At 39.2% G+C, this 144,179-nt stretch overlaps 4 protein-coding genes across 5 annotated transcripts in view; all 4 read right to left on the reverse strand.

Moving 5' to 3' along the window:
- FDX2 (ferredoxin 2) overlaps window positions 1-5,793 on the reverse strand; it is a gene marked incomplete at its 5' end in the record, with an annotated part of 7,425 nt that extends 1,632 nt beyond the window's left edge. Inside the window, 4 exons of the mRNA XM_083356950.1 lie at window positions 2,419-2,506; window positions 3,760-3,866; window positions 4,999-5,038; window positions 5,673-5,793. Coding sequence (XP_083213076.1) covers window positions 2,419-2,506; window positions 3,760-3,866; window positions 4,999-5,038; window positions 5,673-5,793 — 356 coding nt within the window. The remainder of the gene's footprint in view (window positions 1-2,418; window positions 2,507-3,759; window positions 3,867-4,998; window positions 5,039-5,672) is intronic.
- A 4,232-nt stretch (window positions 5,794-10,025) lies between these two features.
- On the reverse strand, window positions 10,026-37,553 carry RAVER1 (ribonucleoprotein, PTB binding 1). Its single transcript, XM_083353714.1, has 15 exons — window positions 37,321-37,553; window positions 24,331-24,397; window positions 21,562-22,031; window positions 19,528-19,719; window positions 18,934-19,063; window positions 17,582-17,682; window positions 17,007-17,093; window positions 15,481-15,595; window positions 14,484-14,713; window positions 13,917-14,010; window positions 13,503-13,645; window positions 13,240-13,317; window positions 12,651-12,776; window positions 12,017-12,100; window positions 10,026-11,906 (listed from the first exon to the last, which is right to left on the reverse strand). The coding sequence occupies exons 1-15, from the start codon at window positions 37,537-37,539 to the stop codon at window positions 11,760-11,762; spliced, it is 2,283 nt and encodes a 760-aa protein (XP_083209840.1). The 5' UTR covers window positions 37,540-37,553; the 3' UTR covers window positions 10,026-11,759.
- Window positions 37,554-41,308: 3,755 nt separating this feature from the next.
- Window positions 41,309-92,197, reverse strand: TYK2 (tyrosine kinase 2). Of its 2 annotated transcripts, none has more exons than XM_083353700.1 (25): window positions 92,076-92,197; window positions 88,204-88,409; window positions 84,585-84,708; window positions 73,826-73,979; window positions 72,304-72,464; window positions 70,697-71,081; window positions 68,731-68,925; window positions 68,200-68,357; window positions 67,997-68,114; window positions 63,471-63,648; window positions 61,040-61,146; window positions 60,045-60,221; window positions 59,160-59,247; window positions 58,332-58,459; window positions 57,091-57,226; window positions 56,053-56,204; window positions 53,837-53,987; window positions 53,044-53,141; window positions 49,741-49,933; window positions 48,131-48,249; window positions 47,688-47,860; window positions 47,222-47,339; window positions 45,965-46,075; window positions 43,731-45,075; window positions 41,309-43,410 (listed from the first exon to the last, which is right to left on the reverse strand). In XM_083353700.1, the coding sequence occupies exons 2-24, from the start codon at window positions 88,388-88,390 to the stop codon at window positions 44,941-44,943; spliced, it is 3,546 nt and encodes a 1,181-aa protein (XP_083209826.1). In that variant the 5' UTR covers window positions 88,391-88,409; window positions 92,076-92,197; the 3' UTR covers window positions 41,309-43,410; window positions 43,731-44,940. The 2 variants fall into 2 exon arrangements, with proteins under 2 accessions (XP_083209826.1, XP_083209825.1); XM_083353699.1 differs by having other exon boundaries at window positions 88,204-88,404; window positions 92,076-92,196.
- A 16,282-nt stretch (window positions 92,198-108,479) lies between these two features.
- On the reverse strand, window positions 108,480-134,668 carry CDC37 (cell division cycle 37, HSP90 cochaperone). The gene is made up of 8 exons (XM_083353709.1): window positions 134,425-134,668; window positions 127,377-127,658; window positions 125,224-125,329; window positions 121,915-122,030; window positions 118,993-119,115; window positions 118,605-118,787; window positions 109,771-109,842; window positions 108,480-109,016 (listed from the first exon to the last, which is right to left on the reverse strand). Exons 1-8 carry the CDS (start codon window positions 134,524-134,526, stop codon window positions 108,867-108,869), a joined length of 1,134 nt encoding a protein of 377 aa, XP_083209835.1. The 5' UTR covers window positions 134,527-134,668; the 3' UTR covers window positions 108,480-108,866.
- Window positions 134,669-144,179: the final 9,511 nt, after the last annotated feature.

Below are 144,179 nucleotides of genomic sequence, written 5' to 3' on the forward strand. Positions count from 1 at the left end.
AGCTCTACGTGCTAAATTCTTATCACATCTCCACACGATAGAGATATATATGTTATAATATCAAATTGACTCAGCACACAAATGGCCTAGGGCACGGGTGTCAAACTCACCATGTCACATGACATGTCATCACGTATCGTGACATTTTTCACATTGATGGAGCTGGAGTGGGCGCGGCCTCCACATGATGCAACCAGCCCACGGGCCAGCACTTTGACACCCCTGGTCTAGGGAAATTTCTCTTGGTAAAGCTTCAACACATACTGCAAATTATCAGTGCAACTGATGAGAATTTTTCAATCTTGAATGAGGGTTATGCACTTAAATACTAAAATTGTCCTTCGTTACAGGTAAAAAGCAATCTTAAGAAAAAGAATAAGCCCTCGCTATGTATACTACATAGCTACGCAGTGGGTTAGGACGCTGAGCTTGTCGATCAGAAGGTCAGCAGTTTGGCGGATCGAATCCTGAGTGCCGTGTAGCAGAGTGAGCGCCTGTTACTCGTCCCAGCTTCTGCCAACCTAACAGTTCGAAAGCACATAAAAATGCAAGTAGAAAAATAGGCACCACTGCGGTGGGAAGGTAACAGCATTCCGTGCGCCTTTGGCATCTAGTCATGCCGGCCACATGACCACGGAGACATCCTCGGACAAGCGCTGGCTCTTTGGCTTTGAAACGGAGATGAGCACCGGCCCCTAGAGTCGGAAACGACTAGCATGCATGTGCGGGGGAACCTTTACCTTTATGTATACTACATGTGCTTTGTGCTATTAGAACAGACATGTCAAACACAAGGCCCGGGGGCCAGATCTGGCCCGCAAAGTGGTTTCATGTGGCCCCTGAACCCATCCTGGAAACAGTGAGGGAACGGCCCCCGCTGCCTTGGCCCTGGCCTAGGCTGGCCGGGAGCCAATGTACAATTTTGTGGTGGCCACCTATGGTGAAACGCATTCAGTCTTAGCTCCACAAGTCCGTCAGGAAACAGCGAGGGACCAGTCCCTGCCGCGTCGGCCCCACCCACTGGGCGCGCTGGGGAGGTATCACCTTTTGTGAGTAATGAAGAAATGCACCATTGCCTGGAAGTGGCCAGCACATGGCCCTCCCTACTTCGGGCAGATTCATGCCACCCGGCTCAGCCTCACAGCACTGTGAGGAGAGCACCCTGCTACCTGCCAAAACTGGACAGGCTGGGGGCTGGGCAGCATTGCGCAGGTAACATCGACTCTCATGCTGCTCATGGCATCCCCTCCCTCAAGAGGCTACCAAGCCAGATACGTGAAGTAGGTGAGGGCCATGTGCTGGCCACTTCCAGGCGATGGTGCATTTCTTCATTCCTCATGAAGGATGACACTTCCCCAGCTGCGTTTCTTGCCTGTTTTCTCCCCTTATCTCAAATATTTTCCCACCACTCAGGAAGGAAGGAAGGAAGGAAGGAAGGAAAGGAAGGAGAGGGAGGGTCTGAGGGAAGTCCTGCCTTAGTCCTTCCCTGCTGCCCTTTCACCATCCCCTTGCCCCCTCCTCCTGGCCTATCCTGGGGGGTCTCCCATCCTATTGCTAAGGAAGCTTTGGATACAAAGCCAGGTCTCCTCACATGGAGAGGGAGTGGGACTCCCTCTTGATTTTGCCCTCGTACCCATCATAAGCAACCTGGCTAAGGAGAGCAAGCACAGCAGCAGCAGCCTTGAGGAGGTAAGTGCAGCTAGGTGCCCCCTTGGGGAAGTGGGGCTGGGCTTAGTGATGCGGGTGCTTGAGGGCTGGGCTGGGCTGGGCATTTGACATCTACGCCACCGTCCAGCCCCCCCCCCAGCATGTCCTGAGAGGAACAGTGAGGCTCCTCCAGTGGACCATGCCTTGGCACTTGCCCCATCTCCTTCTGCCAGAGACCCTCAGATCTGTCCCACTCCTGCCCAGGCCCCCATAGGTACCCTTGACGCCAACGATGTAGAGCTGGCCATGCCCACCCAGTAGGCCACATGCACTCCAGCTACGACCACCCAGTAGGCTGCGCCCACACTGGCCACACCTATCCAGCCCCCTGAGGGCAACCACAATGCTGATGCAGCCCTCAATGAAATTAAGTTTGACACCCCTGTATTAGAATATAAGTACTTTTTCCCCCACTGGGATATTGCTTAGCTTTTAGTGATGGCTTTTACTATTATCCTACTCAGAAGGAGACAGAAAAACTACAGAGCTGTCATGGGGTCTTTCCAAAGTAAAAACAAAGGATGCCTCTTTACAGTGGGATAACTCCACCCAAATTATTCATCCCAGAAGAGCTGGAACATACCCAGTCATTTTGCTCCAAAGGGCTTGGAAAAAGCATCAGCATAAAGCCCAAATCAGGAAATGTTAGCTTACTGACAGTCTAAAGGTCAGCCACAGCTTCTATAAGAAGAAAGCTAAAGTAACTCTTACCGTTCATCGGGCATTGGAAGCTTATCCACAAAATCATAGCTTACATAAACATGACAGGTAGAGCAGGCTAAGGAAGCTTCACAAGCACCTGAAGAGGTAAAAGATAGATTTATTCAGTCCAGCTTCCCTGACCTCAAATTATTCTTCTGTCAAGCAGCAGCACAACAGAAAACCACTGTCTAGGTTTAAATGTTGTCATTCAGAATTTTTTTCTCCAGGCATATACAACAGGCAGATCTTCCTAACCTTTTTCTTCCTGGAGAGGAAGTTTTTTGTTTTTTAAATGAAAGCAGAAGTTAGTTACCAGAGCTAGATTACATAAAGAAGCAGTATTGTCTCTGGGTCATGATTAACGGTTGGAATCTATAAAAAAAAAAACCTGGACAAATCCTGTTTGGCAAGCTCAAGGCACTTAGGTAAACAAATCTACCCCAGAAAATTAGGAATGTGGGGAAGGGGTAGTGTTGCTATTTAAGCTTTTACTTTTTCTGTACAAACTAAGTAATTGTAAGTTGAAATTTTTCTATGAGTGATCTTTTAAAGTTACAATCTGTCATTGGACAGCTTTAATTTTTAATCTTCTTTGAAACAATGTATTTGGAAAATTGCTTCTATGCTGCTATCAGGCTATAAATAGAACCTCCAATTTAGAGACAGTATACTACATACTAAGTGTTAAAAACCTGTGGGGCAGGGCTATTGCAAGGCCCCAAAGATATGGTTTTGTGAGATCGAATTTGGGTCACTGGGACCACAGATTTACTCCTCCGAGCTTTTGGACTTATGCTGGAGCCCATCTTCAGGGAATTTCCCTCTATAGGAATAGGTGCTTTGGGCTGTTCTGTGAGTCATGTTTATGTGGTGCCTTCCTATTGGCTGACTGGTGTGTTGATGAGTGGCGATTGGCTGTTGTTTACTTCAGCTGCCAACCCCTCAGCTCCTACGTATTTGATAAGCTGGTGATAAATCAGCACTCCTGTTAACTGAAAAGGGACCCATTTCCCAGGCTTCAATCATTTCCACATGGTTTTGTGCCTGATCTAGGACCACAGAACAGATAGTGCCCATCTCTTCACTTTACTGATGATTATTTTATGTTGCTCAGCTGCTTTGCATTTTTACTTTATATTATATATTTTATTTGGTTTATTTATATTAATGTAAGCCACAAGAGTCACTTATGAGATGTGCAGATGTGTAAATCAAATAACTAAATTGTATTCATATCCTGCTTGTGGTGTGGGTTTCCCAGAGCATATGACCCAATGTTGGAAACAGGATGCTGGCTTAAATTGGTCTCTGGTCTGATCCAGAAGCATTATATAGATATTTATGACATACCTTCTAGTTCAATGCCATTTCTCTGAGCCAAGCGCAGCACATCATCCCCAACTTTGCCTTGCACTGGGATTTTTTGCCCACAACGATCTATGAACACTACATTGACTCTGAGACAGAAGAAACAATATGGAAATGCTCTCAGTTCAGGGCCCTCCAGTATATATCATATGCTCAAATGCTACAAGCACAACTGAATATTTTCTGGCAATTTCTGTTTTTATATAGAATTGCAAATATCTACAAGAGTCTTGCCCATCCTCATTCACCCTATGCTTGATGAGAATTTTGAGTGCTACAATCCTAACACATATGGGGAAGATATGCAGAAGGTTAGTCTAATATCTGATACAAATTTTTAAGCTGAAACAAAAGAGAAATAATAAGAGTGCTTTGCATGACATGCTAAGATTGATTACTTTTAGCTCTAGCATGAAACACTTACCTTGGATCAATCTATGATTAAGACAAATATTTTAACCATAATTTTTATCCTAGGTTGATTTAGGTTACTATGAAATTTTATAGGGCCACATTAAATCTCCTAATTCAAATAAACCTTCCTAGAGAAAACAAAGCACATATAGGGTGACTCTTAGCTATATAGGGTCAAACTGGGAAACTACTTCATTGCAAAATGCCTTTTAAGGAAAACTGCACTATCAGCTAAGGACATTAATCTGTGAAGATATGGGGAGGCGAGCAGAGCTGTGGGGAAGCAATAAAAAATAACTCCTTAGAAAGGAACTATGTTCATAGAATGCCTTTCTTCATTTAAAACCCAAAATGTAGTCTTGACCCATTACCTCAGTGTAAAGCTACACTTTAATGGCCTTACTGATTTCACTAGGTACATAATGTGTTATACCAATGTATTAAACCTAAATAATATACAATGTGATACCTAATTGCAAATACATGTATATTTCATTTTCATAAGTCAAGGGGACTGTAACCCCACTGCTCAAGCCTATTTTTGCTGCCACTGTTGTCATTAATCCAATTTACGCTTCAATGTAATGTGTTCTGGTCTCTACTTCAAATGTACTCCTAAAATATTCTACTACAGGTTAACTTTTCTGAACTTAGCTTCCACATCAGACTCAGAAGGGGGAGCTATTTGAAGTTATTTGTGCCTTCTAATACCAAGCAAAATGTCAAGAAATTGGAGTAGCAACAAAATGTGCCTGCTTCAGTTGAACTACTTCTTCTAGTTTCAGGCGTCTACATCCTAATACTCACACTTCTGCTGTGCAGCTCTTATCTTCAGTTTGAAAAGCCACTGGAAAAACAATAATAAAATGCCATTATTAATTAGGAAAATACAAATCCTTTCAGGTATTTTTCTCTCTTTAATGATCTTCCACCCGTTACTTCTTTGTCCCACCCTCAGGTGCTTTGGAGAATATACTGAGTATATTCAATAATTGGACTGAGTATATTGGAGAGTGTATTGGAAAAGGAGACTCAAAATCTAAATAAGGGCTACGGAGACTTATTAATGACCTTAAACTATTGTCATTTTTGAGGCTAAAGTATCCCACAGAATCACAGAAACGAGCAGAGGGAGAATAATACCGGTGCAGGTTATCTCAGAAGCAATAAAGGGGATCACGGGGGTGGGGTGGGGGAGTGGAGAGTAGAAAAGATACAAATTAACAGTTATCTACATTTTCGAACGGAAGAGAAGGTAAAGTCAAAGTCAAATGGAGACAACAAACATTTGGAAGGGAAGGCTGGGGCGGGGAAAAGGAAAAGGTTATCGCGCTTCTCCTTCCTGATTCGGTGCAAGTCCGAATCCTCTCAAAACCCAAAACCAGGAGAAAACGAAGACCTGGCGGACAAAACCTCATCTTTCCCTCCTCTATTTTTCAAGACCAGAGGAAAAATGCTCCCAGCTGCAGTCGCCACCCCACCTGTAGTACGAAACCCCCGAAACGGAAATCGCCCGGCAGTTCCGAGAAGCAACTGGAGCCGACGCCACCCCCAGCCCAGGGTCACACTCACGCCGCCACCAACACCCCAGGAGGCCGCCATTGCACGTTCCACGTGACTGCACGGCGGGGTCAGAGGTCGGTTGCTAGGGCGACAAAACGCAGAGGGAGGAGCGAATATGTCTTATTATTGGATTGCCTTGGAAGGAAATACGGTTTGTGAAGATCTGTTCCCGCAGCTGGTTTAATTGAGTCACCGAATTAATTTTCTGAGATTGTATACCGTAAACCAGGGGTCTTCAAACTCGACCCTTTTATGACTCATGGACTTCAACTCCCAGAATTCCTCAGCCAGCCATGCTGGCTGAGGAATTCTGGGAGTTGAAGTCCATGAGTCATAAAAGGGCCGAGTTTGAAGACTCCTGCCGTAAACTCATCACAAGCGGGGCTTAAACACTACACAATACACCGAACTTCTCATCCGCTCTCCAGATCAGCAAGAACACCATCCTCCAAAATTAGCTAATATACATATTGCATCCTTGTTGTATGCTGATGATATGGTACTTTTATGACAAATGCAAATTGGACTTAGACAAGCCCTGTATGCTCTGGCTAGTTACTGTTCTGAAGAAACTTTGAAATCAACTATGGTAAAAAAAAACCTAAAATCATATTTGCAAAAAGACCTAAATTGGGATGCCTGGAAGATTGAACCTGGGATGCCTGGAAGATTGCCTGGAACCTGGGATGCCTGGAAGATTGAACATTGAACCTGTTCAATCCTTTAAATATTTGGTCATGGTTTTTCACAGCTCTCCTAAACGCAGTGCACATCAAAACTATTATCATTCAAAATGCTCAAAACAAAGCCAGTGGCAGCAATTCAATCTTTTTATTTGTCCAGAGGAGCATAGTATATTTCAGCAGAACTGAAGTTACATTCAGCTAAGGCTTGTGAACAACTACTCTTTGGTGTGCAGTTGGGGTTTTAACCCTTCCGAAAAGGATGCAGTCCAAATTCCTAAAAGCTATGTTTCAGGTAGCTCATTGTGTCTCAGATGGAATACTAAGGAGAAAGATAATTTATCTAAAGTCAAAACAGGTGCCTGGACTTAATTGTAGCATATTTGTTAAAAATTACAGGTTTGAGTTTGTTCCTTATAGAGGACAGTTATGAATCAGTATGGTTCAGGACCATTTCACAAAAACTTCAATATCTCCGCTTTCCAGGGAAGGGCTCTTAATGATGGGGTACGAAAGTTCACTTAGTGCATTTAAATAACATATCAAAGATCTGAAAATCCAACATGATCAGTGTACTTATCTTAAGAATGCTTTTCGTGCAGTCAAATCTCTCCTTTTAAAGAGAGATATTTATATCGTATAACTGTCCCCCAGCTCCAAAGTGCATTATTAGCATGCCGCAATGCACTTCGCACAACAGCTTTGGAGGGCTGATAAAAAAAATCCCATGATCTGAAATTGTGATAAGGGGCTATCAAAACTACAACTCATGTCATACTATACTGTATCTTCTATATAAGAATTCATGGACCCACTTTATAACACCTCACCTGATAAAATAGCTGGGGATTACCGATTCTTTTTAATGTACAACTGATGTTTTCAGATCACTACAATGTAGTTTCTCTGTGGCTACATTTTGTTTTACAGTCTGCAAAATTAGGCAGACGTTGACTGCCCACTGATAATCCACCGCTAATTGTAATATATTGTCTTTTTTCCTATTGTTATTTTTAATGCTTTTATCTTTAATGCTGGTCTGTGACTGTAATAAAATTATTTATCTAAATACTAGCACAGACCTAAGTGCCAATGCAAATGTTTATATTTAAGTTAGCTAGTATGGTGTATATTTTGAATATAGTTTGAGCATATTTGTGTGGGTGGAGAGTTCCTGAAATAAAAATGAGCTACAATATGATCATTGGATTTTGTGGGTTGGAAGCATGGAAGCATGGATGGACATGATTTGCAGGTCGTCCCTAAGAGTGATATCATGGACTGGGTTTGAGTGTGTCTTCAGCCCCATATTTACAAAATATTTAGATTCTTGAAAAAGTCATAGTTTGTTACTAGTTTAGATTATTGTTCCTCTCCAGCTTGTCTATCAACTGATTAATAGGGACTTTTTTGGAAAGAGCATCAATTTGGAGATCCTTCTGGCTGAAATGATGGCTGTGAAATGGAAACTACAGGGAAAGCAATGTGAGAAAGATTGAAATGATCCTAGCAGTCAGGGGTTTGAAAGCTCTATTCCAGACATGTCAAACACAAGGCCCGGGGGCCAGATCCGGCCCGCGAAATGGTTTCATGCAGCCCGCGAAGCCATCCTGGAAACAGTGAGGGAACGGCCCCCACTGCCTTGGCCCTGGCCCAGAGACCCTCCTTCTGCCAAAGACCCCCAGATCTGTCCCACTCCTGCCCAGGCCCCCATAGGCACCCTTGATGCAAACAATGTAGAGCTGCCATGCCCACCCAGTAGGCCATACGTACTCTAGCCACACCCACCCAGTAGGCCACGCCCACCCTGGCCATACCCACCCGGCCCCTTGAGGGCAACTGCAATGCTGATGCGGCCCTCAATGAAATTGAGTTTGACACCCCTGCTCTATTCCATGTTGTAAAAAGGAAAGTACCTATAATCATATCATAAATTATATCAGTATTTTCTATCAATACAATATTTTTGGAAGAAAAAAATAGTTGTGATCACTAGTTTGAGGGACCCATGTGTGTGTGTGTATGATACTCTTTCAATAACCAAGATGCTAACTGCACTGAGATGGCAAATGTGGCTAAGCCCAACCTTCAACCTGGGTTCAGTACTTTATTTGCTCAAATTGTTGGAAGAAAAGTCTTAATCATGGTTCCATCCAGGCTGGGAATAAACATGGAGACTGCTTTAGGAAGAAGGTTGTAGTTTATTGAAGAGGTGAGCCAGAAAAAAGGACTGAGCACATGTAGGGAGTGGGTTTTTATACCCTCTTGAGCCTTTTGTTTGGAGTGATTTCCTATTCCTATTGGAGGCTATTTCCGGTGTTGTGAACTTGTGACCTGAGTCTGAGTGTGCCTTTCTGGTATTCTGATGGTGATGGGTTAATCCTATTATGTCCAAAGGTCATGTCCTGCTTTCCTGGGGCTGGGCTGATGATTCTTTGGATGGGGTGTGGAGATTTTAGGTTTTTGTCTTCTTAATCTCCTAGCTCCCTCTATAGAGCTGGTCCTTGCTTGGGGAAGGGAGACCTGGGGCTATTAAGAAAAACTGGGCATGCTTTCCTGCCTCAAGATCCTTTGAGGAAATATATTTTCCTGCCCTTTTAATATTTCCTTCTCTCTGAATTCCCACCACCTCAGTCTAATGGATATATCCTGAGAGATTTCAGGGAGTGGCTATCTGAGCTGTCTTTTTTCCCCCTTCCCCACAGGGGCATAAGTGGCTGCCGTTGGGGGGAAGGGGGCAGGAACAAGGGGTTATTTATTTATTTATTTATTTATTTATTTGGTTTATATACCGCCCTATTCCCAAAGGACTCAGGGCAGTTTACAAGGCAAAATTTAAAAACAATCCAATATAAAATTAAAATAAAATTAAATTAAGTCTAGCCGCAAAAATTAAATCACAATTTAAAAACATTAAACCCCTCAGTCCAGACCAGATAGCTCAAAGAGCCAGGTTTTTAGGTCCCGGCGAAATGAACGAAGGTCGGGGGCAGTCCGGAGTTCCGTTGGCAGTTGATTCCATAGGGCAGGCGCGCCCACAGAGAACACCCTCCCCCTGGGGATCGCCCGTCGGCAATCCTTGACCGGCGGTACCCTGAGGAGGCCCTCCCTGTGGGAGCGCACAGGATGATGGGAAATTGACGCTGGCAGCAGGTGCTCCCTTAGATAATCCGGGCCCATGCCATTTAGGGCTTTATAGGTCATCACCAGCACCTTGAATCTCACCCGGAGGGCAACCGGAAGCCAATGCAGCTCACGGAGAAGAGGTGTTACATGGGAGTATCGGGAGACTCCCATCACAACTCGTGCGGCTGCATTCTGCACCAGCTGAAGCCTCCGAGTGGTCCTCAGGGGCAGCCCTAGTGAGCTAGTGACCAGGAAAATGTTGGGAAATGCCAAAAATGAGGATCATGTGGCTACAGCAGTGCAGCAGCAGCTCAGAAGCAGCAACCTGGTAATGCTGAGGCAACCACAATTTCCCCAAATTTCATTGCCTTGGGAGCAAGGGGTCCTGGCATTCTGTAAATTAGCCCATTTGAGATACCTTGGTTGAAAAGGTTTTGCTCTATGATGCAACATTTCACCCAGTTGAAGGTTGCAGACATGAGTTTTATTAATATATGTAACTCAAAAGATACCTTAATAACAGAAATACTGTTACTGTTGAAAATTATGAGTCCATCCATCAGACAAGTTGCAAGAAAGCAAAAAATAAAATAAAATTCACCAGTGATATTTAATATTCTTTTCAACCTCTGGGGTGTTAAAAAAAGGTCTGCTTTTTGTGTGTGTGCACAAATTTGACAAAACGCTATTCATATGTATTATTTTTCTTGTAAGGCAGTTCTAGATCCAGATACATATATGGTGCACAAGTTTCTTTCAACCAAGCATTATTTTGTAGCACATTCTCAATGAATAATGCAACAGATGAAGTTTGATATAAATATAGCTTTACTTTAGAAAGTTGGTATCCCGCTGATGATGGATTTCAAATCCAGCGACAAATACAGTAAACCAGCCAGTATCTATAGTAGAAATATTGTAGCATGTTTATGAAACAGAAATACTTCATTATATCAAAGCAGAACTGTAGATCCCTTGGGGAGAAGGCCACAGACTCCCACTCTCTCAAAATGAACCCTATATAGGTCTCCTCTGAGAGTGGACAATATTGCCTATCCTGAATCTAAACTGGCTTAAGGAACTGGTTGGGCTCTTCTTTGTTAACAGTTTAAACCTGGATCTTGCCCAAACCGCTCTGGTTGGAGGAGGTTGTGCTTTCTATCTATCCTCCCTTAACACAGCATAAAGATTCCAACTACCATATAAAAAGCTGGATTCTATCAAAAATTCAGATGTGTCACTAAGGAGTGTCATTGCAAGAAAACAAGTCACTCTAGAAAGCAATGCCCAAAGATTGTCCCGGCCACAAAAGTTTTGTTTAAAATATATCAGATCACAGGATTAGCATTAAGATAATGGTCAAAATAGAAAAAAAAACACACTGAAGAAAATCATTTGTATCCCATAAAGAAATTGGTCTAGACTAAAAACTACTACACCTAAGAGGACAGTAACTTAAGAAAAAAAAAAGCATTATTCAAGATGACTTGGATGTAACTCCCAAGATCCAATGTTTCTAAGCTAATATAATAAGAAGCAACTAAAAGCCCAGATTTTTTTTAAAAGGGAATTTACAAATATGTACAAAATCAAAATAGACGTATACTTTAAAAAGAAACCAATGAAAAAAAACTTGTAGAGAAAAATAAAGACTCAGTTCAACCTGAATACTCCAGGAGTGTGAATGTGATAGTCTGCAGTTATTTGGAACTTTGTTTCCCAGTGGACAAAAAGCATGCATCACCACCTTCCTCAGCACAATTCACTCCACTGTACTGTAAAGCATCTAGAGGACACATGCCTTTGTTAGGAGTCTAAAGGCAGGAACTTGTATCTCTTTAGAACGCATGGCTCTTTCAAGAAGAAGACTCCAATCTGAATTGTAGAGTAAGAAGCAATGTGGGAAAAACCCAGTATGATTTTGGTCCAGCTGACTAGAGTTTGGCAAAGCATCACATATTTGTTCATATAGCTTCACCTGGGAAAATGCAGTGCTCTTTGGGAGCAAACATCCAAGGCTCATCTTCAATGTCCACAACAGACTGTAGATGGTCTTAGAAGCATAAAGGTATGGTGGTTTTTTTTTTACACACAAGCATTTTAAAAACACTAAAATAAAACAGTAAAAATATTTTCACAAACAATGTACACACTGGGGCTAGGGAGGATAAGAAGTGTGCTTCACTAAGAAATGGATTAAAATATCCTCTTTCGCTTTAAATAGGAGTCTGCGTAGTGCCCTCCCAGGCCCTGAGAATGCTGGCCGATATAGCTGCCTTCTGGACTAGGCTCTGGAGAGGGTAGCAGGTGAGAAAAAGCTCGCTTCTGGCCTCCAATGGGAGTCTGCAAAAGAAGGACAAACAAAGTAAGGAAGGAGAGGAGCAGGGCAGGGGAATGACAAGTTCAGGAGGACCTCCAAGTTTCAGAATTCTTTCTGGGTTGAATCATCTCACCTTTGAGTAGCTACTATGGGAAGGGCTAGTTGGTCCTAATCCAAGGGTATTCTCTCCTGTGCCCATTGGTGGCATCCCAATAGCCTTGAAAGATAAGGAAAGAATCAAACCAACATTTGATTTCACTGAAAGGTTTCTGACACCTTGCTCAGGTAAGGTATATGTAAGTTGGGGAGAGAGGCATAGGTGCTATTGGAGAAAGTCCCCTGAAACAATTCTGGAGGCACACAAAAATAAGTAAATGTGTAGTCTGGATTCCAGCTGTCCCACACAATCTCACAATAGTCTGCCAAACTTTTTGATCTAATTAAACAAATCTTAACATCAAATATTCCACTGTGTGAATACTTTCTTTTTACAGCAACTGTATCCCTTACTAGTTGTATTTGAAGCTGTTTTTGTAAGACAGGTGTAAACACAAAGACAAGCAGATTATTGTCAAGCCAGGCAACTGGTAGTCAAACGTTGTGCTGTCCAGAGAAACAACTGCATAAGACAGAAACTTTGGGTGGGTGGTCCTGATGTTTTGAAGTAACCTTGGAGCAATATGCAAACAACTGCAATATGATATTGAAAGCTATCCAAAGTTAATTTGTACATGAACTTCAAAGTACTTTAATGATAAAAAAATTACTTTGTTCAGGTTGCTTTGTCTGAGTCCAGCTTGAAGGCCACTTGTGAAATATGAGGTTGGCGACCCTGCATAGAATGGGGGCAATGGAGCTCCTAGATGGCTTTGCTCAAACCCAGGAGATGAGACCTGAAAGAGAAATTGGGTTGTTTTAGCTGCTTGCACGCACACTCTCATATTTCAATATTTAGGAATTATGTAAGTACAAACTTGTTGATTTTCACTGACTGAAATCAGACACAGGACTTAAAGTGGAACGTTCTTGCTGTGTTCCTGATCAATACTTTTCCAGTGTACTCCTTACACTTTCCTTCTCACCCATTCCTCTGCTCCTTCTCCATTCTAGCTAATAATGGCTTCCTCTTAAATATTTCCTAATATATATCATTATGCACATATTGGTGTTAGATCTATGCACATCTCTGGCCAATACTGCTGCTATTTCCCCCTCATATACAGAATGGTGCCATTTGGTTACACAAGGAACAGGTGTAGTAGAAGGAACAGATACAGAAATGGGCATCTTCTTAGGAGCTCCCTAAAATCTGGTCCATTTTAACTAGTGGACAGTTTTCATTCAATTAATTTTTACCTTTTGCTTCTTATGTGTAAATACACTTAGCTGGGATGCTGTCTCTCTGGCCTGGGGATATGTTCGTGATACCAAGTCCTTTTGAAATAAGAGAGAGAACAGATCTTTTGAAGAAAATTTTGCCACCATTAAGACAAGTATGGCCCTGAAACATTCACCTAATATTTTATATGCTCACCAATAAAAAGCAAAAACCTATGCATGCCTACGTGTCTTCCCCCTTTTCCAACCTAGATAATCACAAATAATTTACTAATACTCACAGGCTGATAGTCAAATGCAGAATTATCTTCTGATTGACTAGATGAGGGCAGGAGAAGATCAGACATGGATGCCTGCTGCATTCTAGGATTGGAAGCATTGCCAAGTACACCAGACTTCGGGCTGAATGTTTTATTATTTCCACCTGCAAGGAAAGTGAATATGCAACAATGAGACTACAATTCCTTTAAATTAAATGCAGGACTACATGGGAGAACATTTGTACTATGTAAGGTAAGCACCCCTGTTGAAAGTATTATTTCAGAACAGTCTTCTCCCACTTGGCATCCTTCAAAAATTGGGAACTGCCACATCCAAAATTCCTACCTTTTTTAAAAAAAATATTGGCTAAACATGATTTTAATTGGGGAGGAAATATTTTCCCTTGGTTACCCTTCCTGCCAATTGCTGCTTACCTCCAACTTTACTCCTAGGCAGAAGGCTGTGCAGATTTAGATATGGATTGAGAGGAATCTTGAAGTCTTTCGGCGGCTCTCCTAGGAGAGAAACCTGAAAGGAAAATTGCAAGTTCTGGACTGCTGAATGTAGTTTACTTCAGTTAAGGCAAGTCACTTAAGTCTGGCCCTGGTTTAATTACCTAAGTAGCAGCAGATAAAATCTCCAAATTTTTAGTAATTAAAAAAACTAGGCAGTTACCTTTAAATCCAGCTCTATCAATTATTGCATGAAAGTAGTTACTTTGCATTCAGAATTTAATGTCTGCAAGCATCATAACTATAAAAGCAAAATAAAGCAAAGAATCCTTAATGAAATTAGATCTGCAAGCATTAGGGATAAAAAGGAAAGGGGAGCATTAGCCAGTGCACTGGGCAAAGAGCTCTATCACAAAAAAAAGTGTTTCTTGTTTGTCGTACTTCTAAATGACTACAATAAATAATGATAAAATTATACCATTAAATAAATGCTCAGAGTTTCACTAACATAGACAGGTGCTGAATGTTAAACTTCATGGCCCAACTTACATTAGCTAAATGAGGACCATTGTCTGATCTGTTATCGGAGGGTTTCTGAAGCCCACTGATCATAGATCCCAAAATGGAAGTAGTGAGACCCTGTAGGCCAGGTGAAGTCAGTTGGGGTGCCTGAGTTCCCATTGCAGCATTCTCCCTCTCCATTGCCAATGGTCCCAGGAAAGATGGCAAGACAGGAGATTTCACAGGTCCTGGGGAAACATCAGCTGGCAAAGAACCACCTGGGAAAACATGAATCCGGTAAAGAGTATATCCAAATGCTAGCTATCAGAATTAGGTTTATTTACTGAACAAATGATCACCATTTGATGGGCAGCATTTTAAGGAGCACTTAATAGCAAACCTTGATATCCCCCAGTCTTAATAAACATCTTTAGAAATAGAGGCTCCAAAGGTTATTCAAGAATTCCTCGGCAGCTTGCCAATACAGATATATAAGTAATAGAAAAACCTCAGTTCTACATGGCCACAAATAAAAGTATATTTCCAGTCATAATCTATTCACCTTTTAAGGCTAAAAAAGTGCCATAAATGTTTGTTTGTATTTGTAGTCTACTACCTGTACTCAGCACAATATTCTTTTTCAGACAGTCGGGAGACAGAAAGAGCAGGGATTTACAGAACTATAGCAGATATAGAACTCCCACCAATAGAACTTTCACCAAGTTTCTGAGAAGAGCAGCAAGCGCTATACTGAAATCCAGGGCAAAAATCAAAACAAAAATATCAATTTCCATCTGAAGGACATCTTACCACAATCTGCTCAACTCAAATAAGTTTTCTTTCAGTTAGGCAAATGAAAAGTTAGCTGAGTGAGAAAATGAAGCATTCCAACAGCTTGCTATGAGACTGCAGGAATCTTCTGCAATCTACATCTTTCTGTTTATCGAGAATCCAAGAACACTTTCTCAACTTCTACTAGAAACCCCTACTTAAAGCCTACAGATTGGAAGGTTTCTTATTAGGGCATCTATAACTAAGCACTTACCTGAGGACATGTCACCTAATAACTGATTTCCGGCCTGAGAAGCTGGAGGGTTTGACATCCCCATAGGATTGTGCTGCAAGGAACCATGAGGAGACTCTCCCAAGATTCCAGGTTTCTGCAAACAAGTCAGAGGCTTCAACAACTGAGATTAAAGGATACATACATGCCTAAAAAAACATGCAAGACCAAACTATAAGCCTGCCACAAGCAGCTAATGTCAAGCAAGGTGAACTAAGTGAAAGAAATATAGCCATGTATACTTCAAGTGACCTGGGATGGTCTATGAGAGAGCCAGAAACTGGATCCTTAGATATCATGTAAAACATCTGGCAGAGGAGTGTTAATACGTCTCTACAAGTTTTGAAAAACAGAATACTTGGAGGAAGTAAGTGTCCTGATGACTTTGATATATCCATTTAAAATTTTAATCCCTTTGTAAAGTGAAAGACCTTGACTGAGTTTAGCTGCCACTAACAGTCTAAATTACAGGATTTAAACGGGATCTAAACGGACAAGATTCCACAGCACAAGTGGTTAGTTTAGCATCTCACTTTTTCTACTACTTCGAAAGGCTGAACTGCAGTACCAATCAATTTTTTGACAGGCACACAAAGTTAGTTCCAAAAGTTCTGATTGCCATTTCCTTCCATTGCTACAATAGGTGTTTTCTACCTCAAAGCAAACTGAAAACTGTATCCTTGCAATCCTCTTGTAACTGAGGTACAATATCAAGAGTATTATCCATATGTAAAGCCACAAGAGGAAAGGCTAATTAACTTCCTTACAATTTCACCCCAAACTACTGCATATTTTATCAGGCATTTGCCCTGGTTTCTTCTATTTATAATTGTAGGCAAAACCTAGAAATTCCATTTCTGAAAACCCAAAGTGCTAAACACAGAATATGAGCCCACAGAAGCAGTCAATTTCTAAGGAAGCTAGAATATGAAGAAAAACACAGATGCATCTTAAATCCAATTGGATTAATCCCATTAATTGTAAGGCTCTTGGAAATAGAAATGTATTAAACAGGTCAGATATTTTTATGTCTGAAATTAAAAAAAAACTTCTCATCCCTTAATAAGAAAGGGGAAAAATACTACATTTTTCTGAAACAACTGCCCATATATAGAAGTTAGATCTTATTTGTATATGATTTATAAAATACACAATGTCTCATCGGTTCAGCTAACTGACAGGACAAAATCTATGATCTCCAGAATCAAAAAGTACCCAATTCTGAGTACACAAAGCTGCACTCAAAGAGATACACAGATAATAAAGTAAACCTACATACTGAATTAAGATCTCCTTAGCATCCTTTTCTTTCTGAGGATCCATAGTGGGCTTGTATTAAAGACTTGCACAAAGTTATGGCAAGAAAACATGCTAGTTACTTAATCCTACACGGTATGAGAAAGGCTGGAAAATAAGTCACTGCAGTGCACCTTTCACTGAGCACAAACACTGCACACATGTGCACACAATCAGCATATTTCCACACAGAGACCAAGCCTTGCACTCACATGGAATATGGCCTGGTTTTCCTTGTTCTGCAGGAGTTGTGCCCAGACCTGGTTTTGGACTAAGAGCAAGTTTCCAAGAAATGCCTTCTGGAGCAGAAAGCACAGAAAGACCAGAAATAAGAAATTTAGAAATAACTAAAAGCTAGGAAAGCTATTGAGAAAGAGATAGTTAGAAAGCCAAGCTTACACTGCACTTTTTCTATGCATTATATGCAAGTGCCTAAGGACATTTCTATCACCAGATGCAATAATGCAAACTGCTGTATTCTACACTAACAGCAAAACGTAGTTCCAGTTGCTGAATATACTAGATTGCTTTGATTTGAAAGGTTAAATGACCACTATAAAGTTTGGTTATATGCACACATACACACAATGTACTTCCAACTACAAAAGTAACTCTGAGGAAGAACTGAGTCACACATATGCACGAGCACTTTAGACAAAGAAAGGATCTATTCTGTGCTTGATTTTGTTTTATCTGAATGGTGGGATAAGCAGCTATGTACAGCAATCATTCCTTGACAAAAAAATTAACACTCTTTTTCTATTTGTATCCTTGGAGAACAAGTCACCTGCTGTGCTTGTGTTTGATTCTGGAGTGCCAGCTGAAGTTGAGCTGTGAACAGAGCTGGGTTGGTTAGAAGAGATACTGCTGGTGGCGCTCCAAGGATTCCTGAAAGAAAATCAATATAGTTTAATTCATCCTATTAGGGAAAAATGGCAGGGCAGCCTACTAATATTGCAAAAAGTATGAGATAAAACAAATTTTGAAATTCTTACTCATTGGAGGCTCGTATCGTATTGAATTGGGCTTTTGATGACTGAATTTGAAGGGCTTTTTTTGTCAAAATGTTTCTCTTAATGTTATTGCCTGATAGCATTAGCACATTGATTGATTGGCACAATCACTGGGCAGCCTAACAAAGAGTTTTATTAATATTTTGTCTTTGTCTAAAAAAATGAAAAACGTATACATTAGAAGAAAGAATAGCTTAACCTACTAAGTCTAGGAAGGACTGGAATGCTTCACAAAAGTGCTGTTATCGCATAACCCATGCTTCACTTTTCTAAGCTACGTTACTAGTTAGTTTAGAACAGGGCTTTTCAACCAGTGGCACGGGTACCACCTGTGGAACATTCGCACCTGGCAGGTGGTACGCGACCATCCAAGATCTCCAGGGTCTTGTGATTTACATTCAGATGCTTGGCAACTGATTCATATTTATGACAGTCACACTGTCCCAGGGTCATGTGAAGTGACCAAAACCTGCTGCAACACCTAGCAGAGGGGGGGAATAAAAACAAAACACCCCCCCCCACCCAATCCTCAACAGAAATGCTCACAACAATGAAAACCTCAGACAGGAGGAAGAGCGCCGCTGGGCAGGCAGGCAGGTGTCTTGCTCGGCTGTGGCTTGGGGGGCACTTTATTCAGTGCCATTGTAACTTTGAACAGTCACTAAGCGAACTGTTGTAAGTCAAGGACTACCTGTACTTCATCACTTTTTTCTTTTTTTTTGTCATCAAGTTTTTGACACCTTGCTAGGCGACTGGTGGTACTCAGATGCTGCCATATCCTAAAAGTGGTACAATGGGTGAAAAGGTTGAAAAGCCCTGGTTTAGAAAACGGGTGTCAAAGTCGCCGCATCACATGATGCATTGCAATGTATCGCAACTTTTTTTGCGCGGCTTCTGCATGATGTAACCCGCCCATGGGCCGGCAGTTTGACACCCCTGGTTTAGAACATCAGAAACCAAGCCTAGCTTCTAAGTACGAAGTATTTATACCATACTGCTCTTCTAACTCAGACATTGAGAGGAGGTCAAGTATTATCAATGGGCTTGTAGGCTGGAAGCTTTTAAATATCACATTGGTCAAGCCCGGAAGTAGCTTTCAGACTCAGAATTCTTTATCTGAACTTGCCTTGCTTTCCTCCAAGGGCTCCATGAAGTAAGGGGTTGAGTAAGAGTTGGAGAGATGAAGGATTCCCCAGGCTGTTCAGAATCTGAAGAAGATTGGGTTCAGGTAGAAGCCCTTTCCCACGGTTAAGCGCCTGAAAAAGATAGCAGCAGAATCAAAAAGGTATCTGGATTCTTTGACAGAGAAAGAGATGTAGCATTCGTGGCTCTTATATGCAGGAAGAGGGCATCCATGTGCAAGTTGAGGGTTTAATGATTACAGCAATGTGAAGCATTAGTCCATATTTTTTTTTGTTATTTTAACCAATGGAAAAAACTTCTAGTTCCTGCAAGATATACCGGTATTTTGTGTTACCTCTTGCAGGGTGACTGGAAATATGGTAATCAAAATATTGGATAATACAGATGACATCTATAAAGACTAAAAGACAAGTGATGGAAAGGAGTGTTTGTTAAACTACAATGGTATGTCATTCACCAAGATGCATAGCTTGCTCCAGGCCAAATGAAATTATTAAAATAACAGTGCGTGACATATGGCATTGATTAGCAAGAGACAAATTATAAACAAGAATCAGTACTGCAAGCTGAGACTTACTGTTGCCTGGGCAGCTATCAGAGCAGCTAGCATACTTCGTCCAGGAGGGCCCGGAGCACAGAAAGAGACTCTGATGTGGTTCCCAGCAAGTAGAAAGCCATTGGTAGCCTGCTGAACCATCTCTGCTATCTCAGTTGACTCATATTCCAGGACTGCAAAGCCTTTCAGCTGCCCATCCTGACCACATGCCAGCTGTGTGAAAGGGGAGGGGGGAAACAGCGCTATGAAAATGACCTACGTAGTTACTTCATGTTTTAAATGGAATCGGCAAGTCTTCCTGAATTAGTTGGGAAATATAAATGGGCTTACTTTACATGTTTCATTAAGCTATAATATTGTTTACATTACTTTGTTTTTGGCTGAGCACACTGTCTGCACCCAGCCAGAGGATCAGACAGTTGAATATAAATAAAATTAATATAAATATAAAAAACCATATGTTCTGAAAAATGGAGGCTAGAGAGATAAGTCAGACTTTCCTGTCTTTTGGGTTTTGCAACTGACTTCTTCCTCACTGCAAAAATCTCTAGTGCAATCAGAACATTCCCCAGAAGACATGTATTTTGTTTAAATAAAATATTAAGCAAAACATTGCAAAGAAATGAAATTGCATCTGAACTAGACTACTGTGTCTTTCACCTTTTTCACCTTTGGTTTTTTTTTAAATTTGCTACTGAAATTACACAAGGGCTATAACCAATTTAAGTGCTGTGTCAATGGAAGCATTATGCACATTAAAAAATGCTTATCTTTTTATACGTAAGTGCCTAAGCAAAATCTCCAATAGTTTTTTATTGAACATTCATACCAACAATAATGCAACCAGAATGTTTTGTACCAGTCATTCAAATAAACAGTGGCTTTTCATTCTGGCTCATGTTATGTGACTTGTAAACCATGGTTTATGACATAACATGTAAGTTCATCCCTAGTCAGGTTATTTATGTAGCAGATTTTGTCCATATTGTTATTATTAGGTGACCACAGGGTAACCCCAATAACATTATCTGTTCAAAAGTTGCTTGGCAAATATAAACCAATTAAAGGGAAACAAAACTGCAGAATCCATGGCATCCTTCAAAAATGAATCTGTTTAAGGCAGGGGTGTCAAACTGCTGGCCCGCGGGCCAGATGTGTCATGTGGAAGCTGCGTCCACCCCATTGCCGGCAATGGCAAAACCGTCCCAATATGTTGCGCAACATCACATGACGTCACAAGTTTGACATGTCTGGTTTAAGGATTCATTTCTAACTACTGTTTGGTGAAATCCTTAAAAGGGGAGGCAAATGCTAAGAACTGGAAGGTGTAAGGAATTATAATTTCCACAGTCACTCAACTAGGCTTCTATGAAATACAACCATCCATTAACATGTACCTCTCCTGCCCATATATTAATATGTTCTGTTGGACCTCAAAGGCATGCGATTTTTGGGCTCCTCTTAACATTGAAAAACATATCAGGCCTGACATATAGAAGGTGATTTTGAGGTGGGGATCTTTAAATTATATCAGGCCCTTTTTAGTGTTATTCTATAAATGTGCATTAAATTAAATTACGTGCCAACAAGCCATTGCCAACTCTTGGTGACCAAATAGATATTCTCCATGAAAATTATGCATATTTCTTTGTTGATTCTTGTACAAACTGCTGCCAAAATCTGATAAAGCAATGGAAGTTTCCACAAATTGCATGAAAGAAGTTTGTAAACTGTCCTCACTAAATTTAGAGCAGAAAGACTTTCAATTATTAATATTGAGAAATGTGCATGTTCTTTAAGCTTAGAAAATTCCAGATGTTTAAGAAATTGGGACAAGGAGAAAAAGCTAGCTTCCTTACTGTACAGGGTGTACATTCTGTTGCATTCGTAAGAGCAATCCATATTTAATTACAGCTTGACAAGGGATAGGCCAGACAACCTAGCAACTTGGGAAAAGGAGATCTACATAGTGGAGAGTCAGCTAGTTATGTGCAGTTCTTGCAATAGTAGACACCGGAAAAGCAGCCTATTTTCCCCCAGGATTAAGATCCTTACCTGACAGAATGTTGGAGGACAAATGGCAGAGAAGGTTTGCCTCAGTTCTTCAAGATCATTATAACTGTGGGGCAATTTATCTACACATAAGCATTTTGAGTGAATAAGGTCTAGAGTCAATTGGTTGACATCTGTCCAATGAACATACAGGGTCCGTGTTCCCAGCTGTTTGCCCAATAGGTCAGACTTTGCTCTGGCTGCTGAATCCTTTTTCATGTATTCCACAAAACCATAACCTTTCGAGTGTCCCCTTTTCTCACTGTATACCAAGAAGCAACGCTCTAAGTTCCCAAATGGTCGGACCAGGTCTTCAAACTGCTGCTGTGTGTAAAGGTGGGGCAGATTGGCAATGCATAAGAGGGCATCTGTGGGTTGTAGTTGTACTGTAATCTCCTTGTCTCGTAGCTTGCTCAAGTGAAATTTCTTAATGGCCGATTCTGCCTGTTCCCCATTCAATAAGGTGACGAAAGCTACAAGAAAAGGGAGATATAAAGGCAATTGGCAAAATGCTCCACAGCAAACATATAAGCACAGTTCTCTTAATGATTTCTGACAGAACATTTACAGAATTATAAAAAAATGGTCTTGGTCAACTAGTCAGAAAAAATTCACTTTGTGTTTCTATACTGGCTGTTACAATAAATACCTTTAGAAAGTTGTCAGGCATGGCTTCTTTTTTCTTCCCCCCCCCTCCCCCTAGTTCTTTATTTATACTTATATTCTCTTCTCCATGATTATGAAAATGAGGGTAGTGTAAAGGATCAGATACTAATAAGGTCAGATTCATGTCAAGAAGACAACTGTGTTAGAGAACTTTCATCTGCCGCCTCTATTTTATAACTTCAGACTGTAGCCTTCTTGTAAAGACTTGTCCTTATACTTGTTATTTTGTAAAATAAAGAAACACCAACAACATAAATCAACTGTCAGCATTGTACTATGCTAGGCATGGATTTTTAAAGATTGTTTTCTCTCCTTCTCTCCTAGCACTTTATGTTTCCCTAGTTTTCAAAGGAGAAGAATGCCAATGTATAAGAGAATGTGTTTTTTTTTTAATTCACAGATGTCAAATTCTTCACTTCCTACAAGTTATTCTATCAAAGACCTTTCTGATATAAGCAAAAATACATGTTTTTTCCTCTATTGTTTATCTTTATACTGGATTTTGAAGGCACTTCAAAGGAAAAAAAATTAGGATCATGAAAATCCAGTGAGACAAGGCTCTGCTCATCGTCCTGTGCACCTTTCAATAATGTATTTGCCATATTAAACATATCTGAAGCACATTTCCAGTACAACATTTTGTTTTTGATTGATACAGAATTATGGACGCCAACAAATTAGGAATCTTAATCTGAAGTTTCCTTAGAGCTAGATATATATTTTGTTATTTTGGGAAGAAAATATCCATCAAGCAGTTTTAAATTTATCTACAGAAAGGCAAAAGACAGGCTCTTTGAGAATACTAACCTCAGAAACTGCATCCCAATGCAGTGCAAGTAGACGAAAAAAGTAGCTGACAGGGGCTACTGATAGCTTGTTCCTACCCTGTACCTCAATGCTTGTCATAACCAAGTAAACTTTTTTTATCAGAAAATGCATGCATTCGTGCTTTACACTGATCTAACTAATATTTTAATGTATCAAAATAAATCAGCTTCAGAGAGGGAGAACAGTGCTTTTTAAATTTAGTGATAAAAATTAATGCAGAATACAACATTCCTTTACCACAGTAGTTTTTTTCAATTTTAGGGAGAGCACAGCAGACAATATTAAAAAATACTATTCCACTACCAATAGCTAATTTTTAACATAATGCAACTGCTGTTAAAATCCTCCATTTCAACAATAGGGTATTCTGTTTTAGGATGGTAAGATTCAGGTATATTATCCATGACATTCTAATCCAGTGTTAGAATGGAACGAATGACCCAACAATATTGGAACAAATTTTTGAGCTGGCCGCAAGCCCTGTTTGTGAAAATATTCTAATGCATACAAATACTAGACTCTATAGCAAATATATTTTCCATACTGAGCATACAAGACCTCAAAGCATTTTGGCTCCTAATTTTCCAACTGCCACCTCAAACAGGTTTCAATGTTCATAACTGGAGAAGAGAAGAGAAGAGAAGAGAAGAGAAGAGAAGAGAAGAGAAGAGAAGAGAAGAGAAGAGAAGAGAAGGGAAGGGAAGGGAAGGGAAGGGAAGGGAAGGGAAGGGAAGGGAAGGGAAGGGAAGGGAAGGGAAGGGAAGGGAAGGACGAAGGAAGGCTCAGCTAATCTCAATGTATACATGGTTGTACTTTGACAATAAAGGTTCATTAATTAAGAGAGGAGAGGAGAGGAGAGGAGAGGAGAGGAGAGGAGAGGAGAGGAGAGGAGGAGAGGAGAGGAGAGGAGAGGAGAGGAGAGGAGAGGAGAGGAGAGGAGAGGAGAGGAGAGGAGAGGAGCTGGAAGGGACCTTGTAGGTCTTCTAGTCCAGCTCTCCATTCAAGCAGGAGAACCTATACCATCTCAGACAAATCACAATCAGACAATAAGACTAAAACACACCACCACAAGATGATCACATTAGTATACGCAAGCAAGAAAAATGAAATATTAGACAAGCCTTTCCCCATTAACATTGGGCTTTAGTTCTGAATTTACTTTTTGAATTTAAGGAAGTAGAAGCGAGTCCATCAAGTACTGTTACATCTCCATCAAGCGTTACACAAAGCCCACCCTCAATTCATAGCAAAGCACTTTATAAATGCAATTTTACTCACCAGTTCCTTTGTATTTGTCCACAAAACAGTACTTAAGTTCATAATCACTCAAAAGTTCATGAATTTCCTGCATAAAATTAACAAAATAAATCAGAGGCAAAAACATGAAAGAATTGCTTATTTTCAATTAAATGACTTCCTGACATCACTCCACTCCCTTTTCAAAAATCTACAGAACAATTGCAAGTCAGAGCACTATTGCGAACATATTTATAGTAAATGTCAGAGAATGATAGCCACAATTTTAACAGAAATTATGTGAAAGCATAATCAGTGCTTTGAACAATGATTATTTCCAAATACATACAGATTTGGATAAACAATGATTAACAGAGCACAGTGATTCAAATAGTCATAAATGTGTTAATAATCTCTTATTAAAGAGAGCACTACACCTGAGGGAAATTATATTTTTTTATCAATTTAGATCAAAGTTGAAATTATGACTGCATTTTACTACTGACTCAGCCATCACATAGACGTTTGTTTTTAGGATTCTCAATGTCTAAAGCAAATAAATGTGCTATAAAAGAAGTTGTTTTAATCATTCTATTATATTTTAAGATAATGTAAGTAAATATTAAACTCAAATGCAAATTGACCAATATTTTGTTAATAATTTGACATTAAATACTAAACAAATAAAATGAACTGATCACAAACCAAACTACAAGGGTCAATTGTTTCAAGTTTATTTTTACTGTGAAGGTATAAAAGGAAACCACAAACCATTTCTGTATCATCACGAAACTGGAATTTATTTATGTCAGACAAATCAAAATTTGTTAGCTTCTAGAACAGATACAGACACACAGTTCTATCTTTTATATACTATTAAAACTATCATTGTGTTTGTCTGTTTATCCCCTTAGGTTAGTCCAAACATTGAATTATATCAAGTTATCTAAAATCCACTAATTTAAAGAATGCATAATAAATCTTGGACTCATTACTCTTGTGAAATTGAAATTTCCATGATGTTCAGACCAGTTTTATTTACTGTGACTGCTGCAGTGTCCTTGCGGTTATATGACTGTGATTTTCGACATCCCCTGCTACCTTCCCACAAGCAAAGTCAATAGTGAATCTGACAGGAAGTTGGAAGTCTTTCCCATTCCCACTATTTTTTTGCCTGTCTGTGGTCATCCTCTTTACCGGTTTAGGTAAGTAAATACTGACTTATTACAGAAGTTTGTTTGCCATTAGAATTATTTTTTCTATTTATGATACATACTGTTCTTAGATGATTGTGTACATCATTGGGGGGGAAAAAGCCTAAAATACAATGTTCATTCTGGTCACAGACTGTACTACCTTTTTCTCAAAGGGTGAGTGAGTGTGTTACAGGATTGTCTAGTACTAAATGAAATGAGGAAAACGTAAGGAAGATAAGCATAAAGCAAGCATTAACCCCTTACAAAAAGTGTAAACTCAATTTGATCATGAACAAGGACATTACAAGGTAGTACCTACATCAGGGGTGTCAAATTCGCAACGTCACATGTGTCGCAACTTTTTTTCCATTGCTGGCAATGGGGTGGGCGCAGTTTCGGCATGACACATCCGGCCCGTGGGCCGGCAGTTTAACACCCCTGACCTACACACAATCACTATACATTTCTTCACCCTTCAGGGCACTGAGTTTTTTTTAATCAGTAGAATAACTGTTACCATTCAGGAATAACAATTGGTAACTGTAGTTACCGTATACCTTTGTATACAGGACTCTAGTATTACAGAACTTCAGCTACCGCTAGCAAATAGTTGTTGTTTCCTATATCTCTTTGCTGTCATGTTTTTTCCCAGCCCAGATCTGATAAAGCACTTATACATGAAATGGTACTGCAAATGTAAGTGTTTCATTTTCCACTTAGTAACCACAAAATCCTATATCATTAAAGTTGGTGATTTGGGGATTACGGGGGTGGGTGGGTGGGGGTGGGGAGGAGTTGACTATAGTCAAGTATTAGAAACTATAATTCAGTTTTTGTTGAAAAAAATACGCTAACACACAAGCCACCAATTGTGACATATTACTTGAGACATGAATATAGTCAGAACTAAGCATTCATCTGCAGATGATATTGCAACCTGCATTTATTTACTAAATTATACAATCAGCAGGTGTTTTGCCATATCTTTACTTGCTACACTTTTCTGCTCAGATAGTTTATGAACTTTAAACTGTACAATTCAAGCACATACCAAATGGGACTCACTCAAGATCATATTCCCCATATTTCTGCAAAAGTTGATTCTTCTCCATATCCCAGACACAGGGAAAAAATGCTTCAAAGGGAAGTCTACTCCATAAATGTACATTTGAGAAACCTGATTGAAATATGCCTCCTACAGAAAATTTGAAACAACAGTGCATTCCTCTAGCATAAGATTAACACAACCCTGGGGGACACAATGTTATTTGTGCTTTTGGAAAAACAAATACAATTAAAGGCAAATCTAGAATCAACTTTGCGACACTAGAGAAGAAAGCAACAGAACTTAGAAATTAAGAGATCCCAAGCAAACATTAAAAACCTATCACAGGGTCAAATTTTACCAACTAGTTGTTGAAATGGAATATTGGATAATTTATAAAAATTTCCCATAAAACTTGATTCTATTTTTTGACAATGAGAACCACTATATTATATAGATATAAATATGATCCTCAATACTGGGCAGAAATTAAAATAGGATGTTTTATCACAGAGGGTTTTTTTATCCTTTAAATTAAAAATATCTAAATCTTTTTGGTTTAAATTAGTAATTGTTATAGAATAGCAGACAATTCTAATTTCACCTATTTTCAATTTGTTTACTTTAATCCTATTCTGAAGAGTTAGTTTTAGTTCAGCTTTAATTTCAAACTTACAAGCAAATCTCTTCAGCTCAGATCAAGCCTAGTCATTGACATTAATAAATGTTCAGCATATGTGATTAATATTGTATTTTTTCTTATTATTAGTTAATACGTTTATATGGCATGTAGAATAACATCAATATAAATCAAATAGTGGAACTGTAAATTGATATTTCTCTTGGGATCTGTTTTAAAATCAAAAGTTGCTTCGCTGCATTGTCTAGAACAGAGGTCCCCAACCTTCTGGGAACCAAGAGGTGCATGGTTTTGTGTGCTGCCTGCATCCCATGGATGGGGCTTTGCTTTTTTGTGTGGCCCCGGTTGCTGGCATGCCGCGGCCCGGTACTGGTCCATGGATCGGTAGTTTTGGGACGCCTGGTCTAGAATTTGTAAATAACTCTACTTTAGTATGACTATTATGGAAAAGCTGCTTTTAACTTATTTGGTTAAGGTTCGAAGAAATACTGTGATTCAGAAATACTTTAAAAGAGAGCCAAAGGACAGAACTTTTACAATGTGCAGAAATGCTGTAGCTTCTCCCACTGAGCTGGTTCCTGTATGAGTTTTCAAATTTCAATCTTGAAACAGAAGGCCATTAGCCAATTCAAAAGCAGAAAGTACAATTTTCCCACTTTAATGTACATCTAATCTTTGGTCATAATTAAGCAGTTCCCATTCACAATTGTGTAATATCAATTCCTAAAAGATAAACCAGCACATTTGGATAATATACAGTATTTCAAACAGCATAATTATTGTTAAATCTCTTAGTTCTGAAACAGAATGGTCTGTGCTTGTATCTTGTGCACTGAATGTTCACTAAAATATGCTTATGCTATTTTGCTGTAGTTCTTCCTTATAGTAAGAATGGGACATTCAATAATATTTAGAAGCTTTTACAACAGAGGAAAATTCTAGGTATTTGGCAATAACTGACACAAGTGTGTTTTATGCAAGTTTCAAATGAGAGGTATCAAGAACCCCTACAAAGCTTTGAGTGAAGACTATTAAGGCAACTGAGAACAAAGATAATTTAACAGATGTACAAAAAGGGACGCGGTGGCTCAGTGGGTTAGGACACTGCGCTTGTCGATCAGATGGTCGGCAGTTTGGCGGGTTGAATCCGCGTAACAGAGTGAGTGCCTGTTTCTAGTCCCAGCTTCTGCCAACCTAGCAGTTCGAAAGCACGTAAAAATGTAAGTAGAAAAATAGGGACCACTATGGTGGGAAGGTAACAGCGTTCCGTGCGCCTTGGCGTCTAGTCATGCCGGCCACATGACCACGGAGACATCCTCGGAAAAGCGCTGGCTCTTCAGCTTTGAAACGGAGATGAGCACCAGCCCCTAGAGTTGGAAACGACTAGCACACATGTGCGGGGGAACCTTTACCTTTACAAAAAGAGGAACATAGAATGCTCCACAGTAATCAGTCACATTACCAATCTTTTGAACACAACACTGTTAACATGGCAGTAGCTATACAGAGCTTTCAACTGCTCTTTTCCCCCCACAGCTTTTCCTGGGGAAAAAAATATGGTCAGAGCTGCAACGACTGGCATGCAAAGAATATGACCTAATGCAGTTACACTCCAGCAATCTATATTCAGAAAATCATACTTGACGTTATTTATGTTATCACAAAATCTGAACACTGGTGACTTAGCAAGAAAGTGGGTTTCATATTCCAGTTTACATGAGCTCCTTTTGTATTGGAATACATTATGATAAACATTATGAAAACATGAGTCTAATGAATGCTTCAGACAAAAAGAGCTATATCAGGACTCTAAATGAGAAGTTCGAGTTTCAAGACAGCCTTTCCCCTTTCATACTATCAGGATATATATTTTATTTACATCATAGCTCAAGTTTAATTTCAAAGTACAGAAATATTATTTTACAACTTTGTTATTTTTCTGAAAACTATACATTTTGTATCTGGCTGCAACATTTAAAAAAAAGTCCATTTTTCAATTTAAATTTTCTTTTTAGGAAGGATCATCTCACAAGAGTATCTATGCACAAAATGCATAGAAAATAAAGTAGCAAATAGTGGACACTGTATTTTAAGAGAGTTACATATGAAAATTAATATGAATCTTATAAAAGATTCTTATTAAACTTAGGAAGCCGGATAAAGGATAGTATTCAAAAAAGTATGTAGAACTACCAAATCCCTTGAGATATAGTCTTATGCAGCAATAATTAATGTTGGAGAAAATGGAATAACTGCAGTTTTATTAAGGTATAAGATGCACATTTCATAAAAGCTTTCACCAAAAGAAAACCAAACTGTTAAGTCTTTTCAAGTATCGCAAGTTTGTTTTTTTTAAAGTGCAATGAATTCATAGAAAGCTTGCCTATAGTAGACCTTCAATGATTACTTTCTTAAAAGTCCTTCTGATATACAAGAAAAAGCAATCTGACAGATGCCTGCAGAACCTCCAGATATCCTTTATAGAGACGGCAGAGGTTCATGTCTACTTCCATCCTTCCTTTGGCCATAGATTGTCACTTAATTAAACCCTTGAATTTTTATTTATATCCTGCTTCTATTAATTATATCAACAACTCAAGGCAGCAAACATATCTAATACTCCCTCCTCTTTCTTATTTTCCCCACAACAACTCTGTGAAGTGAGTTGGTTGAGAAAGTGCGATTGTTCCAAGGTCACCCAGCTGGTTTTCAGGCCTAAGGCTGGACAATCACAATCTCCTGGTTTCTAGGCCAGAGAATGTAGAAGAATTAAAGCCACTGCGGAAAGTAACACATTAGTACACTTACCATTTAAAGACTAACTTGCCAGCTTTAAGTAGACAAAAATTCCAGTATTCTGAGCCAAGGTAATCTATATTTTGCACCAAAGAGGAATACTTTTTAAAAAGCCTTAAGGTAAAGGTAAAGGTTCCCCCGCACATGCATGCTAGTCGTTTCCGACTCTAGGGGCCGGTGCTCATCTCTGTTTCAAAGCCGAAGAGCCAGCGCTTGTCCGAGGACGTCTCCGTGGTCATGTGGCCGGCATGACTAGACGCCAAGGCGCACGGAACGCTGTTACCTTCCCACCGTAGTGGTCCCTATTTTTCTACTTGCATTTTTACGTGCTTTCGAACTGCTAGGTTGGCAGAAGCTGGGACGTGTAACAGGCGCTCACTCTGTTACGCGGCACTCGGGATTCGACCCGCCAAACTGCCGACCTTCTGATCGACAAGCTCAGTGTCCTAACCCACTGAGCTACCGCGTCCCTTTTAAAAAGCCTTACATCACTACAAATTAAGTTTGTACAGTATTCCCAATATGTTTTCTCCTGCATTTTCCCCCAAAGGTTCACTAGTCATTATCAACATAGTTTGGTTTACTTGCCCTTTTACAACATCTCAAGGCAGACACGTGCAGAATTCTGCATTTCATAAGATAAACTACAGAAGATATTCCTCACAATAAAAATTCTTATCAAATTATGTTCCCTTCATCTTTTCAATATCTTTTATCCAAATCAATATTTGGGAGTTTAAATAAATTATCTTGGCTTTAACCAAACATCACCTGTTTCGCATCACATCTATTCTGTTTTTGAATTTTTCTACTTCCTTATTTAGCAATTATGGCTTTGACCAGGCATTCATTTTTCTCTTTCTTTTAGACCCAGTTCCTAAAAGTTGTCTATTAGATTGCTATATAACCACTCACGTACACATAGCCACTTCTTAACAAACCTAAACCTGCCTAGGTTAAGATTTTCTCACCTGTTCTACTCAGTTTTCTCATCAATTTAATCAACACTTATCACAATGTTTAATAATATATTATCTTAGATTAAAACGGTTAATAATCTGTTCTTGATAAAAGCCAAAGAGTTTGCGTTGTTTTCTAATATTCTCCACAGCAATATGGTTTCCTCAAACTTTCCAATGATTCTGCTAAAATTATGGAGATTTCTTTAAAAAAAGAGAGATAGAGAATTCATAAGTATGCCTATCATGTCACACAAACTGAAATACCATGAGAAATACCAACACAAACAGACTTTTTAAGGATCTTAGAGATTAATTTATTATCCATTATTTAATGTAATTGCTATACCAACAGATTTCACACAGCAAATCCAAGTATCATGAACAGGTGGCATACAAATGAAGTTATAACACATTTGAGAATGTAATTAGTTGCATATTTATTTTTATCCTTTTATTTCTATAAATAATCCAAGACAACAAACATTCCTAATATTCTTTCTTCCTCCTATTTTCTCCACAACAAGAATCCTCTAAAATAGACTGGACTGAGTGTATGTGACTGGTCCAAAGTCACCCAGATGGTTTTCATGCCTAAGGTGGGACTAGACAGGCTTCCAGTGTTTAGCCCAGACATGTCAAACTCGTGACGTTGTGTGACGTATTGGAACTTTTTCCCCATTGCCCGGCAATGGGGCGAGCGCGGTTTCATCGTGACACGTCTGGCCCACGGGCCAGCAGTTTCACACCCCTGGTCTAGCCTGTGCCTTAACTTCTAGAACAAACTTATTTTATTTTATTTTAATTCCATTTACCTATCCCGCCCTTCTCCAAAGACTCAGGGCGGCTTACAATCTAAGCACAAACCAATGTGCTTAACAATAACAAACTGGCTCTTATATCTTAAGAAGTACACAAACGTTTATGTTTTAAAATTAAACCAGAAACAAAAGCATCATCTAACACTTTTTGTCCATATAACTGTAAAAATTATTTATATACTACTGAAACTCTTGAGTCTGTTTGAGATATTGTAGCCTTCAATTAGACACCATAGAGCAGGGGTGTCAAACTGCCGGCCCATCGGCCGGTTTCATCATACTGAAGCCGTGCCCACCCCATTGCTGACAATGCAAAAAGAGTCACGATATGTCGCGACACGTCACGTGATGTGGCGAGTTTGACACTCGTGCCATAAGAGCAACAATTTTTGAGTCAACATACCTCAAATGGGCTAACTTACAGATTGTGTCCAAAATACTGGACTCACAATTACTGTAAGACTGAAATTTAGCAAAGTTGTGGCCACTTCAGTGCCACTACACGTTCTGACTAGAAACTTGTATACTGGCAAAAGGAAGGACCATATCCTCGCCCTCTTTCCTGCCTCCCCTTTGGTCCTGTCCCCAATCAGTTGGTGGCAAAGCCTGACAGGAGAGCAGTAACTGACTGCTTTGGAACCAAATATAACCAAATAACCAAATCTCTTAATGGCGGTGGCTGGTGAGTGAAGAAAAAGGGAGTGATGTGAATGTCTACTGACAGGATAGGGCAGTGGTGGTGAACCTATGGCACGCGTGCCAGAGGGGGGCACTCAGAGCCCTCTCTGTGGGCTCACGTGCCGTTGCCCCAGACCCGCCTCCTCCCGCGGCCCCCTCCTCACCAGCAGCCCCCGAGAGGAGAGTTGCCCCCGGCGTGGCCCATACACCAGCCATCAATGGGTGGGTCCCTTCCACCTGGGAAGGATGGGCCCTTGAGTACACACCGGAAAGGGGTGCAGTTTTCCTTGTGGTCTGCCACTTCTTTTGTTCCCCCTCCCCCCAGCAAAGTTACAAGCAATACAGCTTCTCCTCAGGTTAGCTAAGGAGAAGACAACTTCACAGGGGTCCTGCTGAGGGGAGGGAGGGGAGGGGAAGGAAAGTGGCTTCGGTCTATATTATATGTGGAAAGAAGAATGACTCAACAGGTCTAGTTCTAAATTTACACCAATACCATCTGGATTATTTTTTTCCTGAGAGAGAGAGAGCATAAAGCTACAATGTAAACTACAATTTGTTTAGATACCACATGTTGCTACAACACATTCCTCTCTTATTTTCTGAATACAACTTTTATTTGTCATAATCTGTTATAGAAATGCAGTAAAATGATTTTACACTGGGTATTTTTTGATAATACGTTTCATAGAATGGATAACTACATGGTTTGTCTGAAAAGTAGAAACGTTTATAATATTTTAAAAACAAGACAGACTAGTGGTCCCTCTATACCAGGGGTAGACAACCTCGGCTCTTTTATGACTCATGGACTTCAACTCCCAGAATTCCTGAGCCAGCCATACTGGCTCAGGAATTCTGGGAGTTGAAGTCCATGAGTCATAAAAGAGCCGAGGTTGCCTACCCCTGCTCTATACTAACAGCCCTTTTGAGAATTTCAGATTGAAACCTCTGGATCTTCTTGGCACAAAGCACAGCCCAAGCTATACTCTTTCTCTTATCCTGGCAATATCAGAACCGTTCTCTAGAAACCAACTGTGGAGACTGTTGGGATTATAGGATGGAGAGAAATGGATATATTGTACTTGACCAAACTGATTCATTTTATCTATGAGCAATGTTTTAATTAGTTCTCATAATACTACTTTCACACTGCCAGCATTTTATCATCACTTCTAAATATTTGCTGTATAAACTGCAGATTTTGTCCAGTGGTACACAAATTTAAAATAAAGATATGGTAGCATTAAAAGGCTATCATGTCACAATTTCTCATATTTCTGGTGACTGAATGTAGCTTGGAACTTTGGAAAACTGACAAGACTCTCTTATTAATTTTTCAATGAGTAAAACTAGAATCCAAACATTACATTTCCACTTGTAGCTATAACCCTCAAATATTGAAATCTAGGAAGTCTGTTCAGTCCTACAGCAGTATCTGGACTAATAACAGACAGCCTGAACTAGTAACAGACTGGATGAAACAAAATTGATGCTTTATTTAGAAGACAAAGACATGCTTTCAATTAATCAAATACAAATTAAACAAGGGTAGCTAGTTTAAGTGCCATTCTGAAAGAAAGGATAAATATAATAAATCAGCACTTTACCTAGTTCCCTACAACTGATTTAGTATGCAATCTACTTCAGGCTTTTGTTAAGTACATATTTGTATATTAGAAGGGTTTTTTTTTTACAACATAGGAGAAAAATACTAGTGTCCAGGCAGCCACATATTATTTTCAGCATGAAGGCCTCTCTAAGAGAGGGAAACAGAATTCATACAAAATGAACAGAAAGGGAAAGTTGCAGTGTTTCTTAATACTAAACTATGTGAATATACCACAGGCCAATCCAATCATTCATAAACTGCATTTCAATGGCAATCCGCTGCAAACCCCCTCTTCACTAAAGAAAAAGATTCAAATATTAGGAGATTAAGCAACAATGCTGGAAGTATTCTGCAAGGTTATACCAGTCCTTCAAATAAACATAACAGCCATGGGTTGTTTTGTTGTTGTTGTTAGTTGCGAACTCGTGTCCGACCCATCACGACCCCATGGACAACGTTCCTCCAGGCCTTCCTGTCCTCTACCATCTTCTGGAGTCCATTTAAGCTCACGCCTACTGCTTCAGTGACTCCATCCAGCCAGCTCATTCTCTGTCGTCCCCTTCTTCTCTTGCCCTCAACCTTTCCCAGCATTAGACTCTTCTCCAGCAAGTCCTTCCTTCTCATTAGGTGGCCAAAGTATTTGAGTTTCAACTTCAGGATCTGGCCTTCTAAAGAACAGTCAGGGTTGATCTCCTCTAGGTTTTTTTAAAATGCTAACGGAGAACACTAGAGAATTGCTGTGGTTAGGATCTAATGGTTCATTGCTGTCCTTTATGCTATTCAGTATCAACATGAAAGCACTGGAAATTACCTATGTTTGTAATATTCCACTCAGTATCAAGGATGCAGCTGTAGAGGTGGTCAACAGTATTAAGTATCTGGGGGTGCAGATAACTAACAATCTGAATTGGTCTCTCCACACATCATCCTTAGTGAAGCGTGCAAACCAGCGTCTGCATTTCCTGCATCGGATGAGGAAAGCACATCTTTCTCCTTCTGTCCTGGCCACTTTTTAAAGAGGCACGATTGAGAGCATTTTAACAAACTGCATCACTATCTGGTTTGGTGGCAGCAGTGCCTCAGATAGAAAGTCCATACAGAGAATGGTAAGGACAGCCGAGAAGATCATAGGAAGCTCACTCCCTGGTATTCTGGTAAACTCACAAGATTCGTTTTTCTTACCACGCACATGTATACATAACCCAAACTATACTGTTGTTTCTCTGTGACATATAATATATGTGGGCATGTGTATAATTCTGTATTTATTTTTGTCATATTTATGTAATGTGGTGGTGGTGACCCTTTGAGAGCTGAATGCAACAAAAATTCATTTTAATGTATGCCGATTAGTGTACATTCAAATTGCCAATAAAGTTATTATTCTATTCTATTCTAAACATGATGCACCATCTTTTTGCAAGCTATGATCTCTTCTAAAAAGTAAAGGTAAATTCTATGACTGGGTTTGCTCATCTTAAGCCAGTTTTTCCCCTAACCATATAACTTCTTAATATTCCCTAAGTTGTAAATTATAAATCACTGTCTTGTTTACATATATTCTAAGCCCAAACCAAACAAGCCATATTACTGATTATCACTATACGTAAAAAGGGGCTATAAATTTGCTTTTGCTTGACAAGGTTGGGTCCACCCTCTTGTTCTCAGCTGTTCCCAATAGCCCGAAATAGATGATGATATCCTAGCACATGACATTACAATTTCAGTTCAATGAAAGGGCTAGGAATCTTCTGACACGATTGTGTAGAATCTCAAGAGTCTATTTATTTCTCAATCAGTCTACTTTTTAAAATTCTAAGCCATACAATATTTGGTTTTGGCTGTCCTTATATAGGTTTTAAGATGTTCTATCTCCTTAGCTGAAAAGGGGGGAAAAAGTTATTACAGAGGAAAATTTTAACTGGCTGCTTGTGAGAACTCCACATAAATTGTATACTGAAATGTATAACCAAATATAAGTTATTAAAATAATGTATTTGCTTTATTTCCTGGCCACTGAAGCACCATTTAAATTCTCTGGTTCTTTGTCAAAATGACCTGCTATAAATGTACTGCTTCCTTCTACAGTATTCTATTTTCCTCATTCCCTGTGTGATTTTCTACTACCGTATAGTAAGTACTTTCATGTGTCATGTCTTTTGTTAAGATTGTCACAACTGGTTTAATTGTACATACAGAAAACCTTCAGCAACATATAATATAGTGTACTGCATAAGCATTTGTCTAGTAAATTCTTTACTTCCTTTTGTTTCTGATTTAACTTCACTGTGTGATCTCGGCTCATTCAAGTATCTATGAAAAGCAATGCAGTACATTTCTCTACCACTCTCTGGACTGCAGCAGTTAAAACAGGTATGTATCAGTTTGCTTGCTGCCAAAACTATAGTCTATTGTTACCCTAAAAGCCAGCAGATTTATTATTACACAGTTATATGGACAAAAGGTCACACAGAAGATACATCACATGCTGTTTAATTAGAGGATAGAGCCATAGAAAAGAAAAGAGAACTGGGGAAAAAAACAAATACTAAGTATAATGGGTGTGAGTGGGTGTGTCACAGTTCATTTACAAAGTCCAACTAGATATAAAAGTGAGCTATTCATAGTTGCAATCACTGACCAGTGATTATTAGTAACTATAACTGTAGACAAGTTTTGATTAATTCATATATTTGGACTCTCAAATGCCATAACCAAATACATTTTGCACTGCACCTTTTAAACGTTTTTTTTAGATATGTTTGCATGTATGCAGTAACTCAGACATGATTTGCAAACAGACTATATAATACTGGCAAGAACTAAGAATTGCTGGATCTAAGATCACTGATTTTATCACTGACCACATCAATTACATGAAACACAAAATAGCTTTTATTAAAACCAAACTGAAAAGAAACCAGCACACATGCACACAGACATCCACCGCCAAGCCTAAATTAAACCCGTATAATAAAAGCAACACACACATTTGCAACACGCTAAAAAAAAAAGTCACACATTTATTGCGGCTTATCAGAAGCTGTAAGTTAAATACAGCAAAGTGAGTTTAGAGTTCACAACTGCTCCAGAGAAATAAGGAAAAAAAACGCAAAAAAAAAAATAAATATGTCTATTTTGTTTTCCGTCCACGTCAGGACAGTACGGTACCATCAGGAATCAGTGCCGGCAGCAGCCGTTCTTCCTTACCTTCTCACCTGCTTGTTGCCTCGGATCCCCTTCAAACATCCCCCCCCCCACGCCCCAATTCACTTTCCCTTCGGTTACCTGGTTGGCGACATCGGCAGGCAGCCCGCGAATGAGCACCTTGCGTCGGTTACGGAACTGTCGTGCGCTTCTTTCCAGGCGACTGGCTATTTCGGTCGCTTCCAAGGGCAGCAATACCTCTTCAGGGGCGTTGGCCGAGGCTGGATCTGGACCTGAGAGCGACCCAGAAGAGGCAGCTGCCCCGTCACCTACCCCACCAAAAGCCGCTACCGCCGCCATCTTGGGAAGCAATTGCCCCCTTCCTCCTCCTCCTCCTCCTCCAACACCACCTCCACCTCCACCACACAAGCTAACACCGCCGGCAGAGGGAGGTTGGAAAGAATGGCGTCAGTATCATGCCAGGCTCCCATTGGTCCTGGAGTTCCCCGCCCACCTCCCGGACAGCCGTTAGATGGGTTGTCCAATGAGAGGCTTGAGTGGGAATTAACTCTTCACAGTACTGAATAAAGCAGGGGTCTTCAAACTTGGCCCTTTTAGGACTTGTGGACTTCAACTCCCAGAATTCCTCAGCCAGCTTTGCTGGCTGAGGAATTCTGGGAGTTGAAGTCCACAAGTCCTAAAAGGGCCAAGTTTGAAGACCCCCTGGAATAAAGAGTTCGGCGCTCGATCCCGCCCAATCCGAAGGCGTGTCCGCTGCTTAGCAGGTTTGATTGAAATCCGGGCAGCAGCGAAAAGGGGTCCGAGAAATAAAAGTGAGGGAGGATTGGGCGGAAGTGAAAAGGAGAGCGTAGCCGTTCGTGTTAGAACGATTTTGTGCCTCGTCTAAGTTGCCTGGAAGGTCAGCCGTATTCGTTTTTGTTTTTGTTTTTATTTTATTTTGCAGAAAAAAAACATCGAGGCTCGTGATACTTCAGTGCTGTAATACGCAACAAGACTGTTAATTATGGAAAGGAAGTAATGACATCACATCTTCGGCATATTAAGACGTAGGGCTATTTCGAGGAAGCCTGCCTTGAGGTGTGCTATTTAATAGGTCAAATTATATATAGTGGCCAAAAAAAAAAACCTGGCAGCAAAGAAAAAACATCTAGCGGTCACTCGATTTTTGCTAAAATTATGGTAGGTACCTCTCATCCCTTTCTCCTCATAAAGTCACTAAGGATCCTTTTAGACTCGGAGAATGTAACTTACCTCAACTTTGTTTCATTTTTTGCGGGCCATAATTTACGTTCAACGTTACTTAATGACTATAGTTTTCAGGGTCTTTTTTAACCATCTTGGAGTGCAGAGAAGAGCAACAAAGATGATGGGGGGGGGGACTGGAGGCTAAAACTATATATAAAGAATGGTGGCTGGAATTGGGTATGTCTAGTTTAATGAAGAAAAGGACTAGGGATGATAGCAGTGTTCCAGTATCTCGGGAGTTACCACAAAGAAGCAGCTATTCTCCAAAGCACCTGAAGGCAGGATAAGAAGCAACGGCTGGAAACTCATCAAGGAGAGAAGCAACCTAGAACTAAGAAGAAATTTCTTGACATTTAGAACAATTAATCAGTGGAACAACCTGCCTCCAGAAATAAATAAATGAACCTTTATTGTCAAAGTACAACATGTGTACATTGAGATTAGCTGAGCCTCCCCCTGTGCTCTCTCCCCCCAACACACAGTGACAACAAACCCTCCATCCTACCACACCATGTGAACCAACTACACCACACACCGGCCTCCCAAGTCAATTCTGCATAAGTTCATGTCCCATTTAAAAGCCTAACAGCCCACAGATAAAAGCTATTTTTCAGCCTGTTGGTATGGCTGGCTATATTCCTATATCTCCTACCGGATGGTAGGAGAGTAAAGAGATACCGTCCAGGGTGTGAGTCATCCCTGAGAATCTTCCTCACTCTTCCAAGGCAACGAGCCCTGGCGATGTCACCCAGTGGTGTCAGGGAACAGCCCACAATGTCTTGTGCTGTGCTCACCACCCTCTGTAATACTTTCCTGTCCGCTCCAACACTGGAGATTTTTAAGAAGAGACTGGATAACCATTTGTCTGAAATGGTATAAGGGTACCTGCCTGAGTAGGGGGGTTGGACTAGAAGACCACCAAGGTCTATTCTATTCCTATTCTATTCTATTCTATTCTATTCTATTCTATTCTATTCTATTCTATTATTCTATTCTATTCTATTCTATTCCATTCTTTAGGAGGAACAATGGTACTGAAAGTTAAATAGATATGGTCATACATTATCATATATATGTCATATTGTATCAAATATATTTATTAAAAATATCAGTTTGGGTTGATATAAAATATTCTGAGCTAATCAGGTCACCTGGAGTTCTAGTTATAATGAATTCAGAAACAAATTGTTCAACCCTCTTCAAATCATTTTGTTCTCTGGTGGTATTACATTTCAGTTGGTGATCTAAACTGGACAAACATTTAATATGCTTTTGGGATCACTCCCCAGATGCTTTCCCAGATACCTCTCCAGATATCAGCTTGGAGGAGGATAAACCAGTTCTGGGCATGTCAGGAGGGGAGTTGGTCAATAGCTCCAAGCAGCTGAGAGTGATTTGGCTGAAACATAGCTGCAGCAGGAAGCCCTGAGGCTTCAGGTGGGGAAAGCATGCAGCTGCAGCCGGTCAGCAATGAGGAAGTGCCTTCTGCACCTGATCCAAGAACATGTAGGGCAGAGAAAAGGCAGGAGCAGCTAAAGTCAGCCTAATTATTCATGAGGAGGCAGCCTCATTCCTCTTGATGGCTACACCAGATGCTGGCTATTTAGTACAGTAGACAGATGGAAACAGTGCTGGGAACATGTTCATTTCCTTGCTGTGTGATCTTGCATTGTGTCACTTCAGCTGTTGCCTTGCCTTTGCCCCTGGAGTTGCCTTTCCCTTGGGAACTTGCTTTTGCCTAGTGGACTGGACTCACCTTTGACTTGAGAACTAGTATTGGCTTCATTTGAGTAGCCTGTGGAATTCACTGGGGTTGAGATGCTGCTAGCACAGGGAATTGCTGGGGAGTACCAATTCAGGCTCGGAAGCCTTAATAAAGACTCCTTACAGCTGTGCGTGCGCATGAGGAGGACAGAACAGCTTTTAATAGAAAAAAAGTTTAAACGGGATATTTGATGAGACCTTAGTCAGCGGTTCCAGACAATCTCTTACAGATATCAACATGGATAATAAAATAATCCCCAATAATCAATGAAATTGCCATGAGCAATAATAACTCAGGGTTGGTTTTGGGTATGTGTGTGCATAAGCTTGCTTTTGAGTTGGTGTCTCTGCAGTTTTCCTGGCAGTATTTGCAAAACGGATTTCTCATTGTCTTCTTGGCTGAGAGAGTACTTGGCCCAAAGTCATTCAGATGATTTTGGTGTTCAAATCAGGACTAAAAGGTTTTTCCTCATTCCTGGTCCAGGTCCTCATTCAATAGACTAAACTAATGAACTCTTGCTCTCAAAAAACCTTCTCTCTATTGTTATAATGTTAAAGTAAGTGCTATCAAACGAAGCACAGTACCCCATTATTACTTTATAAAATTGATTACTCAAACAAGTGGAATCAACACATGCTCACACATCCCACCTTAGGAAGCATCTTCAGAAGAAAAGATGACATATTATTATTAGAAACTGGTGAGAGATTCAAGAGAACCAGCTAGATTGGATGAATTTTGTTTTTCCCTCTTCCCAATGCAGAACTTTCTTGCAGAAGAGCAAATGTAAGCAATCGGATTATGGCTTTTTGGATCCAAATTAAATCTCTTTAGAGGCAACCCAATTACTGCCCTCTTGGCAGATTGGTGCTGCTCTTTATATCGAAGAGATATACAACCACCTTACAACATTCTAATTTCACACACACACACACACACACACACACACACACAGTGAAATGCAGCAGTTAGGCAAAAGGAACAAGCATAAAATTCAGCAGAATTTGTCCAAACATCTCATCTACGTTCTTGTGGTTCAAAACTGAAACACACCTAATCTAACTAGGTAGATATTGAAGGAACATGCAATATGCTTTGACTATGAACCATTTTGAGATCAGCACAGCCTTTTTGGGTTCAGAGCATGAAACAATTTTATTTTTAACTTTATTCCAAGTATGAAACAAGCTGGCTGTCCTGAGAAACATATTTGAAAATGCAACTTGAAACCATTTCTCCTTCAAAATAACCATTTTGACCATTTCGGTACAAAGCAACATGTTTGGGAGGTATGCTAAGCATCAAACAAAGCACATTTTCTATTTCATATTCATCCTTAGTTTTTTGTCATCTCAATTTCTGCATTGCGTCATTGACAATTTGAATATGCTACTGAAACTTTGACAACATTGTTGCCAAAACATAGTATCATTTTTTAAAGATTATAGATCTCTTATCTCACCCCACCCCAAAAAAGTCCAGTTGAGTAACATTTCATAATAAAATGAAGATACTGACTATGTATGTTAAATTGGTCCCTTCAGTCACAACATAGATTAGATGATATTTTGGATTGACTGAAATTCAGCTTCAGATGAGAGGATAAGGTGGTAAAGGCATCAGGAACTTTTTCAGTTGCAGAAGAAACAGGGTAAGGAATAGAATCTGACTGCTTTTCATAAATTAATTTGTAAGTAAAGCAACTTTAAATTCTTAAAATATATACTTGGATAACATCTTTTAGCTATATATTTAGAATTGTGATTTTGAAGATTCTGTCACAATTTGAAAGCTTCATGATATTTATTTGAACAAAAAGTGAAAGATAGTACCAGGATATTACATTATTTTAAGCTGCTACTAGTCTAAGTCAGGATACATTCAGGTCAGAGCAAGTTCCAATTTATGAACACTCATGCTGTCTCCTCGCACACTTTCTGAGTTCAGGGATGCCTGCACACAGCAGCTTTAGAAACAAAAAGCAATGGTGACTAAACTGAAGCTTGCCCATGTTTTTGTTGAAGGAGGGATCCTTCTCCAAAATTTTCAGTCCAGTTCCAAATGCAAAAGGCACAATGCTGTGAAGTTTCTCATATACTGTGTATGCCAAAGATAATTTTCCAGATAAGAATATGACATTATTCCATATTCCAGAGCTTAGAGCACCCACCCCATTGCCAGCAATGGAGAAAAAGTCACGATATGTCGCAACATGTCATGTTACGTTACAAGTTTGACATCCCTGATCTAGCATTACCTGTTGTTCTAAATCAGAAGATTCATTCTTCTTCCATTAAAATTACCACTGCTCTATCTGTATTCTTTAAATTACCCTGACAGGTATTCGGTCCTCAAGCTAAAGTCTACTCATGCAAAGCTATATACTATCAGACCCTGTTGTACAATTGAGAGGACAAGCAAATGTTTGTTTCTATTTGTCCTATTGTATCTAGGGTTACTTTCAGACTGCCAACTTCTTCAGCTGCCTAAAATCACATTATGAATTGGATAACCAAATAAGTTGAATATATAAATCCCCAAATTATCCCCAAAATAATTTTCAAAATTATGCACAAAGCTATTTTTTCTCATGTGTTATACAACTAAGTTCCAGAAAGGAAAGACTCAACATTAAGTGTCTTAATTGGAACCATTTATGGATACCAGTTAAACAAAGCTTTCTCGGCAAAAATGAGTAATAACTTTCAGGAATCCTATCTATATCTTTTCATCACTTTCTTGATGGTATACTTCAAATCAAATGGCAATCTGAAAAAAGTGATTGCTTCTAATCTTAAGAAAGCAAAATGGTGAGAGAATGCTGAAGAATAAGCAGTGACCTCAAATATTCATAGCTCAAAGAGACTGGCTGGAATGGCACAGCTAATAAATAAACTGCTTTACATCACTCTGCTTGTTATAATCACAGAAATACTTAATTCTGACATTCTTTAGAAATGAGGAACTGTATGGAGACCAATGTGACTATGACTAGAATCTGTCCTATAAGGCAATAAGATTGCTCTAAAGTGACACAGGTGAGACAGGCTCATCAATGTTCTGCAATCTCAGATTGGCAAAACATGGCAAAAATCAACCCACACTTACAAAAAGCCAGCAAACCAGGAATACACATTAGTAAGAAATCAGTACTGAAGCCATTGGGTGTGCTGACCAGGGTACATCAAGTTCTGTATCACCTAGGGTGTCAAACTCAATTTCATTGAGGGCCGCATCAGCATTGCGGTTGCCCTCAGGGGGCCAGGTGGGTATGGCCTACTGGGTGGGCGTGGCTGGAGTGCATATGGCCTACTGGGTGGACGTGGCCAGCTCTACATCATTCACATCAAGGGTGCCTATGGGGGCCTGGGCAGGAGTGGGACAGATCTGAGGGTCTCTGGGCCAGGGCCAAGGCAGTGGGGGCCGTTCTCTCACTGTTTCCAGGATGGCTTCGCGGGCCACATAAAACCACTTCGCGGGCCGCATCCGGCCCCCGGGCCTTGTGTTTGACATGTCTGACCTAGAGCCTGTAGTCTCACTCCCAACAAGTTCTGATACACATCTATGAAAGATGAACTTCATTGGAAAGATAATTTGGGGAGAAAAGCAAAATGACAGTACAACAGAGAAGAGGAATCACAAGTGTTCTGAGGTTATATGGCAGCTAGTTTTTTCCCCAGGATGTGGGATTACCAGCTCAGGCCACCTTTATTTTGCTACATAAAGTTTACACGTCGGAAGGTAGCAACTAATTAGTGATCAAAAGGCATTTCCTGTCTTCATTTTCAGTATTATTTAAGGCCTATAGTTTATTTCCAACTCCCTTCAAAGTTTTTGACCGGCAAACACCAGGGGATAGATGGGGGTGAAGTTTTGGGATCGGTCATTTCAATCCAATAATGGTTTGAGAAATGGTTCTCAGCCCAAGAAAAAATGCAATTGTTTTATATCAGTTTAAAAAATGATGAGCTCTTAGAAAATTTAAAGGGAAATATGGCAGCTGCTGCAAATGCCCATTAGTGGAAATTCTTGATCCATCTGTCTGGGAGACAGTAAGGATTGTTCTTTGGGAACAAAAATCTCTGGAAACAGACATAATCAGATATTTACTTCTCCAGCATTAAGTCAGTTAAGGATGCTTCTGACTCCACATAGGCAGATGAGTGACACTTACCAAGTAAATGTGCAAATAATGCTATGCTATGGGTGATAAAAGAGATGTAAAAAGAGTAATTGGGGAATAAATGCTTTTCATTCTGTTTGGTAAGCCATTCTATGTAATACAACAGGTTTTTCAAATAGCAAATCAAAATATTGCATTCCATTTTTAGGGTTCTTTGAATTATAACTTCATATTCTGCATCGGACCATAAGCTCGAGAGTCCATTAAATGCATTAGATACCACCTTGTTTTCCTGTACCAGGCATCTCATAATGAGACTTTACAAATGACCTGCATCCCAGCTGGATGTAGCAAAGTTTCATAAGCAGCTTCTGCCTTTCAGCTAGACAAAGAAATTGGATGGGCTTTTCCTTATGCCCCATCACATTTGATAAGTGCAAAAAAACCCAGACAATGCAGGGACATAGCGCAAAATAGCAAAAATCAGAATCCAAGATCACTGTTGCTTGGAAGCAACTTTCATGGCACTGTGGTTTTCCAGACATGTAAGCAGTAGGACACAGACTGCAAATAAGACTTTGGTCTTTGGTACAAAATTTCTTCATTCTCAACACACATTGAAAACTGAAGGGGCCTGGGTCTTGTACTTTTCATGGAAGGCTTTGAGAATGGGCACTAGGTTTGTAAAGGCTGGGCGGAATGAAGCTTCAGATTCCCAACAGTTTTTCATCAGACGATAAATCTGTGGAAAAAGGCACAGATTTAGAAAACAAAAAGCACATACAATACAAAACAGAGAGAGGAAAGAGAAAGAAAAAGAAAGAAAGATACAAAGGTAACTCAGCAAATTGTCCAATGCTATGTGGTATTGTTTTACTGGTAAGTCTAACAAGCTCCCCTCCCATCAACTTGTTTTCTAGATTCCAAGCTAGCTTTAAAAAAAAAGGAAAACAGATCAATACACGACAGAGAAGACACTTTCTCACAGTTAAACTTCTCCGCAGTTTCTGCTCTAAAAACCACCACTAATGGGTAAAGTAGTAATCACCAGGAGATAGTAGATGTCTGTTAAACTTCCAAATCAGATTATTTGCAGCATCAATTGCTCTGGAATACAATGCTTTCTAATCAGAGCTAATGGGATTTCTAAGTAGGTGGGCATAGAATTGCACAGTAAGTAATGCAGCATTACTTGTGGAAACTAAAAAGATTGTAGCAAGGGTATTTATACAATAGCTTAACATGCTTCTAATGTATCACAGACTTTTCCTTTGCTTATATATCATTATCTTCTAAAATGTATCATTGGCACTAGCAACTCATCCTTTATCCATTTAAATCAACAATCCTGATTCCATATCTAGGTATGAGACATGAATTTGCATTACTTACTGTTGATTACTTTTGACTAACCTTGGAATGTTGAAAATAATTTAGTCCATGAAAGTAACCCTTGATTCCATAATTTTCAGTAATACACTGTTTTCTAAACCTTTAGCGGATACCACAGAGATGAGCAACATAGTTATCTTAATTTTGTTTGGAGCTCTGGATGCAGCAAAATGCCAAGATCCTCGGACTACAACATCTATAACAAAAAGGCAATCAAAGGCAAAGAGGAACATACTCACCTCACAAGGGCAGTCTTTTGGACTGGGTAGCCTTTCCCCTCTGTCCAACAGCTCAATAAGTCGCAGCACTGTCATCTGACCCTGAGTCATTCCAATCATCTCAATAAATCTCTAAAGCAATATGGGAAATCCAGTCAGTGTTCTCATTAGGTAACATGAAGATGCCACATGCCATAAGTTCCCTTCTTAAAAAAAAAAAAACTTTACAATGAACCTGTACGCATTTTTTTCTCGGAGGCAACAGATGTTTGAGAAAAATCATTTCAGAAAAATAATCATATTCTAAGCATACTGAATGATGGTGCATTCAGTCAGAAGGATCTAAAAACATAACAAAATAACATTGCATCATACTATATCATTCCTGTCAATTATGAGAACTGAATAATATATGCAATTGCATTGTGTGACAGTTATTAGCCCTTAGGCCAGCATGGACTTCAACATCCTAGGTAACTAACTACAACTAAATATAACTGAATCTAACCAACATGCTGGATAACTAAACTACAACTAAAACAGCACTGACAATCTTCTGAAGTACAGACACAGTAAGCAATTTGGGGGGGGGGCAGGAATACATTTAGGATTTTGAACGCATGTGGTGAGTGCATTTATAAAATGGCTACTGGAGCAGACTACCCAGGTACAAACATCCATTTAGCAGAAACCGATTAAGCTCTCAAAATGTTATCTACAGTTCCAATGAGGTTTAAAGATCACACTGTTAAATATAATGGTAGAATCCAATGCTTTGCTTTCTTTATTCTTTTAATTAAAAGGAGCTTATGGGTATTCAGGAGGAAGTTAGAGAACATGGGGCACTATGCTGTCTATGACTGAGTCACCTAAATGCATCCAAACAGTTATAACTGAATATTCTGATTTGGTCCCAAGTCTACGATAAAGAATAACAGAATAACTGAGTTGGAAGGGACCGTGGAGGTCTTCTTGTCTGGAGACAACATCTGGAGACACTGATTAATTGTTCTAACTGTCAGGAAATTTCTCTTTAGTTCTCAGTTGCTTCTCTCCTTGATTAGTTACATCCGTTGCTTCTTGTCCTGCCTTCAAGTGCTTTGGAGAATAGTTTGACCCTCTCTTCTTTGTGTTCAGTCCTTCACATATTGGAACACTGCTATCATGTCACCACCTAGTCATTTTTTTCATTACACTAGATATACCCAATTCCAATTCTTCATGACTGCTATGGCTTGTGGCTGCTAAGTAATGTTATAAAATAGTAATTTTACTCACTGCTGGTGGGCTCTGACTTGAATCACATCGTGTCAGCAGTTCGTATAAAGTCACTCCAAAAGACCAGACATCAGAAGCATAATAGAATTTACATTCCTTGAGGCATTCCACAGCATACCTGTGTAAATAGCAATAAAGAGCTGACAAACTGCATCTTAATTAGAGTGAAGTTCATCTACTGGGTAGCTCCTTTTAAATTAACCAACAGCAGTCAAATGGCTTTGAAAATTGTCAAACAGGGCATTTACAACTTACTTTTTACATATTGTAAGATTGCAATTCTTCTTTTCCAAAGCACTCTTCTATATAAAAGCATGGAGTTATCATCATTCACTCCAATTATTGAAAACAAGATACAACAATCAACTGATTCCACATGATATAATGCCTGTATGAATGAGTTATACAGTGCAGTCAGCTCTCTCAAGTATCAAAAATCCATAAAATAATGCGATTGTTTACATACCAGAAGACGGGGCTGTCTCCATCTTCACAGACACGATAGTATTCATGTCCTTCAGGGATGGCTTTGGCAAGACCGAAATCTCCAATCTTTACTCTATTCTCATTCTCTAGGAGCACATTTCTAGCTGCTAGGTCTCTATGGATGTAGTGCAAGGAGTGGAGATAAGCCATTCCCTGCAGAGAAAATAGAGCCACCTTACATTCTTCAATCAGAGGCCAAAGCAATCAGTAGCTATGTATATACCCAAAGGCGGAGCTGGTAATCCTGGATTTTATGTATCCTATTCCATTTATAAAAATAAAATGCTTTTCCAGCATTAAGGAACAATTATGTAAATAATTCCCTCCATTTTGCTTTACCTATTGGAACTATGAGCCAAGAAAAAGGCATTCCCTCTGTCAAGAACCACATAAATGTTGTATCCAACACTGACAAGACTTTACCTCACAAATCTGTTGGGCAAAGAGGAGAATGTGGGCGAAGCTGACATTGTGTTTGGGAAGATAATCCCTCAGACTTCCCAGAGGCACATATTCCATGATAAGCTGTACAATCTTTTCTCCTGGAATTGAAAAATGCAAGAAATATTAGCTCAAAAAAAGCATCATTGCTTCCCCTAATTTATTTGATCTTTAAAACACCTGGCTTAAACAAAGACCACATACAGGGCCTGCAGTCCACATTTGATCTTCAGTATCTTTTGGGCAGTTCATCAGGCTTACTTGCAATACACATTTCTCTCCCCCCACTGTTGATTCTGCATTCTTTCTCTTGCCACATTAAGGGAACCTGTCCTGCTGCCAATGTAGCTGACACACTCCACAGAATCTATAATAATTTGGCAGATTCGGCAACTACCTTTCTGAGATACTTGTTATCAAGATGATCTAGCTACCGTATTTTCCAGCGTATAAGACGACTTTTTAACCCATGAAAATCATCTCAAAAGTTGGGGGGTCGTCTTATATGCCCAGTCGTCTTATACGCCGGAAAATAGTACATAAATCAATCGAGCGCCCCCGTTCTTGCAAAGCAATTTCAAGCCTCCTTAGTCCAGTCCCCCCTCCAACGTGACTCTCCCTTCACACCCCCAAGAGCCTCTCAGTCCATTCCCCTCCCCCTTGCAAACGCCAGACCCCGGGAGCTCATGCATCTATTCCAAAGGGTGGGTGGAAGGAAAAGCCCCTTTCGGCTCCGGCTTGGCTGCAAGTCAGCGAGCCCGGGAAGGCACGCCCTCCCCTCTCACTGTGGAGGAAGCAGGGCAGGCTGGCATCTGGCGGGAGCCGGCAGGGCAGTCCTGCGCACGCACGCATTCCCTGGCTCCTAAGGAGTCCTCGGGGAGCCATGGCAGGCGCCTCACGCTCTTCCCTCTTGAGGCAGCATCGGCGGAGCCGTCCTGCCGGCTCCCGCCCGACGCCGGACGGCTCCGCTGATGCTGCCTGAAGAGGGAAGAGCGTGAGGCACCTGCCATGGCTCCCCGAGGACTCCTTAGGAGCCGGGGAGCGCGCGCGTGCGCAGGACTGCCCTGCCGGCTCCCGCCAGAAGCCAGCCTGCCCTGCTTCCTCCACAGTGAGAGGGGAGGGCGTGCCTTCCCAGGCTCGCTGATTTTCCGGCGTATAAGACGAAAAATCTTGAAAATCATCTCAAAAGTTGGGGGGTCATCTTATACGCCCAGTTGTCTTATACGCCGGAAAATACGGTATTAGTAGAGAAGAAACAATGGAATAGACTGGTTAAAGGAGGTATATAGACTGGTTGAAGGAGAAACTATAACCTGAGGATGAAAAAGAATGGCTGAATAAATGGGCAGAAAGTATAGTCTGCATGCAGAGGATATACTGTTTGCTCACATGGGGATGCAACCCTGAAAGCATTGCCCAAATCTGCAATATGTAATTTAAAATTATAGCAGCTATTTCAAAAATTATGCCTATGATGAAGCTAAGATACAAACCGGGTGCTCTTGGGACTAGTTCTATAAGTACCATGCTTATTCCATACTTATACTATTCACCATCTTGCTCCTGCAAGAGCTATTCAGCAGATTCCATACCTTGCTCGCTGCAGCAGCCTTTGTACTTTACAATGTTCTCATGGTAGAGTGTCTTCAAGATCTCAATCTCCTTTTTCCAACTAGTCAAGAGCTGCTGGCTGCAACCTGATTTCAATGACTTCACTGCTACCATCTCACCAGTGCCATCATTAGCAGGATCATAACAATACAGGCTCACTTTACCAAAGTGGCCCTAACAGAATGAGAGGGAGAAAGAAACCAGGTAAGGATTTTGAATTTCAAAAGCCAAATGCCAAACTATATTTTTTGGGAACACTGACTGCAACTACCTGGATGTACAGAACACTTTCCAGAAGGAGAACTAATCTCAATCTCAGAATAATCCCTTGCTACATACAAGTCAAGGAATATTTCACTCAGTTGTTATGCTGTGGGGGGAAAACCACTGACTTTCACAATCAAGTCTGAATAATATTTCTTTTTCTTCATTCTTGAATCTTTCTATGACTAAAGTTAATCTCTATTTGTGGTCCTATTTCATACTTCATGTAGCTGATACTTAAGTAAAATAGGATCAATCAGCAAAGTAAGATCATTGTTTGAAATTGACAAAACTATGAAGGAAATGAAGCCAAGGGGAAAGAACATCTGAATGGATATGTTGCACATGGCTTTTTAAAAATGAAAATATAGTTTCATATTTAACTTTAGGTAAGTTGAATGATGATTATTGGAAACTACAGTTTGGGGTGATAAGTAAAATAATAAAATTGTTTTGTAACAAACAAGGCAGGGTTTGTAGTAGGTTTATGAACTATAGGTTTGTTTCATATCCAATGAACCTTTGAGCCCTATAAGATATAATCATAGTAAAACCTCATTTTAACAGAGTAACTGTTGGTAGGAGGTGTCTATTATGCTTCAGAAAACAATAAAGCAAAGGATATATCCTTGCGACAATACAAATGGCACCAATTACATCTTTGTCTCATTAGTGTAATGATACTAATGTGAGGACCCAGACACTAGTGTGAGGACCCAGATTGTTGGGGACAATATGCTGAATCTATAAAACTGCTTAGAGAGGGCTGTAAAGCACTATGAAACAGTATATAAGTCTAAGTGCTATTGCTATCATTACATAAATGGGAAAAACTGATGGAAATGAGATTGGGGCACGTTTAAAGAAGCAGCTACTGATAACCAAAATACAAATACTGAGGAGTATGTCACCACGGAGTCTGCGTATATCCAAAAGTGCATAGAAGATGTCTGTGTCCTAAAAAGCATTGTTGTGAGGGCGAATGAAAAACCGTGGCTGACTCATGAGGTCCGCAAGATGCTGAAAGCACAGGATGTGGCTTTTAAATCTGGTGACATGCTGGCACTTAGAATAGCCAGAGCAAATCTGAAAAGTGCCATAAAAGGTGCAAAGCAAGCCCTTTGCCAGAAAATTCAGAACTTTTTTCAGGACCCACCACAAGGCGAATGTGGCAAGGAATCCAGGCCATTACAAATTACAAGGTGACTCCATCAAGATGCAAGGACGACACAGACTTCCTAAACAAAACACTGCAGAAAGTTAACGTTCGGAAAGCAGCAGGCCCAGATAACATCCCTGGACATGTTGTTAGGAAATATCTTGTGTTCTCACAGATATTTTCAATCTCTCATTGCAGCAGGCAGTGGTCCCATTGTGTTTTAAGACTGCCATCATCTTGCCAGTGTCCCAAAAGTCCACAATTACAGGCCTCAATGATTACCGTCCAATTGCACTGACATCCACCATTATGAAATGCTTTGAGAAGCTGATAAAGGACATTATTGTATCTAGCCTCCCACCAGCATTTGACCCGCTTGGTTGCCTACCGACCAAATCGCTCTACAGAGGATGCTATTTCTTCTGTTCTCCATCTGAGCTTGAAGCACTGAGGAAAGAATTACTCATGTGCATTTGTTGTTTGTCGACTTTAGTTAGGAGTTCATTCCCCAGCATCTAGTAGACAAACTGGGCCTTTTAGGCATAAACACTCATTTGTGCAACTGGGTTCTTGATTTTCTTACTAACAGGCCCCAATATGTGCGAGTTGGAACAAATACTTCTAAAACCATTTTCTTGAGCACATCGTTCTCCTCAGGGCTGCGTCCTAAGTCCGCTGCTGTTCACCCTGTTGACCCATGACTGTTGTGCTAGGTTTGCTACCAACCATATTGTGAAGTTTGCAGATCATACAACAGTAATGGGCCTTATTCAAGATGACAATGTGGATGCTTACCGCAAGGAGGTTGAGGGGTTGGTGAACTGGTGTAAGGAAAACAGCCTAGTTTTAAATACTGGAAAAACCAAAGAGATCATTGCTGATTTCAGAAAAGACAGGCACAGCTACACTTCTCTGTGCATTAATGATTCACCTGTGGAGATGGTTACCAGCATCAAACTACTGGATGTCCAGCTAATGAGTAGGCTGGCTTGGTCGCTCAACAGCGAGACACTGGAGAAACGGGCACAGCAGCGCCTGCACATCTTCCTTCTCGATCCTTACCACTTTCCACAGGGGGACGATCGAGAGCATCCTGTCATACAGCATCACAGTCTGGTTTGGAAGCATCACTGCTTCAGACAGGAAGGCGGTGCAAAGAGTGGTGAGAATGGCCAAAAAGATCATTGGCAGTTCCCTCCCTCCCATCCAGGATATAGCACAGAAGCGTTGCTTGAGCAGGGTCTGTAAGATTATCTGGGACACTACACATCCTCTTCACGACCTGTTTTCCTTGCTACCTTCTGGGAGGAGGCTTCGTGGTATCCGCAGCAGAACATCCAGATTCAGCCATAGTTTCATTCCACACAGCATTAATCTTGTTGTGAACTCTCAACCTTCCTCCTTCCGTTATATATTCAAGATGGACAGTGATTAATATTTATCTGTTATGTATATGTAGGGGTGTGGGTCTATACATATGTTGCATATAGTATGTTTAGGTGTGTGTCATGTATGTGTTTCACTTTGAAAGCAGGCAACTAAATTTCATTTTTGATGTGTGTCGTGCTCACAGTAAAAAAAATGACAATAAAGGTTATCTTATCTTATCTAATTTGGAGCATTCACAACTACATCCTTTAGCATACTATGGCATTATCTGCACCCAAATAATGTAAATTACAATTTGGAAAGATAGGAAACTATATTTGCTTCTTAAAATGAAGGTATGCGAGACATTTGATCCTCAATATACAGATAGAAAAAGTTAATTGCAGGAACAAAGAGAATCATCTGTTTCAGCTCTTCCTTTTTAAGAATGGAGGAAGAAAGTAAGTTGTCATTCCTAACAAAAGCAATTTACCTCACCCAGATCTCGAATCTTTTTCAGGTAGCGCTTCTGAAAGACAGTAGGGTCTGATACAGGGAACGCAGGATTCACAGAGCTGATGTCAAGAGGATCTGGAAAACAAGAAGAAAGATGTAGTGGATGTACAATGGCAAGAAGGGAAGAAACTTACAAAGCACTCTTAGGAAGCCTACAACATGCAGATCAGAAGAGGCTTTTAGTACTGAAGGACTAAATGCTCATAGCCTCATTAATTTTCTATTCTCTTTTTGAGTCAAGCAAATTTCTAGGTTTGATTAAACCCTGTACAATCTCTTCTAGTTTTTATTGTTAGGGCTAATGTTTATTTTTCTCTCTCACTGGTATTGCAATTCAAGCAAATATCATCAGACCACAAATTGAGTGTCTGCTTATCCTTCTCTAGCATCTTAATTGAGTTGCCCTCTTGTATCCACAAAAGGGAGTGAGGGAACACCATTATGTTACACAAGACAGAGACTGCTCTCCTTTTGCAACCATTAGAGCACCTACTCACCATGCTGTCCCTACTCACTGACACGTTTGTCATTTTCTTTAAATGAATAAAGAAACAGCATGCGTATACTGTCTCTGCTAACCATAATGCACCTAATTTTCCTTTTCAAAAATCACCCTTCTCCATGTTGGAGCACAGCTCCTCTGGGAATGCACTATCATGAGCCCAATGGATCCCATTATTTTTAGCATGGCCCTAGGATGCAAAAAGTTTGCTCTCATATGGCTAATAAAATGCTGTTATCCAAGAGGATTTTTTTGGGGGGATTTTTACTATGTGGCTGCAGTTGAGTGAGGTCTCGTAAGATAGTCCGGAAAGAGGGTCGCTCTCCAGGAGCATAGTTTAGGCACTGGCTGATTAGGGTAGCTAGTTCTTTGAAGGATGGCTCTGGAAGATGATGCTTCTTCTCATAAAAACGTTCTTTCTGCAGAAAAAAAGAGAAGCTTATGACTGATATTGCCAAATGAAAGTAGATTAAACATAGAAAATCCACTGACATTTCCTTTGTAATAAGTTATTTCTCGTCTTCACTGTATGCCAAATAGCTTTCAAATGGGATCTAGATGTCTAGGTTTTAAAGTTGTTCATAAAAATCTCCCTGCTATCTAGTCTTGGAATCCTACTTCTGTCACTCCTATTATTTCTGTTAGTGCATTATAAGAATACCTTAGGAAGCTACTCCATTCCACTAATTTACCTGGAAATAGGGTGCAAATTATGTTATTGTTACTTAGCCTTTTCAGACTTGTCAGGAGCCAATGAACGAACATTCGGTAATTTCTCCAGGATGGTCTGTCCATTAACTTTTAAAATTTCTTCTAAGCTTATGATTGTGCCATCTATGACTGTGCCTCTGCCATCTCTTTTGTGATTGCCTTCAGCTTCAAGCATGAGGTTTTTCTTCAATGATTCAGTATTGCTGTATGTAGTCTAGCATTGAATAATTTGTTCCTTTGCAGTTTAAGATAAAATACCCACCATATTTTTCTCCAGCACCTTTATTCAAATTCTTCTGTGTTCTGATGGTCAAGTTTTCATAGAAAACCAAGCCTTGACAGTATGTACCTGTGACATCTGGGTGATGTAGCTATACTTTCATATTTTAACTACCACTATAATAATATTTCTCAAAAGTAGCAGATATTTATTTCATAGCTACCAGACTTGTAAATTTTTGAATCTAAAAAGATAAAGTTGTTAATAGTTCAACTTCTCCAGCTATTAAGATTAGACTAGGATTTCTTGCTCACATAAACTTGGTTTTTATTATTTGTTTTATTACAGCTTGTGCACTTTCTTCTTTCATCTTCAAGAAGAGATTCTTTAAGTCATCCTTCACTTTCAGTCATCAAAGTGTTACCGTGTTTCTCTGAAAGTAAGACCTATCCCGAAAATAGGTCCTAGCTTGATTTTGGGGGGTTGCCTAATATAAGCCCTACCCCCTAAAATAAGCACTAGTTTGGGGACGAGGTGCACACCTAAAAATCAAGCTAGAGTGGGGGTGGGAGGATGGAACTGCCCCACGTGCCCTGTACCCGCTTACAGTTGTAGCCAGGCCTCGACACCTGCCTTGCCTAGCTGGCCCACTTCTTCTACAGCCAAAGAAAATGCCTCTGCAGCTGAGGATGGAGCTCCGGCCTGCATTTTGCCATCAGAGGCCTTCCGGAAAGGCCTCTGATGGTGAAATACAGGCTGGAGCTCTATTCTCAGCTGCAGAGGCATTTCCTTCGGCCACAAAAGAAGTGGGCCAGCTGAGCAAGGATGTTGGTGCCGCTGCCATGAAGTGAGACCATAAAAAAGACATCCCCCCCAAAATAAGACTTGGTGCCTCTTTTGGAGGCAAAAGAAAAATGAGACTGGGTCTTATTTTGGGGTAAACACGGTATCATCAATATATCTGAGGTTAAGGCTTCCCAGCAATTTTAATTAACATATTTCTTCTTCTGCATTACTTCTGCCTAAGAGCTATAATATAATTGCAGCAGCAATTCTACATTCTTTATCTGGAAATATATTAAGCGGAACAGTGAAATATTTCTGTTTTGTTCAACCACTTTAATTTCACCAATCTTATAGAGTATATCTTACTGCATTTGTAGATGAAATTGTCTATTTTTCAACAGTGATGTGCATGTTTTAGAGTTTAAAGTGTAATTTTTTAAAAATAATTCTCACGTCAAAATGAGCTGACACCTAAAGATCTTTCTAGCTTCCAACCGTATTAGTTCCACAGTTAATATACTGTATTGCAGTATATTGCAATCCTTATTGCAGAATGTATTATTTAACACAATAATATAGTTGTGCATTTATAAACAAATGCTAATTAGCAATATAAACTAATAAAAAAGCAGACCAGACTTCCTATGGAAGATGTTTTCAGTTATGTTACTATTCTCAGGTTGAGATTAGATCCACCCTTTTCTATAAGAAACCTACCCTGAAGTCTGCAGCAATATAATGAAAAGAAAAGCAGAAGTAGACACTACCTCAGAAGGAGTGCGTTCTTTTAGTGGCACATCTGCATCAAAACATATTTCCAGCAGTGTGGTCCCAAAACTCCATTTGTCAGCTGCTGTGCTAAGGTTGCTTACATCTTTGATACACTCTGGAGCAATCCATGGGATCCGGTCAACCCTTTCTTCACAAGCAGAGAAAGAAATAAAGAATTAGAAATTGCTGGACAGAGAACAGAAATTATGTGCAGACATGTCAAACACAAGGCCCGGGGGCCAGATCCGGCCCGCGAAGTGGTTTCATGTGGCCCACGAAGCCATCCTGGAAACAGTGAGGGAACGGCCCCCACTGCCTTGGCCCTGGCCCTGAGACCCTCCTCCTGCCAGAGACCCTCAGATCTGTCCCACTCCTGCCCAGGCCCCCATAGGCACCCTTGATGCGAACGATGTAAAGCTGGCCACGCCCACCCAGTAGGCCATACGCACTCTGGCCACGCCCACCCAGTAGGCCACGCCCACCCAGGCCACACCCACCCGGCCCCTTGAGGGCAACTGCAATGCTGATGCGGCCCTCAATGAAATTGAGTTTGACACCCCTGGATTACAGTCATGATAAGAAAGATGTATCAAATATTTACTCAGCTAGCGACACGCAGGCTATCATGCAGGCCTCTTTGCATGTAATATGCAATGTGAGCATGACACATGGAGACCTGTCTATAATTCTTCCCTTTAAAATTGTGGGCATAACAAGTGGTTGAACCTCATTTTTTTACAAGTATAGTCCCCTTTAAACAAACCAGCAAACAAATGTATCCTTCCTTAAATAATCCATGCTGCTTTGAAATATGGAAAGAGTTGACTCAGACAGTAAAGTGAGGGAGCCTTCTCAGCACAGTAGGACTTACACCTGTATTTTCCAAGGTGTACTTATACTGATTGATTTGATATGCTTTCACAATATCCTTCTATTCAAGCTTGCTAATATAATACATTTAGCTTGACCACCTCTATACTGTAAACCTCAAATGACCACAAACGTGAAGAAGAAACTAAATATTAACGGTTTACCTTCTTGAGAAAGCACAGTGAAGCTGACTCCTGGGTCACTGAGCTTAATGAAGGGTAGCAAGCCATCTTCCAAACCTTTCCTGGCCAACAGGATGTTTTTGGCACATACATTGCCATGCACTAGGTTTTTATCTTCCTACATAAACAAACACAATGGTAGATTGTGACATACTATATCTAATGTGTGTCAGGGAAAAACTTCTGCTGTTTAGAAAAAAGAAGAATTCTGTCTCTAGATTCCTATACAAGCTAAACTAGTCATTTTTGCATTATGCCTCAGTTTTCTCAAAAGACGGCTATGAAACAAAAAGTTTACAAATTCAATAAACGAAAAAACAACACGCATTTATTGTTCCTTATCCAAAAACCCCTGTAAACACAATTCATCACATTTATAAATGACCAAACTCATTAAGACTGTGAGCAGAATAGTAACTTAAATGCAACATTCGCTACAATAAGATAAGGGGGGGCACTAACACACTGATAAAAATCCCCCCCCATGAGCACATGCTATTTAGCACCTAGGAAAGGTTCCAGGCTTTCAAGGATTGTTAAAAAATTAGGAAGGTTGGAGCAACTTGAACCTCGGGGGAAGTACTGTTCCAAAGAGCAAGTGCTACAACAGAGAACACGTGCCGCATGAGTCCCAACAGATGGCCTGTTTTAAGGATGGGACCTGAAGAATGTCCACTCTATCAGATCTTACTAAATGGGCAAAACAAGGGGTCCTAAAATATTTAAAGCCTATTTACTAGCTATTCCTGTTCTTCTCTTGGAATATAATCTGCCCTTGCTTCCCTTTTGGTTCTTCAAGCTGAGAATCACAGGAAATCATATTGCAATTCTGTCCCTCAAAGTGATACTTCGAAGTGTACGGATGTTGGCTTGTGTTTATGTGAAGTTTTCTGCAACCTTTAATGCAGTTTGTGTCTTTTCTGGGAATCATTGGGGTATAAAACACCTTTTTCAGAATATAATCCAAAATACTTTTATAACCCTTCTATCAATATCCATACCAAATTACATACCAAAGAATTCAAACTGAAGCACTGGTAATTAAAATTATATATAAGAAAGAGAATCCTACAATTCTGCCATTTGGGCCACTGTGCATAACTCCAATAAAATAAAATAAATAAAATAAATAAAAATAAAAACTGCGAATGGAAATCAGCCACAATGACATCCAAACTTTTCAAGGAGACCCACCCACTGCAAATCCCCACCAACAGACTTACAAGGTAACTGAGGGCACTAGCTAATTGTGTTGCAATAGTGAATTTCCAGCCTACTGTTATCCGCCCTTTGTTATTGCGCAAAAAAACATCCAGGGGACCATGCTCAATAAATTCTTCCACCATTATATCTGAAAATCAAACCAGAAGAAGGGGTGAAAAATATGAAGCAAACAAATGGATTAGCATCCTTGCTCTATAGCAACAGGTGTTAATATTGACTACAAAATATGAGCAGAGATGGGAATGGGCTGTTTTCATATACTTAAGATAGAGCTAAGACGGGGTGCACACACTGATAACTCAGGGACATATGCACCTAAAACTTCTTTTTTTGCAGTTTCTAGCACCACTATTTCTCATCATTTTGAGACATAAAATAAGTCAAATCATTGATGTAACATCTACAAAAACTTAACAACTGTTTAAAATTAAGAACTTCCTATGTGAAAAAGGAGGTCAAATCAATCCCGCTCATTTAGCACAATAATCCAGTTCGCTGTGGCTTCTGAATGTCTCAGAAATATTAACTGCACTTCTTGGCTATCAAAAACTATCCTAACCTAATCTAAAATAGCCACAGAAGATGTCCTATCGGTTAGAAATTGGACAACTCTGTCAAAATATAGCTGGGTATGAGTAAGTGGTGTCATTTTAACACACTTTTTGGCTAGATACAAAAGGAGATAAAACAATATTAAGCGTAAGAATCAAATGTGATGCACAGGTACATCTTGAAGCTTGTGAGGTAGTTGAGGAAACAGAAAAATATATTTGAAAGAAGCAGGCAACATATGCATGAACCTTTCAAAGGATACAATTAATACTCACTCTCTGAACCCCATACACAAACCCCATGAACAAAAGCTAAGTGGATATGGGACACCTGGCTCATCAGGCTGGCTGTTTCAAAGAATGCCTGCAGAGAAGAAAGTGAATGCATCACATCCAGACTACTGGCCAAGGAACGAAGCAGGAGCAGTCTAATCCAGCCATAGGCTCCTACGCTAACAATTAGTTCTCAGCCTAAAGCTGGAGCACAAAACACCTGTTGTCATAAAGCAATAGTTAATTTCTTGTTATTTTGTTTTTCTCCACAAAACAAAAAGAAAAATAGGTTCATTTTTAAAAGATAAGCTAAATAAGCTTTCCTAATCAAAAAAACCCCTTTCTCAACATGAGTCCTTGTTCATTCCTCTTGCTTATTTTTTAAAACAATATTATATATCATTTACAGACATAAGAGTTTAAGTAGGAGGGAATAAGATTAGTTAGGAATGCTGGTAGTTTATCTTGGTAGATAAGCAGCCTTGGTTTAATTAATGAGACACATCTTAAGAATGCAGAAATTGTTTTCCATCGTTCACCTGAATTAAGCTGGCAAAGTGAAAAGTCCTGAGTGGTATTAACACCAACACAAAGAAGGCTGCTGACCACAAGCTGGATCGACCCAAAGGCCTAATTCAGGCAAGGACCTATTTCCCACAAAGCTCAGTGCTAACAGTCCCTGGAGCAAGTTAATTATTACTCTTCAGTAGATGGATTAATAGAATACAATATTTCCACAAAATTTACTAATATCCTGCCCCCCTCCCCCTGCCTGATGGCACATTGAATGGCAGGAGAACGTTTCTCTCCAGCTGATGATATTTCTCTCCCAAAGTTGGTTTTACTAATATCTCACTTCTAACGTATATTTCTATATGTCTAACTCACCAGAGCAATGTCTCTATGACTTGGGTCCAACATCTTGAGTACCACATGCATCTCATGGCTATTGTTATTCTGCTCAGTAGAAAAATACTCTGTCTCATCATCACTGTTGATCCCACTGCATACATGAAGTACACCATCATAAATATTGGTTCGTGTTCCTTGTCCCAAGTGTGCTCTCTGATGGAGAACAATACACGAGCATTAGTTAAATCGCTTTCCATTTCAGCACAAAAACTACTTAATCCTTTAATTCCACACTGAGCTGAGAATTGATTCATAATTATTTGAAAATCAATAAATTCAAAAACCTATATGTGTCTGTCAAAGGTGAAAAAAGAAGTCAATAATCTCCGTTGTCAGGCATCCATCTTGCTTTAATCAAATCTCTACTCCAAGTGTACTTCCAAAGCCCCAGAAATACATGAAATCAAAATTGTATCTATTAATAGCTTCTAAGCTATTAATTAGAGAAATTAGAGAAAGGTGGGAGAATGCAAATAGCAGGTGAAAGTTTTTTTTTCTTTTCCCTTTTTTTTTGAATTTAATATGAATAAGGACTGGGATTAAGAAAATTTATTTTGAGTAAAGATCTTTTTTTTGTTTTCCTCTTTTTCTTCTCTACTTTATTTGTAATATTAATATTGTTTGTATTCATTTTATATGAGCTAGAGATAGAATTTATAGTTTATTGTTGATAATATAGGGGTGTTTATGTTTGTTTTTTGATTTTATGCCCTGTATTTAGCTCTGGGAAGTGGGGGGGGAGGAGGGAGTGGGGGAGAGGGATAGGGGTGGGGGAGGGGGGATTAAAGTCAAAATGTATTGTAAAACTTTTTAAATAAAAAAAAATTGTATCTATTAATAGCTTCTAAGCCATAATTTGTATTCATTGATACTACTTCTGAAAGTGGCAAAGAAAGTTAGATCCTTTTTGGATGATATCCTTACAAACCCAACATTTCATCTTCTAATGTATACAAGCCAACTCTGCTGACCTGTGTAATCTCATTCTTCCGAATCTGATGAAAACTCAGCTGAGTGAAATTCAGAATCTGCTTTGTGCTGTCTTTTACTTTTCGTGTGATGATCAAGTCTGAGATCTCTGCAGAACATAAATAGTCCAAAAGTTCTGATTAAAACAATAGCACAGAATCAAAACATTTAGCAATTTTATTCATTCTCAGAAAATAATTAGCATGGATAAAAATTGTTTAATGCTACCAAGGAAAATATGTTTTCCTAGAAACTACACTTAATTTTAAAAATTTACTATGCAGATGTTTTAAAAATTTGTTCCTGAAAGTATTCAATCAACAATTCTTCCTGAAAGTCACTATTACTTCCAACATGTTAATGTCAAACAGTACATTTTGTTAGATACTTGTTCTGGCAACTTTACCCTCCCTCATAACATATGGACTTGCCAAGGCAATTCAGACCACTTCACAGTTTGTCCTCCAACTGCCATTACAAATGAAGCTATGGATACAATGGAGTTAATTTTCTAAGATTATTTGCAGCATATCTATGAAATGCCCAGCCCAGGAAATACATCTTGTATTCATGCTGATCAATCTCGATAGTTTTTATCAGTTAGATTTAATTTTAAATGCCTGTGCTACAAAACAATAGAGGCTATTATGATGTTATATATTTATATTTTCATTCTTTTTCTTGAGGTCATTACTACCAGAATTATTAAGTTTATTAATTTATTACATATGTATAGCTGCCCATCTCACATAGTTACTCTTTAGAGTGTACATAATAAAACCATCAAACTAATAAAAAAATAGAATGGTGGCAAAACATGCAGAGTACATTCAATTAACTGTCATATGGCCATCTAGCAGGTTCAACTTTATCATAGGATTCCTAGGCTAGTTGACAGAATGTTCTAATTTCCTTCCTTCCTTCCTTCCTTCCTTCCTTCCTTCCTTCCTTCCTTCCTTCCTTCTTTCCTTCCTTCCTTCCTTCCTTCCTTCCTTATTTATTTTTATTTTTATTTTATTTTATTGCATTTATATACCGCCCTTTCCCTGAGGACTCAGGGCGGTTTACAGGGAGTTAAAAATCAACCATACAAAAGTTAAAAACCAATTTAAAAAATATTAAATCAACCCTGTACTATTAAAAATCCCAATTAAAATAAATTTCTCCTCAGCCTTCCCCTTCCCTTCTCTTCCTTCCTCTTCCCCTCCATCTTTCTTTATGAAAATCCTACTCAGAATCATCATAAATAAAACATACTACGCACATACACACAAAAATCTTTAATCATTTCTTAGAACAATTTTCCACAATAGTCCTGTTGGATGGGGAAGGAAGAGGCTTCTGAACACATTGTATTTTCCAACTTTCTTTCATCTGACTCATTCCAGGAATGCCTCCCTAGGATAGTTAATAAAAATGGCCAGGAGAAGGAAGAATCACATATAACTGGAACACATTTGTAGCATGCTTTTTGCCCAACTGCTTGCCTTCTCTCCTCTTCTAAGATCATACTCAATAAGCCAGTTACTATTTTAAACAGCTCTATAAATCCCAGATTTAACACATCAACGAGTAAGCAAACAAACAACAAAACACTTGCAATAAACCTCAGCAGAAACTTAAAGAAAAAAGAATACAAGTATGTGTCTTTCCTATGAAATAAGAATAAATAGGCAGAGTCAAAATATTCCTTTTCCTATTCAAAGGAGTATATTTAATGACTTTCACCCTAAAAAATGTTTTGAAATTAAAGATTTTGCACATATCAAAATGGTCTATGTAACTTGCTTGTGGAATATAGATGCTTTCTTACTATAAAACTTAAAGGCAAGATAGAGGCAATTCTATTTCAAACTCAAAGATAATGAATAATAGCTTCTATCTAAATAGAGGAACTGTTGTTTCTGTAAATCTTAGCTATGAAACCATAATACAGACATAATTTCATCCTAAAGCTGACATATTTTTTTTAATCCCATTTATATCCCGCCCTTCTCCGAAGACTCAGGGCGGCTTACAATCTAAGCACAAATCTATGTGCTTAGCAATAGCCTTCATTCTATGTATATGCCTGCTTATTAGGGCTTTCGGACTAGTTTATAGAAATTATTTTTTGAGAAATGAGAATGTATTTAAAAATGATCTAAAACCAGAAGTTTTACTTTCCTCCTTTCACATACATAGGACACCAGCACCTTATGTTTTTTGGGGGGGTTGAGTTAATAAAAAAGTATCTGCTAAATCAAGGCAAATACAGATACATATGCTAAAGGTTTAAATGTAGACTGTATCCACATTAAGGATAACATATTATAACTGCTGATATCTCTTCTTTCCGTAGTACATCACTATGACCTGATACATCTTATTCACTGGACAAATTTCACCGTTAGCCTATGCAGTGGGAGAAGATAATTCTGAATAACTGTGTACCTCCTGCTTTAGGGAGGCAGCATCTCTTCAAATTGAAGATGTCAGTTCCAGATTTTAGAGTACAGCCTTTGAGAGCATTCATTAGTTCTTCGACACTAGGAAACTCTTGCTCCCAGCCTTCAAGTACAAAGGAATTTCCTTTCCTCTGGATCCGGAACTGTCTATAGTTTGCATTACTCTGGTGAAAAGAAAAGAAAAGAAAAAGGAAAAAAGTTAGAGATGGATACCTTTTTATATGATTAGTCAGTAGCATGTTCTGGAAGCACCTTACCATGATTCTAACAAGAAATCATTTCCATGGATAGTTGGAGGGTATAACTTAGTGGATAACATTGATTTTTAGAATGGTACATATGGTCCACTTTCCTTTTCTGAAATTCTCAGATCAGGGAGTTACAAATGCTACATTATGTTATGCTCTCATATACAAAGTTTAACATATCTTTCAATTTCACTGTCAGGAGGAAGAGGATGGTTTCTCTATTTTTACGTAATGTATGTTTTCTATTTATATTGACCACAAAGAGGCAGTACAGGACCACTTTCATTCTATTTGGGATTCATCAGTATTCTGGAACGACGAAACTGTTGTACTTTAATTAATCTCTTGTAAGACTTCTATGGTCTGTGTAAGCAGATATAATTAACTTTAACAGGTCTCTCCAGATAGTTTAAACTCGTAGAAACACCTTTTATATAGAAATACCTTTATTGCAATTCAGATGACATTGTACAGCATTTCCAAGATATTCCCGAGGTGTCTCTAAGGTTAGAAGATGATAATGCTCCCAGGGTCTGCATATTGGGACCCCATGTTTTCTGCTAATGAAGCATGGCTCACTAGGGAAGAGGGAGGAGGAAGTCCATCCCAGAAAGGGGAGGGGAAAGGAAATACATCATAAAGTAGGAGGGTCTGACTGCCCACATTGTGATTTCTCCACCCAGCCACGTGGTGGCAGCACACTCCCCGTCTGGTATTTCATAATACCACCATATAAAATCCCATAACGGTAGTTATGCAAATGCAAATACACATTTGTGGTTTGTTGTTGTCAGAAAACGCCTAAGAAGTATAGGTAATACATCTGAGAAAAATATATAAAAATAAACATGCATACATATAAATGTAAACTTGAGGGATATAAAAATAAACATGATATATGAGGCATAAAAACCTGAGAGATATAAGAGGTAAACATGCGTCCATATAGGACATAAAACCTGAGATATATAAGTAAACATGCATACATATTGCAATAATAAAACTGCCATTTCAGGCTGAGGTTTTGCTTGTTGCGTTCAAGACCTGAAAGATATAAAAGAACATGCATATATATTGCAACAATAACAATTGCCTTTTCAGGCTTCAATAGTCTGGATCAGGTTGAAGGCACTTTTCTTCTTGAAGGCAGGATTCAACAGGGAAAGCAACGAGTTCAGTCTTCAAGAGGTAGAAGCAGAATGAGTTCTGTAATGGGTCTGATGAAGGTTTTTATGGTGCCCTGCTTTGCGACCCTTACTTCCACTTTACGTACCTTCCCATCGTCGCTGAGAATGGCCTTCTCGACAAGTCCCATGGGCCACTCAATTCTTTGAACTTGTTGGTCTTTGAGCAGAACAAGGTCTCCAACATGAAGATTGGGGTATTGATTTTTCCATTTTCTGCGATTTTGCAAAAGAGAAAGATATTCCATCTTCCATCGATTCCAGAAGCAGTTGGCAAGGTGTTGTACTCTCCTCCATTGATCATGATACAGAGTTCCTTTTCCAAAATCTCCAGGTGGAACAGGAACAGATCCAAGCTTTTGAGTGAGAAGAGTAGCTGGAGTGAGGATGGTCGGGAATTCTGGATCGGTAGACACTGGTACTAGTGGTCTTCAGTTGATTATAGCAGACACTTCTGCTAATAAGGTGGTCAAGACCTCATGAGTAAGCCTTGTGGAGTTCAAGTCCATTAACATAGAGTCCAATATTCTACGTGTAATTCTTATCATTCTCTCCCATGAGCCGCCCATGTGGGAAGAGTGAGGAGGATTAAAGATCCAAGTGCAGCCCTTTCCAGCTAAAAAGTCCTGGACTGACTTAGAATTGATGTCTAATTCTTTGCAGGCTCCAATGAAATTAGTTCCACAGTCAGATCTTAATGAGTTTACTGGTCCTCTTATGGCAAGAAATCGCCTTAGAGCATTAATGAAACATGAGGTATCCATGGATTCCAAAACCTCAATGTGTACTGCATGTATGCTCATACAAGTGAATAGGACTGCCCAACGCTTGTTATTTGCTTGGCCACCACGTGTCCTACATGCTGTTACCGACCATGGGCCGAAAACGTCCAGACCAACATGAGTGAATGGTGGGTCAGTGCTTAGTTTGTCGGTTGGCAGGTCTGACATTTGTTGTTGCTGATGCCTTCCTCTTAATTTACGGCATTGCACACATCTGTGCAGTATAGCTGCAATCTGTCTTTTTGCTCCTACAATCCAAAAGCCTGCCGCTCTTATGGCACCTTCTGTGAAATGTCTGCCTTGGTGCTTAACCTCTTCATGGTGATGGCGTATGAGCAAGGTACAGAGATGATGACGACCAGGTATTATAAGAGGATGCTGTTCACGCTCTCCCAAATTGGCCTTATGTAAACGACCGCCAACCCTTAGCATGCTGTGAATGTCTATAAATGGGTTCAGGTTGGCGATTGGACTGTTTTTTGGAATGTTCCGTTTGTCCTGGATGCATTTGAATTCTGCGCTAAAGACATTCTGTTGTACACAGCATATGATGAGCAGCTCACTGTTAGCGATGTCTTTTGCTGATAGAGGGTTTTTACACAAGTGCCAGCCTTGACATTCAATGTCATCGGACTTGGTGTGATAACATCGTGCGATGTGGACTAACCTTGCGATGGTGCGTACAAGCTTTTTCCACTCGGAGAACCGTTCAAAGCGTTGACAGTCCATGATGGTTCTTTGTTCAAATCTGGTAAGAAGAGTCTTGATTTCAGAACGAACCTCCGGATCATTGTCCGGATCTTGAAGATCGAAGGATTTGACTGTGTTTTCTTCTGTATGATCAAGCAGGAACTTAGGACTTGTTAGCCAAGAGGAACTTGTAAAAGCACTTGCTGATAGTGGTCTTGTAGCGTGATCTGCAGGATTAAGTTCTGATGGAATGTAATGCCATTGTTCAGGCTTAGAGGATTTTCTGATCCGTTCTACACGATTGCTGACATAAACATAAAAGCGTTTTGTCTGGTTGTGTATGTAGCCTAAGACAACCTTGCTGTCTGTATGAAATTTAATGTCATGTATGTGAATGTCCAGCTCACGCAATATAAAGTCTACAATTTCAACAGCCAATACGGCCCCACGCAGTTCAAGTCTAGGGATTGTGTGCTCAGGCTTGGGTGCCAACTTGGCTTTGCCAAACAAGAACCCAATGTGGGTCCGATTTATAGAGTCTTTAACCTTGAGATAGGCAACAGCTGCTATGGCCTCAGTGGATGCATCTGAGAAAATGTGAATTTCCCTGGTCTGACTTGCTGTAAGGGAGGCTGGAGTGTAGCCTCAGGGGTATTATCAGGCATACTTTTTTCTGGGGTTCAAGCCTGCTGACAGAAATTGAATTCAGTTCCTGGTAGTGAGTTTGAACTCCACAGAATCCTACAGAAAGATCTTTGGCTACCTATGTCCCAAACAAGACAAAGCTTGTCATGTACTTCTTTAGTCCACGTTAGTGGTAGAGCACATTTTACAGGCCTTTGAACTATGGTGCTGGAGAAGACTCCTGCGAGTCCCTTGGACTGCAAGGCGATCAAACCGGTCAGTCCTAGAGGAGATCAACCCTGACTGCTCTTTAGAAGGCCAGATCCTGAAGCTAAAACTCAAATACTTTGGCCACCTAATGAGAAGGAAGGACTCACTGGAGAAGAGCCTAATGCTGGGAAAGATTGAGGGCAATAGAAGAAGGGGACGACAGAGAATGAGGTGGCTGGATGGAGTCACTGAAGCAGTAGGTGTGAGCTTAAATGGACTCCAGAAGATGGTAGAGGACAGGAAGGCCTGGAGGAACATTGTCCATAGGGTCGTGATGGGTCGGGCACGACTTCGCAGCTAACAACAACAACATTTTACAGGAGCAGAAGTTTCCACATGGTGCTAGATAAGCTTCTGTCTGAAAATTTGGGCAGTTATTGTGAATCCATGTCAACAGTTCTGGGTTTGATAAAAACTAGTTATCTGACTTGATATAAGGCAATTTCCTATATTTACATTAACTGAGGATTTTTGCACTCCTATTTTAGAAACATGCCAAAAATGTATTATTTACTTATCTTAAAAATATCCTCAGAATATTAAAACAAAAACTTATGTAGCTTTTCTAGAGGCATAGACAGTGGATCCCAGAATTCTCAACAATATTTATGGGATGGGATTTCTGAAAATTAAAGTACACATTCAGAGAATACAAGCTTAGGAAAGCTGGCTTCCAGAATCAAAAAAGCCCACTACCATGCTCCCATCTCTTACCTGGCCATTATTTAGTACTGATAGAATCAATCTGTTGAAATCAAAGACACTCCAACGGAGGGCATACAGCCCATCTTCTTGTCCTTCACGCTTCAGCTTAGCCAGAATGAACTCTTCCCTAGGAAGAGAAAACTTTTACATATGATGTGGAAGCTCCCTCCTTTCAAATCAGATCATGGAGGACAGGAGGCTTGATTACTTACTGCATGGGTCCATGTATGCCATTCTGGCTGCTCATAACCAATCGTGGTGGGGCAACTTCATGACACAGATAATGGCTAGAATCAGCTGTTAATCTGAAGTAACCATCTACTAATGAAATCAAGGAGAGAGCAGCTTCATGGGATGACAGCGTCAAATCCTATATTTATTTATTTTTTTTAAAAAAGGGAAAGCACAATTGTTAGTCCTGAGCTACAGGGCCAACATAAAAGCCCACAAGAAACTGTACATTTTATTCAGGGAATCTGTACAAATGTGTTGCTATTTGTTACCAATATTTTTGCTTACACATCCTCCTCTCCAATTCAGTTAATACCACATTCACTGCCTTAAACAGAGCCATCAGATTTAACACAGATAAAAAATGACCAGCTCCAGCATAGTAAAAATAATTTGAACTACATTTAACTTTCAATATCCATGTTTTGTTCTTTGATTACCTATAACAATTTACCAAAAAGACATGTCATAACTCCATACAAAAACTGTGTGGAGGACACACTCTCACCTACCAGACACATATTATCTTGGCGATGAATACTGATGTTGCAGTCTTTGATGACAATATGTGTGATCTCTTGAAAGTCACAAAAGTGTGCCCATTTAGTTTCATGTGGCTCCACTGGTTGGTAGGCCTCCTTGGATTTGTGGTCCTTAGTCTTGACTTTTCTCCCAAAATAGATTTTATGGGGCTGACTTTGTGATTTCTGCAAGAAGAATTTTAAAGTGAGTTTTGGAATCTTTGGCAGTGATTCTGTCATGGTTCTGAAAGATGAAACCCATCAAAAAAAACTTCAAGGCAATAATTCTTCCTTAAAGAATATTTTATTCAGGAAATAAAGTATCGGCACTATATAGTTGAACCCAAAAACTAAATTCCCTTCCCCCGGATACAAAGTAACAAAGTGCAATTCCCACCCCCAATAAGCTGTCATAAATCACATTCTCCAATTAGTCTAAAACGTGGGCTTTCTCACCAGCCCTCCGAAACATCATCAGCTTCTCCTTGGATTCCCACAAGCAGCATTATTATTATGGCTAGCTGAGCTCGAGCTTTCATCCTAACCCCCCCCCCCACCTGATTTCTAAATACCAGAAAAAGCATGTTAAAAGCAAATAGAAAATGGCTGCAATTTTCATCAGTTGTCAGAGCGGAAACATCCAATGTTTACAGCTTTGACAGATTCTAATATAATTATGTAACACTTTTTCTATCAATTAGTCTTAATATGCCATCTTCCAAAGATGCAGAATCAAGATATCCATTCCCTTGCATATACCCAAAACATTAAATATTTGAATAATTCCACTTTATTCTTCACTTGCAGAAACTTAGGGCTTTATAAGCCACACTACAAACATGGCCCTCAAGGTGAGCTGGATCTGCATTTTCTACAAGTTGGAAACTAAGCTGTCAATTGGGCTATTGCTGAACTTCCGCTATTAAGGAACTAGTATGTATGTGGCTCAGTGGGTTACGACGCTGAACGTGTAGATCAGAAGGTCGGCAGTTTGGCGGGTCAAATCCCGAGTGCCGCGTAGCAGAGTGAGCGCCTGTTACTCGTCCCAGCTTCTGCCGACCTAGCAGTTCCAAAGCACGTAAAAATGCAAGTAGAAAAATAGGGACCACTACGGTGGGAAGGTAACAGCGTTCCGTGCGCCTTTGGTGTCTAGTCATGCCGGCCACATGACCACGGAGATGTCCTCGGACAAGCGCTGGCTCTTCGGCTTTGAAACGGAGATGAGCACTGGCCCCTAGAGTCGGAAACGACTAGCACGCATGTGCGGGGGAACCGTTACCGTTATGTATGTGATGATGCTATTTATAGGGGAGAATAATTCAAAACAGGAACAGCAGCATAATGCCTTTATAAAAGCAAATTAGCTTTTATGAACTTTTATAAACATGATTATAAACTTATAGAAGCATGTTCTGAGTTTACCAATCTATAGCCCGAACGTTAGACAGAAATCAAGTAGAAAGAAAAGAATGCATATAAGCCCCATAAAAACCCCCAGAATTCAATGGCTTGTTAGCAATATGTGATCTATGCAAAGGCTGTTTTGTTTCTCATACCCTTTAACTTTTTTTAAAAAAAAATAGGTCAATATTAAACTGCATTTGCTTAAAGCTTTATTTTGAACTGATTTTGGCTGTTATTAAGAATTCTATGTTAATTAAGATTCAAGTTGCATTTGACCCAGTTTTCTTGACAAAATCTGTAGAAATTTGGACTTTTAATTGGAATGAATAAAATTAAGCATTCCCAGAGTATTATGTGTTAATGAATGTCAAGATGAGTGGTATGATCAAAATGTCTTTTGGAGAAGGGCTTTAATCACCTGGTCACATCTGCTATCTTGATACTGTTAACCAGCTTGCCCCCCTGTGTATATCTCAGGGTATCCCACAACATCCAGGAATAATACGCTGAGATCTCCAGAATTACATGAAGACGTATCCACAAATAATCCTACCTCTGCAGGGATACACCGCCACTGAATCCCATTAATGCCTGTGACCAAGACTTCATGTGTGACAGGCCTGCTACCATGAGAAGAAGAATAGAAGTTCTCCAGATGCGTATGACCACCATTGATATAATGTGGTACCTTCTCACCCTCTGAAACTGTTTCCAGTGAAACAGCGGCAAAGAGCTCAGTCCCAAAACGTGGAGCCAAGTTTTCCAAAGTAGCTAGGTACTTGTGCATGAGATCCTGTTCTGTAAGTTTCCCAGAGCTCAATGTGTGCTGCTGGAAACGTTGCAAGAATTTCTTGAAAACATTCTTCATGCGGAACTTGGTCAAAGAATTGTTCTGCTGAATCTGTTGGCAAAAGGACTGTGGGATGCACTCTTTGAAACTGCAAGGGAATTAGACAAACTGGTACCAAGAGCAGCTTTCATAGGTATAAATATGCTTCTTCAGTAAAAATGACAAAATTAGAAAGGTACCTAGATTGCAGTGGCGTAGCGTGGGGGGTGCAGGGGGGGCCGGCCGCACTGGGCGCAACATCTGGGGGGAGCTGCTCAGGGAGCCCCAAGGGCTGCACAGAGTTGGCTTGGCTCCGCTCTCGAGCTGCTCTTTCTTACAAAGCGAAATGAGTCCGGCAGGTGAGATGGGCAGCCACATAAACTGAATAAAATAAATAGAAGCGGCCAACTCTCCGCCCAGGCTCAGGCCAACCGCAAGCGCCCCGCAGGCGCCCTGGTAGGTTTGGCCGAGCGAAGATGGACCCACTGGCCGGCCGGCCTAGCTTCGTGCGCATGCGTGGCTTTATTTAGCGGGGCTCACGTGCGAGCTTGAATGCAGTGGCTCTTGCAGGTCGGAGCCCCGCCCAGCCGCCCTCGAGAGGGACCCGGAAGCATCCCGCATGCGCACGACTCTTCTTGGAAAGTCTAAGCCGCTGCGGGGCGCGTCTTTTCAGCAGTGCCGTGACGTCACCGCCCGCCCGCCCCTCTATTTCCGCTTCCGGTTGCCTTGCCCCGGGTGCTGACAACCCACGCTACGCCACTGCTATATTGATAATACATTCTACCCAATCTCCCCCAACATTTCAGATGATTACTGAAAACTGTAGAAACCGGTAGAGTTCTTGCCCTCTATTTAATTTTTAATTTATTTAATTTACATAAAAGAGCTGATTTTTCAGCCTTCTTTGAACAAAAGTTTGCTCTTACTTTCTTTTTTTCTCTTTCTTCCAATCTGCCTCCAAATATTATTTTCATTAAGGCAAATGAGCATTGTTTACCATTTTGCCTGTAATCATAAATCAATCACTAACTACTGCTATTTTTCCATCCAGGATATTCTCTATTATTAGAAAGCATGTAATAGATAAAGTTTAATGGAATCATAGCTTGGAATTGCAAAATGAGGCTCATTGTTGAATGAAACATATAAAATATATAAAACTATCACTAGCAGTGAGTGTGTAAGTTAAAGAATTCCAAAACATGTAAGTTTTATGATAGTGTTTTAATTCAATAAATAACATGCACAATACTTTAAAAATAAATTTTGGACCACATGGTCAAAAAGCACATTATTAAACAAAGATGCAGTTTCATAAATAATGACAATACCTTTTTTTCTCTGCCACCTCAAGAGAAATGCCTTTCTTAAGTGCAAGATGACACAGGTGGAGGACAGCCATTCCCAGGCTCTCATTTTTAAATTGGTGAATTTCCTGCTCAGTGTGCAGGTCTTTTAAGGAGGCAACATCATTGATGAAGTCATATTTCCCCTTAAAAAAAGAATCATCCAAAGTAATATGAAGAAAAAAAACCCTCCAAAATAATAGACCTGAGATCTATCTCCTTGGGAATTATTCTTGTTCTCTTACTGGGGATCTAACTTAAATATTGCCAAAGATTGGCATAGCAATTTTACCTAGGCAAAACATTCTTTCTTGTACAAAATACTAAACTTTGCTGTAAAAAAAATAAGAATGATTGTATAATGTGTAACTGTAAAGAGAAAAACTGCTAGGAATGAAGCCCCAAAGAGAAAGGAATAGTTAAGATGAGAGCAAAGAAAATGAACACAAATATTGACGGAAATTTTGGGATAAAACTGAGATAGGTGACTGCTATAATGCTGTTTCAGATATTTCTATGAGAATGCTAGTGATATGTTCAATAAAACACTAGTAATGAATTGTTGGATTGACTCTATATCAGCGGTGTCAAAACTTCCGGCCCATTGGCCGGACCGTCACTCAGAAGCTGTGCCCACCCCGTTGCTGGCAATGGCAAAACTGTCCCGATACGTTGCACGACGTCACGTGACATCGCGGGTTTGACACGTCTACTCTATATCATAATCTACCCTGAAAAGGAATAGGGGAATAAATATGTAAGTAAATATGTAAAAACTATTAATAGATGCACAACAGTGAAGATAAACAAGAAAGCTCTTCTAGAAGTCATCACTGTTTGGCCACATATCTGAAATCCAATCCTGATCATTTTAAGTTGTTTTTCAATAATACCTGCCCCAATCTGAAGCTGCCAAATACCATCTCAGTAAAGATCTTTCTTTGCAACAATGGAATTTTTCATCTCTACAGTTGCCCATTTCAATATTAAGAAGGGCCATTTTGATTCAAGTGTAAACAAACATTATTTCCAACTTTTTTCTCACATATTAAATATATCTTCTAGGTCCAATAGTCAACAGGAAAAGAATCATCTGGTTGCATGAATGCTCGAACTAAGCAACTGAACTAGATTTTAGCAAGACTTTCATATTGGACAGGTATTTTTCACATTTGCAATATGAAATAATACTCTATCCCAGGGTGAATCAGATTATTATCAGACAGTTTTACTGTCTGTACAAAATGTAGCTCAGTTTGCTTACTTTTCTGGCTCTAGTTTGATAGATGCCCTGTTTCATCACAATCTGTTTCATACAGCTTGGTTTTCACTGTGCAATATTTTGTGCAATCACCATTTTTATTTATTCTTGTTTATGCAGTCCTGCCATCCCAACATTTTGTGGAGCCTTTCTTCCAGCTACTTTCTCCTGAACTACAACCTACAATGCTCCAGATATATATTAGGCTTAATCCAAATGGATGAACTATCAAAAGAAATGCCATACTTGCTCAAAGAGATAGGCAAATGATGATTTATCCAGGATGGCATTGCCTTGTTCACTCCTATATGACCTGTCCTCTGAGTCAGCTAAGTGAGGAGTACTGCGATATATGGCTGGTTCCTTGTCATTTGTCCCGTGCCAGTTTCGGAAATAATATCTGTATGAGCAACAATAATGCAATCAGTCCAATGGGTCTACAAAGAAATCTATAGCATTTAATATGAAATATTAGTCATTATTACAAATATGAAGCATCTGCATGTCATATTTATCAACATTATTCATAAAATCATAGAATATTTTACTTACTTACATTCATAAACCTATAACTGCCTGAATCTCAACAGCCTTGGGCCAAATCACAGAATTGGAAGGGACTTAAGTGGTCATCAAGTCCAACCCCAAGCCTGCCTCAGGAGTCACTACACGATCCCCAGTAGATGGCTAATCAATATGTTGAATGATATTCAAGAAAAATAAAAACCCCTTGAGTCCTTCTGATTTGGTAATCATATATGTCTAAACATTAATAAAAACTTTAACAGGGTCTGTACCACTTTTACTTTTTGCAATATTTTAAATGTAACCACTTTAAAATAATATCAAGAGAAGTTGCAAAATGATAAACAGCACGAGTAAACTCAGCAATTAACTCATTTGTAGTATCAAGCACTTAGACCCCTAACAACAATATAAGATTAAAATAGTCTACAGCTAGAAGAACAAAGGATATATAATATCTACACGCAAGCAATTAAAACAGTGGTATATGAATGCTAATATTGCTATATCTATTAGCATTCTAAGAAATAACAAAATAGTGGCACAGTTCTCAAGGGCTAATTCAATTGACAGCTAATACGCATTTCTCAAAAGCCCTGATCAAAGCTATCTTAATATATTACTGCCCTTAACAAACAGTATTGATAATCTTCTAAGAGTTTAACTAAGGCTGCTTGACAAGACTGATTTATCAGTATGTTGCCTGTATACACATGTACTACGGAAACCTAAAACAACACACAGCTCTTGTAGATAATGTTTCCAAATAGTTCTCTTAGCTAATTCTCATAGCTACTGGTGTGAATTACTGTAGCTCTGGCAAATTGGAATCAAATTATTTAATTCAGTTGTTTACAAGACAGTAGCAAGGGAGGACTCATTCTGCTAGCATCCTCAGTGCTGCAACAGTTATTTTTCTGAATAGCTTGCCTATAAATATAACCTCAGCAGGCATAAGGCAAGCAATGTGCCTTTACCCTTGCAAGGTTTATCTTCAATTGAATGCCCTAAATTAAAGCTACCAGACCTAGACTGCAAAATTCTGGACAACCGCTAGATGGAAGCAAAGAGATATAGATCTAGTGATCTTGTTGTTACTATTAATAATAATAATACTCTATGAAATTTAGATGCCACTGATTCCCTGTGACTCCAGTTGGGTGGTTTATAATTGTTACAAACATTTTTAAGAGTTAAAAAAAGACAAAAAGACAAACACATAAGGCAAAGGCAGTGCTTTTTTTCTAAAAAAAAAAAAAAGGTGCCGGAACTCTCATCTTGGTGGGCGCAGGAGGCGGGGGGGTGGGGGGCGGTGCTGCTGCAGTCACAGGTGCGAAGGGTGTTGGCAGCAGGCTCCCCTCTGGGGCCGGAGCCGGCGCGACTGTTGCTGTGGGAGCAGCAGAGCCCACTCTATATGGCGGGGCTGCTCAATGCGGGCAGCGGAGGCAGTGCGGGCCAGGCGATGTTTTAATCTTATGATTTTAAAAATATATTTTTTCTGTTGTAAGTTTCCCCAAACCTCGCCATGTGGATTGCATACAAATATTATATAATTGGTAAATAAAGGTAGAACATATGTTAAATATACATCAAATGATAATATGCTTCCCTACAAAGTCAATTCTTGCTCAATGACAGACCAAGGAGTTAACTCGGAAAGGCAAGAGGAAAATCTAGAAGAGGTCTGTGCAGCTCTTCAACATCTTCATCAAGGATTTGGATGAGGGGATAGATGGGGAACTCATCAAATTTGCAGATGACACCAAGCTGGCAAGAATAGCCAACACTCCAGAAGATAGGCTTAAGATACAGGAGGATCTGGACAGACTTGAACACTGGGCACTATCTAACAAAATGAAATTCAATTGTGAAAAAAAGTAAGGTTCTACATTTAGGGAGGAAAAATCAAATGCACAGGTATAGTATAGGTCAGACATGTCAAACACAAGGCCCGGGGCCCGGATCTGGCCCGCAAAGTGGTTTCATGTGGCCCGCAAAGCCATCCTGGAAACAGTGAGGGAACGGTCCCCACTGCCTTGGCCCTGGCCCAGAGACCCTCCTTCTGCCAGAGACCCTCAGATCTGTCCCACTCCTGCCCAGGCCCCCATAGGCACCCTTGATGTGAACGATGTAGAGCTGGCCATGCCCACCCAGTAGGCCATATGCACTCTAGCCACGCCCACCCAGTAGCCCACACCCACCCTGGCCATACCCACCTGGCCCCCTGAGGGCAACCGCAATGCTGATGTGGCCCTCAATGAAATTGAATTTGAGACCCCTGATCTACAGTGTTGGAGCTTGTGGTCATGGTAAGCCATGGAGGCACTAGGCAACATGACTTTCAGGGCAGTGGTGTTGATTTTATTACTTTTTTAAAAAAGTCTGTGCTCTGTCCAAGGGTGCTTGGTAGGCTGCATGTACAGGCCTGGTCTAGAATTTATTTTGGAGCATTCAACTATCTAGAGCAGGCATGTCAAACTCATTTTGTTTGAGGCAACTTTTTATAAAAGAATTGCCATTAATTTGTTTTAATAAAATAATTTAAATCAATTTTTCACTTGATTTCAAATTAAATGAATGAGGGTTTTTTAGTACAATTGCCAAATGCAATAAACTGGTTTTAGGTATATGTTACTGGAAGGAAAAAGCAATCCCTGTTGCGTTACTGATCCCAGAGAAACATCTGCATGTATGCAGGTATCCTTAGGGTGCCATAGTTATGGATGAGAAATATTGGTTGCAAAGTTGGCATTTCTGGATGTAATACAGATATTTTGGACTTATTTTTGTTTCTTTGCATGTTTGATATTTTTAAAAAGGCATATGCTACTGACTACACTTATGCACATATGTAACATGATCACTGCTTGTCCAAAATTTTACTATACAGATAATACCCCCAGAAATTATTTTAGCCTTTTTAATAAATGTTGTTATTGATGTTAAGCTCACCAGGGAAAACATCATATATTGTTATGTATATAGTAGGTTAATTATTTAAAGACTGAAGTGCAACATAACTAGATTCTAAATAATCTATTTTTCAAAACACACAACAGTCCAAACAGTAAAAGTAAAGTCCAAATTAAGAATATTTCATTCTTAAGAATTGTTTAGATTCAAAATAGTTTTCAAGAGTGTACAAAAGATACTATTTTTTCCTAGAATCAACTAAATTAGACATATTACATTGAGAAAAATGTTTCTCATTTCTTTCCTGTTACCTTTGATTTCATTGCAGAGATGTTAATATAAGAAATAGATTTTGTTATCTAATTTTACCTTCCAAAAGACAGAAGCAGATGAAAAATGTGAGGTTCTTTCCTGTTGGCTTTTCTGAATTAGCTGTTTTAGATGCTAAAAGTTTAGTTCCTAAAGAAGTAATACTGTAAATAATTTTAATGTCCTCCTCTAGTGCAGGCTCTTTTATGACTCAAGGACTTCAACTCCCAGAATTCCTGAGCCAGCATGGCTCAGCTTGGAAACCTGTCCCTTTCCCCTCAGCATGGCTGGCTCAGGATTTCTGAGAGTTGAAGTCCATGAGTCATAAAAAAGAGCCAAGATTGCTAGCCCTGCAATAGGCTTAGGAAAACCAATAAGGGAGCTGGGTTGTTGTTGTTTTGCAAAAAAAAGGTTCCGGAACGCCGTTCTGAGCGTTCTATGAGGAAAAAAAGCCCTGGGCAAAAGAACAAAGATGGCAAAGGAAACAAATCTAGGAGGGTACAAGGTTGAGGCATCAGTCCCTGCCAAAGGTATGGGCAAAGAGCCAGGTCTTTAGGGCTCTTTGAAATACCAGCAGAGTAGGAACTGTTTTGAAGGGAAACTCATTCCAGAGTTATTAATCACACAACTCTATCCAGGGTGAAGCTCATACATATAGGTATAGATTTCATTATGCACTAAAATATACGGTATGTCAGAAAGTTTGAATCGGCAGCATTTTAGGTTGCTGTGGATAGAAAGTAGATATCTATAGGTTTGTGATAGTTACATACTACATCCTGAAGAATAGTGGAAAATGCAAGGCTGAGTTCTAGGGGTAGAAAAATGTTCAACATTCAAAATATGCAAAAAAGTAATTCTGTAATGAATTGATAGAACAAAATAAGAATATGCAGGAAAAAAATGGACCAAGAAGAGACCTCAAAATAAAACACAGTGTCTGATCAGCAACTGTTAGAATTAAGCCTGCCTGTTTGAAATATGCAGTGTAACAATTCAATTCTTTAACCTGATTCTGATAATTAGAGAAGAAGAGTGATGAAAGGGTCCACCATGTGGGACAGACCACCTCTAATGACATGTATGTATATAAATAAGTATGTATATAAAAGAGTACATTTCTAGATACAAATCCTTCTCAAGAAAGGATATTGATAGAAATCCTTTCTAAATAAATTTACAAGCTATATAAAAACAAGCATTCTCTGCATAGCCTCCAGATCCCTTATCATCTTTGTTGCTCTTCTGTGCACTCTTTCTAGAGTCTCAACATCTTTCTTGTATTGTGGTGACCAAAACTGGTTGCAGTATTCCAAGTGTGGTCTTACCAAAGCAGTATAAAGCAAAAGTAACACTTCATGTGACCTTGATACTATTCCTCTGTTGATGCGGCCTAGAATTGCATTGGCATTTTTGGCTATTGCTGCACACTGCAGGCTCATATTTAAGTGATTATCCACTAAAACTCCAAGATCCATATCACCGTTACTGCTATTGAGTCAGGTACCACCTATTCTATACCTGTGCATTTGGGGTTTTTTAACCTAAGTCTAAAATCTTACTTTTCTCACCACTGAATTGCATTTTGTTCAATAGGGCTCAGTGTTCAAGTCTGGACCTTGAGCCTATCTTCTAATCATGTATTGGCTATTCCCCCCAGCTTGGTGTCTGCAAATTTAATGAGTTCTCCTTCTATCCTCTCATGTAAATTGTTTATGAAGATGTTGGAAGAGTACTGGGCCTAAGAAAGAACCTTGGGGGTACCCCACTGCATGCCTCCCTCCATGTAGATGCAGTTCCATTAAGTACTACACATTGAGTGCAATTGATCAGCCAGTTACAAATGCATTTGGTGGTGGTGCTATCTATCCAACATTTTTCTATCTTACTAAGAAGTAGGTTGTAGTTTATTTTGTCAAATACCTTACTGAAATCCAAGTATACTATGTCCACATCATTTTGCTGGTTTGCTAATTTAGACACTTTGTCAAAGAATGCAATAAATTTTGTCTGGTGTGATCTGTTTTTGACAAAGCCATGTGAATAAATACATAAATGGTAAGTAAATGTTTAACTAAGGAATTTATATATTGGCCTGATCTTAAGGCAGCACAAAACTAAGAATTATTAATTAGTCAGGGGAAATCTTAAGTTTAAATTTTAAACTACTTATTTAAGAGAAGACTTGAATGAATGAAAGCTTTTATCAAGAGCAAGGCTTTATATTTAAAAAACCCAACAATCCTGCTCTGGTATTAAATCTATAAATGTTCTCTGTATTTGCCAATACAGCAATATCATATGAATACTTCAGATTTAGCCAGGCTATTTGCCCCCTGTCTATCAAACTGAAGCAATTTCCTCTTTCCTTTTATTTTGACCATAATAGCTGTAACACAAATTCTGAGAACGTGAAGGAATCTGACATCACTTTTTCCAGATTAACTAATATTATCAAAAGGCATAAACTTTCATGAAGTTGAGCTAATTTCATTGGATATATGAAATGGTTAAACTGATATAGGATTTAAATTGGGATAAGGGAAGAGAGACTTACTGCATCTCTATTATGGTCCTCTTAAAAGTGTTTTCTTCTTTAAAATGCAGTCTCAGTACACCAGATAATTGTGAAAAGTAGGTTAGAGTTACACTGAAGGAAAGCCAAACTAAGAACCACTATGCTCTTGATGCAGAAGAGCAAACAAAAAACTATTCTTCATTCTGTACAATACTTTCAGGAAGAAATAGCTGTTTCAAAACATGTGGTCAAACCACATTGACCAAGAAACACACAAATGCAAGACTGCTATGAAACTAAAGCTGCAGTAGCGTTTGATGGAGTTTTTCATTATACCAATGGCCTACTTTTGAGTCACTGAACATTATAATTTTATACAAAACATTATTATTCAGTACTATATTAAAAAACAATATCAACACAACTGATACACACACATACACCCTTAGTACTTCTGGAAAAAGGAGAATTATGGATTTTGAATACAAATGCAAAATATTCTAGGCACTCAGAATACACAAAGCAAATAAAACTCTCCATATGTCATAGCACTGCATTAAAATATTATTCAGTCCGAATCATTCCACTATATTACAAATAAAAACAATACCTCAGGCTCTCTGACCTCATAAACATGTTTTGAAGAAAGTCATTTTATTGCACTTTTGAAAAGCCTGAAGGGTTATACTCAAGTAGATTTCTTTAGACAAATTACTTTACATAGTATGAAAAAAGGCCTGTAACAAAATACTGCAGAATAATCCCATTTCTAAAAAATGTATTTATCATTAATAAAAACAAAATTATCCCAAATGAAATGACTCAAACAGCAGCAAATCTGTATTTAATACTGATTACAACTTTTAAATATCTTTTTAAAAAAGAACTTGAATAGACTTTCAACCATCTTCAAGGAAACAATTCAGTGAACAATTCCATAGAACCAGTGGCTCTTCTAAATACCCACTCTTTTTGATTTAACCTCACAACAATGACAAGATATAGAAATGATCATCTAAATGAGACTTCCAAAGGAAGAAATGGTGGGCTGAAGATGACTCCGCAAAAAGCAGAAACAAAGAACAAGCAGCCAGTGAGTAGACCACCTCTTCAAATCTTTCTGGATAAAGGAAAAACTGGAGATTGCCGACTTGCTTGCTCTACACAAGGAGACCACAAGACAGCAGTCTCTGACAAGTTTTGAGTACTGGGAAACAAGGGAATAGCTATTTTGCTCAGACTGTAGCCAGCACCTTTAAAACGATAGTAGTTTGCATATTTCCTTTTCTAATCACATTCAGAAATTGCTTAACTACTTTTCAGCTATTAGAAAGCTTTGGACTGACAAGTCTGAAAACACCAGGTGAGTTTGCCTTCAATACTTAATGAACGAAAAATTTAATTACAAGCTTAAGAAAATTAATCACTTTAAAATAAATAGCAAAAACCTAATTAAGACTTTGATTTTAGCAAGCTATGCACAGATTAAGGTTCCAGATAAATTTGAAACATTTTGGAATTAACTGAAGAATCTTTCCTGTGTAGCAGCAAAATTTACTTCTATGGATAGATTATGTCCAAAAGATGTTTTTAAAGAAATCACAGAAGAGGAGCAACCTTTATCTGATAAGATAGATGTCATGGTTCCGATTAATGAGACAGTGCAAACAACATTCATATATTGTTTTATCTAAAAAGTCTTAATAATGAAACGAAGCATCGGCACTCATGACATCTCGCATCATACAGGGTGGTATACAAATCAAATCAATCAATCAATAAATAAATAAATAATTGACCATAGTTACTCTAGTTGTCCCGCATCTCCCTGTTCGCGTTTTAATTATTGTTTATCTTTTCCAGGATCTTCTCAGGCACTCATGTCAGACTGATTGCAATATGATTGGTCTGTAGTTTCCTGGATCTGATTTTTCCCTTTTTTGAAGATGAGAACAACAGCAGCTCTTTTCCAGTCCTCTGGTAGTTCCTTGGTGCTCCGGGATCTTTGAAAGATATGGTTCAATAGTTCTAAGATCATGTCTACCAGCTCCTTCTGAAGTCTGGGATGTAACCCATCAGGTCCTGGTGATTTGAATTCATCTAGAGTGGACAAGTGTTCTCTTACCATTTTCTTGCCTATTTTAATTTGAATTCCTACTCTGTCTTTTATGGTTCTGTTTTAGGCTTTTTTTTTCTTTTTGTGTGAAGACAAATGCAAAGAATTAACCAGCTCTGCTTTCTTCCTGCTGCCTGTCACTTCCTTGCCATCTTCTCCCATTAGTGGACCAATTGTTTCTTTGACTTTTTCTTGTTTTTTATATGTTGAAACTTTTTATTATTATTATTGACATTTGTTGCAAGTCTTACATCATTCTGAGCCTTTGCTTTTCTGACTATCTTTTCAGGTATGGGCTAGTTTTTGCCTTAGTTATGTGTCCCTCTTTCCATTTTTTATACTTATCCATTTTATCTTTCAATTTATCGAAGAGTTCTTTGTGCAACCATGCTGGTTTCTTCTTGAATTTCTTACTTTTCTCTTTCAGTGGTATTATGCTGGGCTGGGCTTTTACAATCATATTTTTCAGAGTTTCCCAAGCTTCCTGAGTTTTTCTCCCCTTTAAGATTTTCATCCATGGAATCCTTCCTAAGCTCTCTCTAAATTTATTGAAATCACCTCTTTTAAAGTCCAAGACTTTAAAGTTTTATGTTCTATTGACTCCATTATATTGAATTCTAATATGACATGTGATCACTTTCCCGAATTTTCTGCAACTTCAACCCCTCTATCATTTCTTTTCTATTAGTAAAAAATTAGATCCAATATAGCTGTCCCTCTAGTTCTTTCCTCTATTTTTGGGATGATAAACGTGTAAGCTAGGCTCATAAGGAACCTGTTTGATCTCCCATTTGATGCAGAGTTTGAAAGTCAGTGTTTAAAGTCAGTTTTGTTGTGGAAAGGCAGTAGGAAGTTGCCTCGCTTAATGACTATGGGATTCAGTTAATGTGGGCAATCATTTTCTCTGCTATGGCACCTGCACGATAGAACATTCTCTTCCACCAAAGTCAGGTTAGCTCCATTCCTATCACCATTCTGGAAATCTCTCAAGATCTATTTATGTCATCAGGTCTGAGGATACCAGGGAATTAGAAACATTTTTAGATGGCTCCCTTGTGGTTGATCTTTTACTCTCTCCATGCGATTCATATATTTTAAATTTTTAATAGTGTTTTTATTTTAATAATTACTTTATACTTCTATAATTATTGTTTTCATACATTTGCTGCTTTTATTGTTTTATGCCACTCACAGTAACTTCTTATGAAATACTATAATCTCATATAAATGAGATTAATAACTAAATTAAGAACCCGGGCTGCATGGACTGCCATGCTAAGCAATGTGATCATGTTTTATAACATCACTTAGTGACAGCAATACTGGTCCAAATTGCTCTTGTAAGCCAAGGACTCCATGCATAGCCAAGCTCCATACCCATCCATTCCAGAATACGTAAATCCATAAGAGAAACAATCTATCCTGGAAAAATGTTCTTCGCTTTCTATTCATATGTTAATGATAATAGTCTGACCACAACAAAGTTCTCATCACAATTGTGGTTTGCAGGTTATCAAAAAACTGACTGATGCAAGACTTTGGTAGATTACATCACTATTATATGTAGTAGGTACACATTATAGGTTATATTATATTATATTATATTATATTATATTATATTATATTAATTATATTATATATTATATGTAGTAGGTACACATTATAGTCGGAAACGACTAGCACACATGTGCGGGGGAACCTTTACCTTTTTACCTTACACATTATAGATTACAAACATCTGCAATAGATTCAGCACTATATATCTGATGATGTAAGAATTATTTCAAGGTGTAATGGTTAAGTTAAAAATCACAGATCCTTCAAAATCAGCCCATTTCTTTGTTTTAACCTTGCCAGCACTCTAGTTAATTTGTAGATGTACAGTATAATAATCAACAAATCAAAGATGTCTTCAGAGGATAAAGACAGAAATATTTTTTTCAGTACTACTGTTTCACATTCTAATTCATATTTGTTTATCACAGTATACTGTTCCACCACAATTCTATTTGCTTATCATAGTTATTTATGCTATTAAGAAATAACAAAAATTCCCCTTTCAGAGTTTGAAAGCAGAATACATAAAATAAAAACACACCCACATGATTAAGTGTAAGGAATTGAGACATTTAGACTGCTCATAGGTTGTAAATAATAATGCAATAAGTCTGGGATATTTAGAAAACCTTTAGCTGTCTCATTCTACCCTTCAATGATCCATCTACTTTATTATTAATTCTGCAATAACTAGAACTTCACTTAACTGAAATTATCTTTGAAAGGCAGAATAAGGATTAATGTATGTTGTCATATATATAAATCAGTAGTTCCATAACATCTTACAGACTGAAGAATAAAAGCTATCATCACTTCTTAATTCTTCCATAAGAAGTCTGGAAATTGCTTATAAATTACTACTACAGCTCCTTAAGTTTAACTATTTAACTAATAATTTGGTTAAATACATTAAAAGAAAAGCAGTACATTGGAATTATACAAATTCTCAAGTATCTTCAACAAATAACTATTTTAGTAGCAACTACTGTATTCTCCTCTGAGATCACAACCCCAAACATGCAGGCAAAACAAAGTGGAACACACATAGAAGCAAAGAATATTCCTACCTCATACGAAAATGCAAAGTGATCTTGATGTCACTATCAACATCAAAGACATGGTTGGGAGGGAACCAAAGTTTGGTCTCTGGGTCATAGAGTGCAAACAAACTGAAGCAGACTGGTGTGATTCCTATGAAAAATAAAAAATACAGAAAAATGAGAAACCCTCCAGATATGCCATCATATCATGCTGGGCACAATCCTAGAAGTCACTTCTTAATTTTACTGGTTGACAGTAAAGGCTTACCTAGTCCAGGATCCAGCTTCTCATAGTAATCAACCAGAAAGCCCAAAGCAGGTTATGAGCACCAGCAGTCCTCTCTCTGTAACTTTCTGGTTATTGACTAGTAGCCACTGATTAATGAACTCATGGGGAATAAAAATTATTTCCTTGATTGGAACTGCCCAAATTGTTGCTCAACACTTCATCTTGTGGAAAGAGATGCCATAACTAAGATGGCACTTTTAAATTGCAAACAGAATTCAATTGCATTTGGTTTTCTCTATTTGAATCTCCTGCTACTCAGCTGCATTGGATTATCTTCAGTTCTTGCAAGAAAGAGAACTTTTTAATATCATATATTACTTTAATATATATATTATATATACTGCATACACACACATATATAAACAGCATGTATAATACAGTCATGGCCGAAATTGTTGGCACCCCAGAAATTTTTCCAGAAAATCAAGTATTTCTCACAGAAAAGTATTGCAGGAACACATGTTTTGCTATACGCAGGTTTATTCCCTTTGTGTGTATTGGAACACAACAAAAAAGGGAGGAAAAAAAACAAATTGGACATAATGTCAAACAAAACTCCAAAAGTGGGCCGGACAAAATTATTGGCGCCCTTTCAAAATTGTGGGTAAACAAGATTGTTTCAAGCATGTGATGCTCCTTTAAACTCACCTGGGGCAAGTAACAGGTGTGAGCAATATAAAAATCACACGCAAAAGCAGATAAAAAGGAGAGAAGTTCACTTAGTCTTTGCATTGTGTGTCTGCTTGTGCCACACTAAGCATGGACAACAGAAAGAGGAGAAGAGATCTGTCTGAGGACTTGAGAACCAAAATTGTGGACAAATATCAACAATTTTAAGGTTACAAGTCCATCTCCAGAGATCTAGATTTGCCTTTGTCCACAGTGCGCAACAGTATCAAGAAGTTTGCAACCCATGGCACTGTCGCGAATCTCCCTGGTCGTGGATGGAAGAGAAAAATTGATGAAAGGTTGCAACGCAGGATAGTCCGGATGGTGGATAAGCAGCCCCAAACAAGTTCCAAAGGAATGCAAGCTGTTCTGCAGGCTCAGGGAGCATCAGTGTCAGCGTGAACTATCCGTCGACATTTAAATGAAATGAAACGCTATGGCAGAAGACCCAGGACCCCCACTGCTGACACAGAGACATAAAAACGCAAGATTACAGTTTGCCAAAATGTACTTGAGTAAGCCAAAATCCTTCTGGGAAAACGTCTTGTGGACAGATGAGACCAAGATAGAGCTTTTTGGTAAAGCACATCATTCTACTGTTTACTGAAAATGAAATGAGGCCTACAAAGAAAAGAACACAGTACCTACAGTGAAATATGGTGGAGGTTCAATGAAGTTTTGGGGTTGTTTTGCTGCCTCTGGCACTGGGTGCCTTGAATGTGTGCAAGGCATCATGAAATCTGAGGAATACCAAAGGATTTTGGGTCGCACTGTAGAGCCCAGTGTCAGAAAGCTGGGTTTGCGTCCGAGATCTTGGGTCTTCCAGCAGGACAATGACCCCAAACATACGTCAAAAAGCACCCAGAAATGGATGGCAACAAAGCGCTGGAGAGTTCTGAAGTGGCCAGCAATGAGTCCAGATCTGAATCCCATTGAACACCTGTGGAGAGATCTTAAAATTGCTGTTGGGAAAAGGTGCCCTTCCAATAAGAGAGACCTGGAGCAGTTTGCAAAGGAAGAGTGGTCCAAAATTCCGGGTGAGAGGTGTAAGAAGCTTCCTGATGGTTATAGGAAGCGACTGATTTCAGTTATTTTTTCCAAAGGGTGTGCAACCAAATATTAAGTTAAGGGTGCCAATAATTTTGTCCAACCCATTTTTGGAGTTTTGTTTAACATTATGTCCAATTTGCTTTTTTCCCTCCCTTTTTTGTTGTGTTCCAATACACACAAAGGGAATAAACCTGCGTATAGCAAAACATGTGTTCCTGTAATACTTTTCTGTGAGAAATACTTGATTTTCTGGAAAAATTTCTGGGGTGCCAACAATTTCGGCCATGACTGTAAAATATATATTAAATATATATTAAAGTTCTTTTTATAGAGAGAATACACAAACAACACACACACCATATATTATCTTTAGCTCATCTTCTTTCTACACATAGCCCCAAACCCTGCTAAAAAAAGGCTCTTTTTTTTACATTACTATTATGACCCTACCACCTAGGTATTAAAAAGGTACATCAAAGATTTAAGAGAAGGGGGAACCTCTTCAACAATATTAAAAGTAAAGATCTATTTGTGAAGTATTAGAAAGTCCCAGTTAAGGTTACTGCAGTAACCAAATCTTTATAAAACAATTTTATGAGCATTATGTAATTGTTAAAAAAGAATTCATACATCTGTTTTATTTTTTATTTTTTTTAATTAGTCAGTATTGGCTCAGTGAGTTAGGACACTGAGCTTGTCGATCAGAAGGTCGGCAGTTTGGCGGGTTGAATCCCAGTGACGCATAACAGAGTGAGCGCCTGTTACTCATCCCAGCTTCTGCCAACCTAGCAGTTTGAAAGCACGTAAAAATGCAAGTAGAAAAATAGGGACCACTACGGTGGGAAGGTAACAGCGTTCCGTGCGCCTTTGGCGTCTAGTCATGCCAGCCACATGACCACAGAGACATCCTCCTCTTTCTCCTCCTTCCAATTGGTATTCTAATGACTACTATTCTAATATTGTACTACTAATATTGATATGGAAATGAGATAAATAAGAAGTGTATTACATTGTGTAAAGGGAAAGGAGGTTATTTAGCAATATGAAAATGAGAAATTTTAAACATTTAATTTCAATATCAATGTAAAATCAAAGCTAGAAAAATATATAAGGTGTTTGATGTTTTAAAGGTGGAACGTTAAAATATAAAATATACTAAAGTATTGATAAATATAAGAAAACTATTAAATGACTGATGGATAGCAATGAGAAGTATGTTAATTCAGATAAGAGATAGTATGTATTAAAGGAAAAAAGAGAGAGGAAGTATTGGTTACAACAATTTGGAGATTTGTAATAATATGTATTTGTCTGAAATGGAACTATTGTAACCCAGACACCACATTGCTTTTTAAAGATACTATTGTAATATTGGAAAACTAATTTTAAAAAAATTGTTAAAAAAGAAGACAGACTCAAAGCTTCATATAGTTTGCCAGGAAATATGAATGCACATTAACTACAACAAAAGTTTTTATCTACAGAAGATAGCTTCTGTACTTCCTTCTGAGAAACAAGCAATCTCTTTAGGCCAGTTTTCTAAATTACAAATTGAAAGGGAATTTATCAAAAGAATAGGGGCTACATATGTCTACCACAAATAGAGGTTTAGACAAGCCAAAACCTATTGTTCCTTACCTATTTTCTGTGCAATATCAATGCAGATCTCTTCAGCACAAGGAGTCCCTTTCATGTATATCTGGTATTGTTCTTCTGCCTCACCCTTCCAGTGCAAGAATACCCTCAGACCTCCAGTAGGTGAAAAATGGCATCTCTCCATGGCTGATTCACTATGTTTTATTGCAGAGTGGCAGAGAGGCATCATGCTAATGTTCAATCCTTAGCTGAAGAAAACATAAAAACATCATTTAGAAAAGCTGAAACATTTGCAAGAGCAGATCATTATAAGGAAACCATATCCATGGCAGATGACAATTATTCTCAAAATATTAAATGACCTGATTATAAAAAATGCCTATTTCAATTTAGCTTAGAGAGGCAACTCAAGTCAAAGTGATTACCTAAATACACACTGATAGCCAGCATGTTAAGTCTTACATATTTCCTGTTCTTCACAAAAAAATTATAATCTTTTTTTTGGATGCAGAACAGGAAGTTACAGAGACAAAAGTATTTATCTCCTCTCTAAAAAAATAGGCACACTGCTATCTCAAAATGCAATAATTCTTTAAAAAAAAGCCATATTCTTGTGCTGCTGATGGAACGTTTTAGAGATACAATTTCTAAGTGAAAACTATCAGGTATTATTCCTTGGATGTTACCAGAATGAAATAACTTTTTATTAGTGGCAACCAGATACTATTTTGTATCTATTTCTGTAAAAATTCAGAAGAATCATGCTGATAAACTTAGCAATGTGATTAAAAATTAAGAAATCTTTACAAAGATTTACTCTATAGCTTCCAGATTTACTATTTTTCAGCTGAGATTCTAAAAATGAACAGAATCATAGATTCTCGATTCTTACTTGCCTAGAAAAAGATCTTTCAGCATAAACAATAATCAATACAATATTAGCTCAAGCATTCAATCATTCAAGCCATCATGGTACTCATACTAAATAAAAGCAAGGATGATGAATTCTAGGTCTCCCTGGCAGTTATACAAATCTGCAATAAAATATAACTTTCTTAAATAAACAAATTAGAAAACAGGACTATTTATAATTTTTTCATTAATACTGGGAAGAACAGAATTCTGCCCATACCATCAGTTGTTTCTCTCTGTTTCTGCCTCCCCATCAAACAACCACAATTAAAAATCATAGTAATTAGAGCCCAGGACACTCACAAACACTTAAACCAGGGGTCAGCAACCTGAAACAGTGAAAGAGCCACTCGGAACCGGTTCCCTCACAAAAGGAAAAACTGGGAGCCGCAAAAAAATGTGTGCACATGCGCATACATGCGCATGCGCAGAACAGGGTTTGACTAAAGAGTGGAGCCAAGGCGAGATATGCACCTACCCTGCATATTTGAATTGATTGGTTGAACTTTTTTAGTCCCACTTTTTTTTTTTGGACTGCACATGGCAGAGGACTGGGAGCCGGAGATGGCTGAAAGAGCCGCATGCAGCTCTGGAGCCGCGGGTTGCAGACCTGTGACTTAAACTAAGCGTGAAATGAGCTCATTCATACTATTAGAGCCCCAAGCTTGATAGAACAATCAGGTTTTAGTGGCTAGAGAAAGACCAGCAGTATCTGGACAAGTCTGATTTCAGGGGGGACAAAGTTCCAAAGGGCAGATACCTTGGCAAAAAAAGATTTTCCTCCTGGGTCCCAACAAGTGACTCTCTCTTGCAAATGTGACCCAGAGCATTCGTCTCCTACTGAAACTAGCAGAAAGGGTAGCCACCACTAGGGAGAACAATCCCATAAGTAAACTGGCTCCAAGCCATGAGGGGCTTTCAAGATAACCACAAGTCTTGAATTGCACCATGAAACATATTGGTAGCCAAAGCAGTTCACCGAGCTGTCATAAGTGCAGAACAACCACCATCTTTAACTGCTTATGCTGCTGCATTTTGCACCAGCTGAATCCTCTGAATGCTCCTTAAGGGCAGCCTCATGCAGAACATGTTAAAATAATCCAATCGGAAGGTGACTAAGGCACGAGTGACTGTGAGCCCTCAAGGAAAGAACACAACTAATACGTAACACAAAGCTGTACAAAATCCCTCCTGCACTGCTGCTACATGCTTATTGAACAGGAGCTGTAGGAGGAACACCCCCCCCCAACGGTATACAAGATCTATCTGAGGCAGTGCAAAAGCATCCAGAACAAGTGATGGAAAGTTACCAGAATCAGGAGGTACTAAAACCAAAGGCCACTCAGTGTTATTAGAGTTGAGCCAAAGCCTATTGTTTCCCATCCAGATTCTCAAATTCTCCAGACACCAAGATATGATCTCCACAGCACCACAGCATACCCAAGTGAAGATGCATAATTGGATATCATCTGCATACTAATTGCATGCTTGATCACACAGCATCTTCTCTAACTAGAGGACCTCTTGCAACTACCCAGCAAACTAAGATAATTAACTGTTTGATTCCATCGAGTTAAGCTTAAGGAGATCACAACATACTATGGTATAAACACAAATCTCACCAGTCCTTCTATATCCAGCTATTAAGAATTTTGTCGCTTTACTGATTTGGGATTAAGTGCTAATTTAAGATAACACTATCCTTCTTGATCCAAGCTACATAAGTGTTACTTATGCTGAATTAATCATTGTGGTCTGTATTTATATTCCTTAAAAAATATAAGCACTCTACACACTGTTTTGTGCAAGGTGGATCTGCTCTGGCTCAGACTGATAAACCCACCTCATTACTGACACTTAATACAAGTCATTCCACTGGACGCTTCTAAACGATGGCTCTGAATTTTGCTATCCTTCAGGCTAAGCATACAGTAAGAACAGAAATATTAGGCAATGAATTAGCATAAATAAGGAATAAGCCTATTCTTTATTTTATGTTAAGTCACTTTGTAAACGTATTTAACTATATAAAGCTTCTTTTTAAAGTTTGAACATGTTTTATTTTATCACCTCTGTCCTTCTGGCATTCCTAAACTGAGGCAGAATACTAACTAAGGAGGCAAGTCCAGATGTCCCTCATTAAAATTTAGTCTTTCAGTGAGCTCACTATTTTGTCTGCAATACAGAAATAGTACTGACTCTAGAGACTGTTGTTTACTTATAAAGCATGCCTCTGTAAAATAATTTACAAGGTTGTTACACTGTCATCTGAATAAAATATTAAGATAAATGCACTTCTATGTTTCAGGTCTCTATATTTATCATCTCTAAACCTTAGAAAAACTTTTAGTTTTTCACCTTTTTTTTCTGCTTGCTCATAAGAACTGCTTTGCTGAATCAATCCAAAGACTCATCTGAGAGAATAATTCAGAAATATCTCTGGCAAATGGGTCTTTTTTTTTTTAAAAAAAAAAGGCTACTTAATCTATAATCATTGCCAGATACCTCTCACAATTCTGACCTTGATTTCGTTTCTCTTTTTAGTCTACTGGAAAGGGAGTTATGTAGCCACTGTTTGGATAGATGTTGGGATTTCGGAGGCATCTCTACACATTTAAAGAACGGTTGGTTTCTTCGCCATCCTACGCTTCGTTCTACTGTAATATTTTCGTTACAGATAACACACCGTGTTATCGAAGGACCGTGCCCTCCTCCACACCATGCACTGAGGCTCTGTATCAGCAAATGACAGCCGACAGAAACTTGACAAGACCTTCTCCCTCCTCGGTCGGTTCCCCATGCATTTGGTTCAAATCCCCCATTTTCTAAAGTTATTTCAGTCTTAGCCTCTCTCGGCGTCCCTGTCACATTCCGGACTTCTCGCCCCCTCGGTGCGCCATTTCCTCCAGAGCTATCAGTCAGTTCCTCTATTCTCCCGGCCCCACCATTTAGGTCCGTGGAGTCTCCACCTGCCAAGTCCCCCCGACCCAACCGCTACCTACCTCAGAGGCGGCAGGAGGAGGAGGAGGAGGAACCCACCGCTACTTTCACGCCACCGCGGTGGCCAAAACAATCTCAATCAATCAAAGAGAAGCAGCTCCGGCCCCCTCCCTGCTTGTCTGGCTTGTGAAACCGAGACAAACCTTATTATTGGCTTCATGAGACAACTTCTCTCATTGGTTCGTATTCTGCTCCACTCCCTCCTTCTCCCTATCAGGCTACGCCGCAAAGTAAAACTCGGCCCACTTTGAAGGCTCGTGGTTGGAAGCTTTAAAGATGATTGGCTTCCCCGAATGCGCGAACGACTCTGGATTTAGCCCCGCGTGCTACTGTCTACCCAGTCTTGCTAGATCAGGCATAGGCGACCTTGGTTCTTTTATGACTCGTGGACTTCAACAGTCCACGAATCATAAAAGAGCCCAGGTTGCCTACCCCTGTGCTAGATGGTTTACAACGTCTGAGTTGGCGCCCGTCCGCCACTGGGTTACGGCGTCGCTTAAACTAAAGAAAGAGCACGTCTCCGGACGCTGCAGTCTGAAGGCCCAGCCTGACTGCATCCGAGAACCACGTGGCGATCCGAAAGAAGCCTCCCGTTAGTTTCAACGTATACCCTCTTTAATTATCACTCTTAATGGTTGCGATTTAATACGTTACCTAAAATCTAAATTAGCGAGCTTTAGAATACATTCGCCACGTAAATAGTAGTCAGAGAGCACCAGGTGATGCTTAGAATATGCTACCCTTTCCGTATGTGTGTGTGTGTGTATATGTATATGTATATTTATTTATTTGTTTGTTTGTTTGTTTGTTTGTTTTTATATACCGCCCTTCTCCCGAGGGACTCGGGGCGGTGTACAGAGCAAGGTAAGTATACAGTTAACAATAATAAAAACAAATGAAACCCCAAGATCTATATATATATGTGTGTGTGTGTGTGTGTGTGTGTGTATATGTATATATATATATATATATATATATATATATATATATATATATATATATATATATATATATATATATATGTATATATATATATATGTATATATATATATATGTATATATGTGTGTGTGTGTAAATATATATATATGTGTGTGTGTGTATATATATATATATATATATATATATATATATATATATATATATATATATATATATATATATATATATATATATGTTAGCATATTCTAAGCATCACCTGGTGCTCTCTGACTACTATTTACGTGGCGAATGTATTCTAAAGCTTGCTAATTTAGATGTATAATTAGGATGACAGGGTAAAATTGGTTCAGTGGATGAAGCCCAAGTAATCAGATTTTATATATATATAAAAATCTGATGTACCCAATCCTAAAAAGCACAGTATTTAGGTTTAAGGTAACCCATATTTCAAAATAATATCAAAGGAGAAGTGCGGGCCAAGAAATCTTAACCTGAAGGAAGTGTGACCATAATCTTGATCCTCAAGAAAAGAAAGTTGTCCATTGAGTTCATAGAAATTTTACCTGTGCAATTATAGGTTTCAGCGTTGCTTATCTGAACAATATGCTTGAATAGGAGTACAGATCCAGTAAGAAACACCAACATAAAGATAAGCAGAATTTAGTTCTGTTTATACTTTGGCAGTCTTTAAGAGTGAAACACAAGACTATGAACATTGTTATAAGGTGGGCAACCATTAAAGAAACATTGCCCCGCACAGCCCCTTAAATAATATGCCTTCAGATTAGGTCAAATTGAAAATCTTGCTAACAGTAACTGATTATGCAGCAATTTAGTATTCCTAACCCTTCCTATTTATTTGTTTAATAATCCTTACAAACAATCCTCCAAAGAAAAGAAACATTGCAGATGAAGAGATCCGAGGCCAATATTTAACAGTTGGCTTAAAGCCACTCCTGAAAAAAGCAAGGGCAAGAAGAAACTTGATAGATTTTTATTTATAGCTCTTGTAGTTAGTTGCTATCTGAGCTCAGATTTCTTCTCCTATTTTCCACACAACAACAACTCAGAGGTGAATTGGAAGAGAATGACTGGCCCAAATCTATCCAGCCAGCTATCATACCTAAGGTGGGGCTAGAATTCACAGTCTCCTAATTTCTAGCCTGGTGCCTTAACTACTACCCGTAGACCAAATTAGCTTTCGGATGTTGGCAGGATTTCTAGAAATCATATTTACTTAGTTACCAAGTGCTACTTCTTATCTAAAGTTTCTAGATTAGATCTAGTTTACTGATGTACGTTCTTATTTCTGCCTTCTCTGTTATTCTGTCTGTTGGAATAACATTAGATTATTACAAAGAGCTTTTGTGATTGTGACTTGATACAGTGCATGTGGGTGGAAAGGGAACACAGAACAGTCAATAGAGGGCATTTGTGTGGGAAACTTTAAAAAACACTGGGAACATATTCAAGAGAAAAAGATCTTAGTTGAGATGACTCCAAGCCAAAAATGCCTGAAAACAAAGCAAACACAAACTTGGAAAAGGATTTTGGCCCCACATAGCTAAATAATCTTAAGCGCTCAAAGAGATTGTGTCACATAGTTAGACAGTGAGAAACTTATTATTTCAAAGGCAGCCATTAGCCATATATATAAATTATAAACATTTCAAAGAGGAGGCACTGGTTTTAACATACATATATAGCCTCAAACTGTTCTATTCCGTAAGCAACATAATGCAGACCATAGAAAGGTAGAATGAAATAGGCTGCAGAAATTAAAGGCATGAAAGAGAAGAAAACAAAGCTAAATTTACACTAACACTACCCACTGTATCTGCAAACTATCCTTGCTCATACAATCTTTCATATGTTGCCTTTTAAATTTTCACCTTGTTTCACAATACAGTATCATCCAGTCACAAGTTTCCCAGTTTTAGTAGTCACTCTTCCTTCATATGTTTGTTTTGTAATTGTAATGTTGAAGGAAAAGTCTTCATTATGGTTCAGTCCAAGCCGGGGATAAACAACATGGCGACTGCTTTAGAAAGAAGGTTGCAGTTTATTGAAGAGGAGAGCCAGACAGGAAGATGGCTCCGGAAGAAAAAAGAAAAGAGCTGAGCACATGTAGGGAGTGAGTTTTTATACCCTCTTGAGCCTTTTGTTTGGAGTTGTTTCCTATTCCTGTTTGAGGCTATTTCCTTTTTTAAAAAAAACAAGTTTTATTGATTTTCCAGTTTAACATCCAAATATTTAAAAAGCATCAGGGTGACTGGGTAATCAAAAGTTCAGTAACAGAGCTTTTAGTACATAATTCAAGTTACATTATCAAAACATCCTTCTCTATTTCCCTTAACATTTAATATAGCATGCTTAAACTAGTAGATTTCTAAAAATAACATGATCAGTTAAAACATTTGTCAGTCCAATTTTGATTATACATATCCATGTCCTGTTTTTAAATTTTACCTATTTTTTGATTTTGGTTATAGTATTCAAGTTTAGCCTTTAACATCCAAAATAACATCCACAAGCCAAATTTCCCTTATTTCACTACACAAATATTGTAGCATCTAAGATACACACAATACCTATATGCGTAAACTCTACCTATATTTCATAAACATTTTCTATTTCTCATCCTGATACATCACACGTTACCAGTACAATAACCTACATTTATCAATCTACTTATACTTATACATATCCAAATTCTATTTTGATTTTTACCTAATTCTTAGTTCTTAGCTGAAGTATTCAAATATCCTTTAACAACGATAATAGCATCCATAACCCAAATTTCTGTTATTTCACTACACAAATTATAATATCTAAGATAAGTCTGATAAATACATAAGCATATTCTAATTTTATCTCATAAACATTTTCTATTTCACATCCTAATAGATCACACATTACTAAAAGAGTAGCCTTTAGTAACTCTCTAACAGATCATTTTTTTATACCTAACTCTAGCTTTCTTTTTCTGCCAACCAGATTTCCAGACCAAAACCTTTAGGTTGTCAGATAGGTCTCCCTTTGTTCCAGCACATATTGTTTGAATCATAGGAGACCATCTAACCATCAATAATCCAAAAAAGCTAAACAATTTGTAATCATTAGGTTGTTGCCCTGTTGGTTCAAATCTCTGTATTTGCTCTAGTGTCTTTATCTTCAGTTTGGTCTGGTCTCTTCCTTCTTCTGGGTTCTTCTGATTTAAGTAGAAGGTCGTATCCAATTTTGTAGTTGATGCTTGGCTGTCTGGGCTTTCAATAAGCTGTCTTTGTTGATCTTTAGCATCCTCTATTTTGGCATTACTATCTTCCGCGTCATATACTTTTGAAGTTTAGATGCTCTTTAGATGGAGTCAAGATTTGAGTATTAAATTTTTCCATATCTTGTTCCTTAAAGATCTCTGTCTTAGTGATAGTTCCTTATACTTTTGGAGTTGTAGGTTCTTTGGATGGAGTCAGGATTTGGATACTAAATTTTTCAATAGCTTGTTGTTGTTCCTTATATTCCTCTGTCTTAATAGTAGTTTCTTCCAATTTTGTTGTTTTCTGGATTGTAAGTTCTTTAGTTAGGATCTGGGTTTCAGTTTGTGGATTCAAGCTAGAGCCTTTATCTTTCAGTCTGGAGTTAATTATCTCAGTGGCTTTGAGAATTATTTCAAGTATGAGCTTATAGTCAATCAAAGTTTGTAGCTGGTCTCCCTCCATTTCTGGAATAGGTATAGATAGTCCTTTAGTGGAGGCTAATTTTTAAACAAGAGTCAGTAAATGTTCACCTCCACAGATCTTAAAAGCCAAATTTACCTCCCAGCTGTTTCAAGTTTTTATCTTTAGCTAGTGCCAAGGACAGATATAAGTTGTAAACAGATTTATTTGCCAGTGATGTTCACTTGCTGTACTAGGCTTAGCCACAAGATGTCCCCAGAGTTATTTAAAATTCTTTTCAGAGTAGGCTTTTATCAGATTTAAGTTCTTCTTCGTCTATTTTCTTTTTTCCTCTTTTTTTGTCAAATATATAAAGAAGCCAGTTCCCGTGAAGACAGGAGCTTTTGGGTCGCCAAATGTAAAAGGGATGTGAGTCCAATTAGTTAATTATATTTTTTCAAAGCGCTTTTTCCAGTGTATTCAAACGCCGCCATTTAAGAGGGTGGGGAAAAAAAGTTCCCTTCCCTCTCTCCTCGCAAGGGGAAGCAGATTCAAAGGACTTTTAACAGGAAAAAAGTAGAAAGTTGGGATAAGGAGAAGACAGTTCTCACCCAGTTCCTCCACTGTACTTTCAAGTGCTTGACTGTAAGTTTGGTCTCGGCAGGAAACGGCATAAGTGATGGGCCATGGGAGTGGCCGATCCTTTCTTCGTTGGTCCGAAGAGCTGCTCCAAGTCGATGGGAGAGTTGCCGCCCTTCCACAATCGATCGGAGGGTCCTCTTTCCTGCTTGTCGCCCCTCCAGGGTGACTTTCAACCCCTTACAGGGGTCCCCCGGTGAAAGAAAGCCAGATGACATGAGGAGTGCTCGCGCGTCTGCCAGTGCCACGATCCAGAACCGGAAGCCCTGTTTGAGGCTATTTCCTGTGTCATGTATTCTGACCTGAGTCTGGGTGTGCCCTTTGGCATCTGTGGGTTAATCCTATTATGTCCTATCTTAGAGTTTGGGTGGGTAGATTTTAGGTATCTTTGTCTTCTTAACCTTCTACCTTCAACTTTCCTGAATGGTTTACATCTGCATTTCTATAGAGCTGGTTTCTGCTTAGGGGAGGGAGACTTGGGGCTATTAAAAAAAACTGGGCATGCTTTTCTGCCTCTTTAAGATGCTTTGGGGAAATATATTTTTCTCCCCTTTTAATATTTCCTTCTCTGGAGGGCTGACTTCCCACAGTAATGTACCCTCATCTATTCCCAATACCATTCTTTTTCATAATTTATGTCTTGAGCTATCATTTAAATGATTTCATGTTTTAAAAATAACTGAATTAAATTCAAATATTTAGCACCTGTTTCTCATAGAAACTCTAGTAATTTCAGTCTGCTTAATAGTCTTTGTAGTATACCAAATGTTCTGTCCTTTAAACAGAATAACTTGGCTCTTGCTATGTGCCAATCAGAAGCTTCAACTGATTCAGAAAACAGTGGGATGGGCAGCAGCAGACATGACTTGTTATGCTTAGCTGGCACCCCTGCTTTGTAAGTTGCACCAGTTTGCTTGTAGGTGTGATTCAGAGTGCTTGTTATAACCTACAAAGCCCTACATGGCATAAGGCCTAGCTGTTTGAGTGATCAGTTATTTCCTGGGGTGTCTGCTCAGCCAACATAAGCCCATAGGATTGGTATGCTCTGGATCCCTTCAGTTAAATATTATGATCTTTTGGAATTGATGAAATGTGCCTCTTCAGTTGTAACACCTGCCCTGTGGAATAAGGTTTTCCCTGAAATACACTCTGATTGTATTCTGGAAGATTTAAAAACCTGGTTCTCCCAGACCTTGAATTGCAACCTTTGTGGGATATGTTTGCCTATGTTTTATGTTGTTGATTGGATTTACCATCTTTCTTTTAATTTTATTTCATTATCCTTTTTCTCCATTCTTTTATTATATAGATAGCTGCTTAGAATCATTCCAGAGATAGGCAGTGCCTAAATTAAATAATTACATTCTAAAAGTTTACTTCCCGTTCTTATATATATAAGTTCATTTGCTTCAGTTATTTCTGGAATTGTACACATTTCTGTTCACTATCAGACCACTGAAGTAGGGCAGGTCAGAAGACAATCTGACTTATTGGTATAAGCAATAGTAGCAAAATCTTTACTGCCTGACTACATTTCCTCCTCTCTCTTATGATATAGTGAATTAGGATGGTGAATCTGAAGGTGAATCAAGCAATGAATCAGCGAACAACTAGAGGCAAACAAAGTCATTACTAAAAGCCAACATGGGTTTGTCAAAAACAGATCATGCCAGACAAATCTTATTCCATTCTTTGACCAGGTGACAAAATCAGTGGATCAGAGGAATGCTGTGGATATAATTTACTTGGACTTCATTTGATAAAGTAGACCACAACCTACTACTTGATAAGATAGAAGAATGTGGATTAGACAGCATCACCACCAGATGGATTCTTACCTGGCTGACCGGCCGTACTCAGCATGTAGCTCTCAATGGAACTGCATCTACATGGAGGGAGGTGTGTAGTGGGGTGCCCCAGGGCTCTGTTCTGGGCCCAGTGCTCTTCAACATCTTCAGCAACGATTTGGATGAGGGGATAGATGGGGAACTCATCAAATTTGAAGATGACACCAAGCTGGCAGGAATAGCCAACACACCAGAAGATAGGCTTAAGATACAGAAGGTTCTTGACAGACTTAAATAAAAAAGCCAACACGGTGCTAGGCTGCATTAACAAAGGGATAGAATCAAGATCAGGTGAAATGTTAATACCTCTTTACAATGCCTTGGTAAGGCCACATTTGTAATACTGCATCCAGTTTTGGTCACCACGGTGTAAAAATGATGTTGAGACTCTAGAAAGAGTACAGAGAACAGCAACAAAGATGATTAGGGGACTGGAGGCTAAAACATATAAGGAATAGTTGTGGCTTCCGGTTCCAGACTTTCGATGCTCACAGACGTGCGAGGGAATTGCTCCTTGTGTCGCCTGGATTTCTTCATCAGGGAACCCCTGTAAAGGGGTCGAAAGTCACCCTGGATGGGCGATGAGCGGGGGAGAGGTCTCTCCAGTCAGCGGTAGAAGGGTGGCGGCCCTCCCGTCGGCTTGGAGCTATTCTCCGAACCGAAGAAGAAAGGATCAGCCACTCCCATGGCCCATCATTTAGCCGTTTCCTGCCGAAGCCAAAAGCACAACAAAGTCCTTGAAAGCACTTGAAAACTGGGTGAGAATTGCCTTCTTGTTTTCCTAATTGTCTACTTTCCCTGTCAAAAGCTTCTTGAATTTGCTTCCCACTGCGAGGAGAGAGGGAAGGGATTTTTTCCCCCACCCTCCTTAAGAGCGGCCTTTGTCTACATTGGAAGAGAAAAGAAATAGCCTTCTACTAAATTATACTGATATATTGGACTTACTGCCTTTCTACGTTTGGCCCAAAGTTCCTATATTTACAGAAATGGACTATTCTAAATATTAGTCTAAAAAAGGGGACAAAAAAAGAAATAAAAAGATACTTTCCGAAAAAGATTTGAAGTATTCTGGGGACATCTAGTAAATACTATTGGCAAACAAGCTTGCTTACATTTTGGACTGACCTTGGCATTAAGATAAAAACCTGAAACAGCTGGAGCTGAATTTGGCTTAGACTTGTGGAGGTGGACTCTTACTGATTTTTGTTTGAAACATAGCCTCCACCAAGGACTATTTATAATTATTACAAAATGGAGAAGGATCAGCCACAAACCTTGCTTGATTATAACCTCATACTTGAAACAATCTACAGAGTCACTGAGATGTCTATCTCCAGACTTAATAATTTACATGCCAACCTTAAGTCACAAATTGAAACCCAGTTTGCAACTAAAGAATTTATACTTCAGAATATAACAAAATTGGAAGATATTACTATTGAGAAAGAGGAATATAAGCAACAACTATCCAAAGAACCGACAACTCTAAAAATACAAGGAACTATCACTATGGCAAATAATAATAATAATAATAATAATAATAATAATAATAATAATAATAATTTTATTTGTATAAGGACCAACAACAAACTATGGGAAAACTTAATACTCAACTTTTGACTCCATCAAAAGAGCCTATAACTTTAAAAAGATAGTGATGCTAACATAGAGGATGTGGAAGATCAACAAAGACAGTTTTCTGAAAGCCTGGATTGAAAAGCATTAATTACAAAATTGGATAAGACTCTTTACTTAAAGCAGAGGAACCCAGACGGAAGAGGAATCCAGACTGAACTGAAGATAAAGTTTTTAGAGCAAATACAGAGTCTAGAACTAACAGGGCAACAACATAATGATTACAAATGGTTTGGGTTTTGTGGATCACTGATGGCTAGATGGCCTCCTTCAATTCAAATAATATGTATTGGAGCGAAGGGAGACCTATCTGGCAATTCAAAGGCCTTGGTTTGGAAACCTGATTGGCAAAAAAAGAAACCCAGAGTAAGATTTAAAAAGTGAGTTCTTAGAGAACCATTAAAGGTTATCCTTTTAGTAATCAGTGATCTATCAGGATCTAAAATAGAAAATGTTTATGAGATAGAACTAGAATGTGTTTATGTATCTATTAGGCTTATTTTAGACATTATAATTTGTGCACTGACATAATGGAAATTTGGTTTATAGATCCCACTTTTGTTAAAATACATTTGATTATTCTATTTAAGAATTAAGAATTCGCTAAAATTTAAAACAGAATCTGGTTGTGTATAAATAGTTGTAGATTGATAAACATAGGCTGTGGTCCTGTCAGTAATGTGTGATGTATTAGGATGTGAAACAGACGGTGTTTATTAGGTAGAACATAGCTACTCAGCCACTTTGTACATGTTAGATGCTATAGTTTTTGCTGTAATGAAATAAGGGAAATTTGGGTTGTGAATATTATTTGGGATGTTAAAAGCTAAATTTGAATAATATAATTAAAATTAAAATTAGGTAAACTTTAATAACAGGACATAGATATATTTCAATGAAATTGAATTGACAAATTTTTCAACTGACCATGCTATTTCTAGAAATTTACCAGTTTAAATTGGTTGTATGAAATGTTAAGGGAAATTGAGAAGGATGTTTTGATAATGTAACCTGAATTATGTACTGAACACTCTGTTACTGAATCTCTGATTACCCAGTCATCATGATGCTTTCTAAATATGTAGATTTTAACTGTAAAACCAATAAAACTTGTTTTTTAAAAATGGAACAGTTGCTAGAATAGGGCATATCTAGTTTAAATGAAAAGAAGGACTAGGGGTGACATGATAGCAGTGTTCCAATATCTCAGGGGCTGCCACATAGAAGAGGGAGTCAAGCTATTCTCCAAAGCACCTGAAGGCAGGACAAGAAGCAACGGATGGAAACTAACCAAAGAGAGAAGCAACCTAGAACTAAGGAAAAATTTCCTGACAGTCAGAACAATTAATCAGTGGAATAACCTGCCTCCAGAACTTGTGCATGCTCCAACACTGGAAGTTTTTAAGAAGAGACTGGACAACCATGTCTGAAGTGGTATATGGCAGGGTTGGCCCAGAGGCAGCACGCAGACCCATCTCTGTGGGCACACGCACCATTGCCCCAGCCCCACCTCCCCCCGCAGCCCCTTCCTCACCAGCAGCCCCCCCAGAGGAGAGTGGCCCCCAGGTGTGACCTGTGCGGAGCAGCGCAGCCAAGGACATGGCAGCCGGGCAACAGGGACATGACTGTGCCCTTGCGCCCCATCGTGCGCCGATGATGCTGCGGGACATGGGCGGAGGGTATGGCCGCTGCAGGGCTGCCTGGGTGATCAGTGGGCCGTGTAGGCAGTAGGTGGCCCTGTGGGTGGGGCGGGGGTGAGGGTGGGGCAGTTTTTAGGCACTTGGTGTCTAAAAGGTTTGCCATCACTGCACGGTTTCCTGCCTGAGCAGGGGATTGGACTAGATGACCTCCAAGGTCCCTTCAAACTTTATTACTATTACTACTATTACTACTACTACTACTACTATTTCTCACATATTTTACAACCTTTCTTGCCACAATTATTAAGTAGCAAGGCTACTAGGAGTAAATAAGTGAGAATGTATGAAAATACAGACAGATTTCCTATGTTTTCATATGCATAACTATACAACAGTGTAAAGTGGAATACCATAGCACTAATAGCCTTAATTGATAGAATCCATTCCCACTGTGGTAATAACCCTAATTTAAAAGATAGGAAGAATTTTTAGGTTTATGAAATTCAATTAAAATCTCAGCAAGGCATCAAGAATTATGAAAATTAATGTACTCCACCATTTTAAATTATATTTTGTTATTCAATTATATTAACTGAATTATAGATTATAATGTAATCCAATTTATATATATATTACTTTATTTTGTGACCAGGCCCATTTAGTCACCGTTGTTTGTTTTTTCTCCAGAAACTTATAAATTGCACATCTTCCATAGATGGCAAAAAACTCTCAGGAGGATCACTCTTACAATACTGAAGCAACTTACAAAAGAAGGTTAATGAAACACAATGGAAAGGTAAGATCTTTTATAGTAATTTTGAGCTATGGAGTGAAAATTTCTAAGGCTCTTATTTCCTCTCAGGATTTTGGGAAAAGGAAAACAGGATTAAGTTTTGTCAGTGTAAGGAGAGCTCCTTTGTTATTAAGAAGAAACACTTTTTAGAAATGGCAGTAGCGTTGGAAATATCTATTTTATCCTTGTTAATGCGTATTAGAACATGATGGGATTTGACAAGTATCTCCAACTCACAGAGAATCTTTGTGGTTTTCCAAGTTACGTTGTTGATTTTTCAAGTTATATAGTTGTCTTTTCCCTTAATGGGTTTGCCTCAGACAGTTGGATCTCGCTGTGTTGAATCAGTTAATTCCGCCTTTGTTAAGATATGGAGTATTTATTTTTATCTTGATAAGGAAAAAATCAAGAGGCTTTCTCCTGGGAAGGGAGCGGTTTAGATCTGGGGAGAGATTATTGGAACAGGGAACTCGACCCATCTGTCATTTTCACAAGTGATGTCCTAAAAATACATTATCTTTTCATTTCAGCCATAAAATAGTTCTGCAGTGGGTTTTTTTTCTCCTTCCTCCGAGGCCAATCCCAGTTGGGGTTGGTGGGAGGAGAGCAGTGAGGCCATAAGCCCCATTCTGTGGGGTGCTTCGGTGCTCTGCCCATTTCCTCCTCCTCTTTTTAATATTTACATGAAGCCATTGGGGGAAACCATCTGTCAGTTTGGGACCAGGTATTATCAATATGTCAGATGATACCCAGCTATACATCTCTGGCCCTGGCCTGCCAAAATCCTTTCTGAATGTCTGAAGGCTGTGAGGGACTGGATAAGGAAGAACAGGTTGTGGCTCAACCTTGTCAAAATTAAGTAGTTATTGCTTTGGGGGATCCAGGAGTTGCAGAATTTCCATCTATGGTTTTGGATGAGGTGGCACTACCCCATTCATACTTGGTACCCAATCTGGGGGTTCTCTTGGACTCATAGCTGCTGTTCAAAGAGCAGGTAGTAACTGTGGCTAGAGGAGCCTTTGCACATTTTTAGATAAGAGGGCCCTGTCATGCCGGCCACATGACCACAGAGATGTCCTCGGACAAGCACTGGCTGTTCGGCTTTGAAACGGAGATGAGCACCGGCCCCTAGAGTCGGAAACGACTAGCACGCATGTACGGGGGAACCTTTACCTTTACCTTTTAATTGGACTATTGTAACACATTTTACATGGTGCTATCCTCCTAATTGGTCTTTTGCAACGTCTTTTACATGGTGCTGTCCTCTGAAGCTTCAATTGATCTGGAACACAATTATGTGAATTATGCCCATGTACCACTGCTGCTCCATTAGCTTGCACTGGCTCCTGATTCAAGGTGCTGGTGATTGCCTTTAAAGCTGCTTAAGCAGGAGGTTGGACTAGAAGACCTCCAAGATCCCTTCCAAGTCTGTTATTCTGAACAGGGCCATCTCACAAGAACATCTGCCTGCACCACACATTCCCACAGGAAGGGCATGCTCCAATGTCCTTTTAAATTGTATCATCTTACGGGAGCTAGGAAGTGTGCCTTTTCTGTGGTTGTCTGGAATGATCTGTTCCACCATCACCACCCACCACCACCCTGCCAATATACAACAGGTCCTAAATCTTGGGAAAGCCGTAACAACTGGGTCCTTCCCCGTGGCATTAGGGGATGGTTGAGTGGGATAGTCCCTTTGTCATTGTTTTACTGTGTACTGGGCACCATTTTACATGATATATTTATATACTGTCTTTTTGTTATAGATGGTTTGTTTTTTCTTCTTTTTGATTTATTGTACACTGCCCAGAGTCACACTGTCTGACTTGGGCAGATTGTAAACCTATAAACAAATATATCTTTCAGAATTGATTGTAGTGGGACTGTTCATTTTCCCCCCAGGACTTATAAAATGTTTGAACATAAGAATTCAGTTTTTCCTGATTGCTGCCATATAACTAAATAATGGAAGATTAGATTTCCTTTGGCTCTCACACTTTAAAAGTGTGGGAAAGGCAGTTGGCTGGCACATTTACATAACACCAAAGAACCTTGAAGAATATTTTATTTAAGGTTGTTTTCCTCACTCTGGTTTCCATTTTTAAATTGAATTAACAAATTCTTGAGATACTGTATCACCCCCAAAAAAGATCTTTTGGGACAAAAATATTAAAATTGCTGTTTAAAATGCGTATCTTTCTCCATGTTGGTTGTGTAATTTTTGCTTGCTGTCCTGTATTATTTTCAACATTTTGTTGATATACTAACTAAAAAGTGGGGGGTTAAAAAAGAAATAAATTCTCTCTGGCATTCCTATACTAAGCATTTTGTTGGGAAAAACAGAAAATAAAATCACTAGAAAACCTGATTAAATTGAGACTTATACTGCAGCAATTCACTTGACAAATGTGGCAAGAAATGTCGTAAAATGAGACAAAATTCAATTAACTGTTTCATTTAGCAACAGATATTTGGGCCTCAATTGTGGTTGTAAGTCAAGGGCTACCTGCACTTGGATTTTTTTTTTTAAAGAGCTAGCTTAAAATGCTGCACCAAAATCCCATGAAAAACCAAAATGTAGACTATTTGATTCCTCAGGCTCCTATAACATGAGCTACAGAAGTCAGTGAATTATATTTTTTTAAATTTAGGAGATAGTAAAATAACACTGATTACATCCATTCTCCACCGTATTTATAGCAATATAAAAGGGTTCTACAGGGACGTGGTGGCTCAGTGGGTTAGGACGCTGAGCTTGTCGATCAGATCGGCAGCTTGGCGGGTCGAATCACGAGTGCCATGTAGCGGTGCACTGGCACCCAGTTTTCATGCCCCAAGCCGCCATGGCGTCCCATTTTTGCACCCCGAGGCTCAGCAGCAGCCCGTTTTTGGGCCCATGGTGTCCTGGTTTTGTGCCCTGTGGTGCGGCGTCCTGTTTTGTTTTTTTTATCCCATTTATATCCCGCCGTTCTCCGAAGACTCAGGGTGGCTTACAATCGAAGAAGCACAAATCAATGTGCTTAGCAATAGCCTTCATTCTATGTATATGCCTGCTTATTAGGGCTTTCGGCCCCCCCCAGCGGCATTTTTACAAAGTCAGCTTATTGCCCCCAACAATCTGGGTCCTTATTTTACCTACCTCGGAAGGATGGAAGGCTGAGTCAACCTTGAGCCTGGTGGGACTCGAACCTGCACTAATTGCAGGCAGCTGGTGTTTCTTAAGGAGGCATTAGCCTACTGCTCCACCAAGGCCCTGCAGCCATGGCACTAGCCCAAGCAGGGGCCCATAGGTTGGGGACCCCTGCTATTAGCTGCCCCCTTGGAGGCAGTTCTCCCGTAAGACTTTGTTTCACTTTCTGCCTGTTGATGCTTTGTCTGTTCTTCTCTCTGTGAACAAGATATACTAGCAGTCTCTAGGCATTAAGTTCAAACACACACCTCACAACCTCTCAGACCTGTCTTAAAATTTCCTGTATGAAGTGTCTTGACTGTTTTAGAGGTCTTTCTTAGAGTTACAAATAAATAAAATAACAAAAAGGGAATAAAAGTTACAAATTCTTCATTGATCGATCTTCATGCTATTCAATGGCCTAAACCAACAACCCCCAAGTTTTTCCATGTAACAGAGGTGTGGTTTCACATGTTGCCTACATCCTACGCATGGGGCTTCACTTGTTTGTGTGGCCCAGATTCTTGTATGTCGCAGCCCTGTGCTGGTCCACAGACCAGGGGTTGGGGGCCCATGGTCTAAAGTACATAATGAATGAAAGCCAGTTCTTTGCAGGTGAAGGCAGTAGGAATTTATGTTTACAAAAGGTTTTATAAAGGGTCTAGGACAGGGGTGTCAAACTGCTGGCCCGCAGGCTGGAGTGTCACGGAGAAACCACGCCCATCCCATTGCTGGCAATGGGAAAGTTTCGATACGTCGCGCGACGTCACGTGACGTTGTGTTTGACATGTCTGGTCTAGGACAACTCAATGTTGCCAGCTTGGCATTGCCAGCTTCCCGCCATTAGCTCACTACCAAGTTACCTCTGCCAACTCACCACCAAGTTGCCGCAGAACAACTCTACATGGCCAACTTGCTGTGGGCTGCCAGAGGGAGAGCTGGGCAGGTGAGCAAGTGGGCAAAGTGTGAGTGGCAGCGGCTTCCTAAACATCCCGCACTGCTGTTGCGCTGAGCTCCGGGGTATTCAGAATTCAGCATCTTTGGCAATGGAGGGGGGGAGGTGACAGTCAGAGGCATCTCATTTTCACAACTGCCACAGGCCATGTGTTGATAGCGGTAGGTGGGCCATTCGGCAGTGGTGGGGAAGGCAAGGAGGCCGCAGTGGTTGGCCATGTCCCATTTTCACACCCTCTGCCGCATTGAGCTCCCAGAGCTGTCACCCAACTGCCTGGGTCTCTTTCTAGTCACGTGGAGTGAGCTGTCCACAGACCAAGTTGGCTGTGTGGAGTTGTCCTGTGGTGACTTGGTGGCAGTGAGTTGGCAGAGGTGACATAGTAGTGTTGAGCTGGTGATGGTGAGCTGACTGCGCTGAGTTGTCCCATTCCATTTGTTGTAAAATGCTAACCAAATATTTTTATCTTTAGGCAAATCTGGTATTCAATGACCAAGGTTTAGCTAATTATTCAATTGTTCTGTATCAATAGTCATACAAAATTGGGAATATGGAAATAGATCACAATCACATGAAACTACAACTCAAGGAATAGTTGGATTTGGGGAAAATGCAAGCAGGCTCAGCTTTTTACTTCAAGGTTCTAGTGCGGTAAGCAATATACTAGTAGTGCTTCAGTATTATTTTAGTAACAGCTGATTAACAGTAAAAAGGTAGGCTAAAAGAAACTTCCCTTTCAGACAGGCCTAACTGGGAGTTCCTGTAAGGCAAGGCAAATTACAGCAGACACCCAAAACCAGGAAGCAGATAGTCTGCTAGATTGTTTCAATAAAAAGCCAAACATCAAAGATATACCCCACGGAGGTTAAAGCTCAAAAGGTATCAAAGACATTGCCTTGATTGGTTGTTCATGCCCCCATTCAACCCAGGACAGTCCCTCCAGTGTTCACCTACATTTACAGGGCTTCAAGAAGACATATTTTCCAAAGCTGTCAAGAAATCTCAGATGCTAAGGATTGTATCTTGGATGTTACACACCACACCCATTCTACTCTTCAAACAACTTGAAATGGAACTAAGTGAAATGAATAATTTGAATCCATGTGAGGTAAATACAATGGCCAATGACACCATATCAATTTCAGCTATTTCATCCTTTTTTATTTGCTCAATAGCTTTCATTGGTTGTCAAACAAAAAGGTAGATATTAATAGCACATTTGCAACTAGGACACTGACTTGCATCACCACAGCAAGACAGAAGGTGGAACTGGTATGCCAAGCCACTCTGAGCCTGCATTATGGTGCGTGGACTCCCCTGAAATCTTGGCTTCCAATAGATAACAAAGCTGTACAAGTTGGGAGCTGTTTTCACAGGGTGAGGAAGCGAGCTAGTCAAGAAGCAGCTCATACAATCATAAAGTGTCTAAATGTGTAGAGTACATCATCACTGAACAGACTGATGTGAAAGGGTGGGCAGAGGTTAATGGGGCAATCTGCTTTACAGACACATGGCCAAGGCTTCAGGGATTTTCTTTTTCTTCCTCAGAGCTCTCCTTCTTAACTTCCTCGTAGACACCTTCAAACTTGTCACCCTTTTCTGCTCCTCCTGATTGTGCATTTGGTACCCACAGGCCAGAATCAATACACCGCTGCATGTGGTGTTTTGCTTCCTGTAAAAGATAGAAAATATATACTGCTGAAGGGCTATATATTGCACATTAGATATCTTAGCAATTCTGATGAACTCGTAGCGGGTTGCTTTTGCTTCCAAAAATTACTGTAGAATCTAAAGTTTAGAAAAATGCTCGGGAAAATACTTAGTGGTAATATCTTTGGAAAATAGCATGTATAACCTCAAAGAGAAAAACAATTATGAAGGCACACAAAATTAGTGCCAAAATTAGCAGTTTCCTGATTTCAGTAAACATACTGAAGTTCAGCTATATTATTAAGTCCTGTGTTCCGACATAGAGCTATGGAAAATTCTAAATCAATAAATCACTAATGAACAAAAACCTGGAGGCACAGTCAATATCCCATCTACCCAAGTGAATTGACATTGCTCTGTGCCAAAGAAAGCTTAACCCACATAAAAACTACGGATTACATTACTGGTTTCCATTAAATACAGCATTTAATTTGCATAGATACATATCAGAATTTTTTTTTATTTTTCAATTTAATTTGTATATTATATTTGTATAATTTGAGAAGAGTGAAGCTAATCAAGGCTCTTCAAATTTACAAGGCACCTGGAGAGTTAAATAATGTTGATTTTATTGTGCCTAATTATCTTCAAGCAATCGGTCATGCAAATATATAAGAAGAGAAACTAATATTACTTGGAAGTTATCTGGAAATAATATTCTGTAGCATGGAGAAAATCGGGAATCTAATTCTTAGAGCAGTTCCATGGATACTCACGGCAGGATCCATTTTGCTGATAGTATCCTGAAGCATCTGCACATCTTTCACATCAAAACATTTTTGAAGTTCCTGGCCAAAAAGAAAAAGAAATAGGATAGCAAGCAAGGGAAAGTATCTGCACACAATACATTCTTAACATTTCCATCGTTGTATTAAAAATTGAAGACAACAAAGCAGTTTTCTCTGAAGCATGAGAAAATGCAATTATAAGGAAAGAACGTTTTTCAGTCTGGTATTTTTGCATTTACTGTTTTATAGAAGAAACGTCCCTTCAAAAATACAAGAGTTATTACTAAGTTGTTACTACGTTGTTGTTTGTTCCAAAGGTGCTTTTTCAAAAGGCAACTGGACTGTTTTTCCTTGAAGACAAGATCCAGATATTATTGGCCATCTTTCACTGGCAAACACCCATTCATTTTTCTCAACCAAGACTCTGTATTTGTCTTGGATGAGCAGACAAGGTAAAATTTTGACATTTTGCATTTCAAAAGTTTTTTAAACCTCTGGATCTTTCCTTAGGCATTGGGGCCAAGAACTTAGGTAATAGGTGGTAGATATTGGTTGCCCAAATACGTCTTTTGTTCTTGCCATGGTATTGTTGGGAAACTGTTTTGTTTTTATGATTGTATGCTGCAGTTTTATGAGTTGGTAGGCCATTATAAATCTTTAAACATTAAAAGCCTGCAATACTAAATACTAAATAAACCACCTAGAATTTTCCGTCAGTGTCTTCTTACAGGTAAGTGGCAACAATTATGACATTCTTCAACAAAGAGTTATGACTTTCTCAAGTCTGTTAAAATTTAGTTAATTCAAATCACCTATGTTCTGTTGAATATTTTTTCCTACCTGAATATTTGGGGGGTAATTTAGCCTTTGGACATTACAGGCAATATGTAGGATTGGATTATTTTTATAGGTTATGGCTGAATATTTTAAATGATATTGTGTACATTTTTGCACATATAGCATATATTGCTTTTGAAGGAAAAACATTTCCAGTCATAGGTAAAAATGATATACTAACACACAAGCTGTGAATGCTCCAATACTTGAAGTTTTTAGGAAGAGACTGGACAGCCATTTGTCTGAAATGCTATAGGGTTTCCTGCCTGAGCCGGGGGTTGGACTAGATGACCTCCAAGTTCTCCTCCTCCTCCTCATTATTATTATTATTATTATTATTATTATTATTATTATTATTATTATTATTATTATAAAACTTTTATTCATAAAACCTGAAACTCAGTTAACTGAACATTCAAATTGACTGGCACTAATGGTTGACACGGGTTGCTGCCAGCATCCTAGGTATCAACCAGGTATCTCCTTAAAATGTAAGATGTTCCGAGTAGCGCAGGTTTTTTGTAGCTTTGCTGGAGTTATTGCAGGAAGCTGCAGTTTCTTGATGTATTTTGCAAAGTTTTTGAACATAGTTCCCAGAGCCCCAATGACAATGGGTATCACTGTTACACGTTTCATCCATAATCGCACAGTTTCGATGGCTAGGTCGCGGTATTTTGTAATTTTTTCCAGTTCTTTTTCTTCAACTCTGGCATCTCCTGATACAGCGATATCAATCAACTGTACGCTTCAGTTTTCTATGACTGCGATATCTGGCATGTTGTGTTACAAATGACGATCTGTCTGTATTCGGAAGTCCCACAAGATCTTCACCCTCTCATTCTCGACAACTTTTTCCACCCTATGTTCCCATGACTTTTCAGACACAGATAAGTTGTATTTTTTACACAATGCCCAGTGGATTAGTTTAGCAACTCGGTCATGTCTAGCTTTGTAATCAGTTTGCGCGATTTTGCTGCACTCACATATTAAATGTGAAACAGTTTCAACTTTGTTGTTGCAAAGTCGGCAATTTGTATTGTCGGTAGATTTTTGTATCTTCGCTTTCATGGCATTAGTTTGTAGTGCTTGTTCTTGAGCAGCCAGTATTAAGCCTTCCGTTTCTTTCTTGATGGTTCCCATCTTAAGCCATGCCCATGTCAAGTTGTTATCACATTTTCCTTCAATATTTTTCAAATGCTGTCCATGCAAAGCTTTGGTTTTCCATCTATTTACTCTTATCATCCAGCCGTTTTTCCTTATATTCTGCCTTTGTTTCTGTTATTTTGATAATGCTCTCTGTTTTCACAGCCTGCAACAATTTTTCTCTACTTTGATTTACATAGTCATTCAAACTTCATTTTATTTCTTCTACAGTTTGGTGGATTTGCAGTAGCCCTCTGCCCCCTATTCTTCTTGGCAGGTACAACCTGTCGATGTCACTTTGTGGATGTAGAGTGTGATGCATATTCAAGTTTACGCGTTTTCCGGTCTAGGTGTTCCAATTCAGCCAAAGTCCAGTTGATAATTCCACCTGGATAACGTATCACTGGGACTGCCCATGTATTAATGGCTTTAATTATATTTCCAGCATTCAAGTTCAAAGTCCATTCTGATGTCGCTGCTAAACAGTTGAACTGTGTTGAGTATTGATTCAAGTTCAGTGTGGCTTTTCGCATAGTTTTAAGTCATCCATGTATAATAGATTATCTTGCCATGCTGGCTTGAGATGTGGTATCCCAGTTTTGTGTTTCGTAATATTATTGTCAATGGAATTAATGCGATGTTGAACAGTAGTGGTGAAAGTGAGTCCCCTTGGAAAATTCCTCGTCTGATGTTGATTTCACCAATGTTCTCCCCATTTGGTGTTAGAACTGTTTTCTATTTTTGCATATTTGCTTTAAAAATGTACAGATGTTTTTGCCGATTCCAAAGTTTTCCAAACACGCATTAATCCAACTGTGGGGTAATGAGTCAAATGCTTTCTTGTAATCAATCCATACCATATTTAAATTTGTTTTTCGTTGTTTTGCATTTTTGTCAATGAGCAGCTGATCTTTTGTTCCTCCTGATTTTTTATAATTTCCTTTTTGTTCTGCTGGATACAAATTGTTTTCCATTAGATTGAACACTGAATTTGCCAGTATTCTTGTATGAAGGGAAAAGAAAATCAGACCCAGGTTGATAGAGTTGTCCTGAACCAGCCAGGCAGCCTCGTCTCCGAAAAGAACTCCCTTGAGCACTGCCCGCTGAACTTTTATTCACCTCCAACATTACAAAAAACTTCATCAGTCTCATACAAAATAGGGTACATAGAAATAATTGGATACATAATAAGGATTACTCAGGTGCCTATGAGATCACACAAAAACAAGGTACCAAAAGATGTATGTGAAAGCTTTATCATAGCGTTTCCCAAACCTCCCACATGCTAGCCTGCCTATGAGCCAGGAGAGTGTGCTCTCACTGAAACAAACAGGGAGGCCCATTAGGGGGTCTGGAAAGGCTGAAGGGTGAGAAACCAAATTCTTGGGAGACCAAATTCTGGCCGTTCCCACACTTGTAAAAAGTTTGAACATTGTTGGCAAACAATTGGGTGGTAGTTGCTTGGTTCTGTGCTCTTTCCAGGGTTTCATTATCAAGTATGTTCAACCAGCTGTTAACCATTCTTCACTTGTGGCATTTTGAAGCATTTCATCAAACTGAGTGGCCATGCGGTGATGGAGGCTGGTGAGGTGGTTCAACTAGTATCCATGCAGCTTGTCCAGGCCAGGTGCACTCCAGTTCTTGACCTTCTTTACTTGTTTTGCAACCATATTGGTGGTTATTACAATATTCTCCATTTTGTTTTGTGTTGCTTGTTTCTGGATATCTTTGATCCAGAAGGCAGTTTTATTATGTTCCACTGGGTTTTCTCATAGTTCTTTCCAAAAGTTTAAGGTTTTTTTTTTACATGGTAGAACAGTAGTTTGGACTTTATTTTCGTCAAGTGACCGATAAAAGAGGTTCTGGTTTCTTCTGAACTGGACGTTTTCACGATATTGTTTTATTTGTCCTTCATATCTCTCAATTTTCTTTGCTGTTGCTATTACAAGCCGTTTTAGGTTTTCCATGATTTCCATTATTGTTTTTTCCTCCAAGTTATATTTTTTGTATAAATTATTTTTCAGCTTTTCGTTCTTTAGTTTTCCTTCTTTCAAGTATTTCAATTTGCTTACATCTCCTCGTAGCTTTTTTGTTTTATTTTCAAATTGAATTTTCCACTTTGGTGTTCCAGTGGGTTTCTTTTTTGGCATTTTATAATTCTGCAATTATAACAGTGGCTGTACTGCACATTAGTTGGTTTGCTTCATACAGTGTGCTGGATGGGATGGAAGTTAAAACGTTGTTCACAGCATTTAGTAGATCTTTCACTTGTTTGCTATGCACTTCACGGATGGTCAGCAGTCTTTTTCCTTCTGTGTTTTCTTTGATGTAGTTTTCAATGTTTTCTTTCAGCATTTTCACTAGATTACTTAGCTCTACACTTTTGAGTTGTTGCACAGGGGAGTCTTCATCCTGTGTGGTGGCTTCTTCCGTTGGTTGGTCAGTTTGTTCAGGTATTGGAACAATTTCTTCAGCCTGTTCATCATCATTGCTTGTTGTTTTCTTTTTAGCCAATGTTCCTAGATGTTGAATTTCCACAACTGTAAAAACTTTATTACGGATGATGAATCGTCTTTGATCCATTAATCGTTGTTCGTTTATGTCACTTTCCGGATGCTTTTCCTTCCACAGTTGCATCATTCTTTTTTGAAATCCCCGGGCTTTATTTGTAGAGATGGTAGAACCTTTAAAGGAACTATTTAATAATATTCAGGCTGGAGGGGAGGTGCCTCCATCCTGGAGAAGGGCTTTTATATCGTTGATCCCAAAGGAGGATCAAGATCTTACTCAGCCTAAGAATTATAGACCTATATCGCTCTTAAATACAGATTATAAGATTTTTGCAAAAATATTGGCAAATAGATTAATGCTAGTCTTGAAACAGACGGTTCATACTGATCAGTCTGGATTTATAACTTGAAGATATATGAAATATAATGTAAGACACATAGTTAACTTAATTGAGTATTTGGATAAGAATAACCAAGTCCCCGTGGTATTGATATTCTTGGATGCTGAAAAAGCTTTTGATCAGTTGAATTGGCAATTTTTATTGAAAGTTGTGGATAAGATGAATTTTGGGGATAAATTTTTGCAATCTATTAAGGCCATATATCAACAATCGGCGCAAATTATAATTAATGGGGGTTTAACAGATGCATTTAAAATTGAAAAAAGTACAAGACAGGGGTGCCCCCTGTCACCATTATTGTTTGTTTTAACATTGGAGAACTTATTGATTAAAATTCAGGAATCAACTAAAATAAAGGGAATAAAAATAAAGCAGAATGATTATAGGTTATAGGTTATAGATTATAGGTTAAGAGCATTTGTGGATGACTTGGTTGATACATTATCTCAACCGATTCAATTGGTTAGAGATTTGATGGAAATCATAATACAATATGGCAAAGTTTCGGGTTTTAAGGTAAATAATAATAAGGCTAACATATTATCTAAAAATATGATTATGAATGAAAAGGATATGTTAGTAAAACTGACAGGTTATGAAATTGTGAAAAAGGTTAAATATTTGGGGGTATATATTACAGCTTCTAATGTGAAATTATATAAGAATAACTGAGATGTTATGGTTAAAAGTACAAAAGGATTTAAATAATTGGAAAAAATTACAATTATCCTTGTTGGGAAAAATTGCAGCTGTTAAAATGAATGTTTTACCAAAGTTTCTCTTTTTGTTTCAAATGATACCTATTTTGAAAAAAGATGCTAATTTGGATGAATGGCAGAAGGGTATTAATAAGTTTATTTGGGCGGGGAAAAAACCGAGATTTAAACTTAAGATTTTACAAGACGCTCGGGAAAGAGGAGGACCTAAGGTGCCTAATTTGAAATTATATTATGATGCAGTGGTTTTAACATTGGTTAGTAATTGGTTTAATTTGACCAATAAAAGTATACTTTATCTTGAGGGATGGGATTTATTATATGGGTGGCATGCATATCTGATTTATGACAAAAAAGTTGATAAGGCTTTTAAATCTCATATTTTAAGAAGTGCTTTATTGCGTGTTTGGAGAAAGTATTATTATAAGCTGAATTATAAAATACCAATTTGGGGGATTCCAGGACACGCAATAGAGGGGGCATCTATGGGTGTGAATTTGGAGATGATTTCTTATAAGCAACTACTTAGATTGGTAGGGAATGATTGGCAACTAAGGTGGCTAGCCGAGTTAAAGCAAGAAAATATTGTACAGTCTTGGTTTCAGTATACTCAATTGCAAGCTAGGTGGAAGTTAGATCAGAAGGTTGGTTTGACACTGATGGATGAAAATTTGGTAAAACAGATCAAAGATCAAACTCGAGCGCATATAAAGAGAATTTATAATGCTTTAATAGAATTGGACTCGGAAACGGAATTGGTAAAGGATTGTATGGTAAAGTGGGCTCAAAATATTCAAGAACCAATTCCATTGGATGTGTGGGAGGTAATTTGGGTTAGAAATGTAAAATTTACTCAAGCCCAAAATTTAAGAGAAAAGTTTTATAAAATGTTTTATAGATGGCATTTGGATCCTAAAAAGTTGTCTTGTATGTATTCTAATTTACAGCCCAAATATTGGAGATGTGGTAGTTTGGATGCTACTTATTTTCATATTTGGTGGACCTGTAGAAATATAAAAGCTTTTTGGATTAAAATTTGGTGGAACATTCAAAAGATTTTTAGGAGAAAGAAAGTTTACTCCACAATTATTTTTATTGGGTGTTATCACAGATTGTGATACTAAAGAAATTAATTTGATGTTGAATTTGATAACAGCCGCGAGGTTATTGGTAGGGCAATATTGGAAGAAGGACTGTCTGCCTACTATAGAGGAGTGGACGCTTAAAGTGTCAAATTTAGCAGAAATGGCTAAGATTTCTGCTTACTTGAAGGATTATTCACAAGAAAGATACATTTCGGTCTGGAGAAGATGGATAGATTATATTCAGAAAAAGGGCCTCCTCAGGGTGCCACCGGTCAGAGAATGCCGGCTGGTGACCCCCAGGGGGAGAGCATTCTCGGTGGGTGCGCCAATCCTCTGGAACCGCTTACCAGCCGAAATCCGGATGGCCCCCGACCTTCGCACCTTTCGGCGAGATTTAAAAACCTATCTATTCCAGCAAGCCGGCCTGGCCTGATAGATTTGGGGTTTTATTTGTAGATCTGGGGTCTTATTTGTTTTATTGTTGGTTTATTGTATACTTACTTTGCTCTGTACACCGCCCTGAGTCCTCCGGGAGAAGGGCAGTATATAAAACGAATATATATATATATATATATATATATATATATATATATATATATATATATATATATGGATCTTTGGTTATTCGGGTTTTTTCCCACGTAGAACTAAAGGTGTAGGGGCGACGTTTCGACGGAATCCCATCCGTCATCATCAGGCTGGGATTCCGTCGAAACGTCGCCCCTACACCTTTAGTTCTATGCGGGAAAAAACCCGAATAACCAAAGATCCACATACGAACACCCGCGGAAACCTCAGAAAACATACATATATATATATATATATATATATATATATATATATATATATATATATATATATATATATATATATATATATATATATATATATATATATATATAATGTTATAGGTGGGTTAAAGTGTATTATGTATTTGGTTATTTATGTAGTTGATTAATGTTAGCTACATTATCATTATTATATATTTGTAACCCTGTAACCAGCTTTGGGAAGTGGGGGAGGGGGAGGGGGGTTGGGGAGGTTGGGAATGGGATAATATTGTAACTTTTATAAAACTTTTCAATAAAGAAATCCCCGGGCTGTTGGTTCTGCCTGGTAGTAGCATTTGATGATTTCTCGATCTTCTTCCATTGTCCAGGTTTTGCGCTTTTGTTCCAGTCGCTTTACAGTTGCACGCTCTGGTTCCCCAGCAGTCACAACTGAGTCCTGTGTCCCATTTTTCAACAGATGTCCAGGAGCCACAGCATCTGACATGGTCCTTGTTGACCCGGGTGACAACTGATCCCGGGTGACAACTGATCCAGTTTGGAATTTTTTTATTTCTTCTCATCATTGGTGATGGGAGGTACCTGGGTTGGTTCACGGTGGCTAAGCCATTACCAATCCGAAGCCGGTAATCCCAAAACCATAGGGACCGCACTCGACAGCTGTCCAGGCCTATATTATTATTATTATTATTATTATTATTATTATTATTATTATTATTATTATTATTATTATTCCTCTGTTCATGAGAAGAGCATCTAAAGAATATTTTTTTCTTTTATGCTTTTGCTAATACTCTGAATTCATCCCTAGAAATCCTGTTGCAGGTGCCTTCTCACGCTGAAGTGCAGTAAGGGCTCCCTGAGAATGGCCCTGTTCAGTGGAAAGTTCCTTCCATTGATCTGGGAGGACCTATTTATTAGCATCACGTATCAAACATATTTTCATTCTCTCAGGATATTTAACTTCATGTTATTGCTTTATATCTATTTCTGTACTATTTTTGCTTTTATTATGTGCCTTGCACTTATAATCACTATTTTAGTTTCATTTTAAAATGATGACGAGAACTCTACAAAAAAAGTACCGAACAAATTTAATCTGATATGGAACTAACTTTGCCCTAGATAAATGAGTAAATGAAAATCACAGTTTTGCAACTGCAACACAAATTATATTTTTATTTCACATCATAGTAGCAAAAGGCAGAAAGCAAAAGATAAAGCAATTTGTTCTAAATGTTTTGTATTTGTTACGTTGCTCAAATATGCAGATATGAACACATGGTGAAACAAAAGGATCATGTAATTCTGAAAGAGGCACTAGCTTCCTTGCATTACTCACTTGTGGGAGAGATTCATACACATCTACAGGATCAAGGCCCCCTGGCCCCAGCCGTTTCTGCCGCTCTTCTTCTTCATATTCTTTCATAGCTCTTTCAATGCGTGCCTTAGCCCGGTCCTGCACTCGAACCTTGAAGGATTCCAGTTCATCATTAAAACCTTCCATATACTGCTGGTCAGCTGTCTGAATGGAGTTTAGAAAAAGAATAGGACAATAGGTGATTCATTCAGCAAGACTGCACATATCAAACAATAAGACTTGGACTTTCATCATCAAAAGTCATTTCCTGTGAGCAAGGTTTTGCTATGAAAGAAAAAAAACGCTTAGTTTTTCTTTATCCCCTTTGCATTTCTGACAGTAGGCTTTCTCTCACCTGTGTAAGACTCACCTTGATTTTAGCAAAAAATTGTCTGAAACAAGCTCTAGGATCAACCTTCAGGCTCTTAGCCAGTTCTAGAATGAACTGCATCACTATGGTCTGATGGGCTACCTGTTGCATCAGGGCATGTTTCTGGGAAAAATAACGAAGATTTATTTCAGCTTTAATGATTCAGAACAAATGTACATTTATATATTTTCCCCAAATGTGTTGTTCTAGGCAGCTTGTAAGATACACAAGGGTATAAAAATAATTGTGCGGGGCATTCTATGATTTTTAGAAGGGCATCCAAGCATCATACAATTTTTCAGACTTTGTAGAAGGTTTGAGGAAAAAAATTGACTTCAGAAGAAGGGAAGATCTTTGTTTCTCTTTTTGAACTTTGCAAAAAATATCTGATGCTCTCCATTCTGACATCAGAACTGCAAGCTCAGGACAGAAAAATGGTAAAATGGGATAAATGAGAGCATTCTGGATCTGCAAGACTAAAAATCTCTTACTATGGTGTTGGATGCTTTAAATAATGCTTCTCTCATTGGAAGATAGACTGGGCCCCAAACCCAAAACAGTATAAAACCCAATTCTTTCCTTCTTCCATCATAAGCATAGGAAAGTGCTGGATTTCCATATCCTCTGAACTGGAACCCTTTAAGAGATAGGATTTCCTTGTTGTACTCTTAGCAGCTAAAAGAACCCAGGAGTGCAATGGCTTAAAAAAAAGACAAAACTAAAAGCAATACTAATCTAAAAAAATTAATCTCTTCTACCTGCAAAAACTGGTCTAATGCTACTGTGGGATGTTCTAACAATGTGATGATGTTATAAATCATCCTTTTTACATGTTGCCAAGAATTATGACTCAAAGGCAAAACATAACCTAAAAGTGGTACAATGATTTTATTTCAAAGACAGGCTATGTTACATAGTTGAAATGGTCTACAAAATAGCCTAATCCCAAACCACAAGTAAATATATTATCCATCACCCTTATTAATGTATTTATTAGCTGCTCAACTCCAATGGACTCTGGGCTGCAGGCAAAACTAGAAACAACAGAAAAACAACTAAAAATATTAAATCAGACAGGCCAGATTAAAATGATCAAATAAAGAACAAAATAAAAAAAACAAAACGGGCTTTAGATAAAAAATAACTACCAGCCATTGGCCTGGAACCAAAACAGCTCCTCATATATCCAGGCCATATAGAACTTTAGAGGTAATAACCAGCATCTTGAATTGCATTCAGAAGCTAATTGGAAGCCAATGCACATCTCATGACAGTGGTGACACACTGGTATACCAAGAAGTGCTTATTACTGTTCAAACTACTGCATTTTGAACCTGCGATAGCTTCCTGGTGGTCTACAAGAGCAGCCCCATGCAGAGTGCAATGCAATAATCCTAACATTGCCCTTGAAAATGAATTGGTAACCAGAACAAGCAATTAAGGTGTCCCATGATTCTAACAATCTGACTCAGTAAAAACATCTAACTGCAATGTTTTTGCACTGCTTTCACTTTAAAGTGATTTAAAATTTTGCATAGTACTGCAGTCAAAAGTTGACATATGCATATAACATAAAACCATTGGCACACCAGTTGCAGTTGGGCAAAGGATCTGTTAGTTTGTAGTTACGTAAACATCTGATAATAATCCTAGCTCCAGGAGAACTCCCAGATTACAGACCTTGTATTTAAATGCATCTATATTCTTAACAATCAGATTTGTGTCAGCCTGGCATATAAGCATATTTACATTATACTGTATGTTATGACTAAAATTGTTAGGAATGTGGCCACAGAAAAACATTTCAAAGCAATCAGTATTGGACTTACCTTCACTCTTATACTGTAGGTAAAGATATTTTAACTCTTATTTGTTTTTTAAATAGAGTTAATTCTCCCTGAAATGTTCATGGTTTTGAATTCTTTAGTGTTTTTTCTTCTAATTCACTGCTCCAAGAGCTCAGATAAAATCCATTCTTACAATACAACTGCAGCATCTTGCATTATCAGCACCCAAAATCTACTCCAAAAGGTCCAACCTTCTAGATCAGGGGTGTCAAACTCGCAATGTCACCTGACATGTTGCAACGTGTTGTGACTTTTTCCCCATTACCATAGCTGGGGTGGGCGCGGTTTTGGCATGATGCATCCGGCCCATGGGCTGGCAGTTTGACACCCCTGTTCTAGATCAAATATTGACTAAGTGGAGGAATGGAAAGGGGAGGGGGAATTATTATCCACACTGGAGGATAGCACTGGATTTCATTCTATTTAGAATAAAACATTATTAAGTAACTACAACAAAGTAGTTTCAAATCTCCAAAATGTTTCATTATCAAATTCATGGCATATTTTCTTCTTGGTCGTGATTCCTTCTAATTTTTAGCACCAGACTATTTTCATATGTCAGTCTGTAACTTCAACAAATGAACGAGTACATCTCTGAAGCAAACATTTTCTTCTGGGCATGTAATTCTGGCTGCCAGGTGGCAACAAGTGACTCGGCAACACTTGACTACTGTACTTATCAGACACAAACTGAAAATTGAAATAATTCTGCCAGGGAAAGCTAATCTTTTGAAGCAGAATCAGATGTTTAATGAACAGTATACCAGCCATTTATTAGGTAACTATAAATAATAGTTGCAGATTCAAGAAAAAGGAAAAAGCTTGCCTTGCAGTAACCAAAATTTTCAGAATAGTAAGTCATAAAAGCTGTTGATTTGTGTAACAAAGTAATTTCATAGAACTTTGTAGCCACTACATACAAATTATTTGGTGCCCAGAGAGAATCCTCCAGCACTAGAAGAGCTTGTTGCCTTTGATACAGTTCAGTAATCCAGATTGGTTTCTCTAGTTTGATAGACAAAGCCTATCATTTTCATCCAAAACTCCTGGACAAGTTCCTAGGCTTCACACTCACCTCTTCTACTTCCAGATCAATACACCAGATGACTAAATAATTGGCTGTCTCTTCACAAACAAGATGTGGATTATCAGATAGGTATTTCTGGCTATCATCCCAGTGCCGCAGCATTCCTTTAGAGCAAAAAAAAATAGCAATGTCAAATCAAATTCTTTCCATATCGTATAAAGAGAATAATTTTCCAAGCAGAGCTTATACCAAAATGTGACATGCAATAGTGGAGAATATATGTAGTTTATAGGGTTCTTGATGTTCTCTGAGCCTGATGGGGAAGAGCGCACTTAGGACTGTTTGCTATAGCAAGCAGAGGTCAAGAAAAAGGGCAAACAGCCCTAAGCACATTCTTATTTACATAACTATTAACCAGCAACTAAATAAGGAGGAGTCAATACCATATAAACAGAAACAATCAAAGAAACGATTAACACCATTTAAAGAGCAAGCATTTTTTGTTATTTTATAGTATTATTTCATTTTATTATACTATAGTAGGGAATATAAGTTGCTCAAGTGCTGGTTAGTGGATTTGAGTGGCTTGTATGTTCCAGTAAGTAACACTGATGTTATATTTTCCCATTTTTACACTATGTGCCTGACTGTGGACTGCACTCCAAGGCAAAAGTTTCTGGCATAGGTTTTGGAGCCCTTTCCAGCATCATGAGCTTCAGTAACTTTTTTCCTAAGAATAAGAGAATTCTCTTTAAAAATCTTGGCAAATCTTCTGCTTCCGGTGGCTCCGCGGCGACGGAGGGAGCCTTCCCGGGCTGCCCGCGGCTCAGCTGTTGTTTTTTCGCCCGAAACAGCGCCGATCAGCTGTTCGGGCGAATCCGAAGCCCCCTCCTCGGGAGAAGAGGAGGGGGCGAGCTCCCAGGTAGGGGTAGAGTTCTCCAGGGCCGCCTGAGCTTATGGTTGGGCGGCTGAAGGATTGAACTCCCCCGTAGCCTGGGCTGCTCCCAGCTGGCCGTCGCCTCTGCTCCTGACTTCTTGGAGCAGAGCCAGCCGTCTGTGACCACCCCTGCCTGAAGGAATGACTATGATTTAAAGGAGCAGGCAGAGCGATACAAGAGGAAATGGTAAAGAGGATTACTATGTTTTACTCTCCAGCTTGATGGACTTTTTTGGATTACAAATCTGAAGTGAAAGTGCGTCATATTTGGTAAAAGATGGCGGCTAAACCACCCCCTAAAACTCTTCGGAGTGCTGGAACTTCTCCCGTGCAACAATCATTATTGCAGGCGCTGCATCCTCCTGATGTATTGACATCAAAGGACTTACAAGATGCTCTTGAAAAACATACCCAGGTAATTTTGGAATCAATTAATATTAGATTTGCACAGATGGAGGAGAAATTGGAGAAATTGGAGGAGAGAATGGAGGAGAGGATGGAACAGAAGCTCAAAGCGATGAGGGTAGACATCTTGACTTCAGTGTTTAAAGTGGCTCGGTGTGTGGAAGAATTGGAGGAAAAGCTAGAAGACTTGACTCAAAAGAATGCTATATTAGAAGCAAAAGTATTGGAGAATGAAAATAAAATGGAAAGGGAACTGTGTCTTGCTCAATATTTCCAGATGCAGTTTGCCATTAGAATTAGAGGCTTAAAGGAGAATACTAAGGAAGATCTAAAGCAGCTGGTTTCTGAGGCTTTTGAAATAGTGTTGAAACAGCCAGCATCTGAAATAAAAGGAGGCATGGACAAAGTGTTTCGTGTGAATTCATGGATTGCCAGACAGAGAAAGTTGCCTAGAGATGTGGTGGTATATTTTGCAAAAAGGGAAACTAGAGATGAAGTTATACAAGCTGCTTATGATACTAAAGTTATGATTGCTAATCAAGAAGTTTTGGTCTTAAAAGAAATTCCTCCAAAGATTCTAAGGAGAAGGAAGGATTTTACATTTCTTGTGCAAGAGCTCAAGCAGCGAGATATAAGGTTCAGATGGGAGATCCCAGTGGGGTTGATGGTGACGCACGAAGGTAAAAAGTACCGTTTGGTTACTGTGATGCAAGCGCGTGATTTCTACAATAATGTTTTAAATTCAACGCCATTAACACTTTTGGAAGCTGGAAAGGGATCTGGAGAAGGAGTGCATCAAGAGGCCGAAGATGGTCAGATAGAAGACAACGGTGTTGGAGGAGATCAAGATACAACCTCGTCGGATGAATCTATAAAACAGAGGGTGACGCGTGCTGCTGCAAAACGATCTAAGAAGAGAAAGTAGCAGGAATTGCAGAAGTCTATGGAACTTTCACGATATAGTCAAGTAGTCATGTAGGGGAGGGGGGAAAAGATTTGGGTGTAGACGCAATATATTTTTATATTTGGTGGTTCTGTGGAAAGGGTGAGCTTTTTTGGATTGTGGTACTGGAAGAGGAACGGCCGATTACAGAAGAGTTGACTTTAAAGTTTTTTGATTTGGGATCCTTGGTTAATTTGGAAAATTATTTGTAAGAATGTTATATCATGGAATGGATAAAATGGATGGAGTTTATTTAGGATAAGTATAGGGTTGAGAAGGGGTTTTTTTCTTCTTTTTTTTTGTCTTTAATATATATTTAATATTATTAAGGTTTGTTCCATTCTATATAAGCTAGAGAGTGTCCTTTTCTTATTCTAGTTTTTTTTATACATATACTTAATATTGTTAAGGTTTGTTTTATCCTATATAAGCTAGAGAGTGATGGATTTTAGAATTTATAGTTGTTAGTATATGGTTGCTTAGGTTTGCTTTTTTTATATATATATATACCTTGTATTCAGCTCTGGGAAGTAGGGGGGGGAGGGGGGAGGTAGGGGGGGAGGAGGGAGGGGGGAGGAGGGGAGGTAGGGGGGGAGGAGGGAGGGGGAAGGGGGTTTTTTTAAAGGAAAATTGTATTTTAAAACTTTTCAATTAAAAAAAAAATCTTGGCATGATCTACAAGCCTATGTCACGTACAACTAAATCCCACAGTGGTAATAAATGTGTTATGATTGTATTTCACTTTTAATGGTAGATGTCATCTCCATGACTGGAATATCTGATTCAGTTTAATCCCTCTAATTTTCCAGTACAATCTGAACATATTTAGCTTGCCTAATTTGCAGAAAACATTTCCGCAAAATGTGTATTTTTCCCAAAAATGTGCATTGCTTTTTTTTTTTTTGACCAAGTACAATTGGTTATATAAATTCCAAATGCTCTTAGACAAGCTTGTAATCCATGAAAAAAATTGACTACTGCATTTTTTTTGTACAAATTTCTTTGCTGGTATATACAAACATTCCTAGATACATTCCAAATGTATTTTTGGAAAAGCTAATTTTGGATTTACCAAAGTGCTTGATTTGTTTCTCATATTTTTCCACAAATGTTTTGTGCTTCTTCTCTTTTTGTTCTTCTGATTCCACATCTTGTTCAGTTTTGACATTGAAGACGCTCTACAATAATAAAGGAAGCCATGTTAAAGATACAACTGTGTAACTGTGAAGCATGATCCTTTATACAGTAGTGGCCAAAATTGTGGAAACCTTTTGGGAAAAGTGTACAGTAAAAATGCCATCTTTGGTTAAGTTTCCACCAATTTTTCTTCTAATTTCTTTATAACTGTAGCCTTGTTCACTTGATAATAGTATATTACATTGCTTTCTGGGCAACCAGTCAACTCTTTGCACCATTACATTAATTTTATTATGTTTTACAAGCTCACTAAATGAAAGAAAAAAAAACCCAACCAACTTGATAGTGATCACATAACACACTGACAAATGTCCTCTCAGCTTCAATACATGACATCAATAATTGAATCCTACTGTGATCTGACTGGCTCATTGCCAAAACAAGATGACACCTGACTGGCTCTCTCATGCTCATTGGCTACAATCAGATGAAGGAAAGCTACCTAAGCAAGTTGTGCTTCCTTTTTCTGGTAACTTGGCTATAGCTTTTCATAGAATACAGTACAGATAATTGAACAAACTATGTTGCATTACATTCTTGATTAAATTATCTTTCCATTGATATATTTATTTATTTATTTTTATTTTAATTCCATTTATATCCCGCCCTTCTCCGAAGACTCAGGGCGGCTTACAAGCTTATGGTACTACTACTACAAAAATAAGAGGTGTTATTAGCCATCAAACCTCAAAAATACACTTTTCTCAAAAGGCTTCCACAATTTTGGCCACTACTGTATATCGCTGAACTTCAATATCAATATCCCTTCAGCCTCAGTGCTCAAGACTTAAATATCAACCACGAAAGTCAACATTGTATGATGAGCTTCTGGCATTCCCCATTTCTGCATACTAATGTTCTAACTGTTGTCAACCCCCCCACAGTGTATCAATAATATTAAATTATTCCCAAAACAACCTAAGCCAAACAATGATGCACTAGCAAAAGACTGATGAGCTGAAGCAGTTCAGAAATTTTAGGGGCAATTAAACCAGTTTTCTCAAGGCAGTTTAACCAATCCAATAAAGTATTTAACTTTATGCTCTACCGCTAACCTGATCAAACTGTTGCCAAGTAATCTGACTCAACAATTTTCCCTGCCATAATCCATGTTACTCATTTGTTAGATTTAGAACTAACTTTTCTTTGGAAAACCTCTTGAGGCTTCTTCAGCTATTCATTCTACAGCTCAGGTTTGCTTCCATCAAATTACAACAGATTACGTTTGTTGAAAACAAATGCATTTATAACCATAAAATATGAACTTCTGCCCACAAATCCCAAAGAATTTCAGTAGTTTGACTATTTTTCAAAGTCCTTCCATTTGACCTATATCATCTTCTCTTTTGTTGGAAAACCTCCAGGACCAACTCCACATGGAAGCAATTCCCCCCCCCCCATTTAAGGGTGGAGAAGAAAGGCACAGATGCAGCTAATCCTGCTGGAGCTCTTGTAGAAAAGTTTCAACAGAATCAGCTCCAGATCACCTGTGCCCTTCCTTTCCCCCTCAGGGCTCCATTGTTTCACCTGTACAGAAAAAGTAGGAAGATGGGGAGCAGAAATTTCAAGGGGACAAAGCCCCACTCCCTAAAGTCATGTGACCATAGCATGGTAACCGGAAAGATTAGTCCCAATCTCTACCTTAAAGCAAAGAAATGTAGCACCACTACTTCCTTCCCTTCCCACTGTCTCTTTTTCTTGCAAAAACTCAGATACATTCTCTTACATCACAGCTGGTCTAAACAGCCCAAGCATACTTTTTTTTTAACAAAATGGCCGCACTCATTCTCCATAAACTAACACCGCTGTTGCTTTAATTGTACACTTACTTTTGAAATTACCCATGGATATCTTAGGGAATGTGGATACCTGGAAGGTAATCCTTATTTCACTATTGTCAAACATAGACAGCACTACAGCTGTAGGATCCATACAGCTTTGCTTATAAGACAGCCAGATCAAGTCCTCTCAGTTCTATTTGAAGGTTCAGAAGCAAGGCAGAAAAAGAATCTAAGCAAGAAGACCCACCTTACTGAAGCCATCTTTGCTGAGAGTGTCAACATTCCAGGGCATGTTCTTTTCCTTCTTCCTGAGTTCTTCTGCTTTATTGTCCCAGTTCTTTTCTTCTTTTTTGAGTTGCTGTGCCTCAGCCTGTAACCTCTGCAGCTCATTTTTGCTACTCTCTCTGTTGGCCAATTCAAGTTCTTTTATCTTCTTCTGGCACTCAGCCAACTTACGTTTGCAATCCCGGGATCCTTTGTCTGCTTCTTCTTTCTCTTTGTGGAACTGCTCCATCCGTTCAACTCGGGCCTGGAGAACAGGTTGTTTAAATAGATCTTCCTAATATCAAAACACCTTTTACTTTGAAATTCATATTGTAAGTATAATGGAAATCAATGGATGTGCCAGTTCACAAATTGTAGCACAGTATGAAGATATGAACAGCATGTGTCACAGACACACACAGATAATCACCCCCTTAGATTGAGTAACTGGTTACATACCTTCATCTTTAATAACTAAAGCCAGATGTTTCCAGTAACTAATTATCAGTCTTTCACAACACCATATATGAATGAATTAGCCTTCATGGCTTGGTAGTCTGGCAGGGGGGAAGGGGAGGGATAGCAGACCACACAAGCGGTGCACTGCTTGTGCAATTTTAGCTATGTGCCATCTCACTATCCATGCAAGTCAAGCTGTGCTTGTGCACACTGACCTGCAGCTCGTGTAAGTCAAGCTGCACGTGTATGCGCTGGCCAGCCACTTAGTGAGCCGCAGCCTGGGGCTTTGGGGGACCCCTGTTTTAGACCATCTCACCAAGGTGATGTATTTTCTAGCAAGACCTGCTAGCTTTAGGTCCTGTCATGAAATCTTTTTGGGACTAAGTCTAGATAATCTACTGGGGTCAGTACAAAATATTGAATTAGTTCTTCATCTATTCTCTTATAGACTTGTTTGTTACCACTGCCTTGCTGCAGATTCATCTTATATTTTCCCTCTTGGATTTTGATAGGACAACCACTCTTGGTAACTTTAATGGCACAGCCACTATCACTGTTTCAAATCTTCTCCATTTCAAGACTAAATCTCCAGCTGCAGATGATGAAGCCCCAGAACTTTAGAAATGATTTGCCACTTTTCCAACCTGGCAAGTTTTAGTTTTAGTTTTATTGAATTTTTATACCGCCCTTCTCCCGAAGGACTCAGGGCGGTGAGTGTCAATGGCAAGTGTCAATGGCTTCTAATTGAGGTCTTCAGAAAATTCAATAGAACATACTTTCATCATTTCTGTGGTAAGAATTTGCCAAACTTGATGAAACTTACATAGGGCAAGCCTGACCCAAATTATGTATATTATACTTATGTACTAAATTACTAATACATCAGATGCTAGTTCAAGTTATGTCTTATGCTTTAGTTTGACTGCCCTGTATTCCGCCCTGCGCTGGTTGCTGTGGCAAACAGCCCTAGAGCAACACAGCTCTGGGGCTACTTGCTACACTGCAGCTGAAGGCTTCTTGGCATGTATAGCTCTGGGCCTATAAAAAGCCCCTGAGCTACAGACAAAGCCACGGCTGCCCTAGAAGTACAGCACAAAACCGCAGCATCCCAGACGCCTCAGTAGTATCATGCAAACCTGCAGCACCCAGGAAAGCTGAGCTACCCACTCAGTTGTAGTCACCATCATGCACTCCGAGGCCCCTGCCACTCTGTGCGCTGTCACCCCAGACCTTTGCTGTTGTCTTGTTTCTGCTGCTAACAAGGTTTACCAGCCCAGGTGCTTTGTGAAGCAGCTACTGGCCACCTGAGGCTGCTTCCCTGGATCTTGCGAGGAAACCACCACATATGATCTTGGGAAGAAAGCCTCATGATGCCAGTAGCTTCTTTGTGAAGGGTCAGACTGGGTGTGCTTGGACAGCAACAGGAGCAAAAATGTGAATATCAGATAAGCAACAAGCCAGGGAATGCAAGAGTGCCCAAAGTTTAATCACTGCAGAGGCACTGCAGTCTGCCATAACTTTGGGCACTGGTCGTAAGTGCCTTCATTCAATACTGGCATAACTTAAAGGTTTCAAATTGAGGACTAATTAGTGATTTTCATAATATTTTATTTACGGCAGTTGGTGGAAAGGCAAGTTACACATTTAATAATGCTGCTATTTGACAAATTCCTTTTAAACTGGTGAAAGAAAATTTGTGCATCCTTAAGAACTATCTGTAATCCTACAGTCCTTGATTTACAGTGCAAACATCATCTTAGTTTTACTAAAGAAATAGAACTTCTGGTTAAACAACACATAAAACAGTGCAATATATCACATTTTCATTGAACATACTGAGCCAACATTCACTAATTTGTTAGAAAATGTTGTGTGAAGACATTAATCAATCAACTACTTTAGTTGAGTGGGATATCCCAATGTCAGATGACAAATACGTCCAAGTTTGAAGAGTCCTCCCCCATAAAACACACACAGAAAGTTTACCTCTATTGGACTCTTAATACAGTTTTCGAAGCAAATTATATCCACATCAAATAGAGATTTTTGTAGCTGTAAGAAGAATGGGAATGGAAGCTCATGAAACTTGAAAGAAATAAAACTATTCACAAAGATTTTGGCCATCATCAATCCATGGTCAAGGAGACAATGTACAATGTACAAGTGGAGAAAATGCATTATTATTATTATTATTATTATTATTATTATTATTATTATTATTATTGTTGTTGTTGTTGTTGTATTATTATTATTATTATTATTATTATTATTATTATTATTATTATTATATTATTATTATTATTATTATTATTATTATTACTCTCCCTAGTAATAATTGTCCAATGTCACCTCAAGAGTAAGTTGTACAATACTGTAGGACAGACATGTCAAACTCATGACGTCACATGACATTACGAGATGTATCTGGACTGTTTTGCCATTGCCGGCAATGGGGTGGGCGTGGATTCTGTATGACGCATCTGGCCCACGGGCCGGCAGTTTGACACCCCTGCTGTAGGAGATTGAAACCTGAGTACAATAATAACAGAGAATTTGCTAGCCACTTGCATTGTCTAATATCAAGAGTGAACAAGAGTGGATGGTATGGCAGGGATACTAAGTATGAAAAATCACTATCCTCCAGAATGCACACTGTTGCTCACATGAGGTTTTCCAGGGGATGATCTAACAACTATTGGACTGAAGTTCTAAAGACAGACAAGATAAAAGTAGAACTTTCTAGCACTGATAAGAAATGTTTAAAATTGCAGGAAATGAAACCCTACACTAGAACAAAAGAATCTCATCTCATCTGTGAAGCATGGCCATGGACGTATGCAACCCCAAGACCTGAGACATTTAAAATCACTGACAGAATAATGGATTCTGGATCGTAGGAAATTCTACAGCAGTCTATCAAAGAATCTAACTTGTTTAAAGCTTAAATTAATTGTTTCAATAGAATGATCCTAAAAATACTATTAAATCTACAACAGGATGGCTTAAATAGAAGAAATTTTAATCTATTAATCTGCAAAACAGCCCCAAAATATCAATGAAATGGAGCAATTCTGTAAAGAGGAATGGCCCCCAGTCTACAAACTTAAGTATTGTATTGATCAGACTGAGAAAATATTTGGTTAAGGTCACTGCTGCTAAAGGAAGTGACACTTAGTAACTAAAGTTTCACATACTTTTTTTCCAACCAAGACACTGAAGATGGCTCAATATATTCAATTACTTACATGATTTTTATTTAAAAGAACCTCTCTATTAAAAGGAGTCAGCTCAGACAGTAGTTCAAGATTATAATTACTTCTAAAGGATCTATTACCACTGTCTATCTGCAAGATAAGACTATTATTCCTAGGTATAGGACAGGGGTAGGCAACCTTGGCTCTTTTATGACTCGTGGACTTCAACTCCCAGAATTCCTGAGCCAGCCATGCTGAGGGGAAAGGGAGAGGTTTCCAAGCTGAGCCATGCTGGCTCAGGAATTCTGGGAGTTGAAGTCCACAAGTCATAAAAGAGCCAAGTTTGCCCATCCCTGGTATAGGAGAAACAATATAACAACTGAATTAGTCAAACTAAATTCAACAGCAGGAGGTAGAAATCATTCTAGATGAAAGAAATCAACTATTTGCTATGTGAAAAGCAACATATTTTTATCATAGCATAACTTTCTGTGATTTAGCCCTCCAGAATCAGTGGCTTTAACACTGAGTTCACGCTGGCAAGATTTTTAATACAGGTTCTTAACTTCCAGTAAAAGATACATGCCCTAATACAACTTAGGCTAAGCCACAGCCTATGTACAAGATCAGAATAGATTATATCTCTTCTTAGCTCATGGACTATGAGTAGTTTATGCTACTTATGCTAGATATAAGCGTTTAGGGGTTTCTTATTGATCTGAAAACTGTTTACTCTTAACTGTTTAATTTTTTCAGCCTACCTTTTAGAAGTGGTACCTCGATTAACCAATTAAGTATTTGTTAATTGGTTCCAGGAGCTGGGATGAGTACCACAAACAATGATTACCAATCAATTTTCCCCCCTAAGGAATAATGCAGTGAATCACAAGGCAGCCGACATCGACAGGTTCTAGCTTGTATGCTGAGTACCAAGCAACAGAATTTTCACATCAAAATACATTGAGTACCAATAAGATTCAAAGCAATTGGGCACCAAGGTACCACTGTATGCCACTTGCTGAGCACTGAGCTTCATTTCAACATATTATAATGATCCCTCTCATATGGAAAAATAGGAATCCTATTCTACATTTTCAGAAGAGACACAAAGGGGTAACTCAAACAGGCCTGGTGCATATACAGTACAGGTAGTCCTTGACATATAACTGGTCACTCAGCAACCACTCCAAGTTCCAACAAACCTGCCTTGGGGATATTACAACTTGACTTAGATTTAAAGTTCTGACAGTCACCTCTGCCCACGTCACATGATTACACTTTGGGATCTTGGCAAATGGCTGCATTTTCCTGCAGTCATGTGACCTCAATTTATGGCTATTGCCAAAACTGCCCATAGCCAATCATTTGTTCGCTTAACAACTGCAGCCACTGCAGCCTTCACTTAATCACCACTCAAAAAAAGATCATAATGCGTTATAATGGGCAAGATAAGTACAATCATTTCGCGCTTTATATACTGGAAACGATAGCAAGCCACTGCAGGAGCTAATAAAGGTTATACCGTATGATAAAGTAGATGCCTAGGGATCAGTGACAATCCTCCTCTTCACAGAAAACCTAAAATGTTATTTGTGAAAGGCATTTGCCTCTTATCTCACGGAGGGCAGGGCAGTGCTACTCTAGGCAGCTCACAACAAATCGGCAGAATGTTTAGGGAAGTCGGGAAATTAAGAGGGGGAAAAATTGTACAGTATTTGATGCAGTCGGTCCTTATACCCTTTCGAAATGAAAGTTTAAAGGCTATATAGGCTGGGGTGGGGGGGAGCTTGGGTCAAGGAAAGGTGGGAGCTGCTCTAAAAATGAGCCTTGGTGGAGCAGTAGGCTAATGCCTCCTTAAGTAACACCAGCTGCCTGCAATTAGTGCAGGTTCGCATCCCGCCAGACTCAAGGTTGACTCAGCCTTCCATCCTTCCGAGGTAGGTAAAATGAGGACCCAGATTGTTGGGGGCAATAAGCTGACTTTGTAATAATGCCGCTTGGAGGGGGTGTGAAAGCCCTAATAAGCAGGCATATACATAGAATGAAGGCTACTGCTAAGCTTGTAAGCCGCCCTGAGTCTTCGGAGAAGGGCGGGATATAAATGGAATTAAAATAAAATAAATAAAATAAAAATAAAAAAGAACTCCCGCAAGACAGTAGCAACGAAGCAGGGGCGACGCCTCTGGAAGCCATTATACTGGAAGGGACCTTGGAGGTCTTCTAATCCAGCCTCCTGCTCAAGCAGGAGAACCTTATACCAGGGGTAGGCAACCTCGGGGCTCTTTTATGACTCCTGGACTTCCAACTCCCGGAATTCCTGAGTTGAAGTCCAATGAGTCATAAAAGAGCCGAGGTTGCCTACCCCTGACCTACACCATCTCAGACAAGTGGCTGTCTAGCCCAGGGGTAGGCAACCTCGGCTCTTTTATGACTCATGGACTTCAACTCCCAGAATTCCTGAGTCAGTTATGCTGACTCAGGAATTCTGGGAGTTGAAGTCCATGAGTCATAAAAGAGCCGAGGTTGCCTACCCCTGGGCTAGCCTCTTTTTTTAAAAAAAATCTCCAGCGATGGAGCGACCCCGATTTCTGGAGGCAGGCTGTTCCACTGGTTAATTCAGGGGTCTTCAAACTTGGCCCTTTTATGACTTGTGGACTTCCAAGAGCCTTGGTGGAGCAGTGGGCTAATGCCTCCTTAAGTAACACCAGCTGCCTGCAATTAGTGCAGGTTCGCGTCCCACCAGGCTCAAGGTTGACTCAGCCTTCCATCCTTCCGAGGTAGGTAAAATGAGGACCCAGATTGTTGGGGGCAATTAAGCTGACTTTGTAATAATGCCGCTTGGGCGGGGGTGAAAACCCTAACAAGCAGGCATATACATAGAATGAAGGCTACTGCTGAGCTTGTAAGCCGCCCTGAGTCTTCGGAGAAGGGCGGGATATAAATGGAATTAAAATAAAAAAAAATAAATAAATAAACTTCCAGAATTCCTCAGCCAGCTTGGCTGGCTGAGGAATTCTGGGAGTTGAAGTCCAGAAGTCCTAAAAGGGCCAAGTTTGAAGACCCCCTGGGTTAATTGTTCTCCCTGTCCCGGAAGGCCTGCTCGCCTAACAGGGGAAGACTGGGGAAGCAGCGCTCGGCTTCATCGTGGCGCCCCTCCCCTCAAGCCTTTGGCCTTCTGCCAAGCGAGAGGAGACCGAGAGGAAGGCCCCGCATCCTATATAGCACGCCGTCTGGGAGGAGGCAGCCCCACCGAAATTCCACCCCCACCCCCACCCGACCCTTCAGAAGACCCTCCAGCTGCGCTGGCCTCTTAAGGATCTCTCCCAATGTTTCCCTATCCCTATCCCCCAACCCCACGCCAGGGCTCCGTCCCCTTACTTGGTGCCGCCATCGGAAAAGGCTGGGGGTGTCGATGTTGGGGTGAGTCTCGTCTTCATCGTCGGACACCTCGATGTGATCCCAGACGCTGTAATCCACCATGGCGCTCCTGTCGCCGCTTCCCAGGCGCTTTCCGTGGGGGGAGGGGTGCCGCCTCTCCTGGCTCGGAGAGATCCGCTTCCTCTCTACGTCACTGCCGGAATCACCGGCCTTCACCAGCGCGGCGGAGGCGTGGCTTCTCTCCCCCCCCCCCCGCCTAACGGCGAGAGCGCGCGGAGCGACGGGGTGTCAGCGGCGGCCCACCCGCCTCCGCGCCTACTACTCGAAACTTCAACGGAGTGGAGCGGAAGCGTCCGCGGCGCAAGGCTTCCCTTTCGAGGAAAGCGAATCGCGTCGGGAGTTTCTGTCGTTGCTTCCCCTTTTTCGGGAAGATCCCTCGGCTGACGGCCGCGATCCCCTTGCAGAAAAAGAAGAAGAAAAAAAAATTCCTTTGAGCGTTCAGCTACCCGGCGTCTGATCGGTCGTCGAAGCAGAACGGTGGATTTCCAGTTTTCTAAAATAAAATAAATAAATAAAGGAAAAATTTGCAGGAAGTTCTGAGTGTTTCATGAGGAAGCAAGTGGTTGAGAGTTACGTTTATTGCACGTGTTTAATTTGCTTACAAATACGAACGGTGAAGAATCTTATCGGTTCTTTCTCGGACTTTATGGCTGGCTGGGCATGCACATCGCATTAAGCTACGGTTTGCTAAGCATGGTTTATGGAAAGCATCATGGTTGGGTTTTGTACAATGGATTAAGCCGTATGCCCTGATTTCAAATCGCACGTTGTTGACCAGGGGTCTTCAAACGTGGCCCTTTTATGACTTGTGGACTCTCAACTCCCAGAATTCCTCAGCCAGCACTGGCTGAGGAATTCTGGGAGTTGAAGTCCACAAGTCATAAAAGGGCCACGTTTGAAGACCCCTGTTGTTGACAAACCGAAGAAATGAGAACTGCATTAAGAAAGTCACTCTTATTGCTAGACAGGAATAAAAACGATCTTGAAAATCGGAAGAGAAAATTCTCAGGCAGATTTAACAGTGATTTAAGGCAGAGTCTTGTTTCCCCCACGTCTGGGCTCTCTTATATTAACTAAATTCTTCTTTCACACACAAGCTGCATCCATTCGGTTCCCACCAAATGCTATGCATTTTTTATGTCTATGACTCAGTATGCTGTGATCCCAAATATAAATTGGAAACCAGGGCTTATGGTTTCATGTATTTTTTGAATCCTGCCAATTATATATTCTGTTGTAATGCGACTCCTAAATTGGTGTGTTTAGACTCCATCCATGGTGTAATTTTGTTATCCTACTGTGGAGAAGCAGTAAGAAACTATTGTACTGTTTCAAGCAGAACTCTACTGTTCATTATTGCCTTATTCAATAATGCACATTCTGCAATATATCAAAAGCCCAGTTAATACACACCATCTTATCCACCACCCATTTCATACATCACTTTCACCGAGTGTTTACCTTATTTTTGTAAAAAAAAAAAAAAGTCATACTGCCCTATTACAGAAACATGATTAAGAGAAATTGTAATCATACCTGGACACTATTTGTCAAGAACATAACACAAAAGATGTAAGGAAATGTATCTTCAAACTGTAATTATGCACAACAGATTTTGGATCCTTTTCTTGGATTTCTAGATTAGACATTAAATATGGAGTATCTTTTATTGGGGAAAGCTAATATTAAACCTGGATAACTTGCAAATTAAGTTATCCTTTTGAATCAAAAGTTGAAAAAACATTCCAAAAGACAATGGCAAAGTCAAAGTAATCTTTATTTGGCCAATGACCAGCCTAAAGTTGAGAGAAACATTGTAAACAATGCAAAAGGAAAGCACATAATTTGACTAGAAGACTAAATAGAGGTATTAAATTAAAATATAACTCTACTCCTGCCAAAATTAAAATGAAAGTTTGCATAAGGGAGCAAGACCTGTAAAATAATATGCTGTTGCAGCCATCCCTTAAAGTCCTTTCAATACTAGCTTGCAAGAAGAGATGATGGTTGTTGTAGCCCAAATGACATTGTATTTACAATGTCTGTACTCACACATTGCACTAAATCATCATTTGTTTTGTACATTTAACACATTTAACCAACATCAGTACATTGTGTGATGAATGAAGCTAGTCAGAGAACAGCAGGAGCACTTCTGGCTAAAGGCTGATGCTTAAGGATCTAATTGACAGATTGAAGTACCCTATAAATTTATAATGAATAGTCCATATTAAATTAAAGTAACACTGCATTGTTGGGTGGGACTATAATTTATCCTTCTCCACACTTAGTTTGGTTGCTGTTATTCCTGTTTTGTAGGTAACAAATAAAAGACACACAAAGTAGCCAAGAGTACCAAATGAAACTAAACTAGAGTTGAACTGGGAATTTATGGAATGAAAAAGTGGGGGCAGCAATAATAGTTTGAGATTTGAGAGTGCCTGTTTTGCTGCTGTGTCCATTTTAGGATCCTTAGGAAAATTAAAAAATGCTGATTAATTTCATAGAGGTAGTCCTCAACTTATGACCAAAATTGGGAGCAAAATTTCCATTGCACAAGGCAGATGTTAAGTGAGTTGTGCTCAATTTGACAATCTTTTTGCTACAGTTCTTAATCAAATCACTGCAGTTGTTAAGTGAACCGTGCAGTCAATAAGAGAATCTGGCTTCCACTATAGACTTTGTTGTCGGAAGCCAACTGGGATGGTCGCAAATGGTGATCCCATGACCCTAGGAGCTGCAACCTTCATGAAGGATGCTGATTGCGAAGTGTTCAAATTTTGATCACGTGACCATCAGGATGCTGTGATGGTTGTAAGTGCAAGGACTGGTTGTAAGGCACTTTTTTCAGTGCCATTGTCACTTTGAACAGTCACTGACTGAATGGTTATAAGTCAAAGATAACCTGCAGTTGTTAAACTAATATGCAGCCCACTGGGAATCTTCAAGAACGGCCTTCTCTAACCAGCACAATCCCACACACAGTAGATTTCAGCTTATGTCATTTCCAGCCCTATTATCATTGCCAGGTTTTGGATAGTTGATATACTGTACAGACAAATGGAAAATCTATACAAAATGCTGCTCTAAAAATCCTAGACATAGTTCTGTAAATAAGATATTGTTTAATCTCCACTGATCACTGTTTAATCAAGGAGCTATAGCAGGGGTGTCAAACTGCCGGCCCATGGGCCGGATGCATCATGCCAAAACTGCGCCCACCCCAGCTTTGGCAATGGGGAAAAAGTCGTGATACATCGTGACAAGTCACATGACATTGTGAGTTTGACACCCCTGAGCTACAGTTTTGGGTTGTAATCTTGCCATTAGTTCCCTAAAAACAATTGCTCTTGAACTCAGTGAAATGTAAGGTTTAAGATTGTGGTTTTTGACTGTAGTTTCCAGTGTTAATTTCAGTGCAAGGTCTGTTTACAAAGGAACATTGTAAATTTGTTGTTCCCCTGAAATAGTCAAGTACCAGAGTTTTTAGATTTTTTTTAACTCTGTTCAAAAGAATTTGTTACACTATTTAAATTGAAAGTTCTAGCGCTTTAAAGCTTCATGGGAATAGGAACAAATCTCTGCAGCCAATCAAGCAATGAATTATCTTTTATTAATATTCTTTGTGGTTGATGAATTAAAGTAATACATGTTGTAAAATACCTGCTGATGAAAATGAAAATCACAACTCATCTGTCAGATCTTTTTGAAAGCTGCTCGTACCAGGTGCTAAGACATCCTGCTCCACAATGACTGTGGGTAAAAGCCTGGATGTCCATGGTGACTCTCAAGGAAACAACTCAGCCTTATTCTAATGCTGGCAGTTCCATACACGATATTCCACAAAGATGCCTTTGTTGATATACAAGCTACATAATTTGATTTTGCACAGAATTCTTGAATAATGAGACTGAACAGAGTCCATCAATTGGTCTGCATACTGTGTTTTGTTTTACCAGGATGTATTGAGTAAATGAGATAGCTAGTAGGTAAGCTATTAAATATGGTTTACAAATGACATTGAATGGTTTAATACAGGACTGTGTGCTAAAACATAAAATAAATCACAATATAGCTTAGCATGATACACATGCTCATTGTGCGAATGCTTGTTACTCTTTATTCCTTTTGGATTCTTGTTTAGCTCACCTCTTTATTATTATATTTGTTATATAGGTAGTCCTCTACGTATGACCGCAATTGCGATTGGAATTTTGGTTGCTAAGCAATATGACTGTAAAGCAAGACATCAACCGCATCACTTAGCATCCACAATTCTAGCAATCCCTGTTGCTTTTGTTAATTTTTATCATTAACCAAGGATCCATTACAATCAAAGCTATTCCAGGCTTGGCCCCCTCTTGACCTGAGCTTGAACCTAAGGTAAAGGACTGCCTCAAACTCCCCCTCTCCCCATCTATCTATCTATCTACCGGTATCTATCTCCCTCCCTCCCCTATCTCTACCCTTTTGGCCACCCTTCCTTGTGGGGCAGAAAAGAGCCCAGAACTGTGTGACTCCATGGCTGCTTGCTGTGCCCCAGGAAACTGCAGCAGCCTGAGTCCAGTCGCAGTTGCCCCTGCAAGCCTGCACTCCAAGACCCCTGCTGCCCTGCACTCTGTGGCCCTACCTGACCTTAACCATGTTCTTGCTTCTGCTGCTGGGGCTCAGGGATTGTGACTTCCTCTTTTTTTTTTTACAATATAATGCCAGCCCCAACTCAGCTTAGCCCAGCCCAGCCCAGGAACTCTTTGTGAAGGGGCATTGTTGGCATAGTGCGGTTTGGGGTGCTTTTCCTTTTTTGCAATGTGAAGCCGGCCCAAGCATGGCCCATCAGCCAGGTCAGACATACCTCATCAGTAGTGTAAGCAAAAAATAGCTGGGTCAACAGAGGCCAGGGGGCAAAAAAAGCATCTATGTGGAGGTGCAGGTGCAGTAGTTGCAACACCCCTGCAGTTCATGTTCCAGCAGACTGCCAAGTGCCCAAATTTTGATCATGTGACCAGGACCACTGCAACAGCTGTAACTTCAGGCCTGGGTTGTAAGTCCTTTCATTCCATAACCATTGTAAGCGTAAGGACCCACTTCAATTTACATCATAAGAAAACAGAACTCTTGGAAACAGTTTCTTCCAACAGGAATTTTTATTAAGACAAATTGACTGAAGGCATGCTAGACAGGATCTGGGGGATTCCCCCCCCCACACACACCATTCAATGTTTTAAAGTGTTCCCAAGCAGCCCCCCACCCACAGTTCTTCCGGGTGATTCAAACCGGCAGATTTCTAGGTGTTAACTTCAGGAAAAATAACATCAGTTCAGCTCTATCGGCACGATCATTCAATCCTCTTATTGCCCAGATTCCAAGTGTTGCATCTTTCCCCCTCCCCTTTTCCCTCGCTATCAAAGAGAGGAGCTTCAGAGAGGCACAGGATGAAAGGCAGATGGCTACATTGTTACGGTTAGCAGATCCGAAGTGAATCAACAAAAGGTTATTTTGTACTGTATACAAGAAGTGAAAGTAGTAAAACTCCCATGCATACCCCCTCCCCTTTTTTAGTATGACAAAATCCGGGAGATAGTAAGGATTGGTTTTTAAATCAGAGACGATAGATAGAAATGAAATATTAACTGGATTCTGATAGTAAGTAACTTTGATCATAAGTTGAGGACTTACGATCAAATCAAAAAGAGTAAAAAATGTAGCATAGCATAAGCATAGCATAGAATAGAATAACACAGTTGAAAGAGACCTAAATAGCAGCGTTGAGAGTTCAGTAGAATTCTTCCTCCAGTTCAAGCTTAAGACTGTTAAATTCTAACTGTAGCTCTAAAAGGATAAAACTCATTGTAGGGGCTCAGCTTTTGGGGACTTCATGGATACATACATGTGGTTTTCTAGACAAGAGTTAGAAAACAGCTGCCTTTTTCTTGGAATTCTATAGTCTTCCCAGTTTAGCCTGTAGTCTTGAGATTTCTTGGTAGTGTTCCATCCAAGAACTATGCAGACCTAATCCTGATTGATTTCAGAGGATGTGCCAAAATTGGCTAGCGTCTACCATTGATTGCCGCTGGTGCTTTCCCAAGGCAGCTACACTGAGATAACCAGTTATCTTCCTTTTTTCCAGCCTTGTGTTTGGTACTTATAAATCTTTCCCCTACTGTTTGCAATTTCCTCCTCAATGCTGCCTGGCACCTCTTCTCCCTTACTCTCCCTCAGAATTCTTTCCGCAGAATTATGATTATAGAATTTTGCATAGAAGCCTTGTGCCTTTGGGGCATAAATACTTCTCTGAAATGCCTATAGAAAAATAACATTTTCTCCACAATTTCAGAACCATATAGGTACATCACTTATTCACAATGAAACAGTAAACCGCAAGTTGAGCTTGTGTTTTGAGGATTTTATGGGTGGGCTATACATGCTAGCAAAATTGTGACAATAAGATGCTCTTTCTGCCAAAGATAGACCTGAGGGTCTATGGACTGATTTCAGTGCAACATTAAGAGCAAGACTTTAAACTCAAGCTGGGGTCATTTCTTTCCAGCAGCTTTTGCTATTGTAACAGATCAGGAGAAGAAGATCAAAATCAAATTGATCAAAATCAATATCAATCAAACAGATTGTATTTTTCATTTTTCAAAAATGAAACCTTTGAATAAGGAGGCTAACTCAGAATATGCAGAACCACATCAAGACCAAATTAGTGAAAACGTCTTGGCATAAATAAATATTATACTGTATGTGTTGGGTATTTTGCAGCCATATCTCATATAACAATAGACAGCTTTATTAATCCAATTTCTTCACTGAATTCTTAACTCTTTCATAAGGTCTTTTTCCCATCTGGCCAAAGTAAACAGGGTGGGAGAGAATTGAGACCCACTTCAATTTTTTATGGTCCTTTTTTAGTTTGACTCTTAATTGAGATGCTGGATAAGAAGCTCTGTCTGGTATAAAAACGTCTCCATTCTATCTTGGTTAAGGACATGACTAGCCTTTTGACAAATTGTTTAATCTATTTAGCACAGAAAAAGCTGAATGGTGTGACAAGGGAGCAGAGGGATGATTTAAGATCCTGGAGAGGGGCAAGAAGGGTTGTATCTTGTAACTGATGGTTTAATTCAATATTGCAGACACATGTGAAGTTAGACTTTGATGAAACAAAACAGGAATAGGATGATGATTGAAAAAAGATGTATTCTTGTTTCATTTATACAATCTACAATAGCATTATTTGAAAATCCAAGAGAGAAAAATAAACATTTACACTGCTGAAAATACATGAATTTTATTTAGTGCCTCTCTGTTAGGAAGTGTCATAAAAAAGTACACATCTGTAAAATAACATCAGTACTGATGGGCATTTGGGGAAATGCCAATAGGGCATGTAGAACAAGGCTCCACAACTAGTTATGCCTTGATCTTAGACAGTTGTCATCATTTTTTAAACTGTTTTGAAGGCTCTTATCATTTTGAAAAAGAAAGGGACATTGGGGTGGTGGGAGAGATGTAATATGTAAATGGGAGAGGAACAAGGGAGTGGGCGGGTTTATACATAGCACTAAGGCAAAATGTGTCTTGTTATAACTTTTGCTTAGATCTTGCTGAAGCTAGTCATATAATCTCTGTATTACTAAAACTCTTGTGTCTGTAACTTTCAATTGGCAGAAATGGTGTATATTAATATAGGGCAACCATTCTTGAAACAAAGTACTTCAAATGAGCTAATTTACAGAATATGTCCAACACCTTTACTCCATTACTCCTGTGGAATTGAAATTTGGCTAAGTTGTGGCCACTTCAGCACCATTCCACTTGCTGACCACATTTGCCAAAAACCTGTAGGTTGCGTGGCACATGGGAAGATGGAACAGCCATATCCCTCTGTCCTCTTTCCTACCTACCTCTGGCCCCTATCCCCAATTGATTGGAAACACAGCCCTATGAGTGAGTAACAATCTGATATTTTGGAACCAAGGCTGAAATTTGAAATCTCTTAACAGGAGGGCAGTGAAAGAAGGTTGAGGGAGTGATTAAGCTGCCTGCTGGAGTGGTAGGGTTGTCTGCAGGGGGCTAGCAGTTGATAGGTGAGCCCTCCTCTCTGCAGGGAAGGAGCCCTTGGGAAGACATCAGGATGGGGAACAGGGATGCAGTTTTCCTTGTGACCCTTAGTCTCTTTGTTTCCCTTCCCCTCAACAAATTGGAAGGCTGTTCTGTGGATTAGCCAAGAAAGAGAGTAAGGGCTTTCGGATGCTCCCTGCCAGTTTTCCACAAGCAAAGTCAATGGGAAAGCCAGCAGAAAGTTGGAAGTTGTTCCTGCTCCCATTGCTTTTTTTCTCACCACATTGTCATTCTTTTTCTCTGTTTACATAAAGAAATCTCTGAAATAATGACCCAATGGATCATCGGTTGTTTAGTAGTAAAATGAAAATAAATAGGGATCTCAAGATGATGCAAAAAAGAAGCATCCTTTGAAGGAAAAAAAAGAGAGTATTATATCATGGTTGTCCTCCAAATATTTGTGTCTAGCATGGCATTCTTTGCTATAGTGTATGCCTCCATCTGCATCCAGCTCCTCTAGTCTAAATCATTTGTTTTCAACAGCAATTAAAAGATAGTCTTTCCATGTTTCCAGCAATTCCTTGTGATGTCTCTATCCTGCATTCTTAACTCTTTCAGTCTGGAGGGACTCACATTACTCACATCTGGGCAGATATGTTACATAGTTACTGCATGATGAATAATCAAAGGGAGAGAGTCCCTGGGTTCTAAAAGGTGTAAATGAATAATCACAGGAAGCTTGTTGGAGATTCACTATCCTTCTGCTTCCTGCATGCTTCAGAAAATCTGTAATTATGTTTAGTAATCCTTTAATTGTATTGATTTTTGGTTGAGGCAATAACTTATCTTATTAAAGGCTCATTCTCTGTATTGCGACTTTCTTCCAGTAATAATTGGGTCAAGTCCCAAAGATGCTTTTTCACGAAGCAGTTGGACTTTTTTATTTTTCCTTTGAAGAAGTTTTGCTTCTCATCCAAGAAGCTTCTTCAGCTTTGACTGAATGGTGGGGAAGTTTATCCAAGCTTTTTGGATGAGAAGCGAAATGTCTTCAAAGGAAAAACAAGAAAGTTCAGTTGCCTTGTGAAAAAGCATCCTTGGGACAACTATGACCTTGATGACTGAGAATTTCCATAGACAATTGCATCATTTTTTTTCCTATTTTGGTTCACTCTTAATTCTTCTTAACAGTAAATGTAGAAAGCTATTGTAGGTAGCTAGGTAGGTTGGTTGCTAGGTAGGTAGAGATAGATAGATAGATAGATAGATAGATAGATAGATAGATAGATAGATAGATAGATAGATGATAGATAGATGATAGATATAAATAGATAATTTGGTAAATAAATTGAATTAAAATGCCATGCCCAAGCCAACAAATAAATCAGATCTTCAAAGAACCAGCTTTCAGCAAATGAGAGAAATCTTGTCTGAGTCCCCAAAGTAATTCCATCACAAGGCTTCTGAATGATTCTCCCACATAAATGTAATTCTCTAGAATAAAATCTAACACTGTTAGGTTTCAGGACTATATATCAGTTTTGACCTGCTTCCTATAAGAAGAATATATCCTGTCTTCCCCTTACTCTCACCATAAGGCCAGAAAGCAAAAACATGGCTGTGTTTTGTAAAAA

Source organism: Vipera ursinii, assembly GCF_947247035.1.
Source record: "Vipera ursinii genome assembly, chromosome: 2".
In the NCBI taxonomy this organism is placed as follows: Eukaryota; Metazoa; Chordata; class Lepidosauria; order Squamata; family Viperidae; genus Vipera; species Vipera ursinii.

Bases quoted from the DNA above. Each gene is read 5' to 3' on its own strand.
- RAVER1 (XM_083353714.1), bottom strand. From the start codon at position 37,539: ATGGCGGCGGTAGCGGCTTTTGGTGGGGTAGGTGACGGGGCAGCTGCC. The intron at 15,596-17,006 runs GTGAGTGCAAGG...ACTTGTTTGCAG, and splicing joins AAAACCAGGCCATATTCCAT to AAACCTGGAATCTTGGGAGA. The intron at 14,011-14,483 runs GTAAGTTGGGCC...TTTTCCTTTCAG, and splicing joins ATGGTCCTCATTTAGCTAAT to GTTTCTCTCCTAGGAGAGCC.
- TYK2 (XM_083353700.1), bottom strand. From the start codon at position 88,390: ATGATGCCTCTCTGCCACTCTGCAATAAAACATAGTGAATCAGCCATG. The intron at 84,709-88,203 runs GTAAGGAACAAT...TATTTTTCATAG, and splicing joins TGATATTGCACAGAAAATAG to GAATCACACCAGTCTGCTTC. The intron at 45,076-45,964 runs GTGAGTATGTTC...CTTTTTCCACAG, and splicing joins CAAAAGACTGCCCTTGTGAG to ATTTATCGTCTGATGAAAAA.
- CDC37 (XM_083353709.1), bottom strand. From the start codon at position 134,526: ATGGTGGATTACAGCGTCTGGGATCACATCGAGGTGTCCGACGATGAA. The intron at 119,116-121,914 runs GTGAGTGTGAAG...TATTTTTCCCAG, and splicing joins TTGATCTGGAAGTAGAAGAG to AAACATGCCCTGATGCAACA. The intron at 118,788-118,992 runs GTGAGTCTTACA...AACTCCATTCAG, and splicing joins AATTTTTTGCTAAAATCAAG to ACAGCTGACCAGCAGTATAT.